At 44.9% G+C, this 141961-nt stretch overlaps 5 protein-coding genes across 11 annotated transcripts; 2 read left to right on the top strand and 3 right to left on the bottom strand.

The window, feature by feature from the left end:
* Positions 1-46776: 46776 nt before the first annotated feature.
* TEX36 (testis expressed 36) lies at positions 46777-51850 on the bottom strand. Its single transcript, XM_071564064.1, has 4 exons — positions 51800-51850; positions 50730-50861; positions 48295-48375; positions 46777-47040 (listed from the first exon to the last, which is right to left on the bottom strand). The coding sequence occupies exons 1-4, from the start codon at positions 51848-51850 to the stop codon at positions 46777-46779; spliced, it is 528 nt and encodes a 175-aa protein (XP_071420165.1).
* Positions 51851-53586: 1736 nt separating this feature from the next.
* On the top strand, positions 53587-79529 carry EDRF1 (erythroid differentiation regulatory factor 1). Of its 3 annotated transcripts, none has more exons than XM_071564210.1 (25): positions 53587-53741; positions 55375-55508; positions 56957-57023; positions 58278-58403; positions 58878-59002; positions 59594-59753; positions 61019-61120; positions 61399-61520; positions 62265-62376; positions 63019-63166; positions 63241-63349; positions 63650-63761; positions 64624-64884; positions 66470-66541; positions 67228-67378; positions 69509-69697; positions 71376-71576; positions 72286-72504; positions 73770-73993; positions 74393-74551; positions 74984-75133; positions 75834-75987; positions 76261-76376; positions 76580-76743; positions 78798-79529. In XM_071564210.1, exons 1-25 carry the CDS (start codon positions 53685-53687, stop codon positions 78955-78957), a joined length of 3594 nt encoding a protein of 1197 aa, XP_071420311.1. In that variant the 5' UTR covers positions 53587-53684; the 3' UTR covers positions 78958-79529. The 3 variants fall into 3 exon arrangements, with proteins under 3 accessions (XP_071420311.1, XP_071420310.1, XP_071420312.1); XM_071564209.1 differs by having other exon boundaries at positions 55300-55508; XM_071564211.1 differs by lacking the exon at positions 61019-61120 and having other exon boundaries at positions 55300-55508.
* Positions 79509-92773, bottom strand: UROS (uroporphyrinogen III synthase). Of its 4 annotated transcripts, none has more exons than XM_071564215.1 (10): positions 92597-92769; positions 91373-91443; positions 89760-89843; positions 89296-89392; positions 87562-87636; positions 87069-87143; positions 84365-84448; positions 83355-83440; positions 81980-82078; positions 79509-80525 (listed from the first exon to the last, which is right to left on the bottom strand). In XM_071564215.1, the coding sequence occupies exons 2-10, from the start codon at positions 91427-91429 to the stop codon at positions 80379-80381; spliced, it is 804 nt and encodes a 267-aa protein (XP_071420316.1). In that variant the 5' UTR covers positions 91430-91443; positions 92597-92769; the 3' UTR covers positions 79509-80378. The 4 variants fall into 4 exon arrangements, with proteins under 4 accessions (XP_071420316.1, XP_071420318.1, XP_071420317.1 ...); XM_071564217.1 differs by lacking the exon at positions 92597-92769 and adding an exon at positions 92079-92103; XM_071564216.1 differs by lacking the exon at positions 92597-92769 and adding an exon at positions 91726-92064.
* On the top strand, positions 92657-102802 carry BCCIP (BRCA2 and CDKN1A interacting protein). Its single transcript, XM_071564214.1, has 7 exons — positions 92657-92955; positions 94813-94887; positions 95618-95698; positions 96747-96839; positions 97993-98180; positions 99175-99352; positions 102426-102802. Exons 1-7 carry the CDS (start codon positions 92797-92799, stop codon positions 102594-102596), a joined length of 945 nt encoding a protein of 314 aa, XP_071420315.1. The 5' UTR covers positions 92657-92796; the 3' UTR covers positions 102597-102802.
* A 77-nt stretch (positions 102803-102879) lies between these two features.
* On the bottom strand, positions 102880-130676 carry DHX32 (DEAH-box helicase 32 (putative)). Of its 2 annotated transcripts, XM_071564212.1 has the most exons (11): positions 130083-130676; positions 126608-126801; positions 122842-123217; positions 119690-119935; positions 116742-116841; positions 116470-116628; positions 108444-108635; positions 107365-107514; positions 105453-105643; positions 104285-104466; positions 102880-103226 (listed from the first exon to the last, which is right to left on the bottom strand). In XM_071564212.1, exons 1-11 carry the CDS (start codon positions 130341-130343, stop codon positions 103031-103033), a joined length of 2247 nt encoding a protein of 748 aa, XP_071420313.1. In that variant the 5' UTR covers positions 130344-130676; the 3' UTR covers positions 102880-103030. The 2 variants fall into 2 exon arrangements, with proteins under 2 accessions (XP_071420313.1, XP_071420314.1); XM_071564213.1 differs by lacking the exon at positions 126608-126801 and having other exon boundaries at positions 130083-130195.
* Positions 130677-141961: the final 11285 nt, after the last annotated feature.

Genomic DNA, 141961 nt, shown 5'->3' with positions numbered 1-141961 from the left:
CAGTGTCTGACCCTCCCAGGTCCACTGCTGGACTGTTTCCTTGCCATGACCCTGTTTGGGGCAGGCAGAGGCAGGAGGAAGGCTTCAGATGCTGTTAGACAAAGAGCTGGTTGGTCCCTGTTACTGTTGCAGATGGTGGAAGCAGAATCCTCTTTCTTTTCACACTATCAATTAAGCAATGTTGCCAAACCCACATCAGCTTCTCAGTCAAACATTTCATTTCTCAGCAGTCTGTGTGAAGTTTGAAAGCTACAGTATGTTCTGCCAGCGGCCTCCAGAAAGCTGCTTTGCATTGTTTTGCTTAAATGGCTACAAAAGTGCTGTCAAAGAGACACTGTCAACTGCAGCTTTTGTGTTTATGTCTTTTTACTCAGAAAAAAAAATAAAAGAAGAAAGGAACAAAACCTTTTGGAGTTGAAAGAACTGATTTCTGCTTGTTTTATCAGTCCTTTATACATTCCTTTGGCAGAGATTGGATTTTCCTCTCTGCTATTCACAGTGCAAGCATATTCAATATTGAATAGACCTTTTTGACAGTTTTGAACCTGTTCCATAAGATTCCAAATGCACTGATTCATGGGCACTTGCAAAGATCCTACAACATAAAAAAAGAAGAGCCTACCCCGACTCAAGAATTGTTTTGCATCAGGATAATTTAAAACTTCTGCTCCTTCATCTGTATGATTTCCCAGCGCCAGCAAGAACACTTTCAGAACTGATTTGTCTGCCTCGTGCACCAAGAGGGATACAACAGTGTGATAGTTTGGAAACCAAGACACACAGCAAACACTCACTGTCTAGAAGTCAAGAAAATGTAATTATCTAATATTATAAAGGTTCTTCTTCTGTCTCCCAACACCAAAATGGGGGCAAAATGCAGGTCTTGGAAAGAATAAAATACCATTCTCATATTTTAATGAGTGTCAGTGAGAACCCACCACTGAACACACCCAAACACACACTCTGCCTTTCTGTGCTGTGGCTGTGGATTTTTTATTCACTGCACACTCCTATTTTGAGTTTTCCAGCAGCCTGGGAATATTTTCCTCTTTGAGTGACCCCTCCAGTCCCCCCATGCTGCTTCTCTGCAAACCAACACCACGGCACCAATGTTGCTGATGGTTTCAAAGTGCTTCTGTTCTCTCACTTTAGGGGCAATTCCAAGCCTGGTCCTCACTCTGGAGAAGCAGATGTGAATCTGTGTGGATTAATAAATGACAGTGGTGATGATGACACTGATGGGTTATGAGCCTAAATGTAGAGGCCACTTTCCTCAGCTGCTTCCCAACACACAGATAGTGTGTTTCTATTCCATGGCCAGCAGAAAGGAAATTAATAAAGCAGAGGTTGCCCATTTGTTGTCCACAGATCCACTGGAGTCTCCTGCCTTCCAATTCCCACATAAAGCAGTAAAACCTGTGGCCACTGAGCTTGGATTCAACACACAAGACCCCACATGTTCTAGTGGAAGTGGTTTTTTTGGTAGCCCATAAACAAAAAAAGGATGAAACCTACTGAATGCTAAAGCACATACAAATAGAGCATTAGATCTCTCACATGTGTCCTCCCAGGAAAAAACTCCCACAGAAAGCACCAGGAATTAAATCTATAGAAATGTAATACAGCTGCATGGAATCTCCTCTGAAGGCCTATAGAATTCAGTACAGCAGGGAGTCCTTTTCAGAGCCCCTTTTTTCAGACAACTTGCAGAAGGATATAATTCTCATGAATGGGTTATTTTAAAAAAGTAATAGATTGACAATAATCATCTATTAAATTATTTTCCAAAGGAGTATTGACAGCAATAGCAATGAACATTATTTTATAAAACTGGAGGGATATATTGATCAGTGGATCCATTCTGTCCTGACATGGAGAACTCAGGAGATTTATGTTGCTATTCATTGTCAGGCAAAGAGTTTTGTACTTTTTTTTCTTTTTTAAACATCTGGAGCCCCGTGAATAATTACTTTAATTAAAATAAGAGACTATTTTGTGTGCTCTCCTCAACAAGAACTTTGCCTTCATGCTCTCTGGGAAACCCACTATTGCTGCTGTGTAAATACAGCAACACTTACTGCTCATTTGATGCTTCCCATGGGTTTTTGTGATTTAAGATGTGATGTCCCTTGGGAATTCCCAGCTCTTGGACTTTGTCTGAGCCCCCCCAGGTCACACAGAAGGAGCAGCTGGAACAGCTGGAACAGCAGGGCAGGGCAAGGGTTTGGTTCCAAGGGAAGGGACAGCAGAGCTCCTTGCACGGTGAGTGGAGCAAAGGAAACCAAACTGGAAAAGGAGAAGGGATCACAGGATCATTTGGACGGGAAAAGTCCTCTCAGACCAACAAATCCAACCATCCCCAGCACTGCCAAGGCCTCCACTGCCCATGTCCCCAAGTGCCACATCCACAGGGCTTGTAAACCCCTCCAGGGATGGGGACTCGCCCCCTGCCCTGGGCAGCTGTGCCAGGGCTGGGCAGCCCTTTCAGGGAAGGAATTTTCCCAATATCCAACCTGAGGCCAGTCCTTCCTTTCCTATCTGCTGTTCCCTGGGAGCAGAGCCCAACCCCACCTGCTTCCCCCTCCTGTGGGGTGTCCTTTGGGGTGGTGACAGAGGCCCTGGGAAGAGGAGGTGAGGACAGAGGCTCCAGGACCCCCTCCTGCCCTGGCCTTCTGCCCTTCCAGTTATGGGCCATGGTGGAGAATTGTGATGAAAACACCCTTTCAGTAGTGCAGGTTTTGTGAACTGATGAAAATGTGCTGTAGAAAACATTGAGTCTATTTGGTTTTGACCATTTTCTGTAGATCCTCAACAGTTTCATCCTTCTCACCATCTCTAATCCTTCCCACAGTGAGGTGGCAGAGTCAGTTTTGTAAGGATCTGTCAAAGGAAAGCAAAAACCCAGGAAGAAAAAGCTGTTTCTCCCTTTGATGATGCAAATTTTCTGGAAAGAATTTTCTTTTTATTCTATTTCTTGTTGTCTGTTCAAGTGTCCTTCATTTTGACTTCTTTTCCCCCACTTACCTAAATATTGGCTTAGTGCAGGGAAGGAAAATATGGAATTCCTCTAAGTTGGGGGAGCCTGAGCTTGGTTTGTTTCTTTAAGAAAAATATCTGTGCTCTCCACACTAAATCCACAGAAATCAGTGGCAAAATTCCCAAAGCCTTATTTCCCTGGGAGCAGGATTTGGCCTGGCAGGGATGGACAGTAGCTAAGCTGCCACCTCCCATCCCTGGAGATCTTCCCAGGGCAGCAGTAATCAAAATAATTCATTTGCAGTTCTAAGCCTTTGATGCATGACTGCTGAGAAAGAAGATTTGTAAAAGCTGTGACAAACTTACACCTCAGCTTTCAGAAAAGGAGAAAAAAAAATCTGTTACTGGAAAATTTGCCAATTTTTTCCCTCTAGCCCTTAGTGCACAGCAATCCATTTGACCGTATAATTATTACTTAAAGGAAAGGAGTTGGTAAAAGAAGAGCAATTTATGTGGATGAAGAAGGAAACAGATGAGAAATAGGGAAGAGATATTAGAAGGAAAACACAAAATAACATAGAGACATTGCTGTGTGCTGCTGTCAGACCTCAATCAAAGTCATAAAGGAACACAGATTATGCCACCATCAGTTTTTGTTGGAGGAGAAGAATCTTGGCAATCAAGATCATCTGATAATTATCTTTCTTAATGCATTAAATTCACTCAGCTTCACCTTCAGGCATTTGGCTGAAGAAAATAATGACAACACATCCTCATGTTTAATGGTTAAACTCTGTTTCCAAGAAATCTATTACATGTGGTGTCACCGAGAAACCCACACAATAAAGCAGCTTTAAAAGAAGCACTGGCAGAAAAGGAGGGGGTCTGGAAACACAAATAGCAGTTGTTGCACCAAAATGTTATAACATGCAGGTTTTATCGATACTAATGAAAATTTGATTGTCTTTGTTAATTAGCTCCCCACCCTCCTTTGTCAGGATCAGCTGCAGAACAAACCTTCTCCTGCCAGCATCTCAGGATGCATTAGACCTCATTAAACATCATTTTTAAATGAACATTTCATTTAAAAGAGATTAATTTTTAAAGTGTGCCAGTACTTGAAAACGAATCTATAAAATTATACAGCTGCTGAAGAAATACCTCCACCTCCTAATTCACCAGTATTTATGGGCAGAGAAGTCCACGTGGTGCTGCTAATGAGCTTTGGAGTCTGGTGGATGCTTTACCTGCTCACTGAGGGACCAGTGGCCAACCCCTTCCCACAGGATGTGCAAACTAGCCCTGGGCAGTGGAATGCACATCATCTTCCCAGGCATAGAAACTCTGAAAAAGAATAGATTGAACCTCAATCTGCTTTTAATCCCTTCCTAGAGATGAGGACGCGTCCCTCGCAGGCAGCACCTCCAAGAGGAAGTCCTGGGGGTTTGTCCCTGAGCTCAGGGGAGCAGAGGCTGAAACCAGCATGTTCCCCACGGTGGAGACTCCTCCCCAGCACAAGGCTTTCCCAGACTCCACCCACTGCTACTTCCAAAGGAGTTTCACCTTAAAACACTTTGCAGGGAGTTGTTGGAGTGTTCTGGGTGTCTGAGTTAATCCCAAGAACCAGAATCCTCCATGGCTCAGCATTGTGGTCATGGAGTCAGCGTGGGAGAAGGGGATGGCCCACAGCTGCTTTGTAAATACAGAATGAAACACATTTTTAGGTGAAGTTGGGTTGATCTCACAGCAACTGACCAACATTTTAATGAAAAATCTGCTACTGAAGAAATGGCCATTTCTACTTGAGAACAAGTGAGAGTTCTGTCTTCAGCACACACAGATTCACCTGGGTCAGGAAGAACCCGGGACGATGGTTCTTCCCACCTGGATGCCCCTGATCTGAGGGCAGGTGTACCCACAGTGGGGCTGGATCTTTCTGAGACCAAAAGACCAAGAAATTTAAGGTAATTCTTCTCAAACAAAAAGGGGTTGGACACTGTCATGTCTCCAGCTACAGAGATGGAAACGTATCAGTCACATTGTGTGAAGAGCTGCTTTAATAGCACAAAACAAAATGGAATTTCTTACAGGATTTGGGAAAAGAAATCAGAGATTACTCAGCTTATTTCCTCCTGTGCTAATATGTAACTGGTGACTCCCACGGGACTCCTGCCTGCCATGGACCTTAATTTAAGTCAACACTTCAGCAAAGTCTGGGAGTAGCTATGGAAATTTTATAACTTTGCTGAAGTCTCAGAGGAGTTGATGAAATTTGGGCATTATCTTTGGGACAACAAATACTAAAATGGAAGCTGAATTGGCTTTCACTTGTTATCATTTGAAAGTGTTGCTGATTTTTTTTCCAATGTGAATTGCTTAATTAGAGGCACAGGTGCATTCACTGGGCTGTATTTTGTTGCTCAGCTTAAAAAGCCATTTTTAAACTACGGATCCAAAGCAAAACAAATATTTGCTGTTTAATGGGGTTTACTAAGAGTAATTTTAAATTAGAAAACTTTTTTGGAATTAATTAATTTTAATTGTACAATAAATATTTATCTGTTAAGTGAGCACCAATAAAATTAATAGGGGAAAGGAATAAAGGTATTTTCAGTTATTGAGCATTACAAAAAATGATGGAATGGACAGCCTGTGTCAGTTACTAATGATTGGCCGTAATAAATAAGATTTTCCTTCTCTTATAAGATATTACTTTGGACATTTGTATACAGACTAACAATTAAATGCTTTATCTGTGACTCAGAGTGTGATTCTGCTCTGCCAAAGTCAGGACTGCAGTGTGTTTTCCCAGGGTCAGTCCCTGCCCTGTGGAGTGGAGGTGAGCAGGGACACCCCACCCTGCCCCAAGAGAGCCTGTTCATCAGCACTTGGCCATCAGCTGTGGGAATGCCCCAGCAGCTCCCCTTGAGCTCTTATGGCTCGTGCTGGAGAGCAAAACTCATTTGTATCCTGCAGTTGCTTGCAGTGGATGATCACATATTATTTGCATTATCCCTCTGCTGTGCAGGATTCCTGGAGAATGTTGGTCCTTCAGCTCCCTCAGGTGAAACAGCCACATTCAAACCTTGATTCTGTGCACACCAGTTGCTTAAGCAGATTCCCTGGAGTTTGCTGCAGGACAAAGGCAACCCAGATCTGGTCATTAGCTTCAGATTCTTCTCACTCATCTTATTTGCACAGTCAAAAAGGTCTTTGCATCATTTTTCTTTTCAATGGATGGAATAAAATTAACTGCATAATCAGTGTCCTTGATCATGAACTGTATAAAGCATTGCATTTATTTGGAATTCCAAATACACAAAAGGAGCAAGATGTGAATGAGAAAATAAACCTGCCAAGAAAAGAAAAGTTCCAATTTTCCATGCATGGCACAGTCCATATTCCTCAAATGGCTGGAGCAGTCTGGAAATGTTACTCTAAGGGACACACCCTGACAGTCCCTCTGACAGATGTAATTTAATCGTTGGCTCGCTGAGGTTTTAGGTACCTGCACAGGGGACACTGAGCAGGGACAGGCAGGTCCATCTCCTGGAACATTTCCTTGAGTTGCAGGTCCATTTCCTTGAGTGGAAACCCTGCGGAGTCACAGGGAGCATCCAGGCTGTCTGGTGGCTGCACTCCCCTCTTCCCAACAGCTACAGGCAAAATGTAACCTCTGACAGCAATCCAGTTCATGAAGTCAAACATAAGGAGGGTCATACTTGAGACCAGAGGTCCCCCCCAGGGCAGAGTCCTCCCTTCCAGAGTGGCCAGACCAGTGCTCCAGTCACTGTTTGCAAATGAAGGATTTTCTGAGCAAGATGTAATTTTATATGTTTACTAATCCCTCACTGGGCTTCCTTAGGGTGAGAAGATGCATTTCTGCCTCTTTGAGGCTACAGGAGGCAATGTGAATGTTCAGGTGTCACTCTCCATGCTGGATACAGGCTTCAGAATCACAGAATCATTAAGGTTGGAAAAGACCTTTAGAACCATCGAGTCCAACATCAACCCAGCACTCCCACCATGGTCACCACTGAACTATGTCCTTGAGAGCCACATCCACACGTTTCTTGAACAATTCCAGGGATGGTGACTCCACCACTTCCCCTTCCAGGTCTTCATCTCTGAGAGTGCTCATCAATCAGATTAGCAGCATTGGGTCTCTAATTTGCATACAGGTCTAGAGACAAAGGCAGTGGCCCTGCACTCTCGGCACTGAGGGCAATGGAATCAACACAAAGGTGTTCTCTGCAGGAGACACCCAGCTTGGCAGGACTCTGTTTTTCCTCCCAACACTGCAGGTGGGCATCACAGGATCACAGAATCACAGATTATTCTGAGTTAGGAGGAACCCACAAGGATCATCAAGTCCAACTCTTCAGTCAATGGCCCACACGGGGGGTTGAACCCATGACCTTGGCAGTATTACAACCAAGTTTCCACAGCTCATGAGCTCAGACATCTCCCTCCCACCGAGCCCCTGGCACCAGCTGGGCAAGGGAAACCCTCATGTTTGGTGCCTGTGCCCTACAAGACATGCCTGGTTTATATGACAACACAACTGGCTATCCAAAAAATCCAAATGTAAAACAAAGGACCCGGTCCTGGCTCTACAATTAAGGGCCCACAGCAATTTCAAATGATGTAGGGAATTACCAAATGAATTTGGGTGCCCACCAGGTCAGGCAGTCCGGGCAGCTGACTGGCCTGCAGTCTGAGACCCTGGGCAGGATGGATTCCAGCCAATATTAGTAATTGCTTTACTACTGGTTAATTGAGGTTCTTTGTTTAGTATCCACAAATCATAATTTAGGGTCTCAGGCATCTGTCACTCCCTTCCACAAAAAACTAAAGCACCTGGATGACAGTATTGCTATTTTTTGGCTCTTGTTGAGACATACCAGTTTTGAGACCTCGGGGTTTGTACTGTGCTTATTTTATGTAGTTTGGTGTTTTCCTTGGTTTCTTTGGTCCTTTGGAATTGACTGGGATCATGGATAGTCTCTGGGTGACCACCTCTCACCAGGGGAATCATTTCACAGCCACACAACCAGTTTTGTCCACACTAAAAAGCAGAGTGAGAACTCTACACCACCATTTTCCCACTTTATTTGTGCAATAATGTAAAAGCCCAACCCAAGCCAGAATTATGCAAAATACCAGGACACGAAGCATCTAATTACATTCTGACTTTGCTGCTTTCCAACACCCTAAGTCAAAATAGGTGAACTATGAAGAACATGAAATAATTGCAATCATTATCACATAAAATGCACTGTACATGAATTCAGAGTGGTTTGGGGCTAAATCTATCTTTAGCTTAGCCCCATGGAATGAAGTCCCACTTATGCTAATAATCCCAAACCCCAGTTCAGGGGGGTGCAGCAGAGCCTGATGAAAGCCAGATTTGGGGGTGGCTGGAGAATTTAATTCCCGTGGTGCATGAGAAACTCCTCTGTCTAAGAAATAGCAGATATTATTCTGGTGATGTTACATCTAGCAGAGCCTTCTGGAAGACAGTGGTAAAAACTGAATTGATCTCTCAAGATCTGGGCCTTGTATTGCTGAATTTTCAGGATTATCTATCAAGATAGAGAATTTTAATTGCTTATATCTGTACAAAATTTTATGAGAGCTGTTACACCCCTGCAGTTCAATCCATTGGCTCTTTAAGATCACGTTTTTAGATGAATTTTTAAGAAAACCCTCAGCTCAGCTCTGCTCTTTTATCCTTTATTTACGCTTTGTTTAAAACCATCAGAGTTGATAAGACTGAGCGGGGCTGCTTTGCACCTCTCAGAAGATGTGTGCACATTAAACATATTGGCAATATTTATTTATTCTGCCATCTGTCCCACCAGCTCCACATTCTCAACAGTTTGGCCTAGAGAGGGCCAAAAATCACCTGAGCATCGTAAGGCGAGCCCTGGCTGTCAGCAGAACACATTGAGCCCGCAGCTGCCGTCCTGCTGCCTGATTTAATGAGGTTCCTAAAGTGTGCGGGCAACGATTGGGCCTCTGGGTTGCCATGGCGATGGAGCGGCGATGGAGCGATGTCGGCGGCATCGCGATCGATGTGCCAGAGCCCAGCCCTGCCCCACGGACACACCGAGGGGCAGGAGGGAGGGAGGGCAGCACCACGGGATGGGACCTGTCGGAGGGGCAGGAGGGAGGGAGGGCAGCTCCATGGGATGGGACGTGTCAGAGGGGCAGGAGGGAAGGAGAGCAGCTCCACAGGATGGGACCTGTCAGAGGGGCAGCTCAACGGGATGGGACCTGTCAGAGGGCCAGGAGGGAGGGAGGGCAGTCCCAGGGGATGGGACCTGTCGGAGGGGCAGCTCCACGGGATGGGACCTGTCAGAGGGGCAGCTCCACGGGATGGGACCTATCAGAGGGGCAGGAGGGAGGGAGGGCAGCTCCATGGGATGGGACCTGTCAGAGGTGCAGGAGGGAGGGAGGGCTGCTCCATAGGATGGGACCTGTTGGAGGGCAGCTCCACGGGATGGGACCTGTTGGAGGGGCAGCTCCACAGGACCAGTCGGAGGGGCAGCACTCACTCTGCCCTGAGGTAAACACGTGGCTTATCAGTCTGTCTTGCTCTTCTCCCATTATTCTGCCAACCGAGTGTTTAGGGTCCTCCAAACTTGATCACTTTCCTCAGGTACCAAGAGAAACTTGGAATGGTAGAATTATAGAGTATGCTGAGTTGGAAAGGTTCCACAAGGATCGAGTCCAACTCCTGGCTGTGCCCAGGACACTCCAAGAATCCCATGATGTGCCTGAGACCGTTATCCAAACTTGGTCAGTACTACAGTGCCCAGAGGAAAAGGATCTTTCCATGGTTGACTCAAAGATCAGTGCAAGTACAACTTCCTCGGGAGGGGCAGAGGAGGGGCAGGCACTGAGCTCTGCCCTGTGGGGACCAGGGACAGCACCCAGGGAAGGGCTGGAGCTGTGCCAGGGCAGGGACAGCACCCAGGAAATGGCTGGAGCTGTGCCAGGGCAGGGACAGCACCCACGGAATGGCTGGAGCTGTGCCAGGGCAGGGTCAGGTTGGATCTCAGGACAAGGTCCTTCCCCCAGAGGGTGGTGGGCACTGACCAGGCTCCCCAGGGCAATGGGCACAGCCCCAAGGCTGCCAGAGCTCCAGAAGGGTTTGGATGATGCTCTGGGGCACAGGGTGTGACTCCTGGGGATGGGTCTGTGCAGGGCTGAGGGTTGGACTGGATGATCCTAATGGGTCCCTTCCAACTCAGCATGTTCTGTGGTTCTGTGATTCTGTGATCTCTGAATTCCCCATCACTTTTCACAGCATGTTCCTACACTAGAGCAGCATCTCCCTTTCTGAGGCCAAATGCTTTGTTACTGAGTCAATTCACCTGCTTTCAGGAGACAAACATTTCTGTGCAAGCTCTGATTCATGTAGAAGTTTCATCACCCAGAATGAACTGAAAACCAGAGTAGCAATCCAGGGACAAGGAGAAAACACATCATGCCAAATAATTCAGGTTGGATTCCCACACATTTCCACCACAGCAGGCAGGGACAGATTTTTTTTCCACATATTTTAAAAGCTAAAATGTTTTAAATGTATTTTTCCTCCCATGCAGAAGCATGAAAGGTGTTACTCAGCTATTTAGGTATACCCAGAGCACTCAAACCTGAATGAAAGGTTGACTCAGACAATCATCACCCCCCAAAACCTGAACGGTTAAATAAGTTTTAATGATTAGTCCAAATCTCATTTACCACCTGATAGTCTTGCAAGATTATTCTTCAGATCCAAAGGAAGCAGCTTTTTGTCCCTTCCCCACCCATTCTGACGGGAGCATTCAGACAGGATCTTCCAGCCCGGAATATTAAAGCCCAAACAGCACCAAATCAGACGGATTAGTCACACATGTTTACACTGCACTGGCCATTCAACCTCGCTTGTCCTCAGATGGATCTTAACAATGCAGCAAACAGCTCCACTGTGTAACAACCAAAGTGGGGAATCGAGGCCTCTCGACAAAGACAGGGAGGGAATTAAAAGGTTTGCAGTTTCTGTGAAAGCAGCAAAAGATGTCATCAAAGTTGGTACCAGTGGACATTTAAGAAAGTCTCATTTCAAGTCTCAAAAAATAGTATAAATATTTTGTAGGGGTACATGAAAAAAAATAACAACATGGTGACAAAAATTAAATTCCTCTGGGATCACCCTGGAAAACAGGATCCACATTTCAAGAAAAGAAATTCCCTAAGTAACCTATTCCTGGAAAAGTATCAATAATCAGACCTGTTCTTGACACAGCATTTTGTCACTCATCAAATCTTCTGCATTCAGAGAGGGAAAACAAATTCCAGAGGAATTCACCTGGGGAGAAGGAATTTCCTTCTATGAAAACTAACACCATCATTTTTGCTGCAGTTGTGAGCAGATGTTACAGCTTCAGCTGCTCACCAGAACGGAGCCCCCAGGACCTGAGCAGCAGCAGGGACAGTGTGGCCTGTGTCACTCCGTGGGATGTCACTCTGTGGGATGTCACTCCATGGAATGTCACTCATCCAGGTCAGGGCTGGTCCAAACTTGGCAAACAAACACACCCCACACACTTTTATTTACAGCTGGGGATTGGCTTTATCCCATTTACCACAGCGACAGGTTTAATCAGGGATTTCTCACAGATTGGATTTCCTCATCAAAATGGTACCATCTTCAAAAATAGGGGGCTTTTTTTCTAAAGCTTCCATGTCCAGTTTTCCTGTGGCAGATAGAGTGGCCAGTGGATGTCTACAACTTAGAGTGTTGCTGCAGTTAAAGGAATTTGGGACTTGGAGCCAGTCCAAAATGTGCTGATGTACAGAACAACATCCCCAGCCCTGCTGGTGCTCTCTGCCAGTCCTGGTCAGTCCTACCAGGAGCAGGAAGAGGAGATTGAGTGCAAAGGCACATGTAAAGTGTCTCCAGAGAGGAGTGAAGCCTTTCAGTCCTGTGCCACAATGACACATCTCCTCTTGGCAAACCTGTTCTTGGCAGGAGGTATTTCTGGCACAACATTTCATCGAGTACTTTTCAATCAAATTGGGTTTTATGGTATATTTGTGACATCTTTGGCTTTCTTTGAGTCATTGGAGTAGATTAAGTTAGAAAAAGAAATCTACAGTTCACTTGGGAATGGTGCTGAGGGCTGGTAACACCTTTCCCTGTGGCCACATGGGCTTCAGTGGCTGGTCATGAAATGCCACAGTTCACACAAAACACCATCCTGCTGTTTGCACAGGGCTTGGCCCCACCAAGCAAAGTCAAGACTAGAAGACCAAGACCACCCTCTCCACCTAACCAGATATTCATACTCCTCCAATTGCCCAACCTAACAAAACTCTGTTTGCTCCACCTGACAGCTGTGCAGTATTTCCATGATGCCCAACCCTCATTTAAACAAGGAATAAACCTGATGGCACGGACCTCGCCATTGTAAAGGCAAAAGAGTCTGTTACTGAACTCAGAGGACCTCGGTTCAAGGTTCAGAACACACCTGAAGGAAAAGGCAGCACTAACAATGGACTCAGCTGCCCAGGGTAGGCAAATGAACAATTGCAGGGCTGTCTGAGACATTCAGTTTGCTGTGGGAGCAGAGGGATGGGGGGAAGCACCGGCTGAGCCGCTCATTGCTTTTCCATATTGCACTGGGAGTCTTTCCCTTCACCAGGAGCCTCTTACCCAGTCTGAGCCTCTCAGACCAACCAGCCCAGAGCATCCCCTGGGAGGGCAGCAGAAAATTCCTGTCATGGGGCACTGGGATGAATGAGTTAATCAAACCATCCCCAAAACCCAAGGCTGGTGTCTCTGCTGACACCACCAGATAACCTGACAGTGTAATCCTACTCACTTATTTCTGCACTGCTAATTTCCACACAGAGCATTTCTCTAAAGCTGAGAGGTCCAGAAAACTCTGGCTTGGGATTACTTTTTTCCTTTCTATTTTACGAAATACACAGAAACTTGAAAAAAAAAGTTTGAAGTGTCTCAGACTGAGGTTGTTCTTACAATATGCAGACTCTGGGTTTGTGGTAGTGAGAGCTCTGTTCCATCTTCTGCACAAAGACACAATTCTGACTTCTCTCCCAGCTTGGATATTAGAAGTTAACTTCAAATCCCTTCATGAAGTGGATGTTTATTCTGTTGTGGTTTTTTTTTATGTGCAGATTTTGGCACAGTGTGATTTGGTTTATATTTACTTTCCCCCACCATAACTATAATCTCCTCTTTCAGGAGAGTGAAGTGTTCTCTAATTGGCTTTTATTTTGCTTCATACACTCTCAGCACCTCATAACAGAGCTTTGAAGAGCTCCCATTCTGCTGAAGAAGTTCCTATGGAGGCTGTACTTGCTGTAAAATACGATGAAATCAGTTAAGTGAGATGATTCTCCAAACACACATCACCACCACCAGCCTCTGTGAGTCTGCATCACAGGGAAGCATCAGTCCATAATAAGTCCATATACAACAGGGAGAGATGCAATCAGAGCATGTCCTACTCAAACACTTGCTCTTATGAAGTCCATGAATATTGCTTTTAAGTGTAAAAAAGTAATCTATTCTAGAAAGACACTTATGAACAGAAGGGGGGAAAGAATACTCTCTGATCTCTTGAGCCGAGCTCTCAAGACATCAATGACTATGCACTCATTTATAATCTCCACTAATTTACTGGCTGCCCTAGAGACACACTTTGATCTTTGGGAAGATCTACTGTATCTCTCTGCTTTGCAACAGGCAATAAAAACTGTAACCCCTTATAATAAAGTGGTCTTAATAATGTAGTCGTAGCATCTAGTCCCCAATTCATCAAGGAAGATGCCACTTTCCACTCCACATCCAGGACATAAATATTCATCACCAGCTTGGGAAGGCTTGGCTGGTACAGCAAGTTTTGTGGTAATGTCCTTTCTCTGCAAGTACATGTGCTCTGTGAAAGTCTCTGTAATTAATGCCAAGGATCACTGCAACAAAAAACAAGTCCAGAAAATTAAATAAAACTCAGAAAAAAAAGCAAGGCCCCAGAGCTGACAGGCATTTTTTAATATTTTGGTCTAAATAATGAATAAGACTCCCAAACAAACAGTCTTAGGATTAGCCAAGATTATGAATGTTTCAAGATTGTAAAACAATAAAAATCAAAGCCAAATTTAACAGCATTATTTAGCATATGGTACAGATAGAGGAAGGATTATGAAGTAATTTGAAGAGCTAAAAGTCACCCATTAGAGCTTCTGAATCTGTAGACCCTTTGTACAATTCCATCATAGCAGCAGAAAGGAAATCCAGCTACTGGGGCTGCAGGATATCCCACGGGAAGCATTTTTCTTAATTGTGTGTCTAAATTTCATTTTGCTGGAATAAAATGGATTAAATGTTTTCTGCAGTTATAGGGACGAGGCATAAAGCACCACCAAGAATCCCAGATCTCCTCTGCATTCCCCCTGTGCCACTCAGGGTCACTCTGGAAGAGAGACCCAACACAGAGCAGGATTAGTGACAGGACAGTTGTGAGCTTGGATCACATCAGGGTCAGTTTTCCATCCCTGTGTACCTGTTTGGGAATCATTTACTTCACGAACAGCACAGCTCCAGTAACCGAAGTACTATGGATTGCACTAAGGGAACACAGGAGAACTCAATCCTGCAATTTGCCTTGCATGAACAAGTTATTTTTTTCCATTCATGCCACATCTTTGCCAGCCATGCATTTTGGAAAGGCTGAATCTCCACGACTGTGGGTGAAGGAGCTGAATGTAACTCATGGTATAGAACATTTATAAAAGTGTGTGTATAACAATGTGGCTGCCCAGTAATAGGCTTAAATTCAAACACATCGATATTTTATTTCTCTAAATTACCTTTTTAGGGGGAAAAAGAAGTATAGAGCAAAGCTTTGTCTGTGTGCTGGAGTGAGCACACACGTGGCAGAGCACAGCTCACTTCTCTTTTCTGTGGTCCCAGGGCCAACCTGTCCTCTCTTTTCTGTCCCAGGTCCTTTCTTCCCCTAAAATATTTCAATGTTATTGTAATCTTTCTCTACTTTGCAAAATCTACTCAAACACTTTTCAGAGTTATATTTTAAGAGTTTCAATGTTTACGTTTTCATTGTATTAAACTGATGTTTTCTCTGGTAAAAGTTTTCTGTTTCTGCCTTGCTGTGCTACACTCTTATTTTGGAATTTCAGGCACCTCTGGTGTGAAAATGAAAACTCCATTTTAAAACTGGGAGAGAGGACTCGTATGCCATTTGCTGGAACAGGTTTCACACCAAAATGGGAACATGGAACATGTTTGTTCCTCATAATTACCGTGGAATTTGTGCAGAAGGAATCTGACACAATCAACAAAAATATGAACTAGAAGACGTGTGTTAATGAAATATGATGTACTTGGAATTGATACAAAGATCATGGCAGGTCCCAGGAAGGACATTGCTGGGAGTAGGAAACTCCAGCTGCTGTCATGTAATAAGTTTAGCAGAGATGGCCCCATCGCTGAGCACAACGTCATGGTATGAAGGGATAATGTATTGAAATAAGAAAACTTTTGGAAAGGGATACTAGGCCTTCTTTTCCTAAATGGATAGCCATGTTTAATGAGGTTTAAGTAAAAATATGGCAAGGGATCCTCACACAACAGAGCAGAGTAATGTTAACTTTGGCTGCTTCCTGAATATTCAATGGGACCTCTACTATAAAAACCTTTCTGTCACTGAAAACATTCAGGAGAAATTGCCTTCCTGACCAAAGAATGCCCCCTTTTGGAACATCCCAATCCCAGAGAATGTAGGGACGGCATCAGGGTGGTTCTGAACACCAGACTCATGGAGTAAGTCTCTTTTTCCTGCTTAGAAGACCTGGCTGTGCAGGTTAAAACTCCATGGAGTTCACTCCCTGCCCTGACTCATGGACTGTTCTGCAGGCAGAGCAGTGTTAACCAGTCCTGGTCAGCACCTGCCACTCATTGCCACACCGACCCCTCATCTGTGACATTTGCTTTTCCTGACCAATTCCACAATTAATTTCCAACCATATAGACTTTTCAGCATGGCACTGAGCTTCATTTCCAAAGCAGCAGCCAGAAAATGTTAATGATCCAAAAATGCTGCTATTTTGAGCTCCTGGTGGGCCAACCAATCCTTCTGAGCACAGAAAACACAAAGCCCAAAGGCTGCAGCAGTCATAGTTGTTCTGCCCCATTCAGGATCACTGCAAGGTGGTGTCAGTCCCAGTTTTCCCTTCTCTCTCCAGTTTTCATTATGGAAGAGATGGAAGCTTCTTCCCCCCAGTCTAGGAGAAGATATTTCCCTGTGGAGCAAGTGCTCAGCAAAGGGGAGTGCAGCAAGGGGGGTGCTGGCAGTCGCCTCTGGCCTTTACCAGGGTGAGAGTGACTGACAGATGAGCCAGGACAAAATCTCTGAAGACAAATCTTGGGGCTTTGACCTTCAAACAACACAAAATCCCTCAGAAAAAAAAAATAAATTCAGGACAAACTTGTGAGGAGCTCTGCAGATCTAGGGGTCTAATTTTGGAGCAATTCTTTTCAGCACTGTTTTGGTTTTGCTGGGGAAAAAGAATGAACCCAGGCACTACTTTTAGACTGCAGTGAAGAGTGGGAGGCAATACAGGCACATTGTAGCAGCTGGAAAAATTATGCCCAGAATTAACCAACATAAGTGGACAGCACAAAGCAGGGCTGTTCTTTCTCATTTGTGTGTGTTGGTTCATTCTGAGATGCCACAGATAGAGCCTTCCCTACAGCCCCACATTCCACCTCGAGCAACGGATGTCCAATTGCATCTTTTAAGAAACATCACAGAAACGCATTAACACTGGAATTAAGTAACTGGCACTATTTGCTGCCCTTGATTTTTGAATCCCCATTGGCTTTTCTTATTTTCTCTCCCTCCCCTCAACAGAACAAGATAATTAGGCAGAAGCAAATAAGATGTACAGAGCTAGAAAACAGAAGAGCCTGACATGTGTAGTACATGCTGTCAGCCATATGGCATTCTATATATATTGTTACAGATGCAAACGGTGCCACACACTGCGCTGTGCATTAACACTGGAATGGTACACAGTAATTCATGGCACAAACCGATACAAGCCGCTCTGTTGGCTAATAGATTTTTCAAGTTTTCTCCACAGCATTTTATTCTAAATGACAGTGTTTTCTATTAATGGGTGGGCACTGTCAGCCTGGTGACCCCAGGCGGGAGGGACGTCTCTTTGTGGGGCTGGCAGCCATCATTCCTGTGAAGTGATGCATGTAAAGGAGCCAGGGAACGCAGAGCACCTCACACGCGGCTGTCACTCAATCTGACATCTACATGTTGCAGTATTTTCTCAAAGTTTTCTGCATGTGACCTGCAAGTTAAAGATCAGGGAGGTTACCTTCATCCAGCCCATCCATGTGTCAATCATCCCCACCTAAAAATGAGAGTTACAAATAAACTGCAGCGACTATTTATACTCTGCTGCCTGTCCCATCTTTTCCACGTCAATCTTGCCCTCTCTCATTACAGCCACATCAGGCTCCCCCTCCTTTCTTCTTTGTGTATCCCAGATTAAGTTTCTTTGTTTTTCTGCTGCTGTCCTTCTGAGCATGGAAAGTCCTTAATGCCTTGGCTCTCTTTTATACCCTGTAAAACTTTGAAAGGAAACTTAGAAAGATATTAGTGGTCTTTTTAAAGCAATGCATGGCTACAAAAGAAACTTCCTTCTCCAAGGGGACACACAAGGTGTCAGGGAGGTAAATAAAACCCTGCAGTCACCTGAAGCTGAAGTGTCTGCCAGAGGGCAGGGACGGATGGGATATTGGGAAGGAATTCCTGGCTGGGATGGTGGGCAGGCCCTGGCACAGGTGCCCAGAGAAGCTGTGGCTGCCCCATCCCTGGGAGTGTCCAAGGCCAGGTTGGACAGGGCTTGGAGCACCCTGGCCTGGTGGGAGGTGTCCCTGCCCATGGCAGGGGGTGGGATGATCTTTAAGGTCCGTCCATTCCAAGCCGTTCTGGGATTCTGTGCCTCCATCCTTTCTGTGCAGAGGATGCAAAGTTGGCTGTTGGAGCACCCTGAGGGACCTGCTGCTGTCACTGACCCGAAATGGGAAAACAGACACAGGTCAGTAGCTGGAGATCCCCCAGACTTACACATCCTGCATTTTGAGCTGCTAAAGGAGAAAGGTGTTTCCCAAAGTCCTTGGTGTGTTACTGTCACTGCTCAGGAGAGACGAGGTGTTTAGACATGCTGAAAGTTGACTTGAACAGAATTACACCGAGGAAAAGGAAATATTACTGAAAAAAGGAAATATTCCTGAAATTCACCTCTCTCAGAATTCAAACTCCTCTCTGTATTTAAAAAAGGGCTTCATAAAATCCTGAGTGCTTCATGTTTAACAGGGACAACTCTGCTCCCCAGTCCCTGAACACTGATCTGAAGAATAACCTGGAAACTGCCCAAGAAATCTTGAATGACTTCAGTTAGAATAAAAGGTGATGGGAAGAGGACTCTCCTTCACTCCCTTGGGATCAAGTCCCTTGTACCACCCAAGGAGATCAACTCATCTGAGATACCCCCAAAAGCACTCTACATAAGAGAGAGGGAAGATCTAGGGAACAGCTCTTCCTCAATTACAGACTAGGACCATATAATTCCTTATTTTATGTATTTTTTGTTACCAAACATCTATCCTGAGTTTCAAACATTCTCTTTCACTGGTAAATCCCAGTTCCCATTGGGAGACAAAGTGAATCAGGGCTGGGCAGACAAATTCACAGCCTCATCCCCACACAGGCAGCAAACTGACTCACAACCCTTTTCAGATGTGGTACATGAGGTTTTCCAGCCTTGGACATATCCAGGGAATCCAGAGGTGAGAGAATATTTTCCACCTGTCTTCAAAGGAGTGTATTTCCAAGCTCTGTCTTGTGGGAAGTGCTTTATCTGGCAGATAAAAATAAGCTATTGCAGTGCAAAGAGCAGAAGGTGAAACAAATCACCTCCATAATTTTGTCTAGAAATGTAATGCCAGGGAGTCCCTCTCACAGTTCTTCTTCTTCTTCCATCAATATTTGAGACCTTCCCACAAAGAGGAACTGGCTTAACAGAAAAGACATATGGCAAATACATGAAAATAGCTCCATTTATCTGGACACATCTCCAAATATCTCAGCAGTTGGGTTATTTTCCTTCATGGTGGGGAATGCAAACTCCAGACTTCTCAGGCAGAAGAGAGAGTTGAACCTGGGTCTGCTTCATGCTAGACAAGCACTCTGACTCCTGAGCAAAAGCAGGCTGGGAGCAACACTTCCCTGGTTTCTTCTCTGATTTCAAATATTTCATTTGAAAATGGGGAGAAAAAGAAAAAAATAAATAGAGATTTGACCAACCCTTGTATTTCCCTGCACAGTTTTAGCCTGGCTGCCAAATTTGGGCTGGGGGAGGAGGTCACCCAGACAGAAGCACAATAAGCTCAGTCTGCTGAGGGTTCCAGTGGATGTGCTCCTTTGGTGCTGCCAGATGGAGCTCCACAGCCCCCACAGGGCCCCTCAGCCCGTGTGCCAGGACTCACCCAACACTGCACGGGGCTCCAGTTGTGCCCTTGGTAACAACCAGTGGAAATATTTTGATCCTTTATCTCAGAGCACCCAGACAGAAGTTCTTCTTACCTGCCCTGCACTTCAGAGCAGAAACAGAGCCTGGCTGTCTCTTCCTCTGGCCTCTCATGTTCTGCAGGAAGCTGGAATCGCTCTGTTCCTGTGGGAGTTCACCAGGACTTCATCCCACCCATCTCTGATGAGTTACCTCTCTGGTTCACATGCACTTCTCCAGCTGTGCCAGGAGACAGAGTCCTTCCTGTATCACACCCCAGGGTCACACTCTGCAGCAATAGCTGGACTAGCCCAAATTTATGTTGGTCCTTTGGTCATCCCCACCTCACTCCATGGCCTGTGGCTTGTGAAACAGCCCCAAGAACCAGCTGTCCTGACGAACTTTCAGCTGGTATGAGACATCCTCCCAGAATAAGGATGTAAAATGTCCACCCTGCTTCAGCTGGGCTCTCCTGAGAGCAATTCCTTCTCTTTTCCGACAGCCAAGCCCTGAGGATGCTGTTTTCCGAAGATGGTTTGTAGGAACTGAGACTGTACTAAGTGACATCTTTAGCAGATATTCTGACTGCAGTGCTGTGCACATTTCAGACTTTCAAACCTACATGAAACAGTCTCAGTTTCCCAGGTAATCAAAGAATGGCCCCTGGAAGTTTTGATTGAGGAGAGTCAGGAGAGCTCATGTTTTCTGCCCACACTCAGTGCCCAAGGGGTCTGTGCTCCCCTCTGGGCACAGGAGAACTTGGGCACAAACCCCTGAGATGGTGATCACCCTCATCATTTTCTTGTGCCTCAGCTGGAGCACAGAGGAATGGACTGAGAAACAGGAGGAGTAAAATACTGCAGTGAACTTTTAAACTAAAATAGCAACAGAGAGTTGGATAATTAAATGGGAAACCAGACCCAAATGTCAAATAAGGAGGGAGACATCAAAGAGAAACAGCAATCTCTGATAAAGATCAAGAGAGAAAACTAAAATTTTTATGGCATATGCTGACAAATGGCTGAAGTAAAATATAACAAAGTAACTTGGTTTAGCAATATTTCTACAGATTGTCTGAACTACACTGCTGCAGAGATCAAAGGATAGAGCTGGAAACAAAATACCAAAAGACATTACACACTCCCCTTCGACCTCTTCCCTCTCCCACCCCCCCTTTTAAATTCACATTTCAAACCTAAAACTCAGAGGCTGGAAATCTGCAAGAGTTTCCGGAAAGGTCACTCCATTAACTGGGCAAGGGGAAGTTTTTATTTGAAATTTCTCTTCGGTATCCTTTTCTTTTTCCCCTTTCCTGTGGGAAGGTGTTGCAGAGGCAGGTCCAGGCTGTGTTCAGGCTGTCCCAGCTGAGCTCCAGACTGGGATGCACATCTCGGCCCTGCTCCTGCCTGGCACTCACTCACATGGCTCCAGCACATGGGATGGCTGCGTTTTTTCCCCACAATGATCCCATTGTTGTTGCTGAAACTTTTCCTCCTGCTCCGAGCCCAGTCCCTGTTGTGTGCAGATTAATCCCCTGGTTCTGGTGACTGGGCTCCTCTATCAACAGTTGCCATTTGTGGCTTCCTCAGAAAGAGACTCATCTCTCAGTTCTGCTGTGCTTTGTCAGCTTGCTCACCACTTTATCACACACTCTGAATAAATACATTTGTCAACGGAGCCATTTTGAACCTTTTTTTTAATAAAAAAGCCACTTGTAATTTACTTAAAAATTATTTGCCATGATCACAAATGCAATCCCACAATTATTTTTTGTTCCTGTTTTTCAATTACTTAAAAATTAAAAATGAAATTTCATGAGACAAAACCCTCTGATTTTCCATTTTACTTGAAAGCCAGCTCTCAAGATAGCTGCTCCTCTGTACTGTCAAGAGACTGGGAGATAAAGATTATCTCTGACTACACTCTCTTCCTGCATGAGAACAAAGACTCTTAATAAATGAAACTCAGATTCTTTCTTCTCAACAAAACAGGATTGCTCTCAAACAGAAGAGAGCCAGGTGAAATCCTGGGGTAAATGTCACCTGTGAGACTAAATTGGACCAAATGATCCTTTCTGGCTAAATGAAGTAGCAGATTTGGTGGATGTGGCACACGGACCATCCACTTGCTGTAAGTGTGTGAGAGTTAGAAGGAAACTGCAAATCCATTGGAGGGCAAAGTTTGACAAGAGGCACAAATGTTGACAGATAAAGTGGTTTAGCCAGTTTAAAATGCCTACTTAGTTTAAATGACTCTTCAGGCAGTTCTTGGAAGATGGAAAGGAGTAAAACACCCTCGTGCACCATCAGATGTGTGCAAACCCTGCAGAGCCTCTGTGAGCTCTGCCCTGTCCCGCTGGGTCTCGCTGTTTCCCTGTGCCTGTGGAATCAGGACATTCCAATTCCCACCACCAGCCCAGCAAGAGCAAAGGCAGCTACAAGTCAAAGACAGATCACAGGGCTGTGGCAGCAGGAAGAGGATGTTTATTGCTACCCAGAGCACCTCCCCTGGCACAAGAGATGTATTATATGCAACTCTGGTTAGTATTTAAAAAACAAACTAGACCTCTTCATGAGAAGGGGATTGCTCAGGATCACAGGGGTTAATTGCTGTGGTTTAGAAAATGTGTGTGTGTGAAAGGAGAGGCAAGGAGTAGAACTCATGGAGATTCACTCCAATATTCAATCTTTATTAGCAGACAGTACCAGAGATGAAGTGCATCCTAATTCCTTTTGATCCTTTAGCTTGGATGTTTGTAATGAAGAAAGTTCAGCAAAACAAACTGTTGATTTTGGAAAGCTGTTTGTCTCCTACATATAATACATGCTGACATTTCCTCCCTGTGAATCATCTCTTGCCATTCATTACACTCATCCACCGAGTCTTTCCTCTGATGTCTTTATATTTATAGTTCTGTGTCTCCTATTTTTTTTTCACTGCCTCTTAGGACTGTTGAGTTAAAAAACAAATGTGGTGCTAGAAGAGACAATCACTATTGGATTTTTCCAGGGCTTCCTAATCTGCCTCTGAAACATCCTGATATAAATCTCACTGGAGTGGTACAAGCCTGGGTTTATACAAGATACATGTGAGAGCAAAGTTTGGAAAGCTGCTGCTTCATGACAAAGTAGTAGAATTTCGAGGGACTTCTGCAGATAGTTTGTTTTATCCCGAGGCACAAACAGGATCATGATACTTATTGACTTCTGAGGCCAACCTGCTTCACACCTGGAGATTCCACAACCTGTCTAGGAGAGCTATTCCAATGCTTTGCATGTTTCCTGTCCTGTAAAGCCTCTCTGGATTTAAAATCCTGTAAAATAAAGCTTCAAGTCCTGCATTCCAAGTTGGACAACACTCCTACTAATTATTGGGGAAAAAAAAAAAAGAGAGGAAAGGGAAAGGAAGGGAAAGGGAAGGGGAAAGGAAAGGAAAGGAAAGGAAAGGAAAGGAAAGGAAAGGAAAGGAAAGGAAAGGAAAGGAAAGGAAAGGAAAGGAAAGGAAAGGAAAGGAAAGGAAAGGAAAGGAAAGGAAAGGAAAGGAAAGGAAAGGAAAGGAAAGGAAAGGAAAGGAAAGGAAAGAAGAAGGGGAAAAGTATCTGTCTATGTAAAAACTCTTCCTTCTTGGCTCTGGACTGGCAAAGGTTTCCCAGCTCCAAGGGCAAGGATGAAATCCATTGTTGCTGATGACAAGCAATAAGAATTCTTTGCTAGACAATAAAGCTTTTCATTTTAATTCCCTGTGAGTTCAAGCCACAGTGGATCCAGCGGTTTTGGTTTCACACTTCACTAGCACAGTTTATTTGGAAACAGAAGAGGTGACATGTAACACTACACAGCGTTCCAGGATCCTCCCCGTGGTCAGGCCAATCCCAAAGACCTCTGCAAAACTCCATGCAAAGTTTCACTTAATTCCTACACTGAGAATCAAGTTTAGAGCACGGATTGTGTCAGGGAAGGATAAGTGGTGGGAAATTGTTGCTCAGTGGTAGTAATTAATGGTGGTAATTAAGTTTCCAGATTATAAGGGTAGTGCTAATGAAGTGTTGATTGTTGCAGGTGAAGGAATGAGTATGGCACTGTATCCAGTGGGGAGTTCCGTGCCTGAAGCTCTAACCAGCACAAAACTCCATAAATATTTTTTCTATTCTTCATTTCCATAAAAACAACCAAAAGAAAAACAAACAAACTTAAAAGAAATATTGATCTCAGTTCCACTAGCATTACATAAATTTAATACACCAAGTTACATCATTTCAATACAGTTTAAACCACTATGAGTACATTGCAGACTGGTCATCCATCTTGTTTGCTGATTGAATTAATCACCAATGCATGTCCAGCTACAAAATTCCTCATTCAATTCATAATTGATAACACCATAATCTCCCTTCAGGTTTGAACATTTTTTTATTTTAGGCAGAAAAAAACCTTTGTTTCCTGTGCTGGCTGTTCTTTGGCTAGAAGGGGATTTGTGATTCCTTTTACTGTCCTTCAACACCCGGGATTGTATTTACAAGAATTACAGGAAGTTTCAGAGCAGCAAAATACCTGAAAATGAGCAATTCTAAATAGTTGATGGGGAAAAAATGAGAAGGGAGAAAGGAAGAAGAGAAAAACAATAACTTGAGTGTTGGTGATTTTAGAAGGCCTGACCTAGGGCTGAAGTGCTGCCTAGAGCCATGATCCCTCTGTTCCTGTGCAAGGCTCACCTGGGAACTTCCCACGGGATGGGGCTGACCCTGCCTGTGCCCCTGAGGTCCTTCCCAGGGAACAAGGGACACCAATCCCAGATGGATCAATGGCATCAGCAAGTGCCTCCTGCGGCAGGGACTGCGACCCCCACACAAAGGGTGCTCTCCAGGGATCTCCTTCCCAGCTGGGAGGAGCTGGAAGAGGCTCAGCACTGGTGCTTTGGAGTGTAACCTGTGAGAGCTGCTCCCAGGGCAGGGGACAGGGATGTGATGGCCGAGTGGGATCATGTACCTGTGCACAAAAGCCACCTCCTGCTTCGGCTGCTGCTGTGCTGCCACCCTGGGATTGGATTTCTCCTGCTGTCTGGATCAGCCAGAGACGCACAGACAGAGAGAGCAGGAAGGAAACTGTGTGGAAAATGTTCAGCTCTAGTTCAGGCAGCTCTTTTTCTGGCCAAGGCTCCTCTCGAGCACCATCAGCTCTGACAGACCTGCCTGGGCTGCCTTGCTGGGCTGCTCTCCACTGTTTCCTGGGGGTTTCTTCCCCAGAGAGCCCTTCTGCCACAGGCCAGGCACTCGGGCAGGACAGGGGGGACACTGTGCCACCTTTGATAGAGCTTGGGCCATTCAAAGCCAGAGAATAAGGAGAATTCCCTCTCGTGCTCCAGGCTGTAAGATGATCTCCGACAGGTCTCAGAGAAGAATTTTCCCACAGAGCCCCAGACAGGGCTGGGGATACTCTGTGAGTGCTGTGCAGCCTGTTCCCTACAGTTTGGGAGGTTTAGCTGCTGAGAGGGGTGCTGAGGGAACTGGATGGTCCACTCCAGTACAGACACCAAAGCCACACGTGCAATTTGGGGATCACAACTAATGTAAGGTATTCTACAAGAAATAACTGTGAGGTGTCACAAGAACAGCTGCCAGTTATTAATTATGATAAACCAGGAAATTGGTGTGTACTGTAGAGTTGTAATTAATCTCCAGTGACTGTCAGCAGACCAGTTTAGGGCAGAGGATCCAGGGTATTTGTTCAACAACAGCAAAAACCCCTCTGCAAACACCTACGTGTGCACAGGCACAGTGTCCCTTTAACCACAACCCAGTAAAAGCAAACATTAAGATATTATGCTGGAATTATTCGAAACTTCTGAATCAGGTCTGCAAAAACACAGGAGTGCTTTTGAAGGTCTGTTATTTTGTCTCTTCTATGAGCCTCTATGGTAGACCTTTCTCCACAGCCACAAAGACTTAATTTCCTTTTACTTTATCGCACAAAGGCTGAGACTGAGAAATCAAGCAGGAATCTGAAAATCTGGAATGTCAGCAATGCAGCAGCACTGCCAGTGCTGGGACTGCCTTTGGAGACACCAAGAAGGCACCGAGGCAAACCCAAAGAGCACCTTCCCCATGGGGGAAAAAAACTACTCAAAAGAAATAATACAAATTTTAGGTTGGCAATTGAATCTAAAAATACTCAGAAAACAGTTCACAAGGAGCAAAAGGGAAGAGTTATTGAGAGGAAACCTACTGAGGAATGAGGCCTACAGTAGGATTAGAGGCTTTTGACTCCGATTCTTACCATGAGTAAGGATTAGCCTCGATTACACAACGTCTCTGTTACTGTTAGTGACTTGCTCACTTGCCAGTTGCAATAAAAGCCACACAAAATATGTTTAGTTAATTTTGACACTAGAAATGCAGGCACAGGGCAGTCATTTCACAGGAGAAAAGTCCCATTTTTGTTCTCTTCCAGGAGCAGGTGCAGAGTTCAGTTTTTACAAAAACCAGTGTCATTATGCACATCCTGTCCTGCCTTTTAAAACCTCCCAAATCTTTACCCCATCCAAGTAAACACAACCACCCCTGGCCTCAATCTCTGAGGCAACGCTGCCACAGCACATTTGGCCTTAAGAGAAGCCACAGTTCATATTGAACCAAATAATCTTTCAACCAAACCTATTTGCACTCTCTTCTCGCATGGATTGCCTGAAACCTGAGATTCCAGCAGCCCACTGTCCTGGTGGGTGGGGGATTCAGCTGCAGCACAGACACCCACACACCAGCAGGGATTGAACCCACAGCATTCATTTTGTCCAGGGGCTCACTATGCTCTTAGACAGATGATACCACCACAGAGGGTCAGAAAAACACTGAGCTCTGTACTGCAAATAGTTTGACAAGCAGATAAATGCACAAGTTGTGCTCCCTCAATAAACTGTGGTAAGGTCTGGTTTCAGGATTAACAGGATTTGGTGACTTCGCAGAGACACCACAAGTCAATACATAATAGGTTTTAGACTTCCTTTAGAGCCTCTCTGCCCTGTATGTCAAGCCAAACAGCCATTAGGCCCAAGACAGATCCCATTCAGCCTTTCCCTTTCAAACTATGCCTTAAGGACTGGGTTGTGGTCTCCTGTTCCCACTGGTGTTCCCTGGAGTAATGGGAAAAGCCAGAAAAATGCCCCATCCACCTGTAACTCAACCAATCCACCTGAGAGCTGAGATGTGAATGTTACTGTTCAGGGAGGAAAGGACACTTACATCTGTTCATGAACACACTACATTTATCTGCATAGGTACTCTGGTCACAAGACATTTGGGTGTTCAGATCCCTTCCCCCTTCTGCTGCCCTTCCATCCCTCCCCAGCTACAGCTCTGAATGTTTTGGGCATCAGCTCTGAGCCACATTTGGAGCTCCTCACTTGATCTAGTCAAAGCTGACACTCAGACCAAGGAGGATCCTCAGGCAGAGACCAAACACAGGAAAGGAACAGGAGCATTTAAGGCCTTGGGCATCTTTTGGTGTATACAGCCAGGAAGTGAAAATTTTGGAAACCCCTTCAGGAGTTAGCCAGTAAATCTTATTTTATATTTAGGTTCCTGTGAACGACTGATATTAACCTTATCTGTTGTCTCAGCCAGAGATCCGAAACTGTAAATAATTTCCTTTACAGAAAAGTACAGAAATGCTTCAAGTCCTCTACTATACTGTTTGTACACCACACAATACAGATTTCCCAATCCCATAACCAAGCCAAAGGGAGTGTGCAGAGTCCCATCTTTTTTCTGATACACTATTGCCATTATTAACTGCTTATACTGATTTAGGGGGATTTTTTGGTCAGTAAAGACATCCTTTCATTGAAGGCATCAAGACTGGTGACATAAATTTGAAGACCAATGTCTCTCTGATCTTAAACAGTGGGGCTGGTACACTGAAGAATAACTTTTTGCATTGGTTCATTTATAAAGTGGCATGTCTTTAAAACACACTATGCTGTGTTAAGCAAAGGCAGATTTTAATTTTCCTGGAATTTTTTTCCGCTGGAAAAGCCTTTTCGGGACATTTGAGCCGCCCTAGGACAGTGTGGACAGGCACACGGAGCCTCCTCGTGCCCCGCGAAGGATGAGGGATGAGGGATGAAGGGAATTCGGCTCCTCAAAGGTTTACAGCAGCACCATCTACCGAGAGCCGCTCGCTCCTGGCGCCGTGGGCTCCTTCCAGGGATGGAAAAGGGAAGGAAAGCGGTGGGAAGTTTCAGGGCGGGCACAGCCACACGCGGCGCTCAGAGGGACCTCGGGAAGACAGAGGGACAGAGATGTCTCCTCATCAGCGCTGCCTCTCCTGGTCCTGCTGGGCACGGGAAAGCACGAACAGGTGACACGGGCTCCTTCCTGTCCCTGCCCGCAGGTGGGACACCCAGCCCGTGCCCTCATCCCGACACACAGTCCGTGCCCTCATCCCGACACACAGCCCGTGTCTCTATCCCGACACACAGCCCGTGTCTCTATCCCGACACACAGCCCATGCCTTCATCCCGTCACAGCCCGTGCCTCCATCCCGACACACAGTCCGTGCCTCCATCCCGACACACAGCCCGCGCCTCCATCCCGACACACAGCCCGTGCCTCTATCCCGACACACTGCCCGCGCCTCTATCCCGACACACAGCCCGCGCCTCTATCCCGACACACAGCCCATGCCTTCATCCCGTCACAGCCCGTGCCTCTATCCCGACACACAGTCCGTGATCCCGACACACAGCCCGTGTCTCTATCCCGACACACAGCCCATGCCTCCATCCCGACACACAGCCCGTGCCTCTATCCCGACACACAGCCCGTGCTGCCATCCCCGCTGCTGTCGCGGAGGGACAGGGAGATCCATGGGTCCGAAGGAGGCAGGTATAAAGCGTGGCTGCCCCAGATCCTGCGGGAACACCCAGGCCAGCCCTTGGCATCAGCCCTGGCAGGGTTGGTCCTTCGGGGTTCCTGTGCTGTGGTTTCCCTTTGGTGAGCACAGGATCCACTTCTCCCCAAAGTGTAATCCCTGTAAGGCACTACGGCATCACAGGCTCAGAGCGAAACTAAACTCTGGAGAGACCTTGGAAACGCCTGACAGACTTGTAGTCTGCTCTCTCTCTTCTAGACACCCTTTTTTAATTTAAATCTCAGACAAACACTGAAATTCTGCGCCTAAAATAATGTCTTATGTAAAGGAGCAAAGGCAGGAGAATGTAGATCCCTAAACACGGATCCTTGGAGCTTTACCAGGTAAAACAGTTACTAACAACCTCTTATGCAGTGTGAGAAGTGAGATGGACCAAGGAATGTGGGTTGGAGATGTATTAAAGATTCTCAGGCTGTATTTATACCTCTAAATGTGTGCCCATCACCTAATTTAAGGGCTGCAGTTCCTCTGAAAATGAACATGCAATCTTCTAGGACAAACTGTCCTTTACTTCATCTAAAGCCCTGCCATTAAATTCAAAGGCAGGAAGGCTGATCTTTAATGACATTCATCTATTTATATCTCACTTCTTAAATAACTGTAGAAATCTCTTTTCAGTGTGAACAGACTACAGAATATTTGTAAATGTGTGCAGGCAAATACAATGCATGATTTTGTTCTGTGCTCGCTGGAAGTGCCATCCTCTCAGGTGGAATTACCAGGATTAATTTAAGGACCATTAAAGGACAAAGCCCTTCTTAAAAATGGAGCCAGACCAATTTATCTCCTGGTTGCCAAGAAAGGCATTTAGGAAAAATCAGCTACTTTGCATTTTGAACATGAGATAATTTAGTAATGTCAACACGCAGCAAAATGGACTCAAGTGCTAAAGTGACTGTGCCACGGTGTAATTAAGGCCCGTGTCTCAAAGGTTATAAAGCAGCAATCCCTGTGTTCCACTGGGGTTGGCTCCACCACATTGCCCAATTATTCTTTAGGAACAATGGCAAACCATGTCAGACATCTCGCTGCTGATTAAATAACCCCGAGACAAACTCCACCTTTCAGTTCTGTCTGGAACAGCAAACAGGACATTGAAAGAAGGGACAGGAAAAAATCCAGCTGTTCACCTTTCCTCACACAAATACCTCCAAGCACATCTTACAGTCTCCAAAACATCACAGAACTGATTGGAAGAAATTTAAATATAAATCCATACAGGAAAACATCAGGAAAATTGCATGGATCTTTTACTAAATTTGCCAGGTTTTACTTGAGTTCTTCTGAAGGTTTTTGCTGCTTCAAGTTTATTATTCATTGTTTAAATTCTTTGGGGAAGTTTTTCCTGGTCACTGTAATAATGTGTTAGCTCTTCCATTTCCCACTAAGCCTTTGCTCATACAGGTTGATCAGACTCAAGGAAAGTAACTCAGGTGCTGCTTTGCACAGAATTGACATAAGGCATTAAAATAGTTCAGTTCCATGATTTCTGAAAATAGTCTTTAGCTCCTGAATGTTGAACATGTGAAGGATTATCCATTACCTTCTCACAGGGGCTTCTTCCTGAGGGTCTGGGATGAATTTAGAAACTATCTGTGTTATATCCATGTGGGGAGTTATAAAGATTCTCTCAGATACTCTTTGATGCAACTTTAACACCTCATTTCATTTCTTTCATGATGCCCAAACACCAACAGGAATCGGTTCTGTCAAAGTTTCCTGTGCCTCTCTGCAGTATTTCATTTGTTTCATCTGGAAATTTTAGCATCCTTTTGTTCACACCGTATCCTCACTGCTAAAGATTGAATCAGATGAGCTTTTCATCCTTGGGATACACCTCTAATTTTTTGTCACACCAGAAGTTGATGGTTCTGGTGTTTTGAGGGTTTTTTCCCAGATTAAATAATGGTTACAAAAGTGAATAAAAATCAGCTCTCTCTTGACAATTTAGTTGTTCTACCAACTTGCAGTAAACATTTGAAAATCCAAATCTTTTATCTGAACTAGAGAACTATGACAAAAACTCTACTGGACCAGAAAGGCATTATTTTCATAGTTATTTTCCCCAAATATCTTACAGCACAGTAACGATTAGATCTGGTTGGAAATGGGAATTTCCCCCAAGAACTTCTTTAATTTTTTAAAGACAAAATATGAACTCTTCATCCAAAGCCCAACTGTTCAATTCTCAACAGAGAGCACCTTGATGATGCTTTTGGGAAGGGTGACAAGAGCAGAAATTTTCCAGTGGAACACAAATTGAGACAATATTTTGTCAAAAAAGAAGTGATATTTAATAGTTTGAAGGTTTAAATGTTGAATTCCATCTGGTTTAGCTTGTCAGTTGTTTTTAAATTTCTTGGTTTGTTTCAGCCCTGTCATTTTTGGCATGTCAATACCCAGCCCTGCCTTTGGCCCTCACTGCCTTAGTCTTGCTTTTGGGGTATTTGAAATAATTTCTTGTTTATCTTTCCATCTTCAGTTGCTTGCTCTTCAAATTCACTTCTTACTCTTGCTTGACTTTTCCCTGTACTGGTTTGTTCTTTCTGTTGGATCCATTTGGGCAGGATTTCCATTTTCTCTGGCTTAAATAACCTCTTCAACTGTACCAGCAGACCCCAAATCTGTGATTCTCAGTGAGCAATTAAGATTCTTTAGGCATGTTAATGAACTGACTGAGCTATATGTAATTATGGCCTTTTAGAACACCAGTAAAATAAATTCAGTAATATCAGGTCTTTTAAAGCCTATTAGAGAGCAAAGTCTCTGACACAGCCTGAGCATTTCATCAGTTTTTGCTGGTTTTTGCTGGGTTTTGCTGGTTTTTGCTGGTTTTCTCTCCATGATGAGCTCCTCATTGCCAAACATGAACCTTCCAGATGAGATTCACTCCCCTGATTATTTCCCTGGGGGATGGGAAGAGCACAGCCCTAATTAGCAATCTCCTTTGATATGAAATAAATATTAATTGCCTTTTTTAATCTGAAGGTGTCTACAACCCTTGCCTTACACTATTACAAGAACCATATTGTTTGGGGATTTTTTTTAAGATTCAGAGATGTTTGCTTTTCTTTTGGCATTAAACAGGCTGCAAACTTGCTCAGGCAACACCTCTTAGTTACAGGTTTGGTTTGTGCCATCACTGAGAAAGCACTGGGGGTTTTAGCTCCAGTCAAGGCAGTTCAGTGTGGTGGAGCAATCCCGTGACTCAGGCCATACAACCAGGCACTATATTGTGGTTTTATGCCTTCTTGACCCATTATGCTTCCCATGTTTCCATGAAAGGGAGAGCAGCAAAGATAAATGCCCTGGTGAAAAGCAGAAGCAAATTAGGAATAATCAGACTCCAGGCATCACTCAGCCTACTCTTCCAAAATTTCATCAGGCACTTCCTGGTCTCCTTCCAGTACAGGGTATGTGGTTTAATTCCCTGGTGAGCACATTGTGGGGAGGGGAAGACTGTACCAGTCCAGATTAGGAAGTGCATAAACAAATCTCCATCAGAAGGGACACAAGAACTGTGACAGGTCTCAGTTCTGTCACTTAAAGGGCGTCCCCAACACCCAGACACTGAGGTAAAGAGGATGAAACAAAATTCATGAGTAAACAGAAAATCAAATTGTCTACTCTGTCTTGTACAATTAATCTTTCAAATAAACACTTTGTGGTGAATGGGTTACCATTAGAAAGGAAAAGAGTCTCTCAAACAGCTGAAGCTTTATTTTCTTCTTTCTGGTTTGAGATAATCATTGGCAAGGAATGATATTATGCCACATTTTTCAATTTTCTGATTTCTAGAAAAATCTGTAGGATTACGTTTCTCAAATACCAGTCAAATGTAAACACTCACTTAAATTCATTAGAAAAGCAAGTGAAGATAATAAACACAACAGCTATTCTTTATAGTAGTTTTAATTACTTACTAAAATGTTTAAGAAATATGGACTAACCCCTGTGAAAATAAATATCTGGAATTAATCTAACAAGTGGCTGTCACTCCTGCTCAACATCCATGGGATAAGGCACCGTATTCCAGGAATTCAGAGAGATGGCTTTCTACAAAAGCAACTCCAAGTGCAGGGGAATGATTTATAAGGATGGGAAATGGGTATGGGACTCCTGGGCGTGAGGAATGGGGGTGGAAGAAGAAAGACATGAGAGAAAATGAGAGCTTTCCTTTCCAGTCCAGTGCTGTTTGTCCCCAAGTGGACCTTTTTTATTCTGTGCCATGTTTTTCTTGTGAAAAACAGTGAAGAAGCTTCTTTACACAACATCCACAGGAATCATCTCACTGTAAAAACCCCAGGAATACAACATTATCTTTACAACTTCTGCTCTTCAGTGAGAGCAACCTGGCAGAAATAAGAGGCAGGCATGAAAGCCCAGGGAGGATTTTTTTCTTATTATCACACCATTGCATCTGAAGTAATTCCAGGATTCCAGCCAAGATCTTTGACATGAGTATTTGTAGTGCTGAGCTGAAATACCAACCCAAAACGCAGTCAAGCACTGTTTGCTAAGTCAGAAACCCTCCTGCAGGGTTTCCAGATTTATCTGTCTTCAGAAGATGCAAAAAAATAAAGACATCCAGAAGTTTTTCTGAACTGATACAGCTTCAGGATTAAGGGTGATCTGTAGACAAAACATTTTGTGAGGCTTTTTATCCCCGACATCGCAGCCACTTCACTCCAATGTTCTATTTCTGTAGCCATGGGGGATTTCAAAGTTTGCTAAAACAACTGAACACATTCTTCAAAACAATACAGTGGGTCTTTCTTGTGAGAGCAGAGCTAATCAAACACACATCCTGTGCTCTTGATGTCAGCCAGCCGCTCATGGCAACACCAGTCTCTGCTTTCAGGCCAACAGGCGAATTCTGGACTGTTCCCTCCATCTGTTCTCAAAGCGAATGCCAAGATGGCCAAGGTGTCACAACATCCCACAGAAAACCACATCAAAGGAGTGACCTGAGCTGCCATGCCTGGGCTGGAGTGTTTGCAGGGACAAAATCTGTAGAAATAAAACACAGCAGCAAATCCAGATAACATTGAGATCAGATCAGTTGGTTAAAACTTGGCTGTAATAACATCAAGCTCATGGCTCAATCCCCTGTGTGGGCCATTGACTTGAGAGTTGGACTCGATGGTCCTTGTGGGTCCCTCCCAACTCAGAATAGTCTGGGATTCTGTGATTTATAAGATAATTCAATAGGAACAATCCTGGATGGGCTTTGGGGGCCCCAAAAGCTCTTCCCCAAAATATCAAAAGGTGTGGTTAAGGAAATATGTAATATGAGCCCACATGGCTCCAGCCACTTCTCTGACCTTAGAGCTTTTCTCATCACAGAAAAGACGAAGAAAGCTGGAAGGAAAAGTATATCCAGGATTGGGAAATGAGGTGACTCAGGCCTCGAGAGGCTGGAAGGAGAGGAATGGGAAAGGAAGGGGTGACTGACATGGACACAGTGCAAGAAGCAAGGAGAGTGTTGGCAAAGAACCTCCTTTGATGGAAGCAAAAGTCACTCAGGGTTTGGTTAAATCTCTCTTGGGAGCTGCATATTTTTTAGAGGCTGGAAGGAATGGTGCTTAAATAAGAACAAGTATTTGGCAAACAGAAGCCAGGTAAGAATGCTGAGATGCCCCGGGTCTCCAAGCTCCTCCTATGGGCCGTGCCACCCTCCTGCCCTGGCCTGGCCAACATCACAGAGGGCACTGCAGGCACAGCACAGCTCAGCACTGAGCACTCACACTTCATCTGGTGTCACCTCTAAGAATCAGGAGCTGAGCCTGTCCTGGCTGAGCTTTGCTCTCCTGGGGAGCCCAGCCAAGCTCCCAGAACGTGCCACATCTTCCTGTAAACGCAGATGTTGGCACCAGGTGCCTGCCAGACATGCCTGAGTTAAGGCAGCCCTCCCAGCTGTGGTTTCACTGCCACGCAAAGAGGCACCTGAAGGAGAGGGGCAGCTACAAGGGCAGGGGAAGAGCTGCCTTTTGGCCAAATCAGACACAATCACGTCACTCCTACTCCACCAAAGATGGGAAGAACAGCAAATCCAAATGTGTAGGGCAGTCCATCTCTCCCTCCCTCCTTCCTTTCCCTGCCCTTGCCACAGAAGGAGAAGCCAGTCCCTGGCACCTCATCAGGCGTAGCAAAAATCAATTTTTTTCAGTGCTGCTGAAAGTCCCAGATGAGCTCTGGCCTGCTGTGCCCAGAAGGAAGTGACATTGGTTGCAATTCCAGGCAAGCACTGAAATGTTCAGTGAGTTTTTTCCGCACAGCAATAGCCAGGAAAGCCTGTGGATTCAGAGCTTCCATTTCCATGTAAAGCACCATATCTCCCTGACTGACCAGAATAGGCTATTATGATTTGTGCATTAAAGCCTTGTGTTTTCCACCTATCGAGTGCATAAACAACAGTTTAACCTTTATCCCAAGGCATGTACACCCTTCCACTTCTAGAAAAATGAATTCGTGTTTAGCAGTCAAATCAGTATCAACCTGACCTTTAAACACATCAGTGTTTCTTGGAAAAATATTATGGCTGGGATGCCTACTGTGGTAAACAGTATGAGCTGCTCCAGCCCATGGCTGAGCCGTGCTGTGAGGAGCCTTATCAAAATAAGGGGGTGGAAACCAGCGGGACCACAGATCTTCTGACAAACTCCACAGGATATGAAGAACAATGTAAATGTAACAGTACTGGCAGATATATTTCTATATTACTGTTCCAGAGATAACAGCTAAGGTGAATCATTTCCCACCACCTACAGTACTGAATTATTTCAAATTCTGAAGGGACCATATTTATTTCACTGGTAGGTAGCAATTTACTTAGCTGAAGATCATTATATTTATGTGTCTGTGAAATCCTCACAATAATTATATATTTGAGCTGTCTCAGAAGTGCTATATATATTCTCATTAGTCATGTACTTCCAAGGATATTATCATTTTTTTTCCTTCAACAACCTTTGCAATCCGAGTGTGAAGCACTGCACTGCACATGAACTCGATTCTTAGAGTTTTCTTAAACTCCAGTTTAATCAAACAGCAGGGTGGCCTATATTCAAATGCAAATGTTGAGTGTGCTATGAAATATCTTCATTTCCTTAAATGACTGCACTGCAGAGCTTATTTAAAACAGACCACACTGTGCAACAAAACAGAGGAGGACATGGGAAAAAAGTCCTCAGTTTGATAGTCCTTTTGCAAGGCTTCTCCAAAAAAGGTCATGAAAATGTTTAGAGCAGGGTAAGTAGACCAAGGGGTTTCTTTAGTTCCAGTTCTATCTCTGACAAGCAATTATACCTCGTGGGTGGAAAGAGGTCCATTTGTTTTCTTCAATGCACTTCAGAAGTCTCAAGTGAAAAATATTTTCAAAATGTTATAAGACTCCAAATGTAAGTGGTAGTGGATGGAATCAGAGATGAATAACCCAAGGGGTATCCTGCCTGTGATTTGCAGCACACACTGATGTCACACCTCACAGCCCTCAGATGTGGAGGAGGAGATCCTGCTTTCCTCACTCCCAGCAATGTTCCTGCAGGATCACCAGGTAAAGTTTTGCCCCCTCCTTTATAAATGCAGCCATGAGACACCTCTGGGTGCTGGTGGTTGATGGCAACACTCCACCCTTCTGCAGGAACTTTGAGCCAAAGAAACCCAAGAGCTTTAAAAATATTAATCCCTCACATCACTATCCTCATTCTGTCTAGTTTCTTATTTATTTGAGTACCTTCCACAAGCAATAAGGAAATGGCCTCAGTTGTATTTTCCTCTACCACCCTTGCCAAAACCAGACAGACTTTGGAGTTTTTTTCTCCTGGTTTGGCTGATGGATTTTTCTCTTTCTCCTCTTTAAAAATAACTGAGTACAAAATGATTTAATGCAGAACTTGTGTTGATACACCAGGCCATAGCAATTGTTAACCTTAGGCCTGCCAGAATGACAAGTTACAGCTAAAATAAACAAGCAGCATAGGCAGAAGACTCAACATTACACCTCATGGATGCAGTGCAGCAACAGGTCAAGGCAGCCCCAGCCACTGCAAGGCTGAGACAGCCCAGCAGCAAGGCCAAAATCTGGAAAGGAGGGTGAGGGCTGAAGCTGCCTCAGACTGTGTGAGCACAGGTTGGAACAAAGACAAACAGTTCTCCTTTTGCTGTTTGGAAAACTGAACGGTGAGGAAAATCAGCTCCTCTTACCCATCAACCCATCACAGCAGCCTTTACTCTTCCCTTTGCAAACACTGTGGTACAGGCACTTGCCATGAAAATCAAAACTCTATCTTATTTTTAAAAGAAAAGTTTCACTGAAGAATCAATTAAAAATGACAAAAATATGAAGCTTCCCATAAACCACCTCTGTAGCAAATGAAAGCCAAGAAGTAACTGAGTTTGGGGAGGTCACTGCACCCCTCACCTTATGTATTTATCTCTGCTATAAACACACACGGGGCACTGTTGACTTTGCTGGGGCTGCTTCCCTAACTAAGTATTGCAGTTACACACAGGACCCACCATTTCTCTTCAGGTGAGAACCTATTCCTACCTACAGGACATTTATTTAATCATTTGGGCACTCCATGGTTGTGGAAAGAAGCACTGGGCAAAAGGAAATCGGCATTACTTGGCCAACAGACTTACCCACTGTGAAACCTGCCCATGGCAAATGAATCAGCCTAAAGGACTCTCTCGGTTTGACACTGGGCTTCCTAATCTCTGATCGCTGCCACATTTAGTTTATGATGATATAAAATAAACATCACACCTTTAAACTTCTCACAGCTGATGAATCAGCTCGGAGGGGATGACTCTCACGAGAGGATCGTGCCTGTGGTTTGCAGAGCCCCACAGATACACAAGAGATGCAATTATGCAGCAATAGCCAATTCCAGAGCTCCGACACAGCTTATTATTTGACTACCAAACAAGAAGCTTTTTCAACTTAATTGCAGCCTGGCTTTTCTACCACTGATCTTTTTCATCCTTCTTTTCCTTTAACTGTGGCCCTCATAGAATTTTGTTTTATTTTACTCCTTTGGTTGTTGATGTGCCCCTTTCCTGGGTCTGTTTTGCACCTGCAGTGGATATGCTCATCTTCAGAATGAGGTAAGTGTGGCTGCTGCAGATTCACCCCATCACAGCTCACTTGTTAGAAATCTGTCATTCAGATTAAAGGAATTTGCAGCACTAATTTCAGCCATGCACTGACACAGGTTCTTAACTGTAGTGGTGCAGTGTTCCTGAAACCTGTGAAATTACTGAGAACCTGGGTGGGATGTTTATCTTTGGATGCATTTTGAGATGATAACATGTCTTGTATCATCCTGCAGGTATGTTTGATAAGGGTTTATAACCACAAAAAGCAGCACCAAATCCATATCAGGAGTTATTTGCATGGTGTGTGGGGTTTGAGAGCAGCTGAGCTCTGGGCAGTGTGGGGGCTGCAGGTGCTGATCCCACCTCAGCCACACACCAAGGACCCAAACTGCACGTCCTTCCTGTCCCCTGCAGTGTAACCCTTCCATCCCCCCAAACATAAGGAACAAATGATTCCCACTAATTAACAAACGGCCCTGGCACAGGGCCCGGGCCCCACTGCCCCTGCTCTGGCACCAGCTGGGCAGTGCATGGCACAGCAACTGCTCTGGCAGGACTGGGACTCTAAAGGTCAAGTAATTACCAGCTTTTCGGAAGCATAAACTGCCTTTAAAGTCAGCAGAGCAAACAAAAACTATTAAGAGATTCATCCAACATTTATCTTTTAACTTGTTATCTCTGATACACATATACTGTTTGCATTGCAATGCATAAAATATTAAAATTAAAGGCTCAGGGACTTCTGAGATGAAAAAAAAAAGAGTAAAACTATTTTAGATTCAGAAACATTGCAACAATATGTGGTGTATTTGCATAGTGGAATCAGAGACTCCTGATTATGCATGTTTATTGATTTGGCTTTGTTTTGATTAATGATAAAACTATGATCCATCTTGTAAGGTAGCAAGGCTTGAGGGAGCTCACCACAATACGAAGGGTTTGTATTTCAAGAAATCCTATTTATGCAAATAAGGGGACATTCACATGCATTGTGCTCAAGCCTGGTTGTAACAAAGCTCTCCAAACATTTCTTTTATGCTCTGGATAATTTGGGGAGGCATGTTTAATACAAAAGTGCTGCATAACAATTACTTTTTTCTTCATTATGAATGACTTCCATTATATCACCTTGGACAAAAGAATAAGCCTCAATTCCCACTGCACCTAATTTATTATCACTGCTGAGGATCCTGTTTTGTGTCAGGGTGAACACAGCATTTCTAGAAAAGGATTGCAAAAATTCTGCTGGGGGAGTTCAAGGGGAATGGAGAGAAGGAAGGAAGGAATTGCAAACCAGAGCTGGCCAAAAAAGTTTTTGCATGTCTGTAACAGCAATTTTGGCATGTTTGCTTCCAGTTGTTCCACTCTGGAAAGTGGGAGAGAGGTTTCATCAGCCAGAGCAGCTCTAGATACTCATTATCACAGTGCAAGGAAAATGTGAGGACAGACTTCCAATGTGTCATGTCCTAAGGACATCAAGAGTTGTGACAGATTCTCTTCCTGTCTTAGTTACCACCATTTAGACCATACACTGAGCTGAAGGGATTCTGAATTTATCCAACCAGACACCTCTACATCAAGAGAAATAAAATTATGAGATGGCCTGTGCTCTGACACACGAATTATCTCCCAGATCTCAGCAGGATCTTTGCTGGATGACAGCTGCCATATTGGCCTCTGATACACTTTGGCAGCAAGATCAGAATTTAGAGTTGAAACATGAGAGCAACCTGAGAATAAGTGAAAGAGGAGCTGAGGAACATCCTCCTCCTTAAGTTATAACTCTGAATCCCTTTTTGGGGGCTGTACAAAGCTGTGTTGTGTAAGGATATGGAAAAGAGGCCACCAATTCTGCAAGCAAGGGCTGACACATCTGCAAACAGACCCTGCCACAACTTCTTCTTAAAGGACAGCAGCGTTTGCCTTCTCTGTGGCTGTTGGGGCTGGGGACAACAGGACACCAAGGGGACACCAAGGGGACACCAAGGGGACACCAAGGGGACACCAAGGGGACACCACTTTTCCCATCATCCTCCCATGACCTCAGAATATTTGCTCCCACAGCAGTTTAGAGCTGCTCCATGCTGCAGGAAGTCCAGCTGAATCCCTTCTCCAGGTGCTCCTGTGTATTTGGAGAGACACTTGGTCAGGCTCAGAGGGAAGAGGAGGGCTCAGAGGGAAGAGGAAGAGAGGGTCAGGCTGCCCACAGTCATTCCTGCAGCTGGAGGCCTGGATTTGTCTTGGAAATTGGGCCTCTTAATGCTTTCACTGCTTAATAAGCCTCCCCTACTTCAGGGACTTTGGTACATGAAATAGATGAAATGCTCCTCTTGCTCTTTCAGCTCAAGCTGCTGGGAATTTTTCTCCCCTTTCAGCAGGAATTGTGGTGCCCCCTGAAAGCCCATCCCAGGAGAGTAGCACTTCCCAACCCTGCAGGGATGTCCCTTTTGGTGGCACTGGGGGGCCAGGACAGCAGAGCCACACGGACACAGTGGGGAGGTGACAACTGTTTTCCCAATCCAACCACTGTCTGTGGGGAGCTCAGGGCCGTGGGGTCCCTCCCAATTCCCCTCCAAGACGGGATCACCTCAGCCATGGAAGCACACACACGTTTCCCCCTCCAACAAAACCAGTTTGTTCACTTTTCCACCCACTTGAAAAGGCAAATATGGCCTGAAATTTCAAATTTCAAAAGGAATTATTTAACCCAGAGGCTAAAGCTCTTTTATAGTTAAGCCTCAGTTTGGCTTGAAGCATAAAGAAAACTGCAGCATAAATTAGCACATACTGAAAACTTGATGCTAGAGAAATAAAAAGTTGATTTAAATCCAAGTAAGCCAAAGAACTACATTTGTTAATTTGCTGGATACTGCCACTGATTTAATAAGTAGCTGTAGTCAGATTATAGGATCTCAAAGACAAAATTAAATACCTGTGGATTTAAAAAAACCCCTCTGATCTTTGGAAGCATCAAAGCCCATGAGACTTGGATATTTCCAGCTGTGTCTGGATCAAGTTGTTGTGTTTCTCTGACAGGATTTGAGAGCTCACTGATACCAGCATAAATTCAACTCACAATTGTAGTTCTTACCCCACTATAAATCACATCTCAAACCAGGCTGTTCAACACATCTGCCCTCCTATGGTACCAAACTGCATTGCATGGCACAAAATATTTTGAGGACTAGATGTTAATTCTGGTCCAAGTGATAGCATGCTTAATTTAGAATGAAAATTAACAGCCCACACGCACTGAAAAGCTTCCCAGCAATGCTTAAAAACTGACAGTGGGGAGTTTAACACCAGTAACAAAAACAGGATTAGGCATTTTTGAAGGAAAATATTGTGCTCCTGTATCAACAACCTTCCCCCTCAAGTCCTCTTTTCTTTTTTTTTTAAGAATATTGTGCTCCTGTATCAACAACCTTCCCCCTCCAGTCCTCTTTTCTTTTTTTTTTTTTTAAGTCTAAACCTGGTGCTTAACTCTGTCTGTGAAATATTATGCAATATGTTGATCATGCTGGTTTTTAATTTCAACTCAACTGAAGAAGCATTGTTAAAAAGAATGGCTGTATCCCAGGGGAATCAGGAAATTAAACTTTATTTATTGGATCTCAACTTTCCCATAAGTAGACAGAGCCATACTCGTCTGATTACCACGTGAGGGGAGGCACAGCTTGATGAAGAGCACTGCCAATGTGCCACTGGGCCATTGATTAATTAAGCAATAAGATGAGGAGCTCTGTCATTTAAGGTCATTACTGCTTGCCTAAAATGTCATTTGAGGCACAAGAGTCTGGTTAGAATTATAGAGCCTTTACCTCTGAGCAAGGACTTGATCCTTGTGTTTGTTTGCATCGTTGGCACTGCCATTTGTAGGTATTGGAATATACTGGCCAGTGCAAACATAATCTGAATTTTGAGGGTGGGGAGGTGGGACAGGGAGAGCAGATCCTCATTTTAGATTTATTTCAATTTGGGAAATAGCATGGTTTGAATTACAAAATTTGTCTCCCTGTAGAATATTGAAAAGTATCCTAAAAATATATACACAGCAATTAATTCCGTAAAATAATTACACCAGCAGGCAACTGAGTCTCTAAAGAAGCTCTAAATGCTCTGTGGCAAATCCACACACAAGGAGAGGAGTGCTGGAGGCTGCAGAAGTCCAGGAGTCAGGACTCCTTCACCTTAGTCATGGCTTGGCTGCCAAGGGAGCCATCCCCAGTGTAGCAAACCACCATTAAATCACCTGCCAAATGAGTACTACCAATTAAACACTTCACAGGGCTGCTGTAAGGAGTAACTCATGGCTATCAGGTAGTGCTTTATGATCATCACATCACTGCTTCCAGGTATCCCACAGCAAGGATTTAAAACCCAAAAGATATTGCCAAGACTCTTCTGATTTTCTGCCCTGGTTCAGGCAATTGGAGCAGTCCCCACTCCCTGCCCTGTGTGCCAGAGCTGCTGCACTCTGTATGCAGGGGTTAAACACTGGGAGAAAGCACAGGGTTTGCCCTGGTTCAGTGGGCTGGGCACTCACCTGGGAGCAGCACTCCTGAATCCCAGTCCTTGCTGAGGTCCTCTCTGAGCAGCACTTCTTGCCTTCTGTTTGACTCAAACTTACCTGTGCCAAACTACACTTGTCACTGCACACCACATTTAGGAAATGATAATTCGAAATATTGCACTTCCAGGTGAATACACCAAAGTGTAACAAACTTGACCAGACAAGAGAGCAAGTTGATAACAAGCTTTTCATAAAAGCAGCTGCCTGCCCAAATCATAAATTGTGTGTTTTACTGGTTCACTCACACCCACTATTGCTAAACATCCAAATTAAGGTCAGTTCTGGTTACTTCCCTCTTGAACAGACTTCCCTTTAATTAGATATTCCAGAGATTGTTTTAACAGCTTATCATTGTTTTTGTTGGGGAGGCAGGTGCAAACCAAGAAATTTGGGATGAGGCAGCTCTCTATAGTCCTTTCCCATTCCAGAGTGGGATGGGCCTCTGTTCTTGCCATCTACTCTTCACTGGATAATGTAGGAGCAGCAGGTGAATATTAAGGAATAAAAATAATACAATAAAAAGTTTGCAGACTGTGCTTCAAAGACAGAGATGCCTAATCCAAAATTTCTACTTAATTTCAGCAATTTCATTTCTTGCCAACCAACATGGCCAGTATATCAACAGAGGGCATTTCCATTAGATACAGCCCTGCACTTGTGCTTCAACATCAGCACCTTCACAGTTACACCAATGTTTTATTCACCCAGGGAGAGGCTAAAGCAGTATGAGAACATTTATAGAAGCTTAATCTTATCCACACATGAACTGTATCACTGTAAATAACTGAGATCCAACTGTGGGTTTAGACAGAGCTCCAACAGAAGTGCCACTGTGTCACTGTGTAGCCCAGGGGAAAGAAAAGGGCTCTTCTGTACCACGTTCCTTCACTCTGACTGACCCCAAGGGGACATGCCAAGGAACAACATTTCAGCCACATGGAATGATTCCATATGGACACAGTGACTGGAGTAGCAGCAGATGACTTGGGAGTCAAACTGCTGCATCTCCCCTGAGCTACCAGCTCCACAAGCAGCAGCACTCCCCCTTCCCAGTGATCCCCACAGCCCAGGCAGCTCCAGCTTCAAGGATCTCTTTAAGCTTCTTAAGACACCAAGTAAACAAGAGACAAAATGGACACCTTGCCTCCTGTTGTACCAAACCCAGTGTGCTTTTGGGCAACATCAACAGTTTGTCTAGCAGGGCCAAAATGGCCATGGACAGCATTTCAAATCACAGCATTTGCCAGGTCACAGCATTTCAGATCACAGCATTTCCCAGGTCACAGCTCCAGAGGAGCATGGAGCTTACCAGGAGCCCACGGTCCCAGGAGCAGCAGCCTGGAGGGAGATCATGTCCTCAAATCTAGTGAGCAGCATCCAGGGCAGCAAAAGGAAAGAAAAAAACACACTTTAGGCAAGTGGAGATAACCATGAGATAACCAAGAGATAACCATGCAGACACAAGCATAGGACTGTGCCCCAGTGCAGCTGCACCAGCAGCCTGAGGTGGAAACTTGAGTGACAACGTTGCTGCCCTTCAGCTCAGCTGCACTGACTCTGGAATAACAGAACATCCTGGCTTGGAAGTCACCCATCAGGATCACTGAGTCCAACCCCTCAGCCCTGCACAGACACCCCAACAATCCCACCCTGTGCCCAGAGCATCATCCAAACCCTCCTGGAGCTCTGGCAGCCTTGGGTCTGTGCCCACTGCCCTGGGGAGCCTGAGCAGTGCCCACCACCCTCTGGGGGAAGGACCTTTTCCTGATATCCAACCCAACCCTGTCCTGGCACAACTTCACCATGATATTTTGTGGGGTTCAGCTGATGAGTATTAAACCAATGGAACTTGCAGCCACCTGTACAGGCCCCTGGTTTAACTTTTCACATCAATTTTTTAATGAATTTTGTTTGAGTTCTGTGAGTATAACTAAAACACTGAAAACACTTTTAAATTAACACAAAAGAAATTTCCTAAGTGCTGTACAGACAGACCCTACATTGATGCAGGCTCAGGAGGAAAAACAGGGTAATGATATTCATTGGAAGGGATTCTAGGATGAAGTCTGTTGTTTCTGTAAAGAGAGTAGGTTGGGTTTTTTAATTAAAACAAGGGAATAAAACTGTCCATCTTTACAAGCAGCACCCAGAGCACAACCCCTCCCTCTCCAGCACATTATTTGCCTGGGTTAAGCCACAATACTCTCATTCTGCTGAACCTACCTACACCCATCTGATCCCAATTAACTCCCAGCCAGGACCACTTTCCTGCCCTCTCCAGGAAACCTTTAGGGGAGTTGCCAAACCTCCTCCCCTCTCTTCCAGCCCCCACGAAGCAAAAAAAAATCCATGTTCAGAAACGTTTCAACTCAACAGGACCTTCTTCTCAGAGACATTATCATCCCAAGATTAAACAAGCCAATGGTTTCTATCCAAAGCACACAAAGCTATGCCTTTTGGAATTTATCTGGGGAATTTATCACTCATTTCCAAACTCAGTGCATTGTGTCTGCTGTTATTTGCCCAACAAACACTGCCAGAGCATGAGATGTGTGGGAATCACCTGTTTTGTTCAACTCAGCACAGTGTATGTCAGTTTATAGAGGTTTCATGACCTCTTCAGTTTCCCTTCTGGAATCTTTATTACAATATAGTTGAAAATATGTATTAATCCACAGTTACTTTTTTGTTTGTTTGCTTTAAATCCATCTTCTAATCAAAATGCAAAACAAAAAAAAAAAGAGGGAAAAAACAAATTTGGACTGTTTCTATTGGTGTTTTAAGGCATAACAAACTACAGCAATTTATTTCTCCACATCCAGTTGTAACACTAAACCACAGACAAACATTACTAACAGGGCAAGAATGTGCTTCTTCCTTGTGAAGGAGGTTCAAGATTGCCCTCTGGGGTTTGCCAAACAGCATGGGGCACTTCATTCACCATGTGATTGGCACACACTCCACTTCTGAATCAGTTTGGAGATGGAATTGTTGGCTGAAGCCCTGGAAATTCTGACTCGAGAGCTGTCAGGCAGGCTGTCTTTACTTTGAGAAAAAATATTTTTTTTTTAATATGTCACTTGGCTTTTTATCTGGTTTCACATTGTTCATTAATGTTTCAGAGTTTGATGTATTGTGAAGCACCCCAAGAACATTAGTAGGGGGAACTCATTAAAAAAAAAGTTTATTATTTCAGCATGTGCTAATAAAATCATGTTTGGGGAAATACTCTAATCCCATCTATGTTGATGGCACTCAAAAAGGCCACCAGGCATTGGATGCTGATAACAAAAGTATATCTATGCCCTGAAAGGCAGAAATGCCATTTCTTAACTCATGTTCAAGGCAGCTCTTACAATGCAGGAAATTCTAAGTGTTGAGGGCTTATTTTCCCATTTATCTTGTAAATCAAGGAAATTAGCCCATAAACTTATGCTTAATTTTTTTTAGTCAACATTATTTTGCATAGCAACAAGCTTTATTTGCAGGATATTTTAAGACATGCAGCTTGGCTTATTATTTTATTGATATTAATAGAAATGATCCAGAAGAGGAAAACACATCATTTGGAGGTCTGACTGTTGCCTGGAACATCAGTGAATATTCTGGGAGCAGAGTGCTTGGAGGGTTGGTTCTGAATTCATCTCCTTATGGACATGGAACTATAAACCCAGTTCTTTTCAGATCCAGTCACCTCTAACTCAAACCTTCATGCACTCTTTCACCTCAAGCTTTTTCCCCCTTACTGCCAGGAATGTGGTTTTGTGAGAGCACACACTGTGTGCAAACACTGCCCACAGCACCCTTTCTTTTCTCACTACAGCTGCTGTGGTATAACCAGACAGGACAGTTGTTTTGCACAGCAATTTAACCTGCAGCTTCTTTTTTATCTCCTTTCTCCAGTGGCTGCTCACCTGCCATGAAACCTCTCAGAAAAGGTGCTCTCTTACCTGAACACACAGAGTTTGGGCTCCCTGTTGAAGGCAAACCCTCGAGGATCCAGCTCCTTTATGATCCTGTGTCAACACAGGTGCTGTCAGCTGCCTGAGGTACAGCCATGCCACGGGTTTGGAAGCTGAAGGAGCTTTTGTAGCAAGATGAGGGTCAGTCAGTATCAAGTAACACAAGCACAATCCCCACCTCTGTTCTCCTGATAGAGGTATTTCTAAAAATATGTGCAATCTTGCTTTTCCTTATAATGCTCCTTTTCATTACGTTTTTTTGTAGTAATGTGTGTATCAGAAAAAAATCTTTTGCAGAGAGAGTGCTCAGGCATTGGAATGGGCTGCCCAGAGAGGGGGTGGATTCCCCATCCCTGGAGGTTTTTCAACTGAGCTTGGCCGTGGCACTGAGTGCCATGATCTGGTAAAGGGACTGGAGTTGGACCAAGGGTTGGACTTGCTGATCTTGGAGGTCTTTTCCAACCCAATCCATTCTATGATTCTGTGATTCTTCAGAGCAACGTGAGGTTGCTGATTTTAATGGACTCTCAACTGTACTTTGCACAAATGTTTATTCCTTCACCAGTGATTTGAGTAATGGACAGTTCAGATTTGGTAAGTCAGTGCTCCAGGAGTGTTTTTATGCTTCAGATGACTTGTCTGGCTGCAGGTCTTTGTCATTCTCAGGAACAGGTTTGTTGTGGCACCAGTTTTTGGTGTGGTGTTTTGGGTAGCGCCTGAAACAGGAGCTCTGGCTGTTCTGGGTGTCTTCCTCTGTCACAAAGGATGTCTGGTAAATGGTCAGGCCATCCTCGCTGCTAGGGATGGATTCAGGAGCCCACTCAAAGAAGTTGGTGGAGTTCCCTTGCTGTCTCTCTGGATCCAACTTCTTCAGGCCCATGCCCTGGGAAAAAATGGGAAGAAAAATTCATGCAAACATATGACTTGCAGTCACAGCTTCACAGATGAAGCCTGTAACAGTCACTGTCCTACTGGGAAGTGAACGAAGCTGTTACCACAGGGATTTCCAGAACTCAGGGCTGATCTTTAGCAAGTTAAAAATAATATTGTCAGACTTGCCTGTAAGAATGTTTCTGGTTGCATATATAATGGGAAATCTGCTGACCTTCCACCTCTTAGTGCTAATAAACCACTTTTACTTTGCATTTCTGTAGCATGCCATATACTCGAGGCTATTTATCTACACTCAGCTGAATTAATCTTCAGAGTAACCCAAAGAAATAGGTTAATAATTTTAGGTTCAGGCTGCAATAAGGAAACTGAGAGAGACCATGAAATCTGAATCTTCAAAGCCATCCCTTGTGTGTCCAAATACAGAGAGACAGAGCCTGATTTTCCACACTCCATAGCTTGAAGGAAATGTATTTGGAATTATGGTTGATCAGTATCACTAAAAGTATGAGACACTGCACAAAGTGCACAGAAATAGAGGTTACTCAGTGAATAATGAATTCCAAAAAGTCCAGGTCTGAGAGAGCCCAAAGTCAGACAAATTTTCTGTGTCACAATTCACTGCCTCCTCCTCTACTCATTATCCTGTGAACTGCACTGTTTATTTGCTGCCCGGAATGGTATCAACAATCTAAGGAAAGTGGAAGGACATGAAGCTGTTGCACATAAGAGAACCCCAAAACAATTTAAATCCTAATCAAAGCTGTGGTTTCTGCAGCACACATTCCAACAGGTGTGTTACAAAGAGATCTGGACTGGAAAGGAATACACTCTGGAGATATATTGGGGCATCCTATGGATTTTGGTTAAACTGCAATAAAGACGAGACTGAACCAACGTTTGGGACTGTGAGTTATGAGTGGCTGAGACCTCTACAAAAAACCATTGCAAGTCCAATCACCTTTAACAGACTAACAGGGCATATAACTGGGTACAAAACCAAAACAGACCCCAGTCATGGGGGTTTGTCCCCTTGGAATTCTACCCCTCTCAGTGTGTCCTCCTGTTCACCTGTGACACTCCCAGAGCAGTACCACCCCTACACCAATAAAAGGGGTATTTTTCTTTCTTATTCATATTTTTAACTTCTCACAAGCTTTAGGATCTATTACTTTTCTAGCAGGGGGTGTTTAGTCTCTGGCAGACCAATACATATAAGCTTGCTTGATTAGTGCTGGGTACTTACAAGATCAAAATACTCTGCTGCATTACATATACTGTGTTTGTTGTCATGAGAAGAAAATGGGAAATTCTTGTTCCCTGCTTTCTGAAAGAAAAGAAATCATAGCAAAAAATATAAATCTTCATATACCCTGTTTGGAGACTACTAGTCATAGTTCTCATATTCTGAAATTACAAATGCCTGTGTTCCAGCACAGAAGTCCAATAGACCAACAGACAGCCCAGATTTGACTTTTCTCCCTCTTTTTTTTTTTTCACATGCTAAATATTCAATAGCACATGATTTTACAGGGGTAATGTGGACCTTCTATTTTTTTAAATTTTTTTATTTTATAAAATCATCAAGATGATTTGCTGAGTATATACATAATTAATATAAAAGTGTGAGTTTTCAGCTAAGAAATGTTACATTCTGTCTGCAAGCAGCAAAATGCTGGATATGTCAAGATTGCCTTGCTTGATTTAGTGGGCCTAAAGCTAATTAAAATAAACTACAAAAGGGACCTCAAAACTGAATTAGTCTGTGATTTATGAACTGGATGTTATGGACATTGTTGCAGGGGAAGTGGAGGAGGTATTAATTGCTTAATTAATTTATAATCTCATTATTTAACATGGCAGTCATCCAGTCTCTTCAGAAGAAAAAAAGGAGAACTGCAAAAGAACTATTTTAAAAACAACTGAACATATTTAAATTATTAAATATTTGTTACATATCATTGCAACTGTCTAACTATGATATTGCCCTCCAAACAGAACAAATTTTTGTGTAACACAATCTAAAAGAGGTGTTTCAAGGGTAGGGGAATCTGAGTCAGCTCTGAAGGGAAATAAATATAAGTGGGGGCCTGATCCAGAAGAAAAGTCACCACATACAAACTCTGCCTGCATGGTCACATCTCAGGATATTTGGTCTACTAGGTAGATTTTCTATTTTTTTTAGGTATGTGCAACATATTTACTTGTCTCACACAGATCCAACCAGACTGTAGTTCAGTGGATAAGTGAATTCAGCAGAAACATTCCCATATATGTGTTTAAAAATAAAGCACCTTCTAAGTCAGTGAAATGTAAGGCTTACTAAAATATCCTCCTGCAATTACATGTCAATCTCAACACTTCAGGAACAGTGTTTATTACTGGTGCCTGTGTGCTGCAGGAAAATGGAAAACCAGGATGGCAAATACTGTCATCTCTTGGAAGGATTCCCCATATTAACTATGGTTAAAAAAAAGCTATTGCAGAATAATTATAGGCCTACCATGAAGAAAGAAATAAGAGGTAACATAGGCTTAAACAGTACTATATTTCTGAGAAAATCAATTAACTTCCCAGCCAGGGAGTTCCCTCATACAAAGAGATCAGAGCCATGCAGCTGAACATGCTTCCAACATTTTAAATGCCACTTAAACAAACTTCCTCAGATTGTCCCTGTGGCATCACATTTCAGCCTTTGCAGCCCCTTTGGGCTCTCCTCACTGATCTCATTTTAATTCTGGCTTTATGGCAGACAGGAACTCCCCTAATTCTGTTTAACAGTGAAGGGCTAGTGGAGAGAAGACACAAAACAGCAGGTGAACAGTCACACTGTCCCTCTAACCTGGTTCTCCTTTTCAGGCAGTGGCCAAATCCAGATGTTTGACAGAAAGGCCAATGAAATTCCAACACAGTGAACACTCATTTTACAGTCTAATCTATTCTTCACTAGCCCCAAGCTTCCCTTTCAGATATTCCTTCCAAGCCCATTTGTGCTCTTCATTATAGCAAAATCTGTGAAATGAACTCAATGTAATTGCTATGCTTATAGAAAATGAAAATAGAAAATGTTCTGTGCACAAAGTGGGTGGGTAAAGCAAAGCTCAGTGTGGTGATAGAACAAGGACATAAAAACGTGCTTATGAAACTGCAACATTTTAAATACTTGTGATTTTACAGTATTGTATTTGGTTTGATCCTAAAAGTGTCCCAAATGTCCTCATTTCTAAGCAAGCCTTAAAAATGTTTCGAATGGGAGGTTTCTACCTTTTAAATGATCAAAAGAATAATCCTGTGCCTGAAAATACAGAATTGCTGACATTCAATACAAAACAGATTTTCAGATTTCAATTAAATGTTCTTACAGGGCTTTACACACAGGTTTTGGACTGAGATTGATCGTAATGTATTCTGTGTCTCAAGAATAAAAGGGAAAAGTGACTGGTGCTTGAAATCAGCAATACTACAGCAGGACTTAGAGTATCCCAAATCACAAGAGAGTAGCAGGGCAATATGTTTCTCGCTCAGCCCAGCCAGCCATCACTTCATCCCCTGAGGCACAAAGTCTGCCAGCCCGCTGTGACTGCTCTGCTGAGGACACGAGTGCTGTTCTTACTCACAACTTGGCGAGTGACAACTTGCAAAAGAGCTCTGGAAATGGCCTGTATTGCTGCAGGAACTCACCGGGTCCCGAGCTTTGTATTCCAGAGGCAATCTGTGCTTAACGCCCTGAGCAGCCGTCGAGTCCAGCACGTGTCTCAGCGCGGCGCTTGTTGTGGACTCGAGTTCATCCTGGCACGCTCCAGTGTGAGCAAACTAGAAAATAACCAATATTGTGACCCATTAGGAAAAAAAAAAGGCCAACAAAAAACCCTGCCACAAATAAATCTGATCGGAAATGTAAGTGGTGTTTTCTCATCTATACTTTATTATTTGCATTGCAGCAGCACCTAGTGGCGCCTGGAAAAATCAGGAGCCTCACACAACCCCTACTATAAAGATCTTTCGAATCAGAGCAGTAACCAGACAAGCATATTAACTTTCAAGGGAAGAATCACAGAATCCCAGACTATTCTGAGTTGGGAGGGACCCACAAGGATCATCGAGTCCAACTCTTAAGTCAATGGCCCACACAGGGGATTGAACCCGTGACCTTGGCATTATTACAGCCAAGTTTTAACCAACTGAACTAATCTCAGGGTGTCCAGCAGGTTTCTGAAAACTATTTGTACAGCAGTAACCACGCAGGAAAAACACATAATGACCAATTTACCCCCCATGCTGCTCCTGCTGCTGTATGGCCACAGGTTTGAAAGCACAAAAGTGTTGGGAATACTCAACCAAATCCCAATCCAATGGGTTCAGGGGCTGAGGAACAGCCTGTGCCAGAGTGTGTCACAGTGCCCTGGAGTGCCAAGATGTCCCAGCCCAGCACTTCCAAAGGGGTCACAGTGTTCTTCTGAGGGTGAGAATGGAGGGAAACCTTGGCTGGAGTTCTCCAGAAGAGAAAGGAAACTATCTAGGGCTAAATATCTACTAACAGACCTTCAGCATTGCTGAAAAACTGGAAAAAAAAATCCAGCCAGAGTTTGCTTCAGCACACCTCCTGTGAATGCCTAAAGCACTTTTTCCTCATAAACATGAGGAATGGGAAACCTTATTTCTGGCTAAAAGACAGTCACATGGTGTGGCTTTGAGAATTCAGGGACAAAGAAGCCCTGTGGGGGATGCAGGGGCTCCTGCCCAGTCCTCACCCAGTCCCCAGGGCGCCGCTCCCTGGGATGGGTGTCCCTGCCCTGGGACATGCTGCCACCTCCCCCCTGGATGTCCTGCCAGGGTCACTGCTCCAGGGTCACTGCGGCTCCGTGTCCTGCTCACTGTGGGGGACACAGGTGGAACCCCCCCCCTGTGACCTCAGACCCTCCCTGGTGTTCCAGGGAGATCCAGGCAGGCAAAAGCAACAATGTTCTTACCCACCTGCTGCAGGGAGGGGGCAAATAGAAGGTGGCAAAAGGATTGAATGTTGTCTTAAAATGGAAGAGAAATGAAGTTCTGTTTAAAAACGAATCAGTTCTGCACAATCACTTTACAACCTGAATGGGAATGCTTGAAGAAAGGAGGGTTGTTTTTGAGGAAAATCCCAAGGAACATAATTTTTGGGGTGTAACTTCATACTCTTTTACACATCTTAACTGTACACACAACCAATATTTACGAAAGAGCTGACAGCACCCTAAGGGTATTTCTGCTTTTTAGTGATTTGAGCCATCCCAACTTTTTAACTCTCAGCACACTCAGCCACTGGAGCAGAAACCAAGACTTTGCCACCTTGGCCTTGACAGACTGTAAAGAATATGACACTCACATCCTTTCTGACTTCCCACTGCCAAAGGGCAGGGATAGGTGGGATATTGGGAAGGAATTCCTGGCTGGGAGGGTGGGCACGCCCTGGCACAGGTGCCCAGAGAAGCTGGTGAGGGGACACTGGGTGGGCTCGGTGAGGGGACACTGGGTGGGCTCGGTGAGGGGTGACAGGGAGGGCTCGGTGAGGGGACACTGGGTGGGCTCAGTGAGGGGACACCGGGTGGGCTCGGTGAGGGGACACCGGGTGGGCTCGGTGAGGGGACACCGGGTGGGCTCGGTGAGGGGTGACAGGGCGGGCTCGGTGAGGGGTGACAGGGCGGGCTCGGTGAGGGGACACCAGGCGGGCTCAGTGTGGGGACACTGGGTAGGCTCGGTGAGGGGTGACAGGGTGGGCTCTGTGAGGGGTGACAGGGAGGGCTCGGTGAGGGGTGACAGGGTGGGCTCGGTGAGGGGTGACAGGGTGGGCTCGGTGAGGGGTGACAGGGAGGGCTCGGTGAGGGGACACCGGGAGGGCTTGGTGAGGGGACACTGGGCGGGCTTGGTGAGGGGACACTGGGTGGGCTCGGTGAGGGGACACCGGGTGAGCTCGGTGAGGGGTGACAGGGTGGGCTCGGTGAGGGGTGACAGGGTGGGCTCGGTGAGGGGTGACAGGGAGGGCTCGGTGAGGGGACACCGGGTGGGCTCGGTGAGGGGACACCGGGTGGGCTCGGTGAGGGGTGACAGGGTGGGCTCGGTGAGGGGTGACAGGGAGGGCTCGGTGAGGGGACACCGGGTGGGCTCGGTGAGGGGACACCGGGCGGGCTCGGTGAGGGGTGACAGGGTGGGCTCTGTGAGGGGACACCGGGTGGGCTCTGTGAGGGGTGACAGGGTGGGCTCTGTGAGGGGACACCGGGTGGGCTCTGTGAGGGGACACCGGGTGGGCTCTGTAAGGGGTGACAGGGAGGGCTCTGTGAGGGGACACCGGGTGGGCTCGGTGAGGGGACACCGGGTGGGCTCTGTGAGGGGACACCGGGTGGGCTCGGTGAGGGGTGACAGGTGGCGGGACAATCTGTGAGGGATTTTCCAGTACGATCTGTGAGGACTTTCCCAGCCCCGCTCCCGCCGTGGCCGCTGCCGGCCCCGCCCCGCCCGCCCCGCTGCTCTCGCGAGAGGTGACAGTTCCCGGCCCGGCGCCTCCGGGAAGCGCCGCCGCTCCCGCTCCGCTCCTTCTCCCTCTCCCTTTCCCGGTTCCATCTCCCATTTCCCTTTCCCGGTTCCCGGTTCTCACTCCCGGCCATGGAGGAGCCCGGCGCTGCTGCCCCGCTCCGGGGGGACGCCGAGGAGCCCAAGCAGGTAGCGGCGCTGAGGGCGGGCCGTGAGTCGCGGGGCTGAGGGGGTTCACACTCACACAAAAACACACTCACACTTACATACAAACACACACACTCACATTCCCTGGTGTGCTCCGATTTAAGCGGTGCTTTGATGCTTCTGCCACTGTGGAATGCCGCTGTCGGGGCCGGAGCGCGGTAATTATGATGAGGCGTTAATCGCGAGGTGCTGCTGCTGTGTGTGAGGGCAGCGCATTTATGTAAGTGTGTGCTGTGGGCTCAGCCCGTGCCCTCAGCGCCCCTCGCGCTGGCACAGCCGCCCTTGGCCGTTCTTAAATAGAAATGCAGCCCTGAGCGGTAGTTACCATTATTTGTGGAGGCAGAAGCGGGTTGGTGTTAGCGGACACTTTGTCAGACTCAGTGGGAGTCAGGCTTTAGTTTTGGACTTTCTGAGGGATTTCACCTCAATAACTGTGCCTGGTGTGACAGTCCAGTGTGTGACAGTCCCGGTGTGTGTGTGCCCGCCCCGGGGCAGTGCCCGGCCCTGCTGAGGGCACCGCACACCTGGGGCAGTTCTGGGACAGGAGGGACATGGAGGGGCCAGGGAGAAAGGAATGGGGCTGGGAAAGGGGCTGGAGCAGCAGGAGGGGCTGAGGGAGCTGGGGGAGCTCAGCCTGGAGAAAAGGAGGCTCAGGGGGCACCTTCTGGCTCTGCAATCCCTGCCAGGAGGGAGGAGCCGGGGAAGGGTCGGGCTCTGCTCCTGGGCCAGGAGGAGAGGGAATGGCCTCAGGCTGGGCCAGGGCAGGGGGCACAGCAGCAGGAATTTCCTCCTGGAAAGGGTGGTCAGGCCTTGGCAGGGGCTGCCCAGGGAGGTTTGGAGTGCCCAGCCCTGAAGGTGTCCAAGGCAGGACTGGCCGTGGCACTCAGAGCTCTGGGCTGGGGGACAAGGTGGGCATCGGGCACAGGGTGGGCTCCAGGGGCTGGGAGAGCTTTGCCAAGATGGGCATCGGGCACAGGGTGGGCTCGATGGGCTGGGAGGACTTTTCCAAGGTGGGCATCAGGCACAGGGTGGGCTCGATGGGCTGGCAGAGCTTTGCCAAGGTGGGCATCAGGCACAGGGTGGGCTCGATGGGCTGGGAGGGCTTTGCCAAGGTGGGCAGCGGGCACCGGGTGGGCTCGATGGGCTGGCAGGGCTCTGCCAAGGTGGGCATTGGGCACAGGGTGGGCTCCATGGGCTGGGAGGGCTTTGCCAAGGTGGGCATTGGGCACAGGGTGGGCTCGATGGGCTGGCAGGGCTTTGCCAAGGTGGGCATCGGGCACAGGGTGGGCTCGACGATCTTAGAAGTCTTTTCCAACCTTAATGATTCCTTGATAACTCGAAGTGGAGCTTATGCTTGACACAAATGTTGGAATTGGGATAACTGGAATACTCATGACCACGTGCAGGAAAAAGGGGTAAGTGAATACAGGACTAGGTTTTGGTCACTTACCGTTAAAAGTAACTGATCACAGAGCAAGCCTGATAGTTTTATTTGCCAACATTTTATAAATCAAATACTTAATTTCTCTGTGCAAAGCAGGGGTCGGTGCTGTTCCTTGGAGGCAATGAAGTGAAGAGCAGTGCAGTGGTGAAATACTCCTCTGCCCCACCACAGGCAGCCTTTGCCCGGCTCCAGGAGAAAACCGACCTGAAGCTTCCCCCGGCCAACTGGTTACGTGAAAGTGCCAAGCTGGGACCAGCAGGGACAACCATTCTGGGCAACAGCAAGAAAAGTAAACCCTTCTCAAGGTAAAGAATTGCAGCCCCTGTTTTTTCCAGGCCTTTATGAAGAATTCTAGTAGTGGACTTGGAATCTATGTCATTTAAAGTACAGACTTTACCATAACAACAAGCTGTTGTTTTGTCTTAATGATTCTTCCTTTTCTTCTATTGCTTTGTCTTAATGATTCTTCCTTTTCTTTCCCATCTTGAGTTCTTCCCTTTGTGCTCTAATCTGGTCTCCTTTGTAAATGATTAGTGATGTTGATTATTATTTTGCTCCAGTGCACCTTGACACCTTGGCTGAGACAGTCAAACTGACCTTCTGTTCTTCCCTGGTTGGCCAGAATTAAACTGGATTGGTTCAGTCTGCCTTTGACAGCAGGTGAAAATGAACCAAGTGTGGTTCCCTTGGGAGCCAAGAGCCAATTTATGGCTCTTCCGGATCTTTGCAAACTGGACCTGACAAACTAAAGGCAAATGGAATTCCATATTTACATCAGGAGGTGAAATAAGGGGCACACCCAAAGAGCAGTGTTACCTTTCAGTGTGGATGTTTGTGAAACAGATGAATGAGTTGAGTTCAGAGTGTTTATAAACACTTTTGTGTTTATAAACATTTGAGGAGGCTCAAATCCTGTGCTGAACAAGGAAATTGACAGCAAATCAACCACTCAGTGAACTGTAACAGTTTGTGGAGGGTCCGTGTTTAAATCCTCATAATCTCTTTTAGGAGCTGTGCTTTTCTTGAGCAGAATAACATGTTTGTCAAGGCTTTATGATTTTTTCCTGTTTATTTTAGATATTATGTTTGTCACATAGTCTGGCAGTTGAATCTCCCTCTGGTGTCAGTATTAAAAAGCTGATAGCAAAAGTAGAACTTTGGACACTTGCACATCGTGTATTTTTGGGGTTATAGTAATATCTGGTTTAATTTTAGAGAATGATCTGTACATTGAAATGTTCTAACTTAAGTGGCTTGTAATTTAGAGAGGCCTTAATGAGGGTGGAGGAATGTGCAAGGATAAGTCTGTTACAACATGCAGGGCAGTTTTGGAAAACGTGAATAAGAGGCCAAATTAAGTGATAGCTACTAAAAGAAAAGTGTTCAATTTGCTTAATGCCTTAAAGAGAAACTCTTTGAAAAACTCTTATTTTTTGTGTTAAAACACCAACTCAATTTCTCTGATTTCCCATAGCTGTCCTAACAACCACTTTAAATTTTTCATGAATTCAACAGAAGCTTAAGTGTTTTAGAATGTCTTGAAATCAGATCTAAGCACTTTCAAAGATGTCTTTGAAAAACTTACAGAATATAAAAATGAAATTATTGTGTTAATTTTAGGCCTCATTACACGTGATGAGTTTTAGCTGTTTTTTTAATGATGAAAAAAACCTTTCAAAGATTTAATAGGTGTCAAAACCAGCTCTGTGGTGTCGTGTTGCACCTGTGTTAACTTGTAATATTTCTGAAATAGCTTTGGGATGGCTTATGACTTCATTGACTCCGTTGGGAATGATGTGGATGTCGTGTCTGATTCAGAGGTATGTACAACTTCTTAAGTTCTGTCATAAATTCTTACACTGCATAAAATATTTTAAGATACTGTCATGGCTTTCTGGCATCTTTGTGTCCTTTGGGGAAAAGGGAGGACCCCCACACTTTTGCCCTGCCATGTGAGGGAGTTGTGATTCTGAATAAGAAATGCAGAGAGAAAATCATATTTCCTGTGCATTTCTACAAAAAATCTTCAGCTAAAATACACAGTTTAGTGAATGCAGCACATCAGTCTTGCAGGGCAGTGGTCTTGTGTGTTTGAAATTAGTTGTTCTGAAGTGAATTATTACTTTCAAGATGATTTCTTTTTCTATTTTTATGTGGAAGAGAAAGTTCCCCTCCAACTTGCTGCTTCTTTCCTCTGATTTGTGTCAGCTTTTTGGTGCTGGTAATACCTGTGGAATTGAGATGAGGCTTTTCAGAAGAAGAAACAACATTTACTGTATTAAAATTTGGCAGATTTGTGTTCAGACTTAGATCCTCTGTCCAGATTCCTCTGAGCACCTGACAAAGTGTTGGTATTCCTGTGGTGAAGATAAAGCTTTAAAATCCAAACCATCCACTTGGCATTTTTGGTCATTTTTGTTGATACCTGGCCATGATTATCAAAAGACAGAACATGTTTAAACCATGTGTGTCATTTTTCCTGACTACTTGATCTCTCTGTAACTGCCATCTGTGTTCTCTGACCTCAACAAATATATTTTCTCCTGGAATGGTCTTAAAATCCCTGGCCCTGTAAAGTTTATTTGCCTGACCGTGTGTGCTGAGTTTGCCTGAGAGAATTTCCTTCCCAGTGGCTGGTCTGGGATTGTGTTTGGGAATTGTGCTGAACACGGGGCTGATAATACTGAGATATTTTTGTTATTGCTGAGCAGGGCTTACACAGAGCCACGGCCTTTGCTGCTGCTGTTGCTGTGCTGGTGAGGGGGTGGGGATGCCTGGAAAACTGGGAGGAATCACAGCCAGGAATAGGTATCCCAGGTGACCAAAGGGCCTGGGGGGGAAGAAGGAAGGGGGGACTGAGTGCCATGATCTGGTAAAGGGACTGGAGTTGGACCAAGGGTTGGACTTGATGATCTCGGAGGTCTTTTCCAATCCAATCCATTCTGTGATTCTATGTTTGCAGTGATGGTGCTTGTCTTCCCAAGTCACCATTACCCCGATGGGGCCTTAGTTTCCTAAAAACTTCCTTTTGCACAGTACAGTGACAGTGAATATTCTCTCTTTTCTCCTGCCAGAACATCAAGAAGCTGCTGAAGATCCCGTACAGCAAGTCCCACGTGAGCATGGCCGTGCACCGCATCGGGCGGACGCTGCTCTTGGACGAGCTGGATATTCAGGAGCTCTTCATGAGATCCTCCCAGGTGATCCAGCTGGGTTTGGTTGAGTGTGGCACGTGGCCAGAAGGCATTATTTCAGGAATAGAGTGCCCAGCAAGGAAATATGTGTGGAAATTCCTAAGAGTCATCCATGAGCACCAGAGGGGCTCTGCTTTGCCATCAGCTTAGCCATGAACCTCACCTGATGTATTTATGGCATTGTAGCATTAAATTTCCATGTCCCACCATCCTGGAATTACTTCAGTATTGCTGTACTGTTTGATTTGTTTTATTTTTACTAAATATTTGTTACCCTGTAACCTCTTACTTTCTAATGAAGTAAGAACTTAACTTCTCTACAAGATAAATTTTCAATAATGACCAATTCAGGACTTCAGCTGTGAAGTTATTTTTGGGCTTCTTTTCTGGTTGTGGATGAGTATTTGCAAGTTTATAAGGCCCTTTGTTTACTTTGCAGATGCTTCTTTGTGTTAATTTCATATTTCTGATCCTGCCTAGACAGGGGACTGGACGTGGCTGAAAGAGTTTTATCAAAGGCTGATTGATCAGAAGTGGCAAAGAAAAAAGAAGAGTAAAGAACACTGGTACCAGAAGGCCATACTTTCTAAATTTTTGTATTACAGGTAACTTTATGTCTGCATGAACCTTGAATTCTGCATCACTTACTTTTGCGTGGTTTCTGGTCTTGAAGTAAATGTTAAAATTCCAGTATGGTCTGTCTTATTTACTGGTTTAGCCTTATAATACAGAGGAAACTGATGGCTGAGGTCAGGAAACAACATGTAAATGTTTAACAGAAATGGAAGTATTTTACTTTAAAATTGAAGTGTTAAAGAATAAAATAAACAGCATGACTTGATGAGCTGCATATTAGCCAAGTCATTTGCTGAGAACAGACATAACATAACAGACATAACTGCCAGGGGAAATTTAACTTGGAGATCAGGAAGAAATTCTTTGCAGAGAGAGTGCTCAGGCATTGAAATGGGCTTCCCAGAGAGGGGGTGGATTCCCCATCCCTGGAGGTTTTTCAACTGAGCTTGGCCGTGGCACTGAGTGCCATGATCTGGTAAAGGGACTGGAGTTGGACCAAGGGTTGGACTTGATGATCTCGGAGGTCTTTTCCAACCCAATCCATTCTATGATTCTATGAACAATTCTAAAATGATCTGTTTGCCTGTAGTCAGCTGAACTTTTCAATGTTTCTTTGGCAGCATTAATGGTGATGGAGCTGCTCAGCCTGTTCCTTCCACTTCCAAACAGCACCAGGAGGGCCCTGTTGCAGGTGAGAGTGATGAAGCAGGAAGGGCCTCCTGGCCAGCTCCTTTTGAAATGCCTTCTTCGTTATCTGAAGATCCAGGTGCCTCTAACCAGGTTGGTGTGTGGGGTGTTTTAAGTGGCACCTCAGTGTCTGTAGAGACATAGATGTTGAAATGTTTCCAGAGGTGCTGCTGCAGAACTCTTTGCTGAAAGAACTGAACTAAGGCTTGAGGAGAGCTTGGCAGGAGATGCAGTTTAGCTTATGCAAGTGTTTCACAGCTCTGAATTTCTGAAATTACTTTTTTCCTGCCACTCTACTGTTAAATTGTTATTCATCCCAGCATTTTTAAGAAATAAAGCATTTGGTGAGGAGGAACCATCAATGACCTTATCTAAAAGCAGGACAATCGTGATAATTCAGGAGGGGTCTGTGTAAGCTTGAGGTTCTGGCCTTTCTTTTTAAATATGTCATTGAAATCAGTCTGTTGTGGCCTTTGACTTAACAGGAGAAGAGGAAGATGAACATCTATGAAAATGTTTGCAAAACAGTTCAGCGACATTTACAAAGGCTTGCTGTGAGAGTACACAAGTGAAAAGGGAGATATTTATAGTAATTATGCAACAAACTGATTATTATCAGGCCCTAATTCAGGATTTCCATCTGTGGCTAAACTTATGAAAACTTAATTCCTGTGGGATTTTGAGTAATATAAGCCAGGAATTGATTAAATGTTGGAAAGGTTGAAAGATCTGTTGTATTCATTCTGCATTAATAGCATCATGATGCTCTAATTGTGCTTGCACAGTGTTACCACTCACATGCCAAATGTCTTGGTCAGCCAGCTTAGGGAGCTTCTAACCTACATTATCTATAAAAATGTAACTGCATGTGTTGTGGTGTGATAATATTCTCAAGGGGAGAACTATTTCAGTACTTGGAAGCTGTTAGAAAAAGGACAACTTGTCTCTTCCACCCTCTTGAGGAGCTGTTGCCCAATCCAGCAGACTGTGTATCATAAAGAGGCTGTTGTGCACTGCAGTGTAGTTTTCTTTAATTTATAAATAAAACAGCAAGAAGAGGTTTTGCTTCTGGAGACTGATAATCTGGTGCTGACCCTGGGTTAATGAGGAGTTCCTATAAATACTTTCTGATTTCCTTCCAGAGCCTCTGAGTGTATAAATAAAGCACAGAACTTTGGTATTATCTATAGAAAAGAAACATTCTAGTCACCGACTAGAGGCTTTTGGTAGTTTAATAGGTCCTTATTTCAAGGTGTTAAAGTTTTTTCCCTTATGTGCTGTTGTTGTTGATATTCTTTTGGAATGGCCTGACGTGACCCCAGCAGCAGAGTCACTCCGTGTCCTTGTGCTCCCCACAGGGCAGTGTGCCTCTTGAACCCTCATGCTTAGTGGGGCACGTGGCCTCAGCCCCCCGAGAACAAAACCTGGCTCCTTTGTTCAGTGACGGGGAGAGCAGTCAGGTATGCTGTCTGTGAGCCCTGAACCCCCCTTCTAACCTCACCCCCAGAATCTGGGCTAAGGTGGAACCAAGACAGAGCCTCAGTCCCCTGCAGAAGTAGCTGTTGTGGCATCTGCACCCTGAGTGTTTGCAGCTCCTGTGAACGTGTAGCCCAGTGCATCTCGTGCTGTCCTTTATTTGCTGCTTTGGCCTCTTGCTGCCTCATAATTCCACAGAATGTCCTGGACACCAAGCTTTATACCAAGTTTTATGGACCAAATCTTCTTTCTCTTAATGAAGGGGCTAAAAAATGACTTTGTTCGTAACATCTTGTGGACCTTTGAGGATATCCACATGTTGGTGGGATCAAACATGCCAATATTTGGAGGTGGGAGATACCCTGCTGTGAGCCTGCGTCTCAGGTGAGCTTGGGAGCTCAGCAGGTACATGTGCCAGCCTTGACTGATATGTTGTTTGCTTCTCATTTATCTCCCTGTGGTTTTTGCTATTTGTATAAAAGAGAGCAGTAATATTTCTCCTCCTGTGATTCTGAATGTCAGTAAGTAAGCTGGGCATAAGTACTGAAAATATTATTAAACAGTAAGAACTATTCCAGTCACAACTTAATGCTGATCCCTTGAACAGCCTTTCTGTTCCTGCCTCTGCATAGGCAAAGAATGAGCAAAAACTCGAAACTCACATGGTGTATTTGTCATCATTTCAAGACACATCTAGGAATTAATAGTGCCTTGCTCTCCAAGGAATTTTGGAAGGTCTGGGAGAAGGTCTTTGCTATAATTAGTTGCAGTTAATATTGTATTCCTTTAGAACTTGTTTAGTACTTATTATCATGGTCATAGTGTGACATCTGAATCTTATTAAAGTATGTGTGGGCAAAAATTCCAAACTGCTGGTGGAATGTGAGCATATTCCATTGGAGAGATCAGTAAGTCTGTTTTGATGTAGCTTGTTATTATAACAATTCACAAGTAATTGTTTTAGTATCCTCTTTTGATGTAGCTTGTTATTACAACAATTCCCAAGTAATTGTTTTAGTATCCATCCACTCTCAGGTGACTGAAATAACAATTGCATTACTGAACATGCCTGATATTTTCTGAACAGTGAATAAAGACCTAAATAACACTAGACATATTTGTTTTCAGGGATAACAACAAGCCAATAAATGTGCTAACAGGCATTGACTATTGGTTGGACAACTTGATATGCAACGTACCAGAGCTCGTGATGTGCTTTCATGTGAATGGAATTGTTCAGGTAAGTCTGGCCCTTTGTGTTAATCTGTTCTGGAGATGCTGAAATTGCTTCAGTTGCAGCAGATCTCTCTTAGTGTACTGACAAAAAGACTACAAGAATCCTGTGTTGCAGGATGAGCAGCCTCTAGACAGCTTGCAGCAGTCATCTAAAAATAGTGTTCCTTTTTCCCCTGCCTTTCATGCCTTCCTTCTTCCCCTGGTGTGTGAGGGAAGGCAAAAATAAAAACTGCAACAGCAGAAATCAGTTTCTTACATCTTAAAATCTGCAGTGTTCCCTTGCCAAGACATGCATGGTTTGTGAATGTCTGTTTAGGCTGTTTCACCATAGACAGCTGAGTTTCTGTGGGTCCTGATAGGCTGTAGTTGCTTCCTGGGCTGAGTAGGTTTCACTGAAGTAATAAATAAATCTTGCACTTTCTCCCCTTTTTTCCATCTCTTTTCTCCATATTTGTCACAGAAGTGGATCCTTCTGAAAGCTTTTATTGAGTCAAGATGTTCTTGCTTAAAGCAAACCATAGAACTTAATTGATCTTTATAGTAGCTTTTGATTCTTTCAGCCATAGACTCACTGATATATGAATTTTGGGGGTGTAGGTGGCAGAAAACACTCCTAATCTTGAGTTTTGACATACATTCTTTGCAGAAATATGAAATGATCAAGACTGAAGATATTCCCAATTTGGAAAACTCAAATTTTTCTACCAAAGTGATAAAAGATATTGCTCAAAATATCTTGTCTTTTCTGAAATCAAATTGCACCAAAGAAGGACATACTTACTGGTTGTTCAAAGGTGAGTAGATTTAGATGAATTTGAAAGGATTTGTGGTAATATCATGTGTAATAATGAAAGATTTTGCTTTTCAGCAAGTGGGAGTGATATAGTAAAGCTCTATGACCTCACCACGCTTTGTGAAGAGACAGAGGACAAATACCAAAACCCTTTTACAATGCCAGTGGCAATTCTTCTCTACAAGTGAGTTTTCATCACTTTTGTTCTAATACTCAGGTCTTGGTGCAGTTGCACTGAGACCAAAAATCACAATGAAATGACAATCAGACCAAATAAACCTGATAACCTCAGTCCTACTAAATCAAAATAGACTTTCTCCTTTTCACCATTTCTCCACATAAACTTTCTTGCTGAGAAAGTCTTGCAGAGCCATCATAAAGTTTGGAACATCTCCATTTGCAGTAGAATTGTTTAAAGCTTCTTTTTTTCCTAGCACAAAGAAATTACCCAGGGATTTTACTGTTTTGCTCAACTTCCTTTTAGAGTTGCTTGCAATATGATGCTGAAGAAAAACCAGAACAAGAAGCACTATGGCACTATCAGAACATTGCTCCTGAATTGTCTGAAGTTACTGGACAATGGCAGACATCCTCAGGTAAATTTGATGTAAATATAATAGAAATGTCATTATAACACACCAACATTGTATGTGCTGATTCCTCCTCCCAAGGGAGAGAGTTAAGATTTATTTACAACCTTAAAAATTGATTTTATGTTTCAAGAATCCCCACACTTTTTTTTTTATTAGCAGCCTCATTGCTGCACGAGTCTTCTGTCCCTCTCTAAAAGGGAACTTGCCATTACATTTGCTCTTTTGTTCCCAAAGAACCCAGTGGGAGCAGATCTTGGACAGACAGTGTTAGTGTGACTAGGAGAACATTTTTACTCTGGAGGTGACCTGGGACAGGTCAACCAGAGAGGTTGGAGTCTCCATCCTTTGGGATACTCAGAGCCCAACTGGACATGGTCCTGAGTAACCTGCCTGGAGCAAGTGGGTTGTCTTAGACAGTCTCTAAATGATTTAGATTTCAGCTGTTTTCAACTGAAAATCCCAAAAATGTGATGTGAAAAACCTGGATTGTATTTGATTACAAGAGGAGACATGGCATATGTTAACTGTTAAGAATTTTGTAGATCAGGGTTGTGAAAAATTCTCGAAATCCCAGTAGAATCTCTTCAATTTTTTTTCTTGCTTAAATTCATTGTGTTGTCTCCTGTGATCTACAATAGGCACTACTCATTCTTTCCCAGTAGGTTTTTATTCTCTTCTAGACTTGATCAGTCTTGGATCCTGTTCCCTGTCAGGGAACTTGACCAGGCTCTATTTACAGGTCATCAAACACCTATTAGCATGTACTCTGTACTCTTTATTCTAAGATAATTTATATTGTTCTCATCTCTCCAGAAAAGTGTATTTTGTAAATGAATGACTACTTTTTTTTCTCTTCCTTAAAAAGATTATTGCCTCAGCAAACTACATGTTATCAGAGCTGTTCCAGTTGGATGAACCTAAAAAAGAAGACAGCACAGACTTCCCTATAAATGGGAATTCTGATGAGAGTTACAGCGAGGAAGAGGAAGAAATGCCAGACAGTGATGAAAATGGTTCTTACAGCAACAGTTCTGATCCCCCAGATGACAACAAAGCAGTGGCAATAATCAAATCTGTTGGAGAGTTGTCAGTGCCAGAAAAGTACAAGTCTGTGCATCGAATCCGTGTAAGTGACACTGGGATTGAAGGGGTTTCTTTGGGAGATCCAGTTGTGTGACCAGACTGGGTGGTGAAATTCAGTCCCCTCTTAGTTTTGTCTTCAGGGTAACTGTAGTGGGGGAAGAAACTTTTCACGAGCTACCCTTAAAATCTGAGTTGTTTGAATTTGACAGTTTAGTGTAGATTTTTCCCTACCATCTCCCACATGTTCTTAGGACATTATTCTGCTTATTCCTGCCTTTCCAAGGTCACTGGTCAGGAGACAGCTGCTTTCATTTCCTTGAAATTTTTTCTCCTCAGTACAGATGTTAGAAAAAAGATTTCATTTTTGGTCCTATAGAGCAATCTCACAATCACAGTGTTACAATTTTGATTATTGGTTTATCAATCACATGGATGCCAAGGAAGTTTCAGGAATACCCTGGATATGAATCCAGCTGTCCCCTTAGACACCATATGTACACATGTGCAGAGATTTCTTAAAATAATTTGTAACTGCTGTTGCTGTCTTAATTTCTAACACTCCCAAAGTCCATCAGCTGAAGCCAAACAATTTCTCCAGGTGCAGAAGTGTTTGATTTTCTGCCACCCCTTCTATTCTGCCCCAGAAGAAAACAAGAGTACAAACCTCCCTCAGAAAACTCCCAAGGCACTGAGTTGTTCAAAGGTGACAAAAGTGCAGCTTTGTATAGGCTGAATAAGTGATTTGTGTGCAGTGTTGAATCTGCTTATCTTCCAGTGGATAAGCTTTTGTGGATGCCTAAAGTAAACAATTAAGAAGTGGAGGAATAAGGACACCACGCACGGACCAGTGTGATCAAGTGAATGCCCTTTATTGCACACTGCATATGGTTTATATAGGGCTGATCAAGTGAATGCCCTTTATTACACATTGCATATGGTTTATATAGGGCTAAGGCACCTTCTATTGGCTGAATTAAACCTCACACCATCAAGCTACAAACCTCAATTGGTTATAATCCATATCTCACAAGTCCAATGTTTTGGTGAACTCATCCTGACTGTTTTCGGGTACATCTCCAGAATCCTGTGGGAAGCTTGAAGAGTTCTCATGAGAAACTTCTGGGGAGTAGCTGAGAGCTCCCAGGGAGTGATTTCTCCTTTACTGGCCAGCAGCAGCTGTGGCCCTGTTTGTTCTTAGCTGGCAGCTGCTTCAGTCTCACTGAGTCCATATAGATTTGAATTGCTCACCTTTGATCTCTCTGTACCTACAGATGCCTTTGTAAGGATGTTGTGGAATAGAGTCATCTCTGCTTCCCATTGTCCTTGGAATAGCAGGAGGGAGCAGAGTGCCACTGAGACTAAGGAAAGGGATGCTGTGGTGCTTCTCAGTGTAGAGTTCAACTGTCCCATTAACACTTAGAATTACAGACTATTCTGAGTTGGGAGGGACCCACAAGGATCATCGAGTCCAACTCTTCAGTCAATGGCCCACACAGGGGATTGAACCCATGACCTTGGTGTTATTACAACCAAGTTTTAACCAACTGAGCTAATCTCAGTCCTAATGCTGCCTCTGGGCAGTGTGTTCCTGTCTCCCCTGCTGACCCTCCCTCTGTGCTGCCCCACAGCCCAGCTGTGCATTCCCAGTGTGCCACGGCACCGAGGAGCGCTGCCGGCTCGTGCTCAACCACGTCCTGGAGGTGAGTGAGTTCCCTCAGCTTCCCCATCCCACCTGTCTCGCTTTAGCCCGGCCCTCTTGCCAAGCCCAAACTGCCTTCCCCCCTCCTTCCCACACTCTTCCCAGCAAAGGGAAAAAAACCTGAAAAGAAAGCATGAACTCAAAAGAAACTGAATCAAATTAGAATATACATATATTTTCTAACATTTACAACTACATATGCAATTTTTACACACTATTAAGGGCCCTGGGGGGGAAAAGGGAGGAGAGAACAAGGAGGGACAAAAAAAAAACCCAAACACAAAACAGACAAATACAGTCAAAAACTTTAAAGAAGAAAGGAAACTGGCAAAAAGTACAATCTCACCAAACAACTCCAAGAGAAAACTAGTTCTCTCTTTTTTTTTCTCTCTCTTTCTGGCACTCTGGTGAGGGACTGACACCTGGGTTACTTCTGCTCCCCCAAGCCTTGACAGAAGAAGAATGAAAAACTAACTTCCTACCCCTCTCTTAGTCCATCCTCCCTTGTTACATGGAAAACACGTGTGGATACTTACGTGATGCCCGTTTCCCGAGTTACAGCTGATTACTAAGGAAGCCTGGATCAAACCCATTACACTACCTCAGCTCCTCCCCAGCTCTTCATCTGCTCTCTGGTTGCTCTAAGCTGCTCTCAAGGTGAAGGAAGTTATTTCTTCTCTTCTGCAGGGCTTGAAGTCTGTTGACAGCAGTGTTAAGAAAGAGGGTGACCTTCCTGCAGCCGACCCCAGCACTCCAATCCCGTTGAAGTATGAAGATGAATCCACCAGTGGTGGTCCCGAGTGTCTGGAGAAACAGATGGCCTTATTTTTAGACAAAAGTAAGTTGTATTGTTGTGCAAAATAAGCCCTTTCCAGTGCCAACACAAACTGCTGCTGGTTTATTTTGATTGTCAAAGCAGTGTGCTAAGTCACTAATTACACTTTTGCCTAAGGAAAAGCATACACCTAAAACTGGAGAACAGTCTGTTCCTTTTTAAATATGAAAGAGAAGCTCATTTGGGATATTTTGCATATCAAAGACTCTTTTATAAGTAAACACATAATTTTACTGGCCCCTATTTAGATGTGGCTTTCAGAGGACTTGCATAAGGGCTTGGTATTTTGGGGTTTGGTAGGTGGAGCTCCTAAAGTTCTGTGGGCTGTTTTTAAAATAGGCTTAATTTCTCTGGGAGTGTGACTTGGATGTTTTCTAGAACTTCTGCCTTCTGGCAGGTTTTGCTCCTACATGATGCTTGCTGCTGAATTGCATATAAAATGTTAACTAGGATTTTGTTTTCTTTTTTGTACCTGAACAACTGGGGAAGGAAGCAGCAAATAAAAGGTGTTTTGTTTGCTTAAATACTCAGACTCCAGAAGTTTCAGACTCTGTCTGGAGTGACATAAAAGGTTATAGGAAAGACTTTTATTCTGAAAGTAGCAGAGTTCTCTGCAGGGCAAGGAGCCCTGTAAGCATAGCTCAGTAAGAAATTTGTCTTGCCTATTTTTACAATTCTTTATTCTTTGCTTTCTCCTCCCTTCTCCCTTTGAAAATCTCTAAATAATCAGACAGTTCAGTTTTGAGATATTACATGTCCTTGTGTTTCTCTTCCAATTTTTTGACTGTCTCTGGGATGTGAATGACCTGTAGATATTCACACATTTTCTTAGTTACTGTCAGATACATGACCACAGAATTCAAGGCCTCTATCAGAAAGTTTTGGGGTTTTACCAAGATTTCCTGAGGAGCTTTACCAAGGTCAGCTCAGCAGGAACAGTGCTCTGATAGCAGCTCTCCTGCAGCCAGGCTGTGTCTTCTGCCTCCACAGCTTGGAGCTGGTGACACACTGCAGCTCCTTGCCAGCTGGCAGGGAGAATGCCCACATACTTGTGCAGTTTAGAAACAAGTGTTTCCTGGGGGATGGGAGGCAAATATTGCACAAAAAGTACTTAATTTGGTGTCTGGATTTGTGCTCGAGTTCACCCCCGAAGCAGCAGCACTGCTACTTGTCCACTTTGGCTTTTCCAGTACCTGGGTTTGTTTTCTGTGATGCCAGTGATGTTGTTTCTCTGCCACATGTATTGACATACATACAGAAAGGATAGTTCCACTCCTGGAATGTCTAACCTGATCTACTTCTGAACATGTTTACAGTGTATGTGCAGTGTGTCTGTGTGGGGTGTCACTGGATTAGCTTTGTCTTTGTCCTAATAGAACATGCAGTGCTTAGAAATTCACTAATAATATTTAGTTATTATATACTTACATATTGTTATAAGATAATGGGCTTACAAGTCAGACCTTGCAGGTCCACCTGCAAGCAAGAGACTCGTTTCTGTGTGCAAATATTGCCAGGGCAAAATTCTGTCTTTTGGCAAGAACAGGCCTTAAATCAGTGGCCTGTTTTTTGTGTTTCCATAACTGCTGCAGCATCAAAGGAAAACTCTGGAATCTTACACAGAGGATATCTCAAAATGAGTGTGAGAAAGTCATTGGTTTTCCTTGTGGGAAGGATGAGGTTCTCCAGTTCCTTCTGTGCTGGAGGCTAAACCCACAAATGGAGGCTTTCTCAGCAAGGCTGTTCATACAGAAACACCATTTATCTTCAGGAATTGCTGCACAACATGGCAAACTCTGCCTGTGGCTTTCTTATTCTGTTCTGCTGCTGCCTAAGGGAGTAGCCTGGGCCCCTGCCCTCGTGTTTCACAAGCTGTTTGGAGTCAGAGGTGAGCTGCACTGTCCCTGTCTCCCTGTATTCAGCATCCTGATGCCAGGTGGAGTACGTGGAAAAGTGCCAAGGATTGGGTCTGTTCTGCAGATGATAAATGTGGTGGCAGACAAGCTGGGATAGCTCTGCTTGTGCAGGGCTGTAATCAGGCCATTTCCATCCTGTCTCAGCTGATGGAGTTGTGTCCAGTCTCTGGCCTGTGTTACAGAGAGATTTACTGATGAACTTCTCTTTCTGTTACAGTGGGCTCGTTCCAGAAGGGGAAGCATTCCAGTCAGTCAGGAATGATCCCTGGGTCGTGGCAGTATAAAATGAAACTCCAGCTCATTCTGAAGTCATCAAAAGCTTATTATGTGCTGTCTGATGCTGCTATGATTCTGCAGAAATATGGCAGAGCACTCCGGTACATCAAGTTGGCTTTGCAGTGCCATGGTGAGTTGTCAGAAGGGATTTGTCTCCTGTGCCATTGCCTGGACATTCCTCTCAGTGTCGTGTATTGCTGTGCATGATTTATCCCACTGGTGTGCAGTGACAAGACTGACAACCTTGTGTTAGTCAAACCAAGTGTCTGGCTCATTATTCAGGACAGAACTCTGTAGGGAAGGTAACTCCAGTCACTGATTGATAGAAAGATACTCCCATTCTGACAGACTGAGAAACTTGAGTGCACATTTGGAGCTTCAGAGCACGTGAATTTGGGGGAGTCAGCCCTGCTGCCAAGGCCAAGACAGTACTCTGTGCTCCAGGTGCTATTCCTGCAAGCTGGTGTGTTTTCCCTGGAAATGCCTGGTGGTTCCCATGTCAGTAAATACAGTTTTGACTCCCAGGAATACCAGACTTGTTCATCAGGGGAATTGGATGCTCCTGTAAAATGAAATACATCTTCTATTACTTGAATTATGAGGAATTAGATCAGGCTGTTTAGGCTAATACTGCCATAATGAGAGTAACTAATTAGGAAGTGCCAGTAGCTTAGTGCTATAGTGCTGCTGTTTGGCTTCCATTTTTGTGGGGCTTGGGGCAGGACGAGCATCATAAAGCAAACCCACTTGATTTTAGCACAAAGCATCAACGTGCTTACCAATAACTCAGAGCACTCTTCAGCTTTCAGTCCTTTAAAGACTTGAGAATGAACTTCTACCTTGTGGAAGGTACCTTATCAAACTGTATCTTATTTGAATTAATCTGTACAAAGTCAGTTTTCCTTTAGTCAAACTTGAGATTAGCAATTGTAATAATTACCAGAGTGCTCTTGTTGAGCCATCAGGAACTATGACTTTATTGAGGGGCTGGAGCGGGGCCAGAGAAGAGCAACGAGGCTGGAGAAGGGACTGGATGTGGCTCTGAGTGTCCTCTGAAACACCTCCAGGGACAGAGGATCCAACATGTCTTGATTCAACCCTACTGTGATCACCAGCCCAGGGCACTCCGTGCCCTGGGCTGGTGATCACAGTGGGGTTGGATCAAGGGTTGGACTTGGTGATCTCAGAGGTCTCTTCCAACCCAACTGAGAAGAGCAACGAGGCTGGAGAAGGGACTGGAGCACAAGTGCTGTGGGGAGAGGCTGAGGGAGCTGGGGGTGTTTAGCCTGGAGAAGAGGAGGCTCAGAGGTGACCTCAGCACTGTCTGGAACTGCCTGAAGGGAAGTTCTGGCCAGGTGGGGGTTGGTCTCTTCTCCCAGGCACTCAGCAACAGGACAAGGGGGCACGATGGGCTCAAGCTCTGCCAGGGGAAATTGAAGTTGGAGATCAGAAAAAAATTCCTGCCAGAGAGAGTGCTCAGGCATTGGAATGGGCTGCCCAGAGAGGGGGTGGATTCCCCATCCCTGGAGGTTTTTCAGCTGAGCTTGGCCGTGGCACTGAGTGCCATGATCTGGTAAAAGGACTGGAGTTGGACCAAGGGTTGGACGTGATGATCTCAGAGGTCTTTTCCAACCCAATCCATTCTATGATTCTATAAAGGAGGTTAGTCCTGAGAGGGACCTGTGTTGTCCCACTGACTCTCAGTGTGCAGGCAGGTCACATAAACCCCAGCTGTGTTGTCAGTCTGTGTCAAGCCTTGGACCATGTCATTCTTTCCCCCCCTGGCTGATCCCTGGGTTTCCCCCCAGACACGTACTGCTGTCTGTGTGGCAGCCTGCTGCCCGAGGTGCTGCTCTTCCTGTGCCAGTGCCTCACCCTCTGCGGGGACATCCAGCTCATGCTGGCTCAGCATGCCAACAACAGAGCAGCTTACCTGGAAGAGTACAACTACCAGACCAAAGAAGATCAGGAGATACTGCACAGCCTGCACAGAGAATCCAGGTGCCAAGGTATGATCGTGACCCAAGGGCACTGCCAGAGCTTGGGTATATGACAGACACAGGTTACTTCATTCATTCAAACCCATGCACTGGGCACATTTCTGGCAGAGGGGTTGTTACATTCACCTCTGTTTTCTTCAGAGAAAGCTTCTCATGCCTGTCATGCATGAGGAGATTGTTATGATACTGGGTGACAAGGCTGAAGCTGTAAAACTAAAGACAATAATTAATTAAGTCATAAGTAAAATTTACCTGTCTCTGGGATCATTCTGACATGGGTCTTGTACTTGGCTGTCTGTCTGGGCATTTTCCTCCAGACTAGCACAGGTTTATAGGCAGTTAAATGCCTCCCTGACATCTGATCCCGTCAGATCTCGGAAGCTCAGCAGGGTCAGCCCCGGATTAGTACTTGGATGGGAGACCTCCTGGGAAATGCCGGGTGCTGTAGGTTCTAGTCCGGAGAAACTTCACTGTCACTGTCCAAGCTCGCTCGGCCGTGGCAGATGAACCTCAGGACTGAAACGGTGGGGCCAGTTCTGTGCACGCTGAGCCTCACCTAAAATCCACTGCACAGGCTGGAAGGGCTCAGCCACGTCCTTCCCAAATCTTTGTTCGTGAAGCCGAGCCACACGCACACACACACACACACTCACACGGAGCATAGATTTAACTTTGGGAAATACTGTTTGACATGCAGGTTTTGCATTTTGTTTTCCAGTATTTGCCTGGGCTACAGACTTGTCCACAGACCTGGAGTACCAGCTTTCTGTCAGCTGTAAATGTTATGAAGCAGCTTATGAAATCCTGCTGTTCAGTAATTTAAAAAAGGAAAACCCAGAGCAGCACATCCAGGTGCTGAAGAGGATGGGCAACATCAGGAATGAGATTGGAGTGTTCTACATGAACCAGGCTGCTGCAGTGCAGACAGAGAGAGTGGGCAAGTGTCCTTTTTCCCATTTCTGACTCTTTCATGGAGCTACAGCAGTGATCAGGCTCACCAATAATGCACAAAATCACAAATATTTCCAGTTATAAAAATGGCATTTAAATAACTACGTGATTTTTTAATGCCCATTCTAATTATTTATCTTCAACAGATTACTGAGGCTTGTGCACTGTACTTAATTAAGCCTAAAGTGAATAAGGGAATATATAGCTTTAGAGAAATAATTTAAAAAAATCTCAGAATGCCCTCAAAAGTTCATCAGGGAAACATTAAACTATTGTGAAGGGAAGGGCATGTTGCATTCTTGGTGTGTTTGGTTTAGCCCAGCATGAGCAAGAAGAAGCTTAATTGAAACTTAAGAATAGCTTTAATAAAGTCAACCTGTGAACATTTTAGTAAGTAAATCCTTGGAGGCTTTCCTTGTGGCTTATTTTTGGTCAGCTTTCTTGAGGAAATGGAGTTGCCTAAACTGTTTTGTAGGGCCAGGTGTTCAGTGGGCTTTGTTCTTGAGCACAAACCCAGTAAAATGTCTTGCCCCCAAGTTAAGGGTGATACAAACTAGAACAAATTAGGGTTCAGTGTAAACAGCTCCAGCTTCCCAAATACCAGCTGCTTCCTGTGACCTCTGTCCAAGTAACATTTGAAGGATTTGGGATTGGACTTTCAATTTTGTGATTTGTCATCATCTCTGAGTTTTTTCAGAACTGTTACTTAGCCAAAGTCAAAGCTTAAAAGACTGAATTTTACTTGTGTGTAAGTCACATTTTATTTGTTTCATGCTTTAAGTTTCCAGTAGTAACTCCAAGAGTCTGAATGTTACTGTGAAAACAAAATATGGTTTATTATCCCGTTAGTTTCCTGGTGTTTTGTGTGTAGTGTTACTGGAACTTAAGAGTTGGACTCGATGATCCTTATGCGTCCCTTCCAGCTCAGAATTGTCTGTCATTCTGTGATTTCAGACTCTCATTCACTAATACCTCTTACCAGACACTGCAGATTATATAAAATCCTTTCACTGTGAGACTCCACACAAGGAATCCTTTTGGAAGTATATTATGTGTATTAGTGCACTTTAGGTGTTAAACCCTCATTCATATGGAAATCTTAGGAGTATTTTCCATGAACTGGGTCTTCAGAATCATTCCCCACCTGTAAATTCTAAAAGGTCACTTATGAGACAGAGAACATAATGGAAATGTTTGTTGAGTGTCTTTCAAGACCTTGAGTGAGTCTCTGAGTCTTGTGCCTTCCCCCAGTGAGTAAAACCGTGTCGATGACGGAGCAGCAGCTCTGGAAGAAAAGCTTCTCGTGCTTTGAAGAGGGAATTCAGAATTTCGAGTCCATTGATGATGCCACCAATGCTGCCCTTCTGCTGTGCAACACGGGCAGGCTGATGAGGATCTGTGCCCAGGCCCACTGTGCTGCTGAAGGCGACTTCAAGAGGGAGTTCTCCCCAGAGGAGGCCCTTTATTACAATAAGGTAACAGTGCCCTGGTTTCAGCCTGGCCAAGACTCTGATGCACCTTTCCTGGGAAGTGTTTGTGAATATGTGAAGTCTGTGTGGAATAACCTGGGATACCTCTCCTGCTTTCATACTGTCCAATTCTTGCCGTGCAGGCTTTGGTGTTGTTGTTGGGGTTGGATTTCATTGCTCTGGTGCTGTGACATCCAGATCCTGATGTTGAACATACTGCAGTGCCACACACCAGGGAGAGAGAATCCCATGGTCAGCAGTAAAGGGATCACCAAATGGGTGTAAAATAAAGAAGGCCCAGAGAGATATTTTGAGAATCCCCTGAGGATGAGTAAAGGGAAATTAATTTCTGCTTGTTGCAGATGCAGGCAGTAACTGTGCATGTGCATGGTTTTTCATCTGTAGGCTGTTGACTACTATCTGAAGGCATTGAGGTCACTGGGGAAGAGAGATGTGCATCCAGCTGTTTGGGACTCTGTGAACTGGGAGCTCTCCACCACCTACTTCACCATGGCAACTCTGCAGCAGGACTATGCTCCCTTGTCAAGAAAGGCTCAGGAACAGGTGACAAAGAGCAATCATCACATCTGGGATAAATGCAGTGTTGTCTTCCTGAAAAACTGAACAGGCAGCAAAATCGGTGTTGGAATTGTGGAATCATAGAATGGTTTGGGTTGGAAAAGACCTTCAAGCTCATCTCATTCCACCCCCTGCCATGGGCAGGGACACCTCCCACCAGCCCAGGGTGCTCCAAGCCCTGTCCAACCTGATCTGGGACACTCCCAGGGATGGGGCAGCCACAGCTTCTCTGCCCAACCTGTGCCAGGGCCTGCCCACCCTCCCAGCCAGGAATTCCTTCCCAATATCCCATCTAAATCTCCCCTTCTTCAGCTTAAGCCCTTGGTCCCTTGTACTATCACTACATGCCCTTGTGAAAAGTCCCTCTCCGGGGACTCTTTTTTAGATTTGGGGTTTTTTTATTCATTTGTCTTGTAGATAGAGAAGGAGGTGAGTGAGGCCATGATGAAGTCCTTGAAGCACTGTGATGTGGACACGGTGTGTGAGCGACAGCCCCTGTGCCAGTACCGGGCTGCCACCATCCACCACAGGCTGGCTTCCATGTACCACAGCTGCCTCAGGAACCAGGTACTGGGCACACTGCCTTGCTCTGCTGCAACACTTCCATCCTTAACAGCCCCCTGGGGGTGAGGAGTGGGATTTATCCTTTTACCTGTAGTTGGAATGTATTTATTTCAATTATTGAACCAAAGAAATGTGAGCTATTTCACAACAGCTTGCAAATGCTCCTTGCTAATGGCTGCCTCAGAATCACAGAATCATAGAATGGATTGGGTTGGAAAAGACCTCCGAGATCAGCAAGTCCAACCCTTGATCACTCTGTGCCATGGGCTGGTGATCACAGTAGTGTTGGATCAAGACGTGGTGGATTCTCACTCAGTGCCACATCCATAGAATCACAGAATGGATTGGGTTGGAAAAGACCTCTGAGATCATCGAGTCCAACCCTTGGTCCAACTCCAGTCCCTTTACCAGATCATGGCACTCAGTGCCACGGCCAAGCTCAGTTGAAAAACCTCCAGGGATGGGGAATCCACCCCCTCTCTGGGCAGCCCATTCCAATCCCTGAGCACTCTCTCTGCAAAGAAGTTTTCTGCTCTCCAACTTCAATTTCCCCTGGCAGAGCTTGAGCCCATCGTGCCCCCTTGTCCTATTGCTGAGTGCCTGGGAGAAGAGACCAACCCCCACCTGGCCAGAACTTCCCTTCAGGTAGTTACAGAACATGCAGAGTGTCTGGGGCTCACTGTGTGCCCTGCTCTCCATGCAGGTGGGTGATGAGCACCTGAGGAAGCAGCACCGAGTCCTTGCTGAGCTCCATTACAGCAAAGCCGTGCGGTTCTTCCAGCTCCTCAGGGACGCTCCCTGTGAGTTCTTGCGTGTGCAGCTGGAGAGAGTGGCCTTTGCTGAGTTCCAGATGGCCAGTAAGTGCAGCTCTGCCTTGCAACAGCTTTCCAAACTCCCACTACCTGCTTAGTGTTGTTTTTAGATAACCACACTGTGTGTGACAGCAGTGTGGTTATCTGCTGCTCAGAATAGCATTTTCCTCAGGAGGGGAGACAAGACTTTTTTATCTTGCTGGTTTTCAGCTGACTTGGACAGTATGTGCTTTCCTCCTGAACTCTTGTAATCTTTCACTGGAAGAAAAAGAACAGTCTGTAACATAAGCTATTTGTCCTTCATTTTTACTGCTTTAGGTCAGAACAGCAGTGCTGGGAAATTAAAGACACTGTTTGGTGCCCTGGATATAATGACCAAAACCAAGTGTGCATTCCAGCTCATCAGGAAGGAGCTCATGGCAGAGAGTGAACAGGTAAGCCCAGTGGTGTGGTACCTCCTCCCTCCTTGAATTACTTGCAGTAATTGCTGATGTCTGCCTGTCCCTTGCTGGCAATTTGAGCCCCTATTTCCCACATTTACCACTCAGCTCACCTGCAGGTGGGGTTTTCTGACTCATTGCCTGTGTTTAAATGGTGGAGGGCAGTGAAATGGTTTTTATCACCTCTCTCCTTGCAGATAAGCAAAGACAAAAGTCCTGCTGAGAGTGTGGCACCAAGTGATTCCTCTGTGGGCCTTAACAAAGAAGAGGTCTTGAAACTGCTCAGTATCTTTGAGTCCAGAATGTCCTTCCTTCTGCTCCAGTCCATCAAACTCTTAACTTCAAGCAAAAAGAAGCTTGGGTAAGTTGGGCCTTGGTACCTGTGTGTCAGTGTGATTGTCATCCACAAATCCAGACTAACCAGGTACTCTTAAGTTTAAGGAAATGTGATTATTTATTCCCTTATGGAGATGACCTTTCTATGTAGAGAAGGAGATGAGATATGCCTTGATCATATCAATTTTGAGTGTTTTCTTGGGTTTGTGTGTAACTGAGGGAGTGGCCAAGAAACATCTTTACTGAGTGTGAAGCTTTTTTCTCTCTCCTCTTTTCTCATACCAGTCCAGGACTGAGCGAGGACCAAAAGTCAGACTTGAATGGCTGTATTCAAAAAGGACACTGTTAGTTTGTAAATGTGGTCTGAAATGCACAAAGCAGACACCACAGAACATTTGATAAAGCATCAATGGCTCATGATGCTCATCCTTTAGAGCATATAAATCCTGTGTTTGCCATAGGTATAAATTCACACACCAGACAGTTTAACTGACATGAATTTGCTGCACACTTCTCATGGTGTTTTATTTTAATCAAACTTTGTCCAGGGAATGAGGAGCAGTGTGTGGTGTCCTTTGTCCTAACTGAGGCTGGGCTGCATGTGTGACAGAGCACCTGCTGTGTGCTGCTGATCCTTGGCTGTATCTTGGTTTGGCAAGCAGAAACTTGAGAATAAACGTGGGCACATCAGCAGTGCTGGGAGACAGAGAGGGAGCTGAAGCTGTTTCTGGTGTTATATAAAGTTATGAAAATGTGGCATTAAATTTAGAGGACTCCTTTAGGCTTGGAGGTTGGGTTCACAGTTCTTGGGAATGAAGTGCTGCTGATGCAAGAGGTGTTTGGCTAAAAGTAAAGTGTGAAGTGAATTCATTGTGCACAGTCTGCTGATAGTGGGAGCCTGGTAAATAGAACAGGAGGAGATCACAGCCTGTGTGTGTCCTCAGCTGTGCTTCAGGCAGTGTTGGGTGCTGTCACCTGCTGAAAACGAGCTCCCACAAGGTGGCAATCTGAGTATGGGAAATGCAGAGGCCTGAGGGGTAATTTGTGTGTCACTGAGCAGATGTCTCAGGTAAGGGAGTAAATTTGTTTAGTTCTGTTGTCTCACAGCAGGGGCAAGTGTTGTAAAACAAAGCACTCCTCATTTTGTGGTTTGTGGGGTTTCCCCCCCACGTTTACTTTGTCCTCCTTGTCTCTTGAGTGGGGTTTTGTACTGAAGGCTCCACACACTGAACGTGTTACAGTTTCTGTTAAAATATGTTCAGCTTCTCCACACTTCGAGGCCAAGCTCAAAACTACCTTTCATTTAACCTTTCTAGGGCCTTCTGCACATCCTCTGTGCTTTTCCTCCCTTCTGCTTTGCAGAAGATAAGGTCTGTCTTCTGCCTTAATAATGGGCTGAAAAGGGAGGAAATTGGAGCTCACAAATGCTGCTCCAGGGTCTCAGGTGCAGGGAACAGGAGAACACGAGGGCAAATTAATGTTTGATAGCAAAACTTGCAGACTGGCACTAAAACTGGATGAAATGAGAGTTTTGCCCTCGAAGTGAAACGCATGAGCAGAACAGGACTCGGCTGTGCAGATCAGAGGGGAAAGCAATTCCAAGTAGTACTTTATTCTGGGAATTCTTGTAACTTATCCCAGAAATACTTTGCATTTCAGTGGCTTTTTATTGACTACCTGTTCTGTATAATAAATGAACCTGTCTGGTTTCTGCCAAGTGGGTGATGAATTTAATTTGCTTCAACGTTTCTCAGTCATTCCTGAAGCACTGGCAATTAACCTGACTGCTGCCTGTGCATTTTATTTATATTGTATAATATTTATTTGTATTTTATGCTCCTTCCTGCAGTATGAATAGAGGGCTCATTTGTATTTTATGCTCCTTCCTGCAGTGTGAGCAGAGGGCTCTGACTGCAGTGCTGTGAGACAGCAGGAAATGGGGCGAGCTGAGCAAACAGGAGATTCCACAACCCCAGCAGGGATGCTCATCAATGCTGTCATTTAATAATAAATTTCATAGCCTGCAGAATAAAGTATCGTGGCCAGGTAAACAGTTTACACTCTCTGCTTGCTTTGTAGGGGCACGAATGAAGAGGAAGTGGCTCTGAAGACAAACAAGCAGGTGTATTCCCTGCTGCTCCGTGCCACGGCCAACAAGGGGCTGACGCTGCTGGAGCGCACGGAGCTGCTGCTGGGGCTGCTGGCCCAGCTGGATCCCGGCCCCGAGGGCAGCCAGTGACTGCCCTGCACAGGGCCTGGGGGCACTAGGCTGCTCCCATGGGATGTCTGCATTCCCTGGGATTTGTTGGGAAAGCACAGAGGCCTGTTGAAGCTGAGGAAACTCGCCTTGTTCGGCTCGCGGCGTTTCTTTGTTTGAAATGCCCGGTTGGAGCTGTGGGTATAAATGTTACTGTTCTTCACCATGGAGAGATTAATGATGTTCTCTTGGAGGCTTTGCAGTGCTGTCCATGTCTTGCATAAAAATGTAACCTCTCAGCTGCTCTGGGTTGGTGTTTAAGGGAATGTATTTTGCAGGCAGGGCTGTGTTGGAACACTCCCACTGCTCCTGGCAGCCCAGGGAGGTTCTGTGGATGCACTACTCTAATTCCAGTGAGGATCCTGCACAAAAATGTTGTGCCTTTCTACCTTTGATGGGACTTTTGCAAATTTATCAGCCATCTCTGGGATTTTGTTTTGGAAAGTGAATGGTTTCAGCTGTGTTGGAATTGATCAAGAATAGTATTATCTTTTTCAGACTTGAAACTGTGAATAAATGAGAGGATATTTTTAAATAAAAAATTATTTATTAAATAAAAACTCATCAGTCTGCCTTTTCTTGGTTATGACCCTCAACAGGTACCAGAACTGTGCAGCAAATGAGGGTTCCTCTGTTATTCCAGGAGCCTTGGCACTTTGCTAACAACACAAAGCATCATTTTTTCAGGAGGATTATAACTGAGTATATTATGATTTAAATCTATGAATCCCTTGGCATTAGAGCGTTAGTGCTAAATAGGATTATTTTTCCCCTTTCACAGATAAACAATTAAAGCATAAACCACATCCAGAACACAACTCCAACACCATTATTCACTTTGATAAGCCAGTTTATTTCCCTGTTAATAATTCCTCCTTTGCAGGAACAGAAAGCCAAATTTTTGAGGCCTTGCACTGCAAGGATATTGAGGGGCAGCAGCTGCCCTGACAGTGCAAATTCACTACAACAACTCTCCACTGAGAATCCACAATCATCATTTTCATACAAATATTTGTAAAGCACAACAACAAACAAGTTTACAAAAGGAAATACTTCATTGAAATGTGTTTTTTCACAAAAGAGGTGCATGTAAAAGTGATTATACAGAGGAATTAAAACCTGCCCGGTGTGCTGGGAGATACCTGAGGTGATGGGAGGAACTGATCTCAGTGTGCAGGGTTCACAGTTTTCAAGGATAAGATGCTCCCATTCCCATGAGGAAAGGGGAAGAGCTGGATGCTTTAAGAGATGCTGGACAGATTCCACAGTTGTAGATATTTCAGTGCAACCTTCTCACACCAGTCCCGACAAGAGTGTTGTATGTTCCTGAGAAAACACTTCCTTGCAGGACACCAGCTGTGCCAGGTGGAAGCCCGTCCCAGAGCCCGGTGCCCGCCCTGTGCTCAGGTGGGTGAGGAGCAGCCGTGGCCCTGCAGGGCTCTGTGGATGGCAGCAGCGAGATCCTGCGGCGTGGGGGTCTCTGCAGTGCAGCTCACGGGGAGCCCCGCGGCCTCCAGGGCCTCGGCCGTGGTGGGACCGATGGCAGCGAACTGCAATGGCAGAGAACTGCAGTGACAGCACTGCCAGTGACAGCACTGCCAGTGACAGCATTGCCAGTGACAGTAAACTGCAATGGCAACATTCCAGTGACAGCACTGCCAGTGACAGCACTGCCAGTGACAGTAAACTGCAATGGCAACATTCCAGTGACAGCACTGCCAGTGACAGCACTGCCAGTGACAGCAAACTGCAATGGCAGCGTTCCAGTGACAGTGGGCAGGGACAGCCCAGATGTCTGTCCCTTCCAGCCCAGCTCAGGTGTGTGTCCCTTCCAGCCCAGCCCAGCCCAGCTCAGGTGTGTGTCCCTTCTAGCCCAGCCCAGCCCAGCCCAGCTCAGGTGTGTCCCTTCCAGCCCAGCCCAGCCCAGGTGTGACCCTTCCAGCCCAGCCCAGCTCAGGTGTGACCCGCCCAGCCCAGCCCAGCCCAGCTCAGGTGTGTCCCTTCCAGCCCAGCCCAGCCCAGCCCAGGTGTGACCCTTCCAGCCCAGCCCAGCTCAGGTGTGTCTCTTCCAGCCCAGCCCAGCCCAGGTGTGACCCTTCCAGCCCAGCCCAGCCCAGGTGTGACCCTTCCAGCCCAGCCCAGCTCAGGTGTGTCCCTTCCAGCCCAGCTCAAGTGTGTGTCCCTTCCAGCCCAGCCCAGGTGTGACCCTTCCAGCCCAGCCCAGCCCAGCTCAGCTCAGGTGTGTGTCCCTTCCAGCCCAGCCCAGCTCAGGTGTGTGTCCCTTCCAGCCCAGCCCAGCCCAGCTCAGGTGTGTGTCCCTTCCAGCCCAGCCCAGCTCAGGTGTGTGTCCCTTCCAGCCCAGCCCAGCCCAGCTCAGGTGTGTGTCCCTTCCAGTGATTCACTCACACACCTGAGCTCCCTGAACAGCACTGACAGTTCAGGTGGAGGATTCTCAGTGCTGAAAACCAGCCCTCAGCTGAGGTACTTGAAATTACTTAGGGATGATTAATATTTATCCCTTCATTACAAACATTTAAAGCTCTTAGTCCCTCAGAACAGCCACAGTGAGAGGAATATTAATCAGCTTCAGCCTGGCTCAAGTGAGAGCTCCACGTGCCTTCCCATCATCCAGAGGGAATAAAGTCTGTCCCAGTGGAGATGGGCTGAGCTGGCTGGGGAATAACATTCTGGGTGGAAACAATTACTATTTAAAAAAAAAAATACAGGCTTTCAGCTGATCCAACCAAGGCCAGGTTGGACAGGGCTTGGAGCAACCTGGGCTAGTGGGAGGTGTCCCTGTCCATGGAGAGGGTGGGACTGGGGGGGGCTTTAAGGTCCCTTCCCACCCAAACCTGTGTGTGGTTCTATATAATAACACTTGTATTTGCTATGATCTGGGAGAAATAAACACTAACAAAAGAGAAAAATAGGGTTTGCAATGGTTGCAGCAGCTTTCCTATCTCCCATTTGCCCACTCCAGCTTACACCCTACTGTAGAGGATACCTTGATGTGGTTGATCATATCCCCTGAAAGCTTCTGGATGTGCTGGAGGCAGAATTTGACACCAGATGGGCTGAAGAACACGACACTTGCCGGGATTCCCTGAGAGAAAGGAAGCAGAGGTTGGCACAGAACCTCCCTGTTCCAGCAGTGTGTCAGTGCCTCATCACACAAATCCTTCAGCTGCCTCCATGTGGCTGGGAAGGGCTTTCCTGGATGAAGGGCAGAATGGAGCCAGCAGAATGGGAAAGCCAACCTGCCAAAGACCATCCCACCATGGAATGCTGAAAGTCAGGAGTGACTGTAACCAAATACTTTGTCCTGGTGATGAATGTACTGAAAGTGTTTTGGAGTCCATTCTCCTGCTTAGCAACAAAACTCAGCAAGTTATTTCCTCAATCCATTCCCATCTCCCTCCATTCTCCATTTTCCACCTCACGGGCTTTTCTCCAAGTTCTCTCTGTCCTGAGATGCTCTGGCAAAGACAAGGTGATGCCTCAGAACTGCAGACACCTGGGAGGGCTTTCACTCAGAATAATCCAAATTAAGATTGCAGCAGGAATCTGCTGTGGCCAAATAAAACTGCCACATTCTCTCCCAAGCTCAGCTGCCAGGCTGGGACAGCTGGGGTTGTCCAGCTGGAAGGCTCCAGGGAGATCTCAGAGACCTTCCAGTGCCTAAAGGGGCTCCAGGGAGATCTCAGAGACCTTCCAGTGCCTAAAGGGGCTCCAGGAGAGCTGGAGAGGGACTGGGTACAAGGCATGGAGGGACAGGACACAGGGAATGGCTTCCCACTGCCAGAGGGCAGGGATAGATGGGATATTGGGAAGGAATTCCTAGCTGGGAGGGTGGGCAGGCCCTGGCACAGGTGGCCAGAGAAGCTGTGGCTGCCCCATCCCTGGGAGTGTCCCAGGCCAGGTTGGACAGGGCTTGGAGCAGCCTGGGCTGGTGGGAGGTGTCCCTGCCTGTGGCAGATGAGCTTTAAGGTTCCTTCCAACCCAAACCATTCCATGATTCTGTGATTCTATAATTCTGTGATGGAGGCTCCTACAAATGGAAAAATTTAGAAATCCAATCTTGAAAAATTAAATTATTATTGTGCAATGCACTGCTCCCTAAAGACCTTTACCAGATGCTTTAAAAGAGGAAAGCATTAATTCCAGCAAACTTATCTCAACACACTTGTCAACAGCATGTCAGTGGGAATTCTAACACTTAAAATGAGATCATTAATGCATCCACAGGCTGGATAATCAGGGAAGGACACACCATGGAGGGCAGATTGCTGCTAGATTGTGTTCTGTGATGCCCAGCACGGGTGTCCAGTGTGATTCAGTCCCTCCACTGTCCTCTCACTACATCAGTGCCCATCCAGTACCTGCTGGGAGAAGTGGGTGCTCAGAGCCTGCTGCAGATCTGGATGTGGGGTGGTCTGATACACAGTGAGGCCTTCCAGGGGCACCCCTGCAATCAGGACACACAGTGCAATCAAACAGGGGGTCATTAATTCCATTATCTCAGTTAAACACTCACAACACACTGACTGCCCTGAAGTGCACCATTTCAGGCTGAGGAGATGAAACTTCAGTGCAGGCTCTGCATGTCCCATATCTTGGGCAAACCTCCCCCTGTGCAGGCTCTGCATGTCCCAGGGCTTGGGCAAACATCCCCCTGTGCAGGCTCTGCATGTCCCAGGGCTTGGGCAAACCTCCCCCTGTGCAGGCTCTGCATGTCCCAGAGCTGTGGGCAAACATCCCCCTGTGCAGGTTGTGCATGTCCCATATCTTGGGCAAACCTCCCCCTGTGCAGGCTCTGCATGTCCCAGAGCTTGGGCAAACATCCCCCTGGGCAGGCTCTGCATGTCCCAGAGCTTGGGCAAACATCCCCCTGTGCAGGCTCTGCATGTCCCATATCTTGGGCAAACCTCCCCCTGTGCAGGCTCTGCATGTCCCATATCTTGGGCAAACATCCCCCTGTGCAGGCTCTGCATGTCCCAGAGCTGTGGACAAACATCCCCCTGGGCAGGCTCTGCATGTCCCAGAGCTGTGCAGGCTCTGCATGTCCCAGAGCTGTGCAGGCTCTGCATGTCCCAGGGCTTGGGCAAACATCCCCCTGTGCAGGCTCTGCATGTCCCATATCTTGGGCAAACATCCCCCTGTGCAGGCTCTGCATGTCCCAGAGCTTGGGCAAACATCCCCCTGTGCAGGCTCTGCATGTCCCAGAGCTGTGGACAAACATCCCCCTTTCCCAGGGCTCTCTCCCACCCTCCAACCTGCAGCCAAATTAACAGCAAGGTCCATTTTTACTTATTTAAATTTGCCCCCCAAGCTTTAGGTGCAGCTTTTCTCATAACTGAGTAATTAAAATGGGCCTCTGGAGAAGCCCAACCTTTCTCTCTGAGCACTGTAGGAAGGACTTCTCTTTTCAGGGCTCCACAAGGGAAAAGAAGAGCTGAGGAATTCGGTGTCTCTCCTGCAAACAGACCAGCAAGAACTTTAATTAGCTGAGGTCTTTAATAAAGGGTGAACATGATACACTGAATACATCCTAAAGGTATCAAATGCTGATGTATCAAAGGCTTCCCCAGACACAGCTCTAAGGGAGCTCAAACACCTGCAGTGCAGCTGCAGCCCCAGTTCAGAGGCTACTGAGCATGTCCAGGAAAAATATTCCACAGCTGGAATATGAACACTGTGGCTAAAAAGATGTCACCAAAGATAAACTGCATTTCTATTCCCCCTGCCCCTCCACAAAGGGATTTATCTCCTCCTCCTCCTCCTCCTCTACACAATCTGCCTCAATTTTATATTTAAATCTCAGTCCCACTCAGGATATGACGGGTCTCTCTCTACAAAAGGATATTCAGGCAGACAAGGAAGAGGACAGAAGATTTTTTCTGCTGAAAAGTTTCAATCTATCTGCAATTCCATTTTCTTACTTCCCCAAAGGAAAATGATTCTGGTTTCACTGCTGGGGGGAAGTGAATATCCTCCCTGGCTTCTGTCAAATTAGGAATTTCACAGCAGACTTTTGCCCAGTTTGCCTTTTCTGTGAGTGACAAAATCAGAGAAAATGTCAAGATTTAATTCTATGGAGCTGCTACAGCTTTGCCTTCAGCTCTCAGAAGAAATGGGAGCTCCTCACACAGGGTTTTATCACTAATTGAGATTTGTTAATCCATGTTGAAGACACCATTACACCAGTAAAAGAAATGCTTTGAAGTGCTGGAAGGAGATGTTTGGGTTCTGTAGCATCAGAGACTCCTCAGGGATCAAAAATAAAGGGCAGCACAGGGAAAATCCAATGGGAAGACCCTCAGAGGGGTCAGCAGGGACACCCCTGAGTGTGTGAGGAGAAAACACTGATGTGCTGGGCAGAAATCACAGCAAGGAAGAACAAACCTGGCTCAGAATGCCAGAAAGGCTTTAAAATAAGATGAAATATAAATATCTCACCATCAGTTCTCCTGCAACTCCTGTCAGGTAATTGAAATATCAAAGTGACACCTGCAAAGAAACCCTGACCCTTTTGGGCTTTCCCTGTCTGTGTTCACAAAGCACAGAGAAATTCCTCAGCAGGCCTGACCAGCACAACAAGAATTGCTATTCCCTACAATGCTACACCCCAATAAAACTAAAACAACATTTGCCTGGGAAAGAGGAAAGCCTGGCCAGTTCCAGAGTGAATTCCTTCATTTCCCAAGGCACAAAAGGGGAACAACAAAACATCTCCTTATTTCAGATTTTCCTTTTATTCTGACAACAAATTCTAATGGTATAAAAAATTCAGAGCTGTTCTTTTCATTTAGTTATTTATGCCTGAACAAAAATGAGTATATACATAGTAGGGGACATGAAATAATTGAATTTGTCCTTCTGAGTTGACACAAATCCACTGAGAGCACATAAATAAGCAGAGTCCCACAAATCCCCCAGGAGGATTATTTGTATCAACAAGAGTCTCCAATGACTGAAATTCACTGTTTGGGTGAGTTTTTTCACATTCCTACAACAGAACAAACAGGTTATTTCTCTTGTTTTCCTTCTCAAAATAAATCCCTGCACCTGCCAAGTGGCAAACGTGGATTCATTGCCAGAAGGAGATTTTCTAGCACCAAAAAAATCAGTTAAACCTCTCTTTGCTTTAATGTATCTCTGGAGAGTTGAGTGGGTTGTTCTTCACTTATGGCATTTTTGTGTTGAAAGGATCATTTTTAATTTTCAGAATTTATTATTTAATCTTGTGTTGGCAACTATCACCTTTATCATTAAATACTCCTCAGAGTCAAAATAGTTTATTTTCCAGTGAATTAGAGAACACTGTGCCCATGAAAAGCAACATTTTCCAGCTACAATCCTATTTTACTTTACCTGTAAATCTCTGCTACTGCTCAGAATTTGCTGATCAACTCTCTGGTGTCTGTACAAAAACACAGCCCCTTTTTTCACATCCACTCAAAAACTTTCCAGCCCCTAAGCCTAAAAATGTCTTGTTACTATTGGCAATTTTAACAAATTACAGTAAAAGTAGAAGAGAGAGTGGATTAATGAGACAATTTTAACAAATTACAGTGAAAACAGAAGAGGGAGTGGATTAATGAGACAATTTTAACAAATTACAGTGAAAACAGAAGAGGGAGGGGATTAATGAGACTTAAAAAATTGTACAATAATCTGATAAAGATCAGCACTCCAGATTTAATTATAATAAGTGATTAAAACTTAAAGCATCACTTGAGCCTCTCCTCTGGTGCTGGTTCCTCTGAAGCCACGTGTGAATTCTGAGGGAAGGCACCAGCATTTAAATCTTAGGATTGAGCAGCAATTTCCAGAGCTGAGAGTTCTGATTTCCCAGTAAAAACAAACCCTGCCCATGGCTCATATCATATTATTAATCAGAGAGTCTGAGCTGTCCCTGCATTAACATCTTGTGTGTGTATCTGGGGTATTTTTAGTGTCTCAGTCCCCACCAGAGGCTCCCACAGCTCCCACACAGGAGGTGCCTCCCTGGGAACTCCTCCTTAACTCCAGGAAATTCTGAAACAATGGGAGGTGCTTTAGTTGAACTGAACCCCAAGACTTTATCCACTTACTTGAGCAAATATATTCAGCCAGTTTTTCAGCATTTCCACACTTTTCTCCTTGGGGGGTGAGGCCAATTTCTTCCACTGTAACCAAAAGGGGCAGAGAAAACCACTGAAAACAGTGAGAACGATTCAGACTGACCCAGGAAGAGGGGCTGGAAGGGACACCCAGCTGGATCCAAGCACACAAACACAGTCTCAGTCCAAATTCCTTTCCAAAGGGAATGGAAAATCCACAGCAAATTAAGAACAAAGGGGTGATTTTATTCTTTTGACCAATTCTTTAGAGCAGAGACCATCACTCTGCAGTAAAAGGAGCACAAGTCCAGAAGGCAGAACTTTCCTGGAGCATGGAGAGTTCCAATGTGGATAAAATCCTCTTGTCTTCCAAATTATCCATTATAAAACTCACTCGTGTTTTTCTGAGCACCCCTGAACAGCTCCTGATTCTCCCAAAATTGTACTTACAAGGCAGATTTCTCTGTTTCTAAACCCACCTTACCTAAAGAGGCTGTAGCTTTTCCTACCACATAGGTGGGTTTCATATTCCACATTTGCTGCAGAGATTTTGACCAGGCTGAAAAACATTAAATTACATTAAATTAAATTAATTAAATTAAATTAAAATAAAATAAATTAAAATAAATTAAATAAAATTAAATTAAAATAAATTAAATAAAATTAAATTAAAATAAATTAAATAAATTAAATTAAATTAAAGCACATGGCCATAAACTATGAATGCTAAATGGTTTATTGACTTCTTTTTAACCCACAAATACAGGAAGATAATAATAACAAATTCTCCCACTACATATTGAAGCACTGGATGCAGAAAATGGAATTTTAATGTAATTTTTCACTGTGTAACCAGCAGTCTACAACAGGTTTTTAAAAGCTCAGTTTGAGCAAACAGCTCTTGGCTGCTTTTGTTAAGCAGCATTTTCAATGCACACTTTGCCCCATGGAACTTGCAATGTCCACTTATATTTTGGAATTAAAGACTTACCAGAAGTCACAGGGAAAAAAGGGAGATTTAGACATAGAAAGTGCTGCTTTAAATTGAGCATTTTTAGGCAAAACATCAAATATAATATTCTATGACAACAAATCAAAGGGTAAAAAATCTACATCCATCCACTACAGAACTGTATAAAACAACCCTTATACAAGAAAAATTATAGAAGTGATTATATTTTAAACATACACCAAAAATAAGTTGTCAGCTCTGAAATAAAATGTACCCAGGACCAAAATAAAGTTACTGTGAAATGATTTTCCTCCCTCAGGCAGAGAGTGGGTTATAAATTCCTGCTCCTGGTTCCAGCAAACCTGATCCCTGTGCCCAAAATCCTAATGGGGTAAAAAATCAGACTCACCAAGTCTTGTTCTGGCTGGTCTTAAAAGAGAAATACAAACTACAGTAATAGAAATAACAATCAGAGGAAACTATTCTAAGGAAAAATAAAGATTTGGATTTATGGCCTTTGAGAGGAACTCAAATAGGAATTAAAAAGAGGAATTAAAGACTCGTTGATTGAAATATGTATTTGAGCAGCTCCTAATCAAGATTAGGGATGAATTGTACAAAAAAAGATTATATTTGCCCCCAAATCCTGACCCATTGTCCTCTCAGGGTTTGCAGAAGCTCCAGGGCAGGAATTATCACTCACCACAAGAATTTGGGAAAGTTTACAAGGATGTGACAGATCACTGTGATGGGAGTTTTGTATTTAAAGGATTCTCACTCACAGCTGATCTGTTGGCTTTTATGTATCACCAATTCTTCACCATTTCTTAGCCAATAATCAATTCACTGGAGGATTTATTTTATTCAGGACAGAGAAATCTCTGTTTCTGTAACATTTCATGTGAATTATGCAGGCACAGAAATAGTGCCTGGTGTTTATAAGTTGATTTCCTCTTGAAGGAAGGGAAATAGTGAGTAAATCAGGCCCTGCAGCAAAATATTCCTTATCTATGAAACAACCACAAGTGGAAAAACTCTCACTAATTAGGAATTTGCACCAAAACCTCTTTCCTTTCATTTGTAAGTGTGAAAACCCCAACCCTGAAAAGCTCAATCAGCCCTCCAGGATGCCCCAAACCTCTGAGATAGAACTTGTTTTAAAAAATCATGTTCCAAATACCTGCTGGTGGGTGAAATCAAATGCAGGAAAACACAAATGTCACAAGACACTGAACAGAAAGAGCAGGGAATATAAATATGCATCACCTTCTTTTTTACTGTTCTCCTTTAAACATATTTTGATGGCCTCTAATGCTCTTGGGCTGGTGAAAATGAGGCCTCCATAGCACTCTGGGTGAGAAAGCTGTTTGTGAATTTAAGAAGTGAACAAAAAAATAATCAGTTAATTAACAGAAAAATTAGGGAGATTCATTATTTATTACCTTGTGAAGAGCTTCAATAAATGCCTGAAATGCCCCAATGAAGTGCCTGACTCTGGTCCATCAACTGAAATGTGAATTTTTTCTGACCAGTTTAATTCTTTAAGAAGGAGAGAAGATCCCTGATGTTGTACAGACACTGGACTGTGCTGTACACAATGTTTTATTATCTATTATTTTATTTACCCAGCTAAAAAAAGTCCCACAAAGGGTATGATTTAATCAAGGTAACACACAGGATCTTGGCAAACCCTGCTGGGAATAAACCAAGTGAAATAATTTCAAACCTACCTTTTCAAACAAGCTTTCAAGAGATAAGAATTCAAAAGACAGGACTGGGATCAGCGTTGCTTGAAGGTTGTACAACCCTAATTCCTGTCAAGAAAAAGGTTTGCAGCTCTTGAAAGGGGTTCCAAAAAGCAGTTTTGTCCTTTTGCAAGGAGTTGACTAAGTCAGCACAAGTATTTATTCTACTAAAGCAAAATAAAAAGGTATTTTATTTCCTTTTAGTGGTAAATCTGGTTTGGTTTGGTAGTTATTTAGTGTTAAAACACACTGTTGAATAAAGAGCTGTGGAACTGAGGCCTCCTGCAAATACTCCTGTACTTCTCTGACAGTCTGTAAACACATTTATTCTATAAATATATATTTATACTATAAATAAATATAAATATAATATATAATTATATATATAATATATAATAGTATATATAATTATATATAATATATATTATATATTATATTATATATAATAATATATATATAACATATATTATATAATATATATAATATATAATATATATTATAATATATAACATAATATATAATATAATATATAATATAATATATATTATATATAATATATATTATATATATTATATATTATATATTATATATATTATATAATTATGTAATTATTATATAATTATATATATTATATATAATTATATATAATTATATATAATATATATAATATAATTATAAATATATATAATGTATAATATATATTATATTATATATAATAATATATAATATATTATATAATATATAATATAATATATAATATAATATATATTATATATAATATATATTATGTATTATATATTATATATTATATAATTATATGATTACTATATAATTATATAATATAATTACAAATATACATAATTATATAATATAATTACAAATATATATAATATACAATATATAATATATATAATATATATTATATATTATATATATGATATATATTATATATAAAATATACATTATATTATATATTATATATTATATTATATATTATAATATATATTATATATATGATATATAATTATATATATAATATAATTATAAATATATTCTATAAATATATTTATTCTATAAATTTATATTTATACATTTATACAATTATAGTTCTTCTAAAGCAGTAATTCCTCTAGGACAGAAATTCTTCAATAGAGCTGCACGGAGTGCCCTGGGCTGGTGATCACAGTAGGGTTGGATCAAGATGTGGTGGATTCTCACTCAGTGCCACATCCATGGAATGGATTGGGTTGGAAAAGACCTCCCAGATCATCATCAAGTCCAATCCTTGGTCCAACCCCACTGTGATCACCAGTAGGGTTGGATCACAGTGATCACAGTAGGGTTGGATCAAGATGTGGTGGATTTTCACTCAGTGCCACATCCATGGAATGGATTGGGTTGGAAAAGACCTCTGAGATCATCAATTCCAACCCTTGATCCAACTCCAGTCCCTTTACCAGATCGTGCCATGTCCAACCTCAGTTGAAAAACCTCCAGGGATGGGGAATTCACCCCCTGAAACATTTACATTCATCTGATACTGTTATTTAATAGTGATGTGACCCATTTGTTGAGTTTAAAAAGTTTAGTTTACTCACTTTAATGTATGGATCTGGTCCTGAATCTTTGGGGTCCTTCAGCAGCAGAACCTTCATGGTTCAGCAGAGCCCTGAAACACAGGAATGGGTTTGTCTCAGTCAGACCCAGAGGGTGTTTTGCTCAGCCCCCAAAGGACTGGGGTGCTCCCCACACAATGAGTAAGCACTTCTGGGCATTCTCTGGGCAGCAAAACCCACCCTGATAAAGCCAAACCCCAACATCTGCCTTCAGATAACACTGCTCAGTGAAGAGGCTCCAAAAAGGCATCAAGAACACACTGAGAGAGGGTTTTGGGGCAGCAGGAGCAGCCCCTCCAATGCCATCAAATTCTGCACTGTAATCAACTACCTACAGAAAGTTATTTATTCCATTTATTTCCACGCTGGTTTTCACCCTCTGCTCGTCAGAATAAGCGTGAAGAGATAATGATTTGATGCATTGTGGGGGCTCAGCCTTTTCAAAAGGGAAAACAGTGTTGCAAAATGTTTTTTAAAAAATACAATTCCAGCCCTTCCCGGACCGAGCCCAGCCCGGACCGATCCCAGCCCTTCCCGGACCGATCCCTTCCCTTCCCGGACCGATCCGAGCCCGAACCGAGCCCTTTCCTTCCTGAACTGATCCCTTCCCTTCCCGGACCGATCCCTTCCCGGACCGATCCCAGCCCAGACCGATCCCAGCCCGGACCGGACCGATCCCAGCCCGGACCGATCCCAGCTCTTCCCGAACCGATCCCAGCCCGGACCGATCCCAGCTCTTCCCGGACCGATCCCAGCCCGGACCGATCCCTTCCCGGACCGATCCCAGCCCGGACCGATCCCAACTCTTCCCGAACCGATCCCAGCCCGGACCGATCCCAGCTCTTCCCGGACCGATCCCAGCCCGAACCGATCCCAACTCTTCCCGAACCGATCCCAGCCCGGACCGATCCCTTCCCAGCCCGGACCGATCCCAGCCCGGACCGATCCCGGCCCTTCCCGAACCGATCCCAGCCTGGATCGATCCCTTCCCTTCCCGAACCGATCCCAGCCCGGACCGATCCCAGCCCGGACCGATCCCTTCCCTTCCCGAACCGATCCCAGCCCGGGCCGATCCCGGCCCTTCCCGGACCGATCCCTTCCCTTCCCGGACCGATCCCAGCCCGGACCGATCCCGGCCCTTCCCGGACCGATCCCAGCTCTTCCCGAACCGATCCCAGCCCGGACCGATCCCAGCCCTTCCCGCACCGATTCCTGCTGTACTCGGAACGATTCCTGCCGGGACCGATTCCGGCCGTACCGGAGGAAGTGACGGCGCGGCCCGGGCAGCACATCCTGCCGTGCGGGGACAGGGCCGGGCCGGGTCATCTCAGCGCGCTCCCCGCCCTCTCTGTCGCGACATACCGTGACAGGCGGTGCCGCCCGGCCGCGCCTGCGCCCCGCGGGCCATGGCCACGCCGGCAAAGCGCCGGGCACCCAGCGGGGCCCAGGGCCGGGCACCCAGCGAGCCGGGCGGGCCCGAGGGGTCCGGGGAATCTGAGGGGTCTGAGGAATCCCGGAGCTCCGAGGGGTCGGACGGGTCGGACTCGGAGGAGCCGATCGATGAGGTGAGCGGGAGCCGGGAGGGGCCGGGGTGTTCCTGAGGGGGTTTGTCTTGGGAGAGTGTTCAGGAGGGTGTCTGGGGAATGTCTGGGGGGATGCTCGGGGGGGAATGTTGGTGAGGGGGTTTGGGGGAATGTTCGGGAGGGGGTTTGTCCGGGAGGTGCCTGGGAAGGTGTTCAGGAGGGTGTCGAGAATGTCTGGGGGGACGTTCCTGAGGGAGTTTGTTTGGGGGAGTGTTCAGGGAGGGGGTTTGGGAGGGTATTTAGGAGAATGTTTGGAAGGGGTTTGTTTGGGAGGGGATTTGTTCAGGAGGGTGCTTGGGAAGGTGTTCAGGATATCTGGAGAATGAGGAGATGTTCTCGAGGGTGTTTATTTGGAGGACTGTTCAGGGGAGCTGTTGGTGAGGGTGTTTGGGGGAATGTTTGAGAGGGAGGTTGTTGGAAAGGGTGTCTGGAGAATGTCTGGGGGACGTTCCTGAGGGAGTTTGTTTGGGGGAGTGTTGGGGGGGGGGGTTGTTCGGGAGGGGGTTCGTTTTGGGGGGGGGTTCGTTTTGGGGGGGGGGTTCGTTTTGGGGGGGGGGTTCGTTTTGGGGGGGGGTTCGTTTTGGGGGGGAGGTTTGTTCGGGAGGGGGTTTGTTCCGGAGGTGCTTGGGAAGGTGTTCAGGAGGGTGTCTGGAGGGACGTTCCTGAGGGAGTTTGTTTGGGGGAGTGTTTAGGGAGCGGGAGTGTTTAGGGAGGGGGTTTGTTTCGGGAGGGGGGTTTGTTTCGGGAGGGGGGTTTGTTTCGGGAGGGGGGTTTGTTTAGGGAGGGTGGTTTGTTTAGGGAGGGGGGTTTGTTTAGGGAGGGGGGTTTGTTTGGGACGTGCTTATTTAGGAGGGTTCTTGGGAAGGTGTTTGGGTGGATGCCTGGAGGGTATTTTGAGGGGCTGTTTGGGGGGATGTTCCTGGACGTTTGTTTTGGGGAGGGTTGTCTGGGGGGTTGTTTTGAAGGTGTTTGGGAGAATATTTTGGAGGGGGTTTGTTTGGGAGACTGTTTGTTCCGGAGGGTGCTTGGGAAGGTGTTCAGGAGCGTGTCTGGAGAATGGGGGGATGTTCCCTAGGGAATGTCCAGGGGAGCTGCTCGTGAGGGACTTTGGGAGAATGTTTGTGAGGGGGATTTCTTTGGGAAGAGGTTTGCGAGGAGGTTTGTTCAGGAGAGTGCTGGGAAGGTGTTCAGAAGGATTTCTGGAGAATGTCTGGGGGGATTCCAGGGGGATGTTCCTGAGGGGGGGTTGTTTTGGGGGCTGTTCAGGGGGGGCTGTTTGTGAGGGTGTCTGGGGGGACGTTCCTGAGGGAGTTTGTTTGGTGGGGAGTGTTCAGGGAGGGGATTTGGGAGGGGGTTGGCTTGGGAGGGGATTTGTTCAGGAGGGTGGTTGGGAAGGTGTTTGGGGGGGTGTTCCTGAAGGAGTTTCTTTGGGGGAGCTTGGCCGTGGCACTGAGTGCCATGATCTGGTAAAGGGACTGGAGTTGGCCCAAGGGTTGGACTTGATGATCTCGGAGGGCTTTTCCAACCCAATCTATTCTATGGATGTGGCACTGAGAATCCACCACGTCTTGATCCAACCACATCTTGATCCAACCCCACTGTGATCACCAGCCCAGGGCACAGAGTGCCCTGGGCTGGTGATCACAGTGGGGTTGGATCAAGGGTTGGACTTGCTGATCTCAGAGGTCTCTTCCAACCCAATCTATTCTATGATTCTACTGCAAGATGGTAATAAGTTCCCTATTTGGTATTTGCCATTACTTGTCTTCAAGAGTAGCTTTGTTTTTAAAGAGGTTCTTGCCAAGTGTGTTTGATATTCTCTATTTTTCTTTTTCACAGGAAGTGAATATTGAATTCGAGGCACATTCCATATCAGACAATGACTATAATGGGATAAAGAAGTTACTCCAACAGGTACTTTCACTACTTGTTGGCTGGGTTGATGAATGATATCCAAAGAATTACACAAAGACATCAGTTCACATTCTCTGCATTGATTTATAGTTTTATTGTTCTTCAGCTGGGGGGATCAAACAGGTACAGCCATGTGTGAACATGTGTCTCCTGAGCCATGGTTTCAAGGAGCTGAAGGCTCTTCTGCCTCTGTTAATTGCTGCCCAGGAAACCTCAGTCAGTGTTAATCAGCTTCCTGGAGGATTGTTTTGTTTGATACATCAGAGCCTTTAAAAAGCAGACAAACAAGTGATGTGTCTGTTCAAGGGGGCAGCTCCAAGTCTTTCTTTGGCTGTTCCTGTTTTATGCCTGTGCTCAGGAAGGGACCTTAAAGACCATCCAGTCACACCTTCCACTGTCCCAGGGTGCTCCAAGCCCTGTCCAGCCTGACCTTGGACACTTCCAGGGATGGGGCAGCCACAGCTTCCAGATCATACCAAGCTCCAGAGCAAACCAGGTGTGGAAATGCCAGTGTGTGAAGGGTCCAGGAGAAAGCACTTCAAGAACCTGATTTTTTGTTTTTACATTATTATATTGAAGGAAGTTAAATAAACCCCCCACTAAATAGGAATTAAAAATGGAACAGAGTACTCCAGAACAACTTAGAGACATTACTGACTTTATTTTCTACCTGGTGGCCCATGGGATGCCATCAGTGCCTAAAACTGAATACTTGTTTCCTGTTTTCCAGCTGTTTCTAAAAGCTCCTGTTAACACTGCTGAATTAACTGATATATTAATACAGCAGAACCATATTGGAAGTATTATCAAGGTAAGGCAGAATTTATGTCTGTAAATAAAGTACAGTACTTTATATGTTGAAGGGACATAATTTCTCTATTCCAGAAGGGGATGCTGTCTGTGTTATTTGTGTCTTGGTTTTTTTGCTTTGAGAGTAATTCTTCTATGGGAGCTGAAATTCTCCTTGCCTACTTTCAACCAAGGAAGGAATTTGGTTTGTTATTTGTTTCTGTTTACACATGCAAGTCTTTTCACTCTCTGAATTTTGATGTAGTAGAGGAAGAATGCTGGAAATGCTGTGGGGAGGTTTGTTACCATCCCCAGAAGAAACAGGACCTTGTGACATTCCTGCACTCTCAGGAGGTGCAGGGGACCAGAAATACCCAGTGTGCAGGTTCTTTTTCTGCAGAGTTCTTTGGGCATAGGGAGGGATCCCAGAACGAATCCTGAACAAGTTCTGCTGGCTGAAGAAGCTGCTCAATATTGTGTAATGTTGAAGCTGTCATGGCCACATTGCTCTCAAACCCAAACAAGGTGCCCCCATGGCACAGCTGTGCTCTTGTACCATTGCTAGACATTCTTTTTGCCCTGTGCCAGCAGCTTTTCCATCCAGGTTTAATGTGGTCCTTCTCCTCCAGCTGAATGACCTCCCAATTCTTTCCCTGGATTTTTTTATTGTGGGCTTTTGTTGAGCTCTTTGTCCCACTCTCTGTCAAGACTTTATTGCTCTGTGGTTTTTAAGACATTGCAGTTTACTTCCCTGCTTTAGAAACTGCAGAAAATTGCCAGACATTGCCATCCCTTGGACTGAGATGCTCCTTATTAAATGTGAGCTATCAAATTTTAGTGCCTCTCAACAGCCTCTGCTGCAGAAGATGCATGGCCTGGCTCTGTATGAAGCTGGCTCTGAGAACACCAAGGTGTTCAGTGAAGCAGCACCAGAACTGGCACTTTGTGTTGGTGCAGATCACCTGGATGGTTGTTGTCTGCTCAGCATCTCCTGGGACCACAAACAGCTTTTGCTCCAGAGTGGATGTGGAATGTCAGTCTGAGTTGTTGCTTTTTCTTTCCTTCAATAGCAAGCAGAAGTGCAGGAGGACAGCAGTGATGATGAGGAAGATGATGATGAAGTCTTTGGTTTTATAAGCTGCCTGAACTTAACTGAAAGGAAGGTTTGTATTCCTCATTAAGGTTTGGTCAGTGATAAATGAGGCTGCATCCTGCAGGATCAGGAATTCCAGTGTGGAGGATCACAGCTGGAAAGGCTGCACATTATTTAGCTTTGCTTTGCATTCCAGTGACTTGCTGAAGGTCAGACATAAAGCAAAGATCTTGTTAAAGGCACTCAGCAATAGGACAAGGGGACACGATGGGCTCAAGCTCTGCCAGGGGAAATTGCAGTTGGAGAGCAGAAAGAAATTCTTTGCAGAGAGAGTGCTCAGGGATTGGAATGGGCTGCCCAGAGAGGGGGTGGATTCCCCATCCCTGGAGGTTTTTCAGCTGAGCTTGGCCGTGGCACTGAGTGCCATGATCTGGTAAAGGGACTGGAGTTGGACCAAGGGTTGGACCTGATGATCTCAGAGGTCTCTTCCATCCCAACTGGTGAAGGGACTGGAGCACAAGTGCTGTGGGGAGAGGCTGAGGGAGCTGGGGGTGTTCAGCCTGGAGAAGAGGAGGCTCAGAGGTGACCTCAGCACTGTCTGGAACTGCCTGAAGGGAAGTTCTGGCCAGGTGGGAGTTGGTCTCTTCTCCCAGGCACTCAGCAATAGGACAAGGGGGCACGATGGGCTCAAGCTCTGCCAGGGGAAATTGAAGTTGGAGATCATAAAAAACTTCTTTGCAGAGAGAGTGCTCAGGCATTGGAATGGGCTGCCCAGAGAGGGGGTGGATTCCCCATCCCTGGAGGTTTTTCAACTGAGCTTGGCCATGGCACTGAGTGCCATGATCTGGTAAAGGGACTGGAGTTGGCCCAAGGGTTGGACTTGATGATCTCGGAGGGCTTTTCCAACACAATCCATTCTATAATTCTATGATTCTGTGAAAGCTACATCTAGTAATTCAGGGTAACTGAGCTGTCAGTCTCTTGTATTCCTGCACCCTGATCTCCCCCAGTCTGGAGCTGCTGTGGTGGTGCAGCTCCTCTCTGTGTTCCCATCAGTCCCACCCTCTGTTTGCACTCAGGTGATTCCCGAGAAACTGGTTGGAGCTTTGGAGGCTGCTCCAGGGGATTGCCACTGCAGGAAACCCCCTGGAAGTTCACAGTCAGGGTTTGCTTGTGTAAATAGCAGTTCTGCAAAGTAAAGGAAACACCCCTTCTGATTGCAGGGCACGGAGTGTGCTGAACAAATCAAAGAGCTGGTTCTGAGCCGGTGTGAGCAGAGCTGTGACCAGCGTGTGCTTGAACAGCTGAGCAAACTGCTGAGTGACAGTTCCAAGCCTGTGGGGCTCATCCTGAGCGAGAGGTTCATCAATGTCCCACCCCAGATTGCTCTGCCCATGCACCAGCAGCTCCAGTAAGTTTTGGGAGGGGGTTCATTGCATGATGTTGTCACGTTTTTTCAGAAATCTTATGTGTATAGAACTCTGTTAAAAGAGGTGGTACTGTAAGACATAAACAGAACAAATTGGGTTTATCTCACATAAGTTCTTTAGCTAATTTTTCATTTTTTTAAAATATCTTTAGGCTTTTCAAACTCTTTATACTTTAAAACAGAGGATACAATTTAAGAATATGTGCTGTTCTACTACAGAAATAACTGTGTGTAGTTTATATTTATCTGTATTTAGTTAATCTTTGTGTTGCAGATTATTTCTATATTGATCTGGGAAAATTTAAAAATAAAGGCTTTTTATAGGATGCTGATAAGGAGCAACTTGGATGTTTCTGAGCAGGTTCTGGCTCTGGAAAGGAGGATTTGGATTGAGGGACAGGCTCATTTAGGCAATAAAACAGACCTTTAAGGAATGACTGGATTTGTAAGGTAGGGTTGGTCAGGAAGGTTTTTAGAGAAAGAAATGATGTGCTTAAAGGCTTAACCTTGAGGGCACCACTAATCCAGCACTTGGCACAGCTCCAATTCAGGGCTCAGCTCCTTCTCCTGAAGGTTTTGGAGCATTGCACTGACAACATGTTTAACACAAGGGTGGGCAGGTGTGTTTCCAGTTGTAATTCCTCACAGAAGGTGATACTGTGATGTATTTTTAAGGAAGGTTTCACTGAGAATCACTGCACAGACTTTACCATGAACAAAATTCTGGAAAAAAAAGGGTTATCTTGGGAGGTGTGGAAAGACATCAATATTCTTATTGTTTTAAAGTGCTAATACTGTATTTATGTACTAGAAATGCATGTGCAAATTTAGTTTTTGAGACACTCCTAAAAGAATAGGCTGCAATATAAGTATCCTTTCTATACTAATACACTACAAGGCTTATTATGTGCTTGTTTAGGATTTAAATTGTGTGTGTAAATGTATTTTTACATGTGTAAACATTTATTTATCTTAGGAAAGAGCTGACTGAGGCACAGAGAACAAACAAACCTTGTGGGAAGTGCCACTATTACCTTCTTATCAGCAAGACCTTTACAGAAGCCACAAAGAGCAATTCTAAGAGGAGGGAAGGGAGAAATCAGCAGAAGGAGGAATTGATGTTTGCAAATGCAGAGGAAGAATTCTTTCATGAGGTAACACCCCTGATATTTCGAATTTAAAATGTTACTTTTTCTTTGCATATCAGCAAAAAAAAGGTGTTTTACCTTAAATTTAAGGGCAGCTTTTAAAAAGGTATGATCACAACTCTCTTTAAATTAAATCCAGGGGGGGTTGGAGTAGTGTTTAGAAATGAGCAATCAAGCTTTTTTTGTGTATTGACTTATCTCTTTCTTTCTGGTTTCCTGTTACTTTTTAAAAATGCTCAGAATAAAAAACTTCTCAAGATCAAAACAAGTACCTCCCATTTCCCTTTTCTCTCTCTGTTCTACTCAGGGCAAGTATATTAATAAAAAGTGCTTAAAAGCTAAAATGAAAATATTACTTCCTATTTCCTAAGGCAACCTGGCTACACATTCTGCTCCCAAGCCAGATCCAGTGAGGCAAAGATGCAGGAAATTCAATTAAAAATGTCCTTTGAAATGCAAAGTATTTTTCACTGTTCTTTTTTTTTTAATTTTTAAAAGCTTTAAAAATACTATTCCACAGTATTACTGATGTGCCAAGAGACCATTATTTTTCATTTCTGGCTGTGCCTACAGGATAAAGTACTTGCACTTGCACCATGTTAATGGCCAAGTTCCCTGTGTGTGATCATTCATGTCTCTCTGTTGGAGGCTGTGGTAGGGCTGTAATTCCATTTCTTGGGAAGACAGGGGGAATTCATTGTTAGATGTAGGGAATGTTGCAGCCTCAATGCAGCAACAAGGTGTTCCCCAGGGGTCTGTTGGGTCCAGTCCTGTTTAACATCTTTATTGATGATTTAGATGAGGGGATTGAGTCCATCAGCAGCAAATTTGCTGATGACACCAAGTTGGGAGGGAGTGTCGACCTGCTGGAAGGCAGGAGGGCTCTGCAGAGGGATCTGGAGAGACTGGAGAGATGGGCTGGTTGCAATGGGATGGAGTTCAACAAGGCCAAGTGCAGGTCCTGCCCTTTGGCCACCCCAAGCCCTGCAGCGCTCCAGGCTGGGCACAGAGTGGCTGGAGAGCAGCCAGGCAGAGGGACCTGGGGGGACTGAGGGACAGGAAGCTCAACAGGAGCCACCAGTGTGCCCAGGTGGCCAAGAAGGCCAAGGGGATCCTGGCCTGGATCCAAACTAGCGTGGCCAGCAGGCCCAGGGCAGTGACCCTTCCCCTGGACTCTGCCTTGGGGAGGCCACACCTTGAGTGTTGTGTTCAGTTCTGGGCCCCTCAGTTGAGGCAAGAGATTGAGGGGCTGGAGCGGGGCCAGAGAAGAGCAACGAGGCTGGAGAAGGGACTGGAGCACAAGTGCTGTGGGGAGAGGCTGAGGGAGCTGGGGGTGTTCAGCCTGGAGAAGAGGAGGCTCAGAGGTGACCTCAGCACTGTCTGGAACTGCCTGAAGGGAAGTTCTGGCCAGGTGGGGGTTGGTCTCTTCTCCCAGGCACTCAGCAATAGGACAAGGGGGCACGATGGGCTCAAGCTCTGCCAGGGGAAATTGAAGTTGGAGAGCAGAAAAAACTTCTTTGCAGAGAGAGTGCTCAGGGATTGGAATGGGCTGCCCAGAGAGGGGGTGGATTCCGCATTCCTGGAGGTTTTTAAGGTGAGCTTGGCCGTGGCACTGAGTGCCATGATCTGGTAAAGGGACTGGAGTTGGACCAAGGGTTGGACTTGATGATCTTGGAGGTCTTTTCCAACCCAATTGGTTCTATGATTCTAAGGTGGGAATTTTCTTTTTGTGTTGCTGCCACAGCAGCTGAGCCAGCTGAGCTGAGCTTTGTGTACACAACGTGGAAAAGCTGACAGGGAGCAGCCTGTGCTGCCCATGTGGTGCCACATTCCAGAAGGGCTGCTCTGTGTTCCTCTGCTTTGTTGTTTTGACTGGCATTTTAAAGGCTAATTGTGGGCTTTCGACGAAATTGCAATCCTTTGCAGCTCAAGTGGGCAGACTCAAACTGAACATGCTTTTCTTTTTTCAGCAGTCTTTCCAGTGTTCAAAAAAATCATTTTAAACATTGTGGAGGGTGTTAGATGAAGTGGTCTCTGCACTTAATAATGTGTATGTGTTAAATTAGTGTTGGAGTGAGTACCCCCCCTGCTCACACTGAGGGTTTATTAGATTGCCATAAAATGGTATCGAATGTGGTGAGGCCAACACTTGCAGCCACATAAAACAGGGAGAAGCCTTTTTGCACTTGGCAGCTCCCTCTGCTTTCCTCTGCTCCTTAAAATTATAACCAGGAAATCCATTATAACCAGGCTTGGAACTGATGAAAGGTTTAGAGCTTCCATTGCTCAAATTGTTCTCGAGCAAATCCCCTCGTTGAATGTGGTGGTTCTTCCAAAATTAAATTTACAGCCTTGATTTAATGGAAAGGAAACCCAAAAGGAGACTGTGTTTTAACTTTCCCTGCAAAGGGAGGGAGGTGGGTGAGTTTTTCTATGAAATGGTTCAGCTCATACTTCTTAATCTGACTTGTGGGAGAACTACATAGACTTGCTGGCTACATTTTCCTTATCCATCAGGTATTTTGTCTAGGAAAGCTAATAAAGAGGGATTTTATATGCAGTATATATATCTGTGAAAAAAAAATAATACCTGTTATAGACACCTGCCCATTTGGAGAAGTATAAATATGGTTTGCTCGTGCCCCAGGGCTGAAGGTCTCTTAAGGTCCTGATTTCCTGTCCAAACTCCCTGGTAGCTGCACAGCAACTTCCAAGGCTTGGCCTTCCTTGGTGTGGAATGAGATGCTGCCTTAACACCACCTGAAATGAGGCACAGTAAGAATGTAAAGGGGACATTGGGTTTTTTTCCCCTCCCTCTTAGGTAATTTTTCTGATTCCAAACTATAGTGATAGCAGTCATTTTAGAATTTAATATGAATTATATAATATAAAGCACAGAGTTCTAAACACTCACTAGTGGATTTTTTGTAGCTCTTTATGGTGGACCTTTCGAGATGGGAGAAAACGTGGTAATGAGCATGGCCATAATAGGTCCATTATTTTTGCTTTGTCCAGATGATGTGTTATCTTCATGCTGATTAAAAATTTTAACCTGAGTGCTTTTATTTCTGTGGTTCAGAAGGCCCTTCTGAAGTTCAACTACTCAGTGCAAGAGGAGAGCGACACCTGCTTGGGTGGCAGATGGTCCTTTGATGACGTGCCCATGAAGCCCTGGAGGACTGTTATGGTGGTTCCAGCTGATGGAATCCATGGCATTATGGAGAAACTCAAGGACTACCTCTCAGTCTGAACTCCCCTGCAAACACCAGGTTTTTATCAGGCAGCCCTGCAGAAACATGGATGTCACAATGTTTTCAGGAGACTTGCTGTTCATTCAGCAGTTTTGTGCTGCTCAGACTAAAAATAGCCAACAAATTAATATTTTTAAATATAACATCCTGTTCTACTTTGGTATCATGGTCAAGCAGTCAATAAAATCCCAGTGTCAAAAGAAAACTTGAAGATCTGCTCTGTGTGTTTTTAACCAGAATTAAATAATTTTTTTTTGTTACAAAATAATGGATGTGACTCCTTTTGTTGAGAAAAGTGCTTTTTCTTTATTTTTCTTCTGTTAAATACATTTATGTCCAAAGTTTGAAATAATTACCTGGATTAGGTGGGGATGTACTTTGCATATATTGCTTTTATTTGTGTGTGTCCAATAGGAGATATTTCAGTCTAAAATCACTGGATGACACATCTCTGTTCAGAGGGAGTTCCAGTGGGAAATTCCTCATTCTCTTTGTTGTCGCTGGTGCTTTTCTGTTCCTCCTTCCTGGCTGGGGCAGGGGCCAAGTGATTGATCACTTCCTGCAGAATGTCCTTACTTTCACTAGGAGGAAGGTTGCTGAAGTAATACTGAGGTACCAGCTCTGCAAATCTGGGGAGGAAATGGGACAAAACATTATTCTTTAATTGAATTTTGAAATGTTTGAGTAACTCTTTCCACTCGTGTGCCAAAGATGATGCATAACAGCTACAAAGGTGGTATTTCAACCCAAAATCCAAACTATGCAAGAAACCAAAGTTCTCTGCAAGATGGAGAAGCATTTTGTGCTTTCAGTAAACCTGCATTTAATGTACTCAGTCTGCTCTTGAGGTGGTTGTTGTTCAGTTCCCAAGGCTGCAGATGGCATTAAATAGTAATTTTCCTGGTTTGGACCGTGTTGGTTCAATAACATTATGGAAAAGACTCTCCTATAAACATGGGAAAGAGAAGAAATAGGACAGTGAAGTCTTGGTGTGAAGAGATTTTTGCAGCAGCAAGAACTGTAGTGTCTTTGAATCCATAAACAGCTGGGACAGGGTGATTCAGCTGCCTGGGTACAGAAAACATGTGGAGATAAAGATTGGCTGGAAAATAGGTTTTCAGACATTTCCACCTGGATTAATGTGAGCACACTGCTCTGTTAACTCCTTGAATTTTATTTCTGTATGTTTTGCTTTGTAAGAAACTTGTACAACTTCTAAGGTGGTTTTTTTTCCAGCTGGTTGCAGTTCCAGTGGCAGATGTTGAGACTGAGGTGAGGACCTGAGCAGATGAGCAGACGTGAGAAATACAAAGGGCTGACTGAAATCAGGTTTTGCTTTGCACAAAAGGAGTGCTGAGGCTGTGGGATCACAGCTCTTCCCTTGTTTAATCATTCTGAGCTGTTTTGAAGGAAAATGAAGACATCAAGCAAATCTACACAGTGACAGAACAATACTGGCTGCAAAGACATAACATTTATCCCACATATGTTCTCTGGAGAACATAAAGTGTGAAAAGCAGCAATTTCTTCATCTTCCAGTGATGCAACTCCTCTTGCTTGACTAGGTATGAAGATTATCCTTTTCTCTTATGCCTGTTTTACTGGTTTGTTGCTTTTCATCCCCACAGAGGGATGATGTTGTGGTAGAGGTAGGAGGGAAGAAGCAAACGTGTCATTGTTAACTTACAGGCTGGGGGATATCTCGGAGACGACTCTGATGGAATTGTCTTCTGAGATGCTGAACTCATGGAATAACACCCACTCAGGAATCCTGCTGCTGTTATGGTAGGATGAGGAGGGATGCAGCTGGGCCACTTGTCTGTGTGTCAGCATTAGGTAGTTCCCTGAGCCATCCACATCACGGGCAACCTAAAGGAAAGAATGCAGAGAGTTATCCATTACTGAATTGATCAGTGTGTGCCTCTTGTATTGAAACCAGAAATTAAACTTGCCTTCAGACACAACTGGAGAGGTTAAACCTCTTCCCAAATTTGTGTGGGAAAGCTGTGGACTGGATACCATGAAATGAGGCTTAAAGAAATGCTAATCTGTGTGTTTTGAAAGGAAACTGCAACAAGTGAGGGGAAGTGAGTACATAAGTACCTGAGTTGGCTTTGAAGGGTCTGGGTGAAAACACACTTTCTTAAATATATATTCTTTAACATAGATACTCTTCATAGACTTTAAAACACAATATATGGCAGGACACTTGGAATAGTGTGGTTTGGAGGGGTCACTCTTGTGTTGAGAGGGAGCACAGTGATGTGGAGGAGGGTGTGTTTAAGTGGGAATAAATTAACCTTATTTATATTTACAATTAGAGTACCTTACTAGGCTGACCTAAAGCAAGCTGTGTATTGTGTCCACCTAAATATATTCAAGTCAGTCCTCTATTTCCAGAGGATTTTCAGAAAAACACCTTCAAGAAGGAAATAATGTCTGAGAGAGCATTGCAAGTGAGTTTTTTGAGGTAGAAGAGTTTTTTTGAGGTAGAAGAGTTTTTTTGAGGTAGAAGAGTTTTTTTGAGGTAGAAGAGTTTTTTTGAGGTAAAAGAGTTTTTTTGAGGTAAAAGAGTTTTTTTGAGGTAAAAGAGTTTTTTTGAGGTAAAAGAGTTTTTTTGAGGTAAAAGAGTTTTTTGAGGTAAAAGAGTTTTTTGAGGTAAAAGAGTTCTTTGAGTGAAAGTCATGATGACAGTTTTCTTCCTGCTTATTTCATGTTCTGTGATACCTGAACCCCAGAGACAAGGTGGGAATGGTCAGAAGTGGAGACAATGCCTTTTATTCTTCTTGGTGACCAAGAGGTTTCATTCTGTATAATCCACCAGTGCAGCAAGATGAAACCACAGTAGTTCTTACATGCATGAAGTAGCCAGACAGGAGAGCTTTCTGAATGCTGAGTGCATTTTCTGTGGATCCAAAGCCTGGCTGTGACACGGGGAGCTCGATGCGCCTCATGGTGTGCAGCAGCTCCGCGCGGATGGCCCCGGCCGTGCCCAGGGCGGCACAGCTCAGGAACCAGTCCTGGCACCACCGCTCGGGGCTGCAGCCTGGGGAGGGAAAAGGGGCTGGGCTGAAAGCAGAGCCTCACTGACAGCTGCAGTCCACAGAGATCTTTCTGCTGCAGTAGGTTAGAAACATTCTGGAGGGAGTAGCTGTGGCAGGACTGTCCAGAATTCTGGTCATGAGCCACACAGGTGGCTTGGGCTCACTGATGCTCTTTGTAAAGTCAGTGGGCAATTCTTGATACTCTCACTTAGTTTTATAGAACTTCAGCTATTTCTGGATAAACTCCCTTCTTTCACAGAATCCCAGACTATTCTGAGTTGGGAGGGACCCACAAGGATCATCGAGTCCAACACTCAAGTCAGTGGCCCACACAGGGGATTGAACCCATGACCTTGGCATTATTACAACCAAGTTTTAACCAACTGAGCTCAGCTCAGGGTCTCTTTGGTCTGTTAAAAGTTAACAGCTTCCAGGACTGTGAGCAGCAACTCTGTTTTCCAGGTCTTCTGGATTCAGGCCAGGGTATGGAGCTGAAATCACACCTGTAGTACTGGTGATGGTCCTGCATTCTGGAAAAGGTCTGGTTCTCCTGGACTTCCCTCCAGCATCCCACACAACTGAAGAGGAAACAATCCTCCCTTTGTGTCTGAAGGTCTTACTTGGAGTGTGCAAATTTATCCCTCCACTGTCTGAGCACTGGACTCGGGTTTAACGACCCAGAGCAAGATCACAGAATCACAGAATGGATTGGGTTGGAAAAGACCTCTGAGATCATCAAGTCCAACCCTTGGTCCAACTCCAGGCCCTTTACCAGATCATGGCACTCAGTGCCACGGCGAGTCTGGTCTTAAACACCTCCAGGGATGGGGAATCCACCCCCTCTCTGGGCAGCCCATTCCAATCCCTGAGCACTCTCTCTGCAAAGAATTTTTTTCTGCTCTCCAACTTCAATTTCCCCTGGCAGAGCTTGAGTCCATCGTGCCCCCTTGTCCTATTGCTGAGTGCCTGGGAGAAGAGACCAACCCCCACCTGGCCAGAACTTCCCTTCAGGCAGTTCCAGACAGTGCTGAGGTCACCTCTGAGCCTCCTCTTCTCCAGGCTGAACACCCCCAGCTCCCTCAGCCTCTCCCCACAGCACTTGTGCTCCAGTCCCTTCTCCAGCCTTGTTGCTCTTTTCTGACCCCGCTCCAGCCCCTCAATCTCTTTCCTGTCCTGAGGGGCCCAGAACTGAACACAAAACAGTCCCTTGGCTTTTATTTGGTGTCCTGTAAATGTGAACTTTACTACTTTCCATTGTCCCCTCAGCTTTTCTTTCAGCTGACAGCTACCAAAAAACCATCACAATTTGGTGCTGAGGGAATCGTGGCCTTCCTGAACTGTGTCCTGTCACATCTTAAACCCGAGTCTGGGATTTTACAGAGGGAACCATCATTCTGGTTTGGCACATTCACCTCAAATGGCAACTGGAGTAGTGCTTGTGGATCCTTGTTGGATGAGGGATGCTGTCTTAGGTAATTTTCAATTACTTCCTAAATTAATATTCATAAACTAATAAATATGTAACTAGTACACTAAATATATAACTAATACACTAATGCTCATTAGCAATAGCCATTCTCACAGAGTTTCTCCCTGCCAATCAGCAATTCTGGAAGGAGTCATTCAGAGAGGGTTTATGAGGTCACAGCAGCTGATCAGAGTTTTGGTTTGTTTTTTCCCAAATTGGTTGCAGAGTCCTTCAGTTTGGTGTGGGCACACCCACCTTGGTCTGTGGGGCTGGCACTGGCGTCCCTGAAGGCATTGAAGATGTTGATGAGAGTAAAGTGATCTCCTGCAGGGTGGGAGAACCTTCTCCAGCAGGTCAGAGCCATCTCCTCAGTCCCGGGAGGAGCTTGTAAGAAGCAATTGGGAGCTTAGAAAAAAAAATCAGCACAGGGGTTATGTTGGGTTTTTTCCTTCCTCAGTCTCTTTTCCTGCCCAGCAGCTGAAGAGCTGAACCTGCTTGTTCACTGAGGGTTTACTTTATTCCTCTCAGTGTGTTGTTTGGTTCCTGTGTGCTGTAAACACAAAGGAAGGTGAGCAGATCTCCCAAAATATTGCCAAAAATGCCTCACAGTGGCACAATCCAATTCAGCCAGAATCCAAGCATATGGCTTACTAAATACAGGAAGAAACCTAAATCTGTCATGTCATCCCTTAATTTGCCCCTAGATGTTGAAATTTGTGCATTTTACTTCAGTTGTGTCCATGGAGATGGCTGAGCTTTTTTCAAACTGGATCGTGCCTGTGCTCAATCATTTACATTTGTTACATGTAGTTAAAAAATTTATCACAACTTTGGGCCCACTGTTAAAATCAACCCAGCCTGGACTTAAAGTTGTCCTGGAAGGAGCACAATTAATGCAGCTTGATGTCCTGTGGGTTCCTGTCCTTCCTACCTCAGACTCCAAGCTTAGGTTAGTTTATAAAGTATTTGAAGTGGAGAGACAAATTCACAAAGTGGGTCAGCAGTTCAATATTTTTATAAGCAACTTTTCTGTTGCTTCAACCTGTAGCAAATGTAGATCAATATGTGATAAGAAAGTTCATTTTGCAGGGATGTTTCTGACAAGAAGCTGGAGGCTCCTGGGCAGTGGGAGCATGGAGAGGGAATGCTGCTTATGGAATCATTACTTATGTTTTGTTGCAAACCAAGGCAAGACTTAAACAGCCAGAGGTTTTAATGTGTTTGTGATAAGCAGGATGAGAATACCAAAAATTTGCTTTTGTGGGTAAGCTTGGGAAGAGAGGACATGGATTTGGCAGGTGGCACAAGCCACACACAGGACATGATTTGGGTACCTGTTACCATGGCTGCAATGGTGAGCATTTCATCCACACACTCAAATTCACACGAAGCCAGAAGGGACTTGGACAGTTGTGGCTCCAGGGGAAATTCTGACATAATAATTCCAAATTCAGAAAGGTTTCCATTGTTATCCAGGGCTGCCAGGTAATCCAGATCTTCCAGAGCCTGCATCAGGCTTTCAGGAGCTGAGAAAGGGGACAGAGGATTCAAGTTCTTCAGAATGAATGTCAGAATACCCCTGGTAATATTTTGCTGTGTATTTCCTCTGTGAAAATGATAGATTTATTTATTTGACAGTAAGTAAGAAGAACAAGTAATACATGAATGGAAGGCTGAGAACCTTCTGGAGGAAGAAAATCAGAGGTAACACTCACAGAGCTGCAAATAACTTTGTGGGCAATTTTTATGTCTGAGCAGGTTTTGTCAGAAGTGCAGCCAAAAAGCTGAATAATGTATTGCCAAAACTCCCTCCACTATTGGCAGCCCTCAGGTGCTTTTTTGTGGTTTTTGTTCCTTTTAAAAAGGGGTGGTCACATTTGAGGGGTGCTGAGAGACACAGAACAGCTCTAAGAGAGAACCTTTTCACCAGCAGGCAGTTAGAGAAGCTCTAACTGTCTTATTCTTACAGATATTTAGAGCTCTCTTGGTTGCCTTTTTAAATTATTATTTATTTTTCTATTGTTTCTCGTGATGGCAGAAGCAAAATGGGAATGTAGTAAAAGAAGATGATTCCCTGGCAATTGGTTGTGCTTTCTCACTCCACAAAATGAAATGTTCACTTTTCTCTTATTGCAGGTTATAACTTCCTCACAACATCCACAGGTAGAAGTGGGAGCAGTTGGGTGAAAAAAATAATATGGAAATATGTTGTATAGGAACATATTTCCCCTTACATGAGTTTTTATACAACCTCACCATGTAAATCTGCCAGTGTTGTGCCTTCAGTTAACTTTAAAACACCCAATTTTCAGACAAGTTCTTAGAGGGGTCTGTGAATTCCTGTTAAAACTGTGGATCTGCTTCATTTCACTCTCAGAGTTCCTGCTCTGCCTGTACAACGTGAGGACTTTCTGTCAAGAGAGAACATTTATTATCAGATATATGAGGGTTAGTGGGATAAAAGATGAGCCCTTACAAAAGCTGAAGCATCTGACAAGAAAATACTCAGGAATTTTAAAGGAATTGAAAGGTGATGATGACTAAGAGCCAGTGACAGGAAATAAATATCAATGACTGAAAATACAGGGAGAGGAAAAAGCCCATTCAGACACACAGTAATTACTAGGAAATCATGGAGAGCTAATTTCCAGGAATCAACAGAGCAGTTTGTGCTGGAACTCACAAAATATATGGTTATATGGCAGCCAATTTCAATCCCCTGATAGCATCAGTAATTTGCATTTTTATGCCCTGGAGTTAGTTGTCTTGAGATTTATAAGCACAAATTACTTCCCTGTCTTGCTGTGAGTGTTCTGAAAATAGAAAAAGGAGACTCCTGAAGTTTTATTGCTCTAGAAAGGACAAGATAGTAAAGGATTAGAGCAGGTGGAGGAGCAGTAAAAGATAAAAATACAGAGTGGGGCTTTCAGATGTGGGTCTGCATTTTGAGGCATTAAAAAAATCAGTGTTAGAACAGCAAGTGCTCACTGGGGAGTTTCTTGTGGTGTGATACTGTTTAAATAACATGACAAACCAAAAGTGGTGGAGATGTTTAGAATGGAAAACTCAAAGAACAGCAGTGTGTGTTGCCTTATAATGATTTCCAGCAAATGTCGTTGTTTTTAGGGGTTTATGCCCATCAGGGTGAACCCCAAGGCTTTGTGACTCCAATGCTGCTTTCACAGGAGCAGAGTCCAGAGGCAGCTCCCAGGATGTGTCCTGTGCTTCCACCAACAAACTGCCACATCCCTGCCATTTTAAAAGGTATTTCCTGGGCTAATATTTTCCCCCTCTTGTCTGTGTTCTTTGGCTGCTCAAATCTGGATTGCTCTGGGCTTGTTTCAGGAATTCTGATGAGTTGTGTAGAAATACAGATCCTGCTCTTGGTCATTCTTATCCTTAGAAAAACAAACATATAACTGGACATCACTGTTAGCACTGAAATCGTTTCTCTGAGGGTCTCAAGCTAATTAAAATTATATTGTTTCAGTTTTTGTAACTTTGACATCAACAGATTAAATGATGTGTAAAGTAACTGCACCTGTAATCTTTACAGTATCACATCCCACTTGGCTAAAATTAAGTGCTCAAGGAGTGTACAAATAAAGTATTATTCTTGTTGCATGAGGAACAAGTGATTCAGAGATTTGGTCAAAGTTACATAGTAAGTGAATATTAGAGGTAGGAAACTTAAATTTCCTGATTTTTAATTTAATTTAATTACTATATTTTGTTTTTCTGGAGGATCCACAGCCCCTGTGTTCTGGCCTCCTACTCTGCAAGTGTTGAGTAAGTAAAATATCATTTTCTTTGCATGGAAATAACTGTTCCAGAGTTGGAGCTGACATGAATGTCAGGAGAAGGAAGGGCTGCTGTCTTTAAAGAGCTGATTCACTGCCTGGCAACCCCCAGGTTTTCCAGCTCCTGAGCAGCAGGAGGGACTGCCAAAGAAATTCCTGCAGGGAGAGCAGTTCTGGGGACTGGTGTTTGCTGCTGCTGGTTTTTGACATTGCTCCTTGGATAGCAAACTGAAGAGATGGAGAAACCTCGTGCCAAGTTTTCCCCAAATCATGCCAAGATCTTTCATCTCCAAGCACAACCTCCTGTGTGCAGGTTCCACCCTGATTCCCTTTTTTCCCTTGTAACTAAGGCAGGATTTTTCATTAGTCTGTCTTGCTCTGAAGCCACCAGTTCTATAAATATTATTCTTAAATTATAGTTGATCATTATAAACTACTTGTCCAACCTCCTGCTTTGCAGTCTCTGCATTCCCCCTTCAGCTGCTCCGTCACTCCTGCAGCCACTGGTGACAGTCCCTGCTGTGCTTTGCTGCCTGCAGGGACAGGCAGGACACAGCCTGGCCTGCATTTCCTGACCAAATACCTGGGTAAGACCTGCACACCAGGGGAGGGACTGGCAGGTTGGTGACAGTGGGTTTCTGTCTGCTCTGTGCCACCTCTGAGCACCTGCAGGGCAGTGCAGAGTGTATATCCCCAAGGGTAAAGTTTACATAATATTATAGAACATTACTGGCCTGCTCCTTATTTTTCATATTAGACTCACAGAGTGGTTTGGGTTCCACCCCCTGCCATGGGCAGGGACACCTTCAACTGTTTCAGGTTGCTCCAAGCCCTGTCCAGCCTGGCCTGGGACACTGCCAGGGACGGGGCAGCCACAGCTGTTCTGGGCACCCTTTGGGATGCCCTTTGTGGTACCAGCTCTGAGGAACTGGTTCCTTTCAGTGGGGTGTGAGCTCAGCTCAGTCACTGGGCTGACTCCCTGCCCTGCCCCTGCTCCTGGTGCCTCCTGCCCCCTGGATAAGGCACTGCTGCCAAGGGACACCCTGCCCTTCCTTTCTTTGCTGTCTGGTCCTTACCCCCCCAATTCCATTCACCCTTTCCCACTGATTTGTACAGCACAGAACATGAACTCTGTGGCCATGTCTGTGCTATCAGAGGGCTTTTCCTTAGGAGACATATAATACTACTTAATTGATGGAATTCAGAAATTAAACCATCAAAGAATTAACAAGTAAACTGGGATAATAAATCTGCCATGAAGTTGTCTCTGTTGAGCAAACCTCACATAGGACATTGAGTTTCTGCCTTGACAGTCTCTTTCTAATGAAAAAATAAGCAAACATATTTTTGTGTGTGTGGAACAATTTGAAATTATGCACATTTATCTAACTCTTGTTATTATGGATTTTCTAGAAGTGTATTCTCAGTGAGGATGTAATAGCAGAGCTCTCATATTTCATGGTGTCCATGACCATCAACAAATACTTTCTTCTGAAAATTGTTTATGGTAATTCTGAGTGGATGCAGATTCTGCAAACTGCTCTCACCTTGATTTCTTACAGAAATTGTACACAGCTTCATCTTTATCCTGATTTGCATAGTTTAAATGAGGATTTTCCAGTCATTTACAGAAATACAAAATGTTGCTGCAATCCCTGGGACTGGAATCCTTTTGTCCCTTTATAAAACACACTAAAGATCTATCTGATTACCTGATGGAAATGCAAACACATCCCTGTTCCAGTGGCACAGGAATTCCAGGGATGCAGAGCCAGATACACTTTCCTATGGCCCATGAATCCTAAAAAGGGTAACAAGCTGCATTTGCTGCTCTCCATTATGGCCTGAATTAAATGCAGCAGCTGAAAGCCTGACATGTTTATTGCCTTCATAATGCAGTAATGAGTCAGAGTTAATCCAGGCTTTTATTTCTCCTCAAAGAGCAGTGGGGAAAAACAACCCCTTGTGCACATTGTAGCTGAGCAGAAATAAAATGTTTTACTGATGTCATTTTTGTTTCTTATCTGCTGTATGTTCTTTACTTTGTGTGCAGGAAATGGACTGTGAAGTACTTGGAATTTTGCTAAGAATTTCAGTGGACTTCTGATTAGTTTGTTCACCAGTTCCTGCCCAAGCCTTACTCTGTCATCTCACTGAAAACATTATTTTGTTTAGGAGGAATTCAGCAAGGGTTAAAAAAACCCCAAAGCTCCCATCTGATTCTATTGCAAAAGACAAGGTGAGAATGTTGGTTGGACAGAAAGGATGCAGAGGGAACTCTCTGGCACCTGGGAGGTCCTGCAGTGTCTTTGTCCTGTTTCTCAGAGGGAAATCAAGTCCAGGGGAGTGAAGAGACATGGAATAGCCAAACTTGTGGCAGGGGGTTGAAACTGAATGATCTTTAAGGCCCCTTCCAGCCCAAACTGTTCTGTGATTGTATGAATGTGATTGTATGTAGTGAAGCCTTTTTGGGAAGGTAAAACCTGCTCAAGGGAGGATCCTTTCCATCTCTGAGAGCCCTTTTGTAGAATCAGAGAATGGATTGGGTTGGAAAAGCCCTCCGAGATCATCAAGTCCAACCCTTGGTCCAACTCCAGTCCCTTTACCAGATCATGGCACTCAGTGCCACGGCCAAGCTCAGTTGAAAAACCTCCAGGGATGGGGAATCCACCCCCTCTCTGGGCAGCCCATTCCAATGCCTGAGCACTCTCTCTGCAACTAAGATTTTTCTGATCTCCAATTTCCCCTGGCAGAGCTTGAGCCCATCGTGCCCCCTTGTCCTATTGCTGAGTGCCTGGGAGAAGAGACCAACCCCCACCTGGCCAGAACTTCCCTTCAGGCAGTTCCAGACAGTGCTGAGGTCACCTCTGAGCCTCCTCTTCTCCAGGCTGAACACCCCCAGCTCCCTCAGCCTCTCCCCACAGCACTTGTGCTCCAGTCCCTTCTCCAGCCTCGTTGCTCTTCTCACTTGGGTTGGAAGAGACCTCTGAGATCATCAAGTCCAACCCTTGATCCAACCCCACTGTGATCACCAGCCCAGGGCACAGAGTGCACAGAGTGCCCTGGGCTGGTTATCACAGTGGGGTTGGATCAAGACATGTTCTCTGTCCCTGGAGGTGTTTAAGAGGACACTCAGAGCCACATCCAGTCCCTTCTCCAGCCTCGTTGCTCTTCTCTGGCCCCGCTCCAGCCCCTCAATCTCTTTCCTGATCTGAGGGGCCCAGAACTGAACACAACACTCAGTACTTTCTGCCTCCTCTGCAACACTGTCCTGCAGTACCCAACCCAGAGGAGGAGTAACATCTATTTGACCTTATAACTAGAAATTAAACCCTTCAGGGCTCCCTTCTGACTGGCCCCCAGTGGTGTTTGGAGCTGGACAGCAGGGGCTCCGTGGTGTGGCTTCAGGAGCAGTCCCTGTTTCTGCTGGGTGCTGTTCTGTGGCCACTGGAGATCAGAGGGGCACTGGGTGTCCGTGGCTGGTGGGGCTGTCTCGGCACAGAAGGAGAGAACTTGGGCTTTGCCAGGCTGGGCTCATTGACCCAAAGCCATTGGTGGGATGAAGGACCCAAATCCCATCCCTGGAAGTGTCCAAGGCTAGGCTGGACAGGGTAACCTGGTCCAGTGGGAGGTGTCCCTGCCCATGGCAGGGATGGAACTGGATGACCTTTAAGGTCCCTCCCAACCCAAACCAGTCTGGTTTTTATGTGCTTGACAGCCTGACGTGTTTTGAGTTCTTGAAGTTGGTCTAATACAATAACTGACCCCCCTTACAATTCCTTCCTGCAGGATTCCTGTTCCTGTCAGACAAAATCTGTTTCCCAGCAGGGTCTTCAAACTGTCTGTGTTCTGATCCTGTGAGGTTTGCAGTGATTTGGGGGTTCTGGTAGGGAATCACCTTCAGTGCCACTGGGAGAGGAGTTAATTCCCTGCTCCAAAGTGGAAGGAAAGCCACTGTGGGACCTGTCCCAGGGTGAGGGAAGAGCTGTACCAGACCACCAAAGCTCTGTTCTCATCTCCTTTCAGAGGAGCCCTGCAGAGCTTGTGGGGTCTTCCCTTTGTTCAAACATTTCCCTTTGTTCAAACAGTTTGTCTGACACTCCTCACGCTGTTTCAGTAATTCCTAAAGCCATTCAGTGCTTGACCTCCTGCTTTTGAACTAGTTACCAAAAGCTTTTTCCTATTTAATGCCCCTCCAGGGGAAGCTGATGCATCCACCAGATGCCTTTGTGGTTTGTGCACATCAGCACGATGGTTTTCTTCAGCTGCATTATCCAAAATTCCTGAATTCTTTAATTCCTGCAACTGAGAACTCCTTAAATGCCTCTGGTGTTTCATTCTTCTCCATTGTGCCTTTAAATCCCAAAATGCTGAATGCTCTTCCTGGTATAATTTTACTAATTTATTCCACAGTTGAAGAACAAATTTCTTCATATCCATTAAAAAAAACTTACTTGTTTTAGTATCTTTTTTAATGTAAAATGCATTTTAAATTTGAGTGGAAGCCAGCTGTATTCCAGAGGCATTTTCCAGGCAGGTTTCCTGGATTCACCACAGGAGGTGACACTCACAAGGACAAAATATTTGCCTCTCAGGCTTTGCTCAGACTGGGAAGGTTTTTTCATATTTCTTTTAGGCATTTTTTGCTAAACAGGCAGACAAGGGGAAGGTAAAATAAATTCTTCAAAATTCCATTTACAATCTGTTGCAGCATCCAGCAGTGGGAGTAAAACTCCTCATTACTGATTAATTACAGAGCATGACATGACAAGTGATCATCCCAATTTTGTGTATGTGCATGAGGAAAGGCAGGATAATACAGGAATTCTTCCTATTTTCTCTGGAAAATTATCCTGAGTGAAACCAACCCCCAAACCAGTGTAATCAGTGCTATTTCCCTCTCCTTAATGGCTTTCAAACCAACAGGAAATTTGCAGTGCTACTTGGGCTTTGTGACAGACCACAACTGAGTGTAATATCCTTCTAGAAAAAGCCCTAAATTATCAAGTCAGGGGAAAAAAAAAAGCAACTTCCTTCACACTCTTACCTCAAAATTCAGTGTATTCCCTGCCTGGCACTGAAAGTTTATTTGGGTTTATTGGATAAAGAATCTTGTCCTTAAGGAACAGCTCATGGTAAATTTGAGGTGGGAGATGCTGGAGGATAAGGAGGAAGCTCATTTCCTCCACATGTATCCCCCAGGTAACAGCAGGGCTTTATTTGGGTTGGAAACTCTTGATTAAAGGAATATATTTTGGTGGGTATCCATACAATCCCTGTTACAATGGGACACACATTTTCATTGTGTTTTCCAGGAAAATAATATAAAACCTAAATCAGAAGATATATGGAATATTGATTTCTTTTTTCATTCCAATTCCATTCAGGTATTTTATGTTCTTTTTTTTTTTTTTGAGTTGGGAACTGGTGTAGCAGGTAAGTGGTAAAAGTAGAGTGATGTTATTACAAGGGCTTAAATAAAAAACACAGGGCAAAATTAATGTTTAAATCCCTTCAAAAATAGTAATAAAAAAGATGAAGAATTGGAGCATCCCCTTACCTGGGCTGCTTATGAAGTCACAGTGTGCAAAGCCAGCAATGTCCATCCTCTTGAGGAAGAGGACCAGGCTGGTCAGGTTGGATTCCTGCACCTTGGCTGGGACATGTGGCTTCATTTCCTTGTCTAGAAATTCCTCAGGATACAAACAGAAGAGTTTTCCTGGAAGAGAATTCAGGAAAAATCACCTTGTTAAAATTCTTTTTCTCACATTGCCCATAGTTTCTATTAATAGTTTGAGCCAAGGGATTGAAATGTTGAGCTGATAATTCTACCTGATGGAGACATGCCCAGAATTTGTTTGTGCATCTCTGCTTGGCTTTTGCTGATGGGCTGTGTGAGAACAGAGTCTGCTCTGATTCTGGGGTTGTACACCTGGAAATGAAAGAGAGATGAGGCATCAGAAAGGTGCAAAAAGGCTACAGGAATATTCGTGGTCTGCATGGAATTCTTCTCTAGGTCAGTTCACAGTGTCATAGACCCAGCCACCAGGGGTTTAGGAGGGGCAGGTCCTGTCTGACCAACCTGATCTATTTTTATGATCAGGTGACCCACCTGGTGGATGAGGGGAAGGCTGTGGATGTGTCTACCTGGACTTCAGCAAGGCCTTTGACACTGTCTCCCATAATATACCCCTGGAAAAGCTGGTAGCCCATGGCCTGGACAGGTGTACCCTCTCCTGGATTAAGAGCTGGCTGGAGGGTCGGGCCCAGAGAGTGCTGGTGAATGGAGCTGCATCCAGCTGGTCACCAGTGGTGTTCCCCAGGGGTCTGTGTTGGGTCCAGTCCTGTTTAACATCTTTAGTGATGATTTAGATGAGGGGATTGAGTCCATCAGCAGCAAATTTGCTGATGACACCAAGTTGGGAGGGAGTGTCGACCTGCTGGAAGGCAGGAGGGCTCTGCAGAGGGATCTGGAGAGACTGGAGAGATGGGCTGATTGCAATGGGATGGAGTTCAACAAGGCCAAGTGCAGGTCCTGCCCTTTGGCCACAACAACCCCCTGCAGCGCAATAGGACAAGGGGGCACGATGGGCTCAAGCTCTGCCAGGGGAAATTTAAGTTGGAGATCAGAAAAAAATTCTTTACAGAGAGAGTGCTCAGGCATTGGAATGGGCTGCCCAGAGAGGGGGTGGATTCCCCATCCCTGGAGGTTTTTCAACTGAGCTTGGCCGTGGCACTGAGTGCCATGATCTGGTAAAGGGCCTGGAGTTGGACCAAGGGTTGGACTTGATGATCTTGGAGGTCTTTTCCAACCCAATCCATTCTATGATTTCTTTCTATGTCAGTCAGCAGGGACCAAATGGGATGTGTTGCAGTAACTCTAAGGGTGCTCTGAGAGAAATGTCTTTTTTTCTGAAGGAATGTACCTTACCAAAGCAGAACATGGAGTCATCCAGAAAACCTTCCAAAAAGTTCTTTATTTCTTCCAATAATAGAACCCCAACGTTGTCTTATGGCATTTGTTCCATCACTCCAGATTTTTGTCCTAATACTGACATCTGAGAGTTCAGCACAGAAGGCAGGGGCTGTATTAAAGGTGTGTGATGCCCTGTCTTATCTTTTTCTTAATTATACTGTATTTTGATTAAACTGAGGAGCTGATTCCCTCTCTTCTGGCCACCAGGTGATGTCCATAATCCCCTCAGTGTACAGCAATATAAAACTGCCTGCATAAGGCAGCACCTCAGTCATGTCATCTGAATTAACTTGGTCTACTTAAGCAGAGTTTTAATTAAAAGAAAAAAAAGATAAAATGTCCTTCAGTGCAGGGGACAAGTTCCTTTTCCCCCAGGTGAATTTATGATCCATCCCAGCTGCAAGACTGAGGTGGGATTTGGCTCTGCACAAAACTTTGCCTGTTCTCTCATCTGCCTTTTCAGCCACAGGGATTGGAGGTGAGTTTGAACTGCTGAGGGACTTAATTAAATTAAAGGTAAAAATTGTATTGTTATAGAGGTGTTTTGGTGGCCACCAGGACTGTTGGAACTGATTTATTCTTGCTGTTTTTTATTTTAAATGGAGAGAAATCTGGGGGCACTGAATTTGACTTTGGGCTTGAGGTTACCCTGGGAGTGAGGTTCATTTTCACCCAAGAAAACTGCACTTTTAGAAATAATTTGACTTATCATGGTCTAATTGAAAAAGCTGCTTTTAGGCTCTGCTTCCAAAGTTTGACTCTTTTTTTAGCTTGAGACTGAGTTAATTTACAACCCCCCCATGAGAACCTTTAAAAGGGACAGATTTCTGCACTGGAAAGGAAAGGTCCTGGTAGTTCAGAAGCTTTTCCCTGAACTACTTCCAGGGCTAACCAGGATTAATGATCCCTGCTCCGAAATTTTAGGAACACTTGACTTGAGTTTTGGTTATTCCACCTTGTATTACAGAAAGAAACTGTATTATATTTTTTTCTTTCCCTATTTCTGGACTATTTATATTGACTAGTAGGAAAGTTGCAAAGCCTGTAGTGGAGCAGCTTTTGAATTTGTGTGTAATGACACATTCCTACATAGTTATTCATTTTTCAGTGCATCAGGTTTGAATGAAAGAAATGGTTGGTTTTTTTTCAGCTGCACGAGTCCTTCCCAGGGTGGGAAACAAGAACTGAGGGCATGTTCAGAATGCCTTGTAGAATTCAAAGGTTAATCAGATAAATTGCAGCATTTTGAGGTGTTTGGATGGTAATACAGATCCAGAAGGAGCACGAGGAGGTTTCAGAGGGAGAGTTTCCCTCTGTGAGCATCCCTTGGTCTGTGCCACTGCCTGGATTATTAAATCATTAAACAGGGAATGAGGTTAATCTACAAAACCAGGAAACCTGCCAGGGGATACCCAAGGACTGACTGTGCTTTGCTTTATCTATGAGATTCTGAAGAGAGAGTCATGACCAAAACTGAGCTGAGACACCTGAACTGCCATTGGTTTGGGGCACAAAGGAGTGGCAGTTTCAGCTGGGAGTGTTAATCTGGTTTGAAAACTTGAAATGTTTGATTTCTGACTGAATTTAGGCAGCAATTGTGACTTCTTGCTTGGTTTTCACACGAGATCTCTGTGAAATTTATTTACATTTTATTAACTTACATGTTCAAAATGTCATAGAACCTGATTGATGAAAGAAAAGAAAAATATGTGATCCATTTGCATTAATCTGAGCTGCACATTTCCCTTTCCCCCCAAAAAACCCCACAGTTAATTTGGGACAGGCTCTGATGAGCTTCACTGACCTTCCTTCTTTGCACCCCAACATCGATGACAAAGGTGACGTTTTTAATCCGGATCAGAGACTCTCCAAAGCTGGTGGTGAGCAGCACTTTCCTCCTGTGTTTTTTGCAGCTTTTCTGTTTCTCTGGAGCTGGTCTGGGAATTGGGTCTGGCTTTGAGGGGTATAAAGGGATGGGGATGAGCTCACCAAGCTCAGGGTTTAAATTGGGCTGCTCCTCTCTGATCATTTGATAAGCTTTTTCAATGTCCTGTAATCAAAAGAAATAAATTTTCCTTTATGAAACCATTATGTTCTTCCTCCCATTGCAATACATAAAAGCATCAAAGCATGCAGGAACCTCCCTTAATTATTATATTTAATAAAAGCATTGTAAAGGTTTTAATTTTTCCACACTATTAATATACTCAATGAAGACTTTAAATAAAGTAAAATAAATTACCCTAAGCTGTGTTAATGAACATCACCCATGAAATAGCTCACAAATAGATTGAACATGGATGGTAAAACCTTTTTGTTGTTGTTTTAGTCTTTGTTAAAACATGAAATGATTTGTGGTGTGAGCAACTTTTTGAAAGGCACACAAAAGTAATTCATGGGCTCGTTCAGTTGCAGTTGCAGAACTGAAAATCCAGATTGATTCTCTCTGAGAGTGAAACCACCTTTACAGTAGTTATAGGTTGAAAGTATTCAATAAATACTGTTATAAAAATCTGAGAGTGGCATCTAATAGCAAGGCTGGCCAGCAAGACAACACATAAATCTCAGTGTTCTTAGTTAATTCCTGGTTTTGTGGAGTTTAAAAGTCAGTTGAGTGTTTGGGAACAGGGAGCCATGAAAAATGTGGATTTAACTGTCAGAAAAACCCTTGTAAGCAGAAATAAACCTTTCCTTTGGAATGGGAAGGTGTGTGTTTTCTAACATTACCTACTGTAAATATGGAAGTGATACAGAGGATTCAGTACCTCATCATTTGTACAATTTGTGTCTATAAAGTTTATAACTGATTATTAATGTTATGAAAAGTGTTTTGTGTCCATTCTCATTTTTCCAGTGTAAAGGGTGGATTATGGGGAATTATCTTTGCCTGTGAAAAGTCATTATTGCCTGGAGCTACTGAGGGAGTTTGTTGTTCAGAAACAGATTTAATTTTGCAAAATTGAAGATGATGACAATGATAATATTTCTTTGTTTTCAGATTGCAGGTCCACCTGAGGGGAGAGAATCTTGGGGTTTTGGGGACTTGGGGAACCACTCATTGGATCCAGAGGAGGAGCAGACCCTGGACAGGAGGAGCCCACCACTCTCCACCAGACTGTGCCATCATCTGTACCAACAGGTTTGTCCCTTCCTTTTCCTTTGGACTCGAAGGCACCACATGGGGCTCAGCACAGGGGCCAACAAACCCCCCTGTGTTTGTGCCCCAGGGGGTGGGTTACACTGCTGGGGTTGGGGGTTAAACCCAATTTCTCTTTGTGCATTGCATTTATTGTCATCTTTTTATTGAATTGTAACTCTGACATATAATCTCTCTTGTGGTGGGCTCGTTCCTCCTGCTGGTTCCCCTTTAAACCAGCACAATAACTTTGCTGCTAAAAAGATAAAAATCTTCTTCACAGTTATTTATTTCAAGGCATTTTTCACTATCACACCTGGCACCAAGACGTGTGTATAGTACAGTATGGCCAAACTTGGTGAATGGAGATTTGGGAAGGGCTTTCCCCCCCTGGCTGAGCCCTTCCAGCCTGTGCAGTGGATGTTTTAGGTGAGGCTCAGCCTGTGCAGAACTGGCCCCACCGTAGAAGTCCTCAGGTCCATCTGCCACGGCCGAGCGAGCTTGGACGGTGACAGTGAAGTCCTCGGGACCGTCCCAGCACCCAGTACTAACTGGGGTGTTATGGGTTTAGCTAAGTAGGTCTAAATTTAGTCTTAAATTTCAGTCTAGGTCTAGGACTGTTGGCTGACTTAAGCTGGGCTGAGCTAGCTGACAGCTGACTTCTTCTAGCCAATAGTATTCTATACCATATTCCGACATCATCTCAAAAAGGTAAGAGCTGATGTGGGAGTGGCTTGGTCAGTTCCTTTGTGGCTGTTGTCCCAGCAGGACACACTGTGCCATCCCAGGAGGAACAGGAGGCCCAGGCCCAGAGCACCAGCTCACCATCATGTTATCTTAGGGAAGTAAAATGTTTGTTCTTAGTCTTTCTGCTTAAGTCTGTCTCTCTGAGGATTGAGTTCTCTGGAGTGGTTTGTGGTTAGAATGGTGAGATTTGTGTTTACTGGGGAGTGTTATTTCTAACTTGTGTGTGTGTTATATTGTACTTACTCTTAATTTTCTCTTTTCTGCATAAATGCATATAGTTAGTTAATCATAAAACTAGTTTGAAGGTTTTTTTGGTTTCCTCCCTTTTCTCAGCTGGAGGGAGGGAAGCTGACTCTGTGTTGGGCAGTTGGCATTTTGCCAGCTCAACCCAAGACATGGGGGCTGACCCTGCTGAGCATCCAAGATCTGATGGGAAGGGATGGCAGGGAGGCTTGAACTGCCAGGGGACAGTCCCTACTGAGACCTTGCTGAGCATCTGAGATCTGATGGGATGGGATGGTGGGGAGGGTTGAACTGCCAGGGGACACTCCCACTGAGAACCTGCTGAGCATCCAAGATCTGGTGGGATGGGATGGCAGGGAGGCTTGAACTGCCAGGGGACGGTCCCCACTGAGACCCTGCTGAGCATCCGAGACCTGATGGGATGGGATGGGAGAGAGGCTTTAACTGCCAGGGGACGGTCCCACTGAGACTGTACTGAGCGTCCGAGATCTGATGGGATGGGATGGTGGGGAGCCATTGAACTGCCAGGGGATGGTCCCTACTAAGACTGTACTGAGCATCCGAGATCTGATGGGATGGGATGGTGGGGACCCATTGAACTGCCAGGAGACAGTCCCTACTGAGACTGTACTGAGCATCCAAGGTCTGACAGGATGGGATGGTGGGGAGCCATTGAACTGCCAGGAGACAGTCCCCACTGAGACTCAAAGTCACGACCTTGGGATTCAGAGTCCAGAGTGCTCTCCATTACACCACAGGACCACCCTCAAGACATGTGTACCCAGCTGCAAACCCCCTGTGAGCCCTCCTGGCCGCTCCCAGCCCCTCACCTGCTCGCAGGCCAGGAACAGCACGACGTGGCCGCGCTGGCCGCTGCGGTGGATGTGCAGCAGGAGGCTCAGGGCGGCTCGGAAGGGCTGCGGGTGCGCGGTGCAGGCGTACACAGCGCGGGCGCGGTGCGGGGCGCGCAGGCGGAGCTCGGGCACGGTGTGCCCGCAGTGTGCCCGCAGCACCGCGCTCATGTGCGGCGCCGTCAGCAGCACCAGCCGCAGCGCCGGCCGCGCCGCCAGCACCGCCTTCAGCAGCCCCAGCAGCGCGTCCGTGGCCACCGTCCGCTCGTGCACGTCGTCCAGGATGATGACCCCGTAGCAGCTCAGCAGCGGCGTGGACATCATCTCCCTCTGCAGCACGTCGTCCGTGCAGTACCTGCAACACGGACATGCTGCTCCACCAGCCTGCTTGGGGTGGTGTCTTGGGTTGAGCTGGCAAAATGCCAACTGCCCAATACAATACACACCCTTCTCCCAGTTTTATGAAACCTCTTCTTCCCTGAGGATCTCTAACCCCAAATTTTCTTCTCTTTTCACCTGTATTTTTTCCTCACTTATGTATTTTTCTCATTACATTAATGCTTGTTAAGAGTCACTTTTTGTTTTCAGAATTACATAATCACCAAATCACAGGATCAGCTGGGTTGGAAGAGACCTCTGAGATCATCAAGTCCAACCCTTAATCCAACCCCACTTTGATTACCAAATCATGGCACTCTCTTATGTTCAAACTTACTGAAAGTAGCTTGACCAGAACCAAAAATGATGGTTGGGTTCTACAGTTGCTTCCCTTACCTTGTTCTCCCAAACCCAGGAGTCACCAAACCAATACTTTCCATGTGCTTAAATAACTCACTTTTTAGATTCTCTCCCTAATGAGTCCTGAGTGTCAGAGTGTCCGTCCCCCCACCAAGAAAAGGGAGGAAAAAACCTGGAAACTCAAAACAGGTTTATATTTTTATACAGAAAAGGGAAAATTTAAAAGAAAACTATTGGTATAAGGTAGATTTGTGGCGGTCAGAAGAGGCAAACTCAGGCAGCAGTTGGATTAGGAGGCTTGCACAGAAGACAAAGGAGTTTATTTTTAGTTACAGCTTTACTTTCATCTACTCTTATATATAACATGCTGGCACACTATTGGTTTGTTCACTGAGGATACATGGAAACTGGTCACAAGGTATCTCACATTCTACAGGTGGCTCTCTGGTCCTTAAGAGTGCACTCACTAATTACCTCAGACATCAGGGGATCCACACACACACTGGCACCTTGACAGAAAACTGCAATATAACACACACTTACACAAGTTAGAAATAACAAAAAGTAACTCCCCACTCCCCATCGAACACAGATACCACCATTCTACAAGTCACTCTGGAGAACTCCAGGGGACAGACCCAAGCAGAGAGAAAGACTAAGAACATAATTTTATTTCTCTTAAGGTAACATGGTTGTGAGCCAGCGCTGGGCCTGGTCCTCCTGTCCCTCCTGGGATGGCACAATGTGTCCTACTGGGACCACAGCTATGAAGGAACTGAGAGAACTCCTACTCTACCATATTTATATTCCAGTTTGTGTCCTTTGGTATGAATATTTCTTTGGTTGCTTAAGTCAGGTGACACTTGTCTCTCCTAATCTGCATAACAAAGCCTGCTAAAACTGAGGTCTACCAAAAGGCCTAACTAAAACTACCACAGATATTCAGGGTTTATTGTAAGAAATCAACCCAGGGGCTTGTGCACAGCTTGGTTGTTTCTGTTCTAGCAAGAAAGATTTTTCAAGGCAGTATCACTGTCTCAGCTCCTCACTTAAATCCTTTAAGTAGCTACAAACTCGGTGTGATTCAATGTCACTCAGTGGCACTGGGGTTGAAAGGATGCTCCAGGCAGAACAAGAAATACTTCTACCCTAAATTCATAACCTATCTTGCCTTTTATCTTCCAAACTATCTAAGCATATTACACACCACTAATGATTCCTGAGCTTGGAACTAATACTTTTAGAAGAGGAAAACAAGGAGCACTTGAGGCAGTGCCAGAACCAAGATAAGACATTAATTCATAGCCTCTCTTTTATCCCTATTATTCCTGCTCCTGAAAGTCCTTTGAAAGGATGTTATTTTTGTTGTGTTGCTCAGCAGGACTTTGAATTTTTGAACCAGGTTTCGCTGTGTGAGAGGACAGGACTCATCTCCCTTTCACAGCAGGAGCAGCTGCAGGAAGTTGTGCTGCAGGATGAGGTTCACAACAGGGCTCTCCATGAAAAGAGCAGGGACACAACAAAGGAAGAGGGGCTGAAATTGATTTCCAGAAGGGGTGAGTATCCTCTTCTCCACTGGAAATCAGTGGCTGGGGAAAAGGTTTGTGATGTATTTGTGCCTGCCACATTAAGAATCAGAGAAAATAACTCCTGTAACTTCCTGGAGGCTCAAAATCTGAATCCCTGTCTTGCTGCTGTCACCCGCCTATAATTAATACAGTAAGTGCAATTCTTATCCTTTAAAAATCCTCCTAAATGCTTTTTATCTCTTAATGAATGCACCCTCATCTAGCTATGATTTTGGGTTCTTTGAATTCCAGCTTTACTTTGGGACAGATGTTCTCTTATGGTGATGAACACTCCTGTCAGAGGGGAAAAAAGCAGAGGGAAAAAACCTGGAGGTCACTGAGGTGCGTAGTAAGTTTTGCATGGGTGGTAACCCTGCCCACTTAAACCTCTGTGATGATCTTTAGCACAGCACATCTCCTTCAAGCCTTTTACTGCTTGTTGATGAACCACAGAATCTCTAGTGTCTGCTTTTAGAGTATTATACACAAGTTTGTAAAGCAGTGATGGGGTTTGTTGTTTTCAAGGACTGCAGAGCTTCAGCTGTGAATGTTTTGCTGAGCTGTGAGGGACCCACAAGGACCATCCAGTCCAACCCTCAGCCCTGCACAGGAACATCCCCAACAGTCACACCCTGTGCCCCTGAGCATCATCCAAACCCTCCTGGAGCTCTGGCAGCCTTGGGGCTGTGCCCACTGCCCTGGGGGGCCTGGTCAGTGCCCACCACCCTCTGGGGGAAGGACCTTGTCCTGAGATCTCACTGGTCCCTGCCCTGGCACAGCTCCAGCCATTCCCTGGGTGCTGTCCCTGCCCTGGCACAGCTCCAGCCATTCCCTGGGTGCTGTCCCTGCCCTGGCACAGCTCCAGCCATTCCCTGGGTGCTGCCCCTGCCCTGGCACAGCTCCAGCCATTCCCTGGGTGCTGTCCCTGCCCTGGCACAGCTCCAGCCATTCCCTGGGTGCTGTCCCTGCCCTGGCACAGCTCCAGCCATTCCCTGGGTGCTGCCCCTGCCCTGGCACAGCTCCAGCCATTCCCTGGGTGCTGTCCCTGCCCTGGCACAGCTCCAGCCATTCCCTGGGTGCTGTCCCTGCCCTGGCACAGCTCCAGCCATGCCCTGGGTGCTGTCCCTGCCCTGGCACAGCTCCAGCCATGCCCTGGGTGCTGTCCCTTGTCCCACAGAGCAGAGCTCAGTGCCTGCCCCTCCTCTGCCCCTTCCAACGAAGTTGTCCCTGCACTGAGGTCTCCCCTCAGTCTGCTCTCCAGCTGGACACCCCAAGTGCCCTCAGTGCCATGATACGCTTTCCCCCCAGGTGCTGAACCATCTTTGTGGCCCTCCTTTGGACACTCTCCAATGACTCAATATCTTCCTTACATTGCGGTGCCCAAACCCACCCCATTATTCCAGATGAGTCTGAAGGCCCCAAACCCCAAATGCACCAACCTCAGGATGGTTTCTGGTGTGCAGCAGCTCTCAAAGGGGATGGCATACCCCACTTCATGGCCGAGGTTGACATCCATCTCATCAGCCACACGCAGTGCCAGCCTCACCGCGACCTGTGCGTGCGGCTGCGCACACACCACAGTGCCGTGCTGGTAACGGGCACACAGGCAGTGCTGGGCACACCACTGAGGGATCTGCAGGGAGAGCAGCGGGGAGAAAGGGATCATAGAATCATATGGATTGGGTTGGGAAAGACCTCCAAGATCAGCAAGTCCAACCCTTGATCCAACCCCACTGTGATCACCAGCCCAGGGCACTCCGTGCCCTGGGCTGGTGATCACAGTGGGGTTGGATCAAGACATGGTGGATTCTCACTCAGTGCCACATCCAGAGAATCACAGAATGGATTGGGTTGGAAAAGACCTCCAAGACCATCAAGTCCAACCCTTGGTCCAACTCCAGTCCCTTTACCAGATCATGGCACTCAGTGCCACAGCCAAGCTCAGTTGAAAAACCTCCAGGGATGGGGAATCCACCCCCTCTCTGGGCAGCCCATTCCAATCCCTGAGCACTCTCTCTGCAAAGAATTTCTTTCTGATCTCCAACTTCAATTTCCCCTGGCAGAGCTTGAGCCCATCGTGCCCCCTTGTCCTATTGCTTGACATGCTCAACAAGGGCTGGAAGTCAAAAGTTGGTGGTGTAGAACAGCAAAGTGAACATGAGCAGGTGAGCTGTGCCATGGTAAGAGTCACCACTTGGAATCTCTTGAATGCTCAACATCAGCGAGAAGGTTGACCTGGGAATTTCTCAGCTGGACTCAGATTGGTTTAGGTAAATTGCAGAAATGACAGATTTACCCTGAGATGAGCTCAGTTGGTTAAAACTTGGTTGTAATAATGCCAAGGTCATGGGTTCAATCCCCTGAGTGGGCCATTGACTTGAGAGTTGGAGTCGATGATCCTTATGGGTCCCTCCCAACTCAGAATAGTCTGGGATTCTGTGAGACTTGGCCCCTGGAGAGGAGGTAACACCAGCAGGGTCATAAAAGGCACCTGCTGGTGGGTCCATCAGAGGCTGCTGAGACAATAAACCTGCTTGTGTTCTGTCATATTCATGACAAACCTGTCCCAGGGAGAACAGCATTTCAGACTGACAGATGCCACAGTCAATAGATGTAATTTTGGATTAATTACTCTGCAAACAGAACTTGAACTGGAAACTTATGCCCTTTAATTTACAGATTTATGTAGATCTACACTGGAAAATAGTCATGTGCTTTTATCATGAGAAAGTACAATTGCATTATAAATTTTATTTAAATGTAAATATTATGTTTCAAATCCTTTACTTAATCAGCATATAAAACCAGGTGCATCAGCCACATATAATTTATTTCTGTGTAGTTATAAATGTTTCTAAATATGTTTAAAACAGCAATGTGTTCCATCTTACTTAACTTGTTTAAGGACAATTTAAAAGCTAACATTTCTTACCAAGTAATTTATTATTATACAAAGTTTTATGTATAAAAGTTGCAGTCAGTAACAAGGGGTAAGGACTTTGCTGTCCAAAAGTCATTCCAGGCACCAGGTGGGTGTTTGTCACACTTATGGGAATTTTCAGTGGGAAGTGGGATGTCTCTAGTTCCATATGTGACCTCTAGCAGGGTCCAGCATCAACGTCCCTGGCAGGTGTGAGGTGCCCAACAACAGTAATTATCTGACAGCTTTACCTGCAGGAAAGTTTTCTCATGGTCCCAGTCATAAACAATAATATTTTGGTTGATAGCACAGGAAAATTCTCTGCTTTCTGTGGCAGCAAACTGGGGTTGTTACATGTGGTTACAGCAGAATGTGAATCTCAGAATCATAGAATGGATTGGGTTGGAAAAGACCTCTGAGACCATCAAGTCCAACCCTTGGTCCAACTCCAGTCCCTTTACCAGATCATGGCACTCAGTGCCACGGCCAAGCTCAGCTGAAAAACCTCCAGGGATGGGGAATCCACCCCCTCTCTGGGCAGCCCATTCCAATGCCTGAGCACTCTCTCTGCAAAGAAGTTTTTTCTGCTCTCCAACTTCAATTTCCCCTGGCAGAGCTTGAGCCCATCGTGCCCCCTTGTCCTGTTGTCCTGGTTGATACCTGTGTGCTCAGAGCCAACTGAAATCTTGCCTTCTGTGATGTCTTTTCACACGAGCTCTGTAGAGTAATTCTGTATTCTTGGAAAAAGCATTTGCCCCTGGCTGAAGTGAGGGAAGGGCCATTCATTCTCCCTGAGAAACAGCCCTACTGAATCCAATCCTTCATTCCCTGACTACTTTTATCCCCTTCACTTATGACCTGACAGCAAATCCACTGCATTTCTGTCCTGACAGAGCACCAATCACAACCAAAACACACTTTCCAAGCAGGGACATGCATTGAATCCAAACCAGGCGTTGCAGAGTTTGCCATTTCCACTGGGGCTCAAGGTGGGGAAGGACCAAAAAGGGGTAAAATGACAAGTTTAGTCCTGATTAAGGAGAGGGCAATAAAATTGTCAAAATGAACGAAAGAATGGGCAGCCAAATGTAGAAGGGATGATTTACTGCTAAAATACAGACCCTGAGATAAGCCCTAAAGTATTTTACACTTGGTCTGTGTACTTTCAGCAGGGACAGATTTCAGCTGGTCCATTGTGTGGTGCCTTTGAGAGTGTGTGTTTGGGAGCTTTGCATGTTGAGGTGTTTCACTGGGATATGAAAGCAAAGCAGGAATTAACAGTGCACATACTGGTAGATACAGTAACATTTTAAACAGAATTTTTCTAGGGCTGTGAGTATGTTTGGTGCTGAATTTTATACTGTAGTAGTTCAGGCATGTGGTCTGAAGGGCTTGATACTTTTAAGTTTAGTATTTAGCACCAAAAAACTTGTACTTTGAGATTTTTATGAGTTGTTTATGGCACTGTCAGACAATCACAGGCTGAGAAGTGTTACCCTTGAGCTTAACTTACCCTGACCCCTAAAAACATCACCAACCAATTAAAACTGGCTTGTAACAGGCAAAGTGCCAATTCTTTGTGACCTTAAGGAAACTTATTTAAATGCTTAATATATTTTAACTACATATTTGATTGGATTAATCTTAATTTACCTCCTATATTTTGCTTTCCCTCTCTGGCCTCTAATACCTCAGATTCCAATAGCTGGCTGCACATCTGTTTGTACACTGAGAACTGCTGAACTCAACACAGCTCTGTGTGTTCAATCTCTGCACAACTGGGTGTGTTTATTTTGCAAGGACAAGGAAAATGTGAATTTGGATATTGATGTGCCCACTACAGGGCAACAGCTGTGCATGCTAAACTGATAGCAAAATTATTTTTAGAAATATATAATATTAGTGAAGTAGTTATAGGAACTCTGAAAAGTGTACAACATTAAATGTTTTAAGAATAATCATCAAGACATTCCAGCCAAGTGGGTGGTACTGACCTGGGAGCTCTTGCCAGTCTTGGCATCTCCTGACACCATCACAATTTGATTATGGAGCAAACTTTCCAGGAAGGTGGATTTCTCTTTCCATATTGGGAGCTCCTCTCTCTCTTTCAGGAGTCTATAATAGCGGGAGGAGTAAGGCAAGCCATCGAAAGGGTTCAGCTCCAAATCTTCTCCACACACAAGCAGTTCCTCCTCACCACCATCACTGTCGTCTGAAAAGCAGGGATTTTCTGGAGAAAAGCTTGAAAGCTCCATTTTTCCTGCATAAATTATTCCCAGCAAAACCACATCAGGAGTGGAAGGAGCCCCTTTGTGTTCTGATTGGTCATTGTGGCTCCCTAAACCTGAGGAAATCCATTTTCCCTTCCTTCAGGATTAGTATTTTTGCAGCTCTTCTGTTTCTTGTCCCACTCCAGGTGGTTTAATAACCTTGAGAAAACATATTTAAAAAATCACCCAAAGTCCTCAAACCCACGCGGGCCAACCCAAAGATGTTCCAGAGGAGCTGAGAAGCTTTTCCACCCTGGTGGCCTGTGAGGTCCAGCCCACGAGTCCCGGTGTGTTTGCTCCTGTCTCTGGCTCAGCCAGGCTGGAGAATAATTGGGAAAGAGCAGGCTGAGCCTGAGCTTTGTGGCTCCTGCTGCTGTGAACAGGAGGCTCTGGAGCACTTGTTGTGATTGCAGGGATGTCATGTGGGAGGTTGGTAATCCCTCCACAATGGGTTCACCCCTGGGTGCTGCAACAACAGCGAGGGAGGCGACCAAAAGGTCTGCTGGGAACAGCCAGTGCTCTGGTGGGTGGTGTTGTTGTGTTTCAGCAACTCAGAGGAGCAAAGAGGCTTTTTCTATACTCTGTGTATTAACTCTGAGGTCTCGCAAGGCTCTGACAGCTCTTGCCACAGTTAAAATATGCTCAATGTGTTAAAACAAAGCAGTTCCAACCCCTCAAGGGCACCAGGAATGGCCTTGAGAGGTGATGGAAGAGAAACTTCTTGACATCAAGTAACTGCAGCTCTCAGGGCTCAAAAGTAACAAAATAGAATTTCCTAATCTTGACTGATCTGTACTGCAAGACAAATATTAAATAACATTTTTTATTGTAGCTCCACAGGCAAGTGTGTCCTGTTGAACAATGGGGCTGATAATGTCTTGATGAACAGACCAGGAGCACGAAGCTTGAATGCTTTTTCTATATCAAGCCTTTTCTGCTCTAAGTAACAGCATAAAAGTTATTGCCTCTTCTCACAAATTTTTCTTGTTTCATAGCTTTGGACCCTCTTGGCTACGATGCCCTTAATGCAGCTCTGGTTTCAGCAGCACAGAAAAGCAGCAAAGAGCAGGAGGAGAAACTCTTGTGCAGAGCCTGGATATGTCAGTGCAAACAAGGTAACCCCAATTATGTGCTGCTGACAGAACAGGCTGATGGTTGGCACTGCAGGGCCTGGCACCAGGGGCTGGCACTGCCCAGAGTGGGGCCAGCACCCAGTGGGAGATCCTGGGGGGCAGAAGGACCAGGTGACTGTCCTGCCCCTCTGGTGTGACAATGACACCAATTAGGGCATTCAGCTCAACTTGGGAACCACTTTTCCTCTGCCCTTCAGGGATCCACCCTCTGCTTTGCCTGGGTTTGTGTTGCATCCTGCCCTGTTTGTTGTTGTACATCTCTACCACTCTCCCAAAGGTGCCCAAAATTATCTCTGCCTCCCAAAGGTGCCCAAAATTACTCAATAAGGCATAAATGTCATGAGAGCATTGAAAGTGCAATCCTGTGGAGGAGTTTTTTTGAGAAAATTCAGCTTTGAATTGCCATTACTGTGGTTATTTTCCACATGCTTAGCAGCAGTGGCACTGTGTGCTCTCTGATTCCCTCAGTTGCTGCAGAGCTTTACCTTCCAAACACTAAGAATTGGGCAGCAATATTTTCTGGTTCACTGAACAAATTTGGGTAGTCATGTCACAGCAATTTTTTGTTAACACTTGGTTGTAACAACACCAAGGTCATGGGTTCAATCCCCTGTGTGGGCCAGTGACTTGAGAGTTGGACTTGATGATCCTTGTGGGTCCCTTCAAATCAGAATATTCTGGGATTCTGGGATTCTGTTTAGTAACTGTAGTATAAGAAAGCAAATTTAACTGTTACCAAATCAAGAAAAATGTTGATTATTTGACAATGAAACCTTATGAAGCTCATATCTCTTTATGATGCTGAATCTTTTAACAGACCAGGCTGTTGACTGATGGACAACCTCACTGCTGGAGCTCTGGAATTCCCTCCCAGAGGTTTGGCTTCTGCTCTTGCCTCTGTTAGTCCTTGGTTTTGATGCTTGTCCCTTCTGTCCTGTCCCTGTCACCTGTTGAATGTGTCCTGGTTGTCCTTGGCTGTGCCTTTGCTCTTTACCCGGATCTCTTCCTCCTTTCAGAGAATTTCAGCCTTTTCTGATAGAGCTTCACCATCCCCTCTGATTGCTGTTATTGAGGGCTTGCAAGATGTACATTTTAACCTAATGCAGGGGATTTTATTAATTCTAATAAATAACAGAAACACTTGCTGCAGCTGAGTGCTTTCAGTAAATGAGAGGATAAGCTGCTTCCAAAGGTATCAATGAGAACTTTGCTCTTGATTTAAATTACATGTTGTTGTGCAAGTGCTTCTGGAAATGTGCTCCAGGAAAGCAGTAAATACCACATAACATATTCTGGATCTTTAATAAAGACTTCTTAATATATAGGTGCTCTTTGCAGCTTTGCTATTAAATCTTTCAGAGGGGGAGAACCTTCTGTGTGTAATTTAAAGGAATTTGGATTTGTGACACCAATGGCATTACAGAGTTCTTTCTTCTCTGCTCCATTTTCCTTCCCCCCTTTTGGCAGCAACAGTTTGCAACAGCAATGGGAATTTAAGGGTGTCACTTTTTCCCCCCCCAGAATGTTGTTAAAACAGAGAGTTTCAGATTAAATTTACTTTACAATGAAGCGAATTAAGCCTGGGAAATATAAAGGTGAAATATATTGTTTTAAAAAGCAGAATTATGGTTTATTGCTGTCAGATAAGAACCAGCAGATGCTGCCAAGAGCAGTTCCTCTTCCCATCCTCTTTTGCAGCACAAACCCCTCCAGCACTCCTGTGTGTGTCCAGCAGGGTGTGGAACAGCCTCTTTGCAGCTGCACGTGGAGGGGCTGTTCCTGACCTTGGATTATGTTAGTCCTGAAGGCTTTGCTGATTTTCCCTTTTAACATTAAACAAAGCTGTGTGCTGGAGTATTTCTGTATTTCCCATTTGTGTCTGTGTGCCTGGAACCACAGCTGAGGCTCCCCTGCTCTTGGCCCAAGAGCTGCCACCAGTTTGGATTCTGTTTGTCCTGAGGAGCCCAAGCAAGGGCTGTGTTTGACCTGGTCTAGAACACCCTGAAGGGAAGTTCTGGCCAGGTGGGGGTTGGTCTCTTCTCCCAGGCACTCAGCAATAGGACAAGGGGGCACGATGGGCTCAAGCTCTGCCAGGGGAAATTGAAGTTGGAGAGCAGAAAAAACTTCTTTGCAGAGAGAGTGCTCAGGGATTGGAATGGGCTGCCCAGAGAGGGGGTGGATTCCCCATCCCTGGAGGTTTTTCAGCTGAGTTTGGCCGTGGCACTGAGTGCCATGATCTGGTAAAGGGACTGGAGTTGGACCAAGGGTTGGACTTGATGATCTTGGAGGTCTTTTCCAACCCAATCCATTCTATGATTCCATGTCCCTGGACATAGAATCATAGAATCATAGAATCGATTGGGTTGGAAAAGACCTCCAAGATCATCGAGTCCAACCCTTGGTCCAACTCTAGTTCATTTACTAGATCATGGCACCCAGCGCCACGTCCAATCTGTATTTAAAAATCTCTAGGGATGGTGAATCCGCCCCCTCTCTGGGCAGCCCATTCCAATCCCTGAGCACTCTCTCTGTAAAAAATTTTTTTCTGATATCCAACTTAAATTTCCCCTGGCAGAGCTTGAGCCCATCGTGCCCCCTTGTCCTATTGCTGAGTGCCTGGGAGAAGAGACCAACCCCCACCTGGCCAGAACTTCCCTTCAGGTAGTTATAGACAGTGATGAGGTCACCTCTGAGCCTCCTCTTCTCCAGGCTAAACACCCCCAGCTCCCTCAGCCTCTCCCCATAGGACTTGTGCTCCAGTCCCTTCACCAGCCTTGTTGCTCTTCTCTGGACCCGCTCCGTGCAGCTCATCACCCACACCCACCATGGTGTCACTGTGGTGTCCCCAGGGGAGCCAAGGAGAGAGGTGGAGAATCACAGAATCATGGAATCAGTTGGGTTGGAAGAGACCTCCAAGATCATCAAGTCCAATCCTTAATCCAACCCCACTGTGATCACCAGATCATGGCACTCAGTGCACATCCAGTCCACCTAAACACCTCCAGGGATGGGGAATCCACCCCCTCTCTGGGCAGCCCATTCCAATCCCTGAGCACTCTCTCTGCAAAGAATTTCTTCCCGATATCCAACCTACACCTCCCCTGGCAGAGGTGGGTGGGTTGGGAGATGCTGGATTGGGGCATGTCCAATTCTCACTGAGGATGTTTTCTGGGATAACAGCAGGGCAGGAGCAGGGCCAGGGCTCTCCTTGTGTGCCACAAAGGTGCCCCCATGACCTGTGCCCTGCCCATGGCAGAGGCACCAGCCCAGCCTGGGGGTGAGAACATCACCACGATTTATGGAGTCCTACTGCTAAAAATGACACTTTAATAGCCCCAGCAGGGTTTAGTTGTTGTTGTTTTGGTTGCTTTTTATGCTGCTGTGAGTATCAAAGCTTGGTGCCTGGCCAAGAGACAGCAAATAACTGTGGAAAAATACCCATCTCATTTGAAGGCTCTCTCAGCTTCTCCCTTGGCCTACAGGCAGCACCATTTAACCTTGCTTGTGCTGTAACTAAATTATACTTTATTGAGCAAACTGTAAAGCTGAAAGAGAGAATTTCCATCTCATGAGAGAGGCTGCAGCAGCACAGACCAGTCACACTTCTGTTGTGGTTTAATTTCCACTTGGCTGGTGAAATACTAGTTTTGCATTCCTGCCCTTCAAAGCACTGACAGCCACTGATGGATTGGTTTGGAGCAAAGTGTTTCAAATCAGAACATTAAAAAAGTCTAATTTTAACTCACTCCTTGCTCAGTAGTGGCTGAGAATGTGGTGGGAATGGAGCTGGAATTGTGCATGTGTATGGAATGCACTTGCTGTGTTTGAGATTCCTCACATTTGTGTTAAAGTGGGGGGAAAGTATCCAAGACACTTCATGATCCTTTTTCTTGTTTGCTAATGTGGGTTTCAGTCAGAATTAACTTGAAATCACAGCACAGTTTTTTTTTGACATATTCAGTAGTATTGAAATTGAAAATTCAATATTTAAAAATCCCAATCAGAATTGTTAAAGAAAAGGAAATGTGGCCCCATAGCTGGGGACTGGATTTTTCAGATTAGTGCAATCCTGCAAGACTGAAGCCAAGGAAATATTCTTTTTTCTTATGGAATCTTTAAAGGTCAGAGTCTGTTTTGTCACTCCAGCAGGTTCTGGGCACTTTGCTCAGCTCAGAAAATGCAAATTGCTCCACTGTTATTTCTACCAATGGTTACAGTGAGGTCAGGACTCTACATAGTTTGTCATAGATTGAATTGAAGTCCTATTTTTTAATGGATAAAGAGTCAATCAAATATACAAATCAGCATTTTGTTAGTTGTTCAATATCCCAAATGAGTAGCTGGAGCAATTTTAATGATCTTTATTGTTGATATTTGGTATCCCTTTGCAGGTAATGATTGATAAGGTTCATTTTGCTGCCATTCAAACCTGACCAGCACTTCTGGAGGGAGCTGCTCTTTGGTCCAGGAGGAGCAGGAGGTGTTGGGTCTAGTCTGGGTTTATTCTGCATTCCAGTGATGCCACAAAAAGCAAACCAGAAGCTCTGTGTGTCTTTTGCAAGTACATTTTTTTTTCCTGAGCTCTTTTAGAGAATGGTTTTAAGCATAATTTAAACATTAACACATCTTAAGAAGACAGATGATAGCAGGCCTAAATGGAATTTTATTCCAATTTATTAGTGGTTGGTTTTTGTTTTTTTTTTAAATGTAATGGGATGTCTTAATGTGTTTTCTCTTTCTGTTGTTTAGAAAAAGCAAGGCCAGCACTGTGTTTTCAGTTCACTGGTATAATATTCATGTGTGCTGCAGAGTTAATGCTTTGCAGAGCCAGAGGAGAAGGGAGAAACAGAGAGAATTCACAGGGAAGACAATAAAGGATATTTTGGAAGTGGATTTGCAGTGGGATGATGAGTCAGCTCGACAGTGTTAGTGCAGTTTGTTCCACATGACAGGAACTGGAGACAAGAAGTTTGGGTGGGGGCCAAAATGTCTGATGGGCAGCACCAGACCCTGGTGCTGTGGCAGTGCAGGGAACAGAGACCCAGCAGGCTGTGTCAGGGAGATGCTGCTGCACAAACCCATGGAAAGGAGTCCCTGGAAGCTTCCTGGAACATGCCAGGAACTGTGGGAAAATCCGAGTGATGTGGTGATGGTTTCCTATGAAGGAGAAGGCAGAAATATTGTCATGGCCTGGAATAGGAATTTGTGGATTTTGGGGTGATAAAATTTTGGGTGGAAAATATAATATCTTTACTTTTTGTAGGTGTATTTTGTTGTATAGACTATAATGGGATGGACTGAATGGTGGTGTTTATTTTTAAGGACTACACAGTTTGTCATGAGCTTTGAATGAGCTGTTAAATATTCAAATTCACCTTCCCATTGTTTCTACACTTTATTTTCAGTAACTTTCAGTCATGACCTTTATTGAATAAATCATTAAGAACAGCCTTATACAAGTGGGACAATAAATCACAGTTTGGTTCAGGCAAGTTGTAAAGGAGCAGGTTGTGTTTGTCTCTCTCTCCTCTAGGTAAAATATATCAATTAATAAGCACTCTGTTGTTTATGCTTTCCTGCTTAATGAAGAGCAGAGATGTTTGATCAGATGCCAGTGAGGGGAGACAAATGTGATTCAAGTTAAGGGCAGATGGGGAGAAGCTTTTAAGAAAGATTAGTTAAAGCAATAAAATCATACTCGTGGAAATCTGTGTGCAGACAGACAAGCTTTGGCTTCTGGGCTGGGGAATCCACTGAGCAGATCATGTCATGCAAATCTGTATTTGAAAATCATTCAGGAAATATTTGAATTTTTGAGTTCCTTTAAGTAGGCTCTGGTTACCTGGGCAGGGTGGCAGGAGAGGTGGGAGTGTCCCAGGCCAGGTTGGACAGGGCTTGGAGCACCCTGGGCTGGTGGGAGGTGTCCCTGCCCATGGCAGGGGTGGCACTGGGTGGGCTTTGAGGTCCCTTCCAACCCAAACAATTCCAGGATTCCATGTGCTGGTTTATATTGGATTTTGGGAAGGAATTCCTGGCTGGGAGGGTGGGCAGGCCCTGGCACAGGTGCCCAGAGAAGCTGTGGCTGCCCCATCCCTGGGAGTGTCCCAGGCCAGGTTGGACAGGGCTTGGAGCACCCTGGGCTGGTGGGAGGTGTCCCTGCCCATGGCAGGGGGTGGGACGGGATGGTGTTTAAGGTCCCTTCCAACCCAAACCAGTCTGGGCTATAAAGCCAGGCTGGGAGATCTGGGGGGGTCACCTGGAGAAGAGAAGGTTCCAGGGAGATCTGAGAGCCCCTGCCAGTGCCTAAAGGGGCTCCAGGAGAGCTGGAGAGGGACTGGGGACAAGGCATGGAGGGACAGGACACAGGGAATGGCTTCCCACTGCCAGAGGGCAGGGAAAGGTGGGATATTGGGAAGGAATTCCTGGCTGGGAGGGTGGGCAGGCCCTGGCACAGGTGCCCAGAGAAGCTGTGGCTGCCCCATCCCTGGGAGTGTCCCAGGCCAGGCTGGACAGGGCTTGGAGCAGCCTGGGCTGGTGGGAGGTGTCCCTGCCCATGGCAGAGGGTGGAATGAGATGATCTTTAAGCTCTCTCCAACCCAGACCATCCTTTGATTCCACGATGCTTCTTCCCAACTTTGCAATGAGAGACTTTTCTGCAGAGAAATGAAGCTGTTCTGTCACAAGAGCTGAAATCTGTCCCATGGCTCAGGCCCCTCCAACAGCAAATTTAGACACTGAAACAACTCAAACTGTGTTGAAAGGGATGTGCCCTGAAACAGGAAGGATGTAAAATCTTGCCCCAGGCATTGGTACCACCTGGTGGAGAACATTAAACTGGTTAATTAGTGCTCTGTGCATGTTGCTGAACCTGTTACTTGCCATCCAAACTCACCACTTTTGGTCCTTCCTAAGCACAGAAATGTTGCAAGTTTCACTGCCAAGGGTTATAATTAACTAATGACACGTTAGGAACATGTTTTAAGATACAAGAGGAGCAGCTGAGTTCCCTTTTAGCTCCCACAGGCTCGAGGCAATGAGTGCAGAACAGTGTGAATCAGAGAGAACCAGTAATGAGTGGGGGTTGTTGAGCAGGACTTGTGTTACTCATGGGCTCACAAACCAGAGTGTTCCTCTGCTTTGGTGCAGGGTGAGTAACTCCCAGCAAACACCACTGCCCTTCTCATCCCCTTTGCAAACCACTAAGGACATCTTGCAATGTTTTGAAACATCACTGAAGGACCATTTAATAATGTTACTCCATTCAAAGCCTCTAGAAATGGAAACTTCTTAAGGAAATAGTGATATTTTAATGGCATTCAGGGGATGTTTATGGTGCTGCCACCTTAGGGTTTGCTTTTTCCCCCCTTTATGAAAGGAGATTTATGTCAACATGACATTTTAGTGAGTCATTTCCCAGTGCTGGTGGTGTTGGGCATTGCAGCTCCTCAGGGGTGGGAAAGTCCTTGCACAGCTTGACTCTTTATTCTGAATATTGAGAAATCCTTTCCTGACAGTGGGACATCCTAATCAGGTACCAGATCAATGACTTTCCTCATCTTCTCAGTGGAAATGCACCTCCCACCCTCCTCCCATTTTTATGAAATCTCTTCTTCCCTGAGGGTCTCTAACCCCAAATTTTCTTGTCTCTTTTCACCTGTATTTTTTCCTCACTTATGTATTTTTCTCATTATATTAATGCTTATTAAGAGTCACCTTTTGTTTTCAGAATTACAGAAACACAGAATCAGCTGGATTGGAAGAGACCTCTGAGATCATCAAGCCCAACCCTTGATCCAACCCCACTTTGATTACCAGATCATGGCACTCTTTCCTATATCCAAACTTATTGGAAGTAGCTTGACCAGAACCAAAAATGCTGGTTGGGTTCTACAATTGCTTCCCTTAATTGTTCTCCCAAACCCTGGAGTCACTTTTACCAAACCAATACTTTCCATGTGCTTAAATAATTCACTTTTTAGGTTCTAATCCTGAGTCTTTGTGTTTCCCTTTCCTTGGAACTCAGTAAGAGGCGCTGGTAAAATTCAGAGTTTGCTGGTTTGGTTTGAAAGGCTCCATTTTTCCAGCAGGTAAATACATTTCCCACTGACACACAGTGATTCCTTCCCAAAATTGGCCCGGGGAAGTTTGTCACTAGGTGGCACAATGAGACTGTGTTAGTGCCAACACTTCTCTGGGTTTGGCCACTTGGCTCCTCTCTGAAACCCCTTCGATTATACTCAGCCTTCAAAAATATTGCAATAAATTCTAATCAATGCAACGCTTTTCAATGAGCCTTTTTTTTGTAAATAGCAGCACACTCTGCTGGACTTGAGAATTGCTGTGAGGATGTGATTGATGTTCCCTTTGGGTCTGAGGCAGAACCTGCTCATGTTCTGAAGGGTATCAGAAGTATTTCAGCATCTGAATTTTTAGGTGCAAATAAAAACATGTTGTTCCCCTTTGGTGTTTTCCAAAGGTGTTCAGTATTCAGATATTGCCTTAATTACAAGTGCAGATGAGATATTTCTATGTGAAACTCTCTTTTCTGGTCTTTAAATGCAATTTTTCTTACGAGAGCCACCAATTCACAGGCCCAGTTAAGGACATTTATCAGTTGGGGTTTTCCTGTGAAAGACAACTCTAAATCTCTGTATTTTGGGACACCAGCAAACTACAGAAGCTCTGTTTGGAAACCCAGTGATCACAGCATTTGTGTTGTGGCTTGAATTTGTTCCCTTGGACACAATCCTGGTGTTCCAGTGGAGGTTGGAATATCTGGGGCCCGGATTTGAGGAGCAACCCCTGGGCATTTTCTTTGGAGGGATAAAGCACAAGTTTTGGGAACACTGCAGGAACATCTCTGATCACTTCCTATGTGCTGAAACCTTTGGAATATCTGCATGGGAGGCTTCCTTGGCTTTCCAGGGATGTGCCACAGAGCTGTGAGCCCCCAGTGCCCTCCAGGGATCCATTAAAGGTCACCAGCCCCAAAGGAGCTTTCCCTTATAGTCCCCCTATCCCTCTGGTCCCTACTGATTTTAAATTATAATGAAATTACTAATTCAAGGCTTCCTTAGATAGATTTTTTTAAAAAAATAAATATGTTTTCTGAGCAGGGAAATCACCCAAATTTACTTTAATGCTCAGGTTAATGAATATGGACTAAAGTAATTCTGTACATTAAATTATGTTTATAACAGTCTCTAGAGTGCTCTCTGACATGATTTAAAAATAATAAAATAAAATATTACTTATTTAAAATGTGGAATAAAATGTTACTTATTTTCTTCTGTTTTTTTTCAGAAGAAAATGATCTTTTAAAAATCTTTCTGCCTCAGCCAAGTACTGGTTGTTCAGGGTGAGCAGGTGGAGGAGCTTCTGTGTGTGTGTTTTATGCATTTAGCAGGAATCTGATGGTGCTCCCAGAAATGGTTCTGCCCATGGAAGTTCAGACCTGCCCTCACTTAGGATATTTTATTGAGGGTGTATTTGCACATGTTTTCAGGTGTCTGAGCCACTGGGCAGGGAATACTTTGGGGTGATAGCCCTGATAGCCTCGTGATGGTTTGAGGGGAGCAGCTCAGCCCCTGGAGGGGCTCCAGGAACCACTGGAAGGGGACAGAGAGACTCCAGAGGCTCCCTGAAAGTGCTCAAGTCAAATGGATGGGATTATGGAAGAATGGAGTGGTATGGAAATGACATGACCCTTCTTTGCCACACCCTGTGGAGACCCAGAGAGCCACCCCTGTCTCTCACCCCCAAAATATTGACTATAATCACTCAACCTAAAGAAAAAAGAGTATAAAAAGAGATTGGATATGAACAAAAACTGGGGAGAAAACTTCCACCACCTCTGGGAGGGCAACCTGTGAGCTGTCCTGTCTGCCCCATCCCATGGGACACTGCAGGGGTGAGTAACCAATTCTTACTTTATTTTCCTGTGCCTCACTAATTAGAATTTGCTGTAACTCACTGGGTATAAAGGTGTGAGTGGGAAGCAGTTCTAGTTTTCCTGTTGCTTTTGCTTTGGGTTACTGAGTGTGTTTAAATGTGGGGTTGAGCTGTTGTGTTGATCCTTGTGGGTCCCTTCCAACTCAATATTCTGTGATTCTGTGTTTCTCATTAGCAGTTTTTCTGTTGATTAGTTAAGTTTCTCATGGGGGGGTTACACTGCTGGAGTTGCCTGTTTTGTTCTGGTTTCTTTTGGGGTTTTTTTTGTCATGAATTAAATACAATCCTGCAGCTCAGTGTCATCATCAACTAAGCATCATCAACTCATGCATCATCAACTAAGCCACCCACATAGGCATTGCCACATCCTTGTATTAATAAATGTTACTTGGAGAGCTGATATAGAGAAATATTTTCTTGTTATTAAGTGTGGTCTCATGGACAGTGTCACAGACCTCTCCAGGTGCTGCCCAGTGTTGTCCCTTTGGGTGAGACACAGACAGGCTGATCTGGGTTATA

Source organism: Pithys albifrons, chromosome 9, assembly GCF_047495875.1.
Source record: "Pithys albifrons albifrons isolate INPA30051 chromosome 9, PitAlb_v1, whole genome shotgun sequence".
In the NCBI taxonomy this organism is placed as follows: domain Eukaryota; kingdom Metazoa; phylum Chordata; class Aves; order Passeriformes; family Thamnophilidae; genus Pithys; species Pithys albifrons.
Note: the sequence above shows the minus strand (reverse complement) of the source record. Positions and strands in the feature narration are given on the sequence as shown.

Coding starts and splice junctions, on each gene's coding strand:
- UROS (XM_071564215.1), bottom strand. CDS start 91,429: ATGAAGGTTCTGCTGCTGAAGGACCCCAAAGATTCAGGACCAGATCCA. Junction 89,844..91,372: donor GACCAGATCCATACATTAAA/GTGAGTAAACTA, acceptor TTTTCTTGACAG/GAATTAGGGTTGTACAACCT. Junction 87,637..89,295: donor GGAGAACAGTAAAAAAGAAG/GTGATGCATATT, acceptor AATGTTTTTCAG/CCTGGTCAAAATCTCTGCAG.
- DHX32 (XM_071564212.1), bottom strand. CDS start 130,343: ATGGAGCTTTCAAGCTTTTCTCCAGAAAATCCCTGCTTTTCAGACGAC. Junction 123,218..126,607: donor ACACCAGAAACCATCCTGAG/GTTGGTGCATTT, acceptor TCCGTGTTGCAG/GTACTGCACGGACGACGTGC. Junction 108,636..116,469: donor TGACTTCATAAGCAGCCCAG/GTAAGGGGATGC, acceptor CCCCTTTCTCAG/CTCCTGAAAGCCTGATGCAG.
- EDRF1 (XM_071564209.1), top strand. CDS start 53,685: ATGGAGGAGCCCGGCGCTGCTGCCCCGCTCCGGGGGGACGCCGAGGAG. Junction 66,542..67,227: donor TGCTCAACCACGTCCTGGAG/GTGAGTGAGTTC, acceptor TCTCTTCTGCAG/GGCTTGAAGTCTGTTGACAG. Junction 71,577..72,285: donor CAGAGAATCCAGGTGCCAAG/GTATGATCGTGA, acceptor TTTGTTTTCCAG/TATTTGCCTGGGCTACAGAC.
- TEX36 (XM_071564064.1), bottom strand. CDS start 51,850: ATGTCCCAGGGCAGGGACACCCATCCCAGGGAGCGGCGCCCTGGGGAC. Junction 48,376..50,729: donor AATACAAAGCTCGGGACCCG/GTGAGTTCCTGC, acceptor CTTTTCTTTCAG/AAAGCAGGGAACAAGAATTT. Junction 47,041..48,294: donor CAGCAGAGTATTTTGATCTT/GTAAGTACCCAG, acceptor ATTTTTTCCCAG/GGCATGGGCCTGAAGAAGTT.
- BCCIP (XM_071564214.1), top strand. CDS start 92,797: ATGGCCACGCCGGCAAAGCGCCGGGCACCCAGCGGGGCCCAGGGCCGG. Junction 94,888..95,617: donor TAAAGAAGTTACTCCAACAG/GTACTTTCACTA, acceptor CCTGTTTTCCAG/CTGTTTCTAAAAGCTCCTGT. Junction 95,699..96,746: donor ATATTGGAAGTATTATCAAG/GTAAGGCAGAAT, acceptor TTCCTTCAATAG/CAAGCAGAAGTGCAGGAGGA.